The sequence below is a fragment of the Aplidium turbinatum genome, chromosome 3, assembly GCF_918807975.1.
Source record: "Aplidium turbinatum chromosome 3, kaAplTurb1.1, whole genome shotgun sequence".
Lineage (NCBI taxonomy): Eukaryota > Metazoa > Chordata > Ascidiacea > Aplousobranchia > Polyclinidae > Aplidium > Aplidium turbinatum.
This window is the reverse complement of record NC_137474.1, coordinates 3881748-4019756: the sequence shown is the minus strand read 5'-3', so window position 1 is coordinate 4019756 and position 138009 is coordinate 3881748. Positions and strand designations below refer to the sequence as shown.

At 38.9% G+C, this 138009-nt stretch overlaps 6 protein-coding genes across 6 annotated transcripts; all 6 read left to right on the top strand.

The window, feature by feature from the left end:
* The first annotated feature begins 32675 nt into the window (after window positions 1–32675).
* LOC145767085 (KICSTOR subunit 2-like) lies at window positions 32676–41624 on the top strand. The gene is made up of 8 exons (XM_082578832.1): window positions 32676–32866; window positions 33538–33705; window positions 33976–34179; window positions 37533–37645; window positions 37848–38019; window positions 38626–38838; window positions 39399–39562; window positions 40850–41624. Exons 1-8 carry the CDS (start codon window positions 32732–32734, stop codon window positions 40980–40982), a joined length of 1302 nt encoding a protein of 433 aa, XP_082434958.1. The 5' UTR covers window positions 32676–32731; the 3' UTR covers window positions 40983–41624.
* A 3524-nt stretch (window positions 41625–45148) lies between these two features.
* LOC145766069 (uncharacterized) lies at window positions 45149–71991 on the top strand. The gene is made up of 20 exons (XM_082577726.1): window positions 45149–45289; window positions 46979–47062; window positions 50793–50890; window positions 56460–56614; window positions 57038–57230; window positions 57444–57568; window positions 58710–58794; window positions 61740–61867; window positions 63109–63223; window positions 63739–63830; window positions 64028–64097; window positions 64687–64729; window positions 65377–65532; window positions 66476–66639; window positions 67184–67250; window positions 67971–68166; window positions 68803–68993; window positions 69523–69693; window positions 70007–70163; window positions 71684–71991. The coding sequence occupies exons 1-20, from the start codon at window positions 45149–45151 to the stop codon at window positions 71989–71991; spliced, it is 2739 nt and encodes a 912-aa protein (XP_082433852.1).
* Window positions 71992–79763: 7772 nt separating this feature from the next.
* Window positions 79764–80333, top strand: LOC145766068 (zinc finger BED domain-containing protein 5-like). The gene has a single exon (XM_082577725.1). It carries the CDS (start codon window positions 79764–79766, stop codon window positions 80331–80333), a length of 570 nt encoding a protein of 189 aa, XP_082433851.1.
* Window positions 80334–80347: 14 nt separating this feature from the next.
* LOC145766067 (zinc finger BED domain-containing protein 5-like) lies at window positions 80348–81553 on the top strand. The gene has a single exon (XM_082577724.1). It carries the CDS (start codon window positions 80348–80350, stop codon window positions 81551–81553), a length of 1206 nt encoding a protein of 401 aa, XP_082433850.1.
* Window positions 81554–83290: 1737 nt separating this feature from the next.
* LOC145767267 (exportin-7-A-like) lies at window positions 83291–117587 on the top strand. The gene is made up of 25 exons (XM_082579059.1): window positions 83291–83407; window positions 95649–95795; window positions 96050–96143; window positions 96534–96700; window positions 97216–97425; window positions 98032–98207; window positions 100299–100443; window positions 100696–100893; window positions 101872–101993; window positions 102515–102614; window positions 103203–103293; window positions 103591–103726; window positions 104491–104599; window positions 104876–104949; window positions 105203–105347; window positions 105871–105973; window positions 106316–106406; window positions 106928–107120; window positions 107866–107974; window positions 108291–108505; window positions 109022–109160; window positions 109465–109673; window positions 110092–110190; window positions 114883–115019; window positions 115110–117587. The coding sequence occupies exons 1-25, from the start codon at window positions 83381–83383 to the stop codon at window positions 115234–115236; spliced, it is 3363 nt and encodes a 1120-aa protein (XP_082435185.1). The 5' UTR covers window positions 83291–83380; the 3' UTR covers window positions 115237–117587.
* Window positions 117588–124301: 6714 nt separating this feature from the next.
* On the top strand, window positions 124302–133991 carry LOC145767266 (cilia- and flagella-associated protein 107-like). The gene is made up of 5 exons (XM_082579057.1): window positions 124302–124499; window positions 125658–125809; window positions 125905–126047; window positions 132656–132846; window positions 133596–133991. The coding sequence occupies exons 1-5, from the start codon at window positions 124389–124391 to the stop codon at window positions 133680–133682; spliced, it is 684 nt and encodes a 227-aa protein (XP_082435183.1). The 5' UTR covers window positions 124302–124388; the 3' UTR covers window positions 133683–133991.
* The last annotated feature ends 4018 nt before the right edge of the window (window positions 133992–138009 follow it).

The following is a 138009-nucleotide window of genomic DNA, read 5'->3' as shown; positions in this document are numbered from 1 at the left end:
ACAATTCCAGTTTTTCCCGTTAATTGACTGTCTTTAACCAAATCTCTCCTCACCATTATACCCGTAGAACCAGAATCACGTAAAACTTTTACCTTTTTGTTTCCAACTTTTCCATCTACTACTGGCAGGTAATCTTCAGGTATTATTTTTCCGCAAACATCTTTATCCGGTTTCTCCTCCTCAAGCGTGGGTTCAGGAATCATTAACGCACAACCGCACCGATAAACGTCCGTGTCTTTATCTTTTCCAGACTGATTGGATCGGGAAAACGACTTGTCCTTGCATTCTTTCGCTTCGTGTCCTTGCCTATTGCAACGATTGCACCACTTCCTCGATTCCTGATGATTTCTGTTAGTCTTCCTCCGGCAGTTAACAGCCTTATGACCTAAGCCATTACAATTAAAACAACGTACTGCTCTTGGAACCGCAGCTCCTTTAAAATTATTTGTTTGCTCTTCGTCATTATCGCATGACAACGTTTCTTTCAGTCGACAACTTCTCATCATGAGCAACTAAGTAGCCTACTGTTCTGCCACACTGGCTATTTCTTCCAAAGTCTTTGGACTTCTCTCCATTAAATAAACAGACAGATCTTTTGAACATGAATCTGTGAATTGTTCCTTAACTATAAGGTTTGCCAATCCGTCCAATGATTGTTCGGCCCCCGAAAGTTCAAACCATTTTAACAAAAGGTTTCTTAAACGTTCAATAAATTGACCTGGGCTTTCGTGTCGTTCAGGCTTTGCCTCATGGAATCTTTGACGGTATCCATGCTCGGTAAAATTGTATCGCTTTAACAGAGCTAACTTCAATCTGTCGTAGTTCATGGCCTCTTCTTGCGAAAGTCTTGAATATACATCAAGAGCTTGTCCCGATAATAACATGCTTAGCTGGGTAGCCCACGTCGACTTCTCCAATTTGGCTATTGTAGCATATCTTTCAAATCTTAACAAATAACTATCCAACTCATCTTTTTCTTCAACAAATGATGGCAAATCTGGACGTCTAACTTGCGCCACAATAACATCTCGAGCATTATCATTAGTAGAATTAGATCGCTCACCAATGTCCAGCTTTTGTCTTTCTAATTCAAGTTTTAACTTTTCCAATTCATATTGCGCTCTTCTTTCTTCAGCTTCTGCTTCGCGTTGCGCCCGATTCTCTTCGGCTTCTGCTTCGCGCTGTGCCCGCTTCTCTTCAGCTTCAAGTTGTGCTCGCTTTTCTTCAGCTTCAAATTGTGCTCGCTTTTCTTCAGCTTCACGCTGTGCCGAGGCCGCCGAAAGTAGGAAGGCCCTGTGCGTTGAAATGACGTCATCACAGCCGGTTACAAGCGCGCCGTTCTGCACGACTGCAGTTGCGGTTCTTTGAAAAGAAACAGATGCGATTTACAGCCGGTTAGGTTAGGGAGGCAAGATTAGACTAGCTTTTTTGGTTTTTGTGTTGTGAAACTGAGAGTTCCTTTGAAAGGAGTTTAATGCATAACCATAGAGCATTTAAATAAAGCATGTCTTTAGCACCTGGTGAATTTAAGCTTTGCAGCAACAAGCTGAAGCACAGTCTGCTGATTAGCTACACAGGCCTACTGGTAGATAGATGAAAAGTTTATGTGAAATTAACAATTTAAACTCATACATTGCATTGTAATCAAGTTAGATGTTGCAGAACCAGGTTTTTGCTTATTGAAAGCTCATCAGTGCAACTATAAACAGTTCCAAAACTTTGTTTTGGCATAGACAGTCTAAAACATTCCACTCTGCATGAAGGAGTACTGTAGTCCCATAAACCAGAAATAAATTTAAAATAGAATTTTCTTCAATCCAATATCCAAACTCTTTCCATGACTGATATAACCCAGCCCCTAACAATTGGCTATACAGCCAACATGTGTGAGAGCTAGGCAGGGCACAGATACAAACAGGAAGCACCAATGGAAGGTAAAATTGACATAATGTGACACATAGGCTAATAGCTGCAAAACAAAGTTATACAGTGGCGATAACTGTGGTGTCCGTACCATAAAAGCTAAACAGTAAAAGCTATATATAAAAAAAAGCTCTATTTCAACTGATTTCATTTTATATGATTAAAAATAAAGGTTTTGGCCAGACTATGGAGATATGAAATGTTGTCTTTTGACTATTTTCACAATTTATTACTTGACATGGGCTCCTGTTGTGAGGGAACGAGGTTCAAGAAAGTATTCAAGTTTAACTTTTGCAGTGAGCTAAATTCATGATCTAAGGTTGACCACTGTTCTAAGAGAAAATCAGTTATGGTAATTCAAACTATGCTCTATTACAGCATCATTCTGAATCCATTGTCCAAAGAATATATATATTTCTGTGAATTTTCAATCTTTACACAGTGCTTTCCATAATGTTGTTTGTGTGCCCAACTGCAAGGGAAATTACAGAAATGGTCCAAAAGTAACTGTTTTCCAATTTCCCCAAGATGATAATTTAAAGAAGTGGATACATGCTATCAGGCGCGGATTTAGGAGTTTTTTTTGGGGGGGGCCAGAAAATTTGAAAATGAATTAAAAAGTAAGAAAAAACAGATATGAACAACCAGTAGCGTAGCCAGGAATTTGGGGGATTTGACGCCAGCGGCAGGGGGTCTGGGGGGCCTTCCCCAGAAAATTTTGAAAAATTACTTTGAATTTGGTGCATTCTGAGAGCATTTTCAACAAAAATATGGGTATAAATATTCCTGTGAAATGGTGCTGTCCGGTGGCATAACAAAAGGATAAGATCATGTTTTCTTCGGCATTTTTTCGGTAATAAAGCTAAGTCTCTATGTTTTCTTGTTGGTAATTCCTGGCTGAGATGTTTGAATGTTTGGTATTGGCAAAACTCGCTCTTTTAATGCAGTTTCGTTTAAAATTAGGCAAGTTTTGTTTTAGAGACATGGAGACTGAAAGCATCATTCTCAATATCGTGACGTCACACGCGTGCCAAAGGGGGGTTGTAAGTCCGCTGTGAGACTAATATCAGCTGTTTAGAAGCATATCAAACCATTCAATAATTTCTCACAAAATTTCGGGGGGGGCCCGGGCCCCTTGGGCCCCCCCCATAAATCCGCGCCTGCATGCTATCAAAAGAAAAGATTTCACTCCATTGCAAGCCAGCAGAGTAAGCATTTCCTAAATACAAATTTGAAACACAATATATATGTACTGTGGAATCTTCAAGTATTTTTTATAGTACTGGTAATGGCATTTTTATTTCTCTGTAAACCTTGTGCCTAAACATTTTTAAGGAATGAGACTTTGCAAATATTGGAAACATAATGTGTTCAACTAATCAGATTGCAGTTAAATTATTTTGTGCCAGCTCATTTAATTTTAAGTGAATTTTTTCCAGCTTTAACTTGTAAAACTTAAAAATCAAAAGTTTTCGTCATGCAATTTAACCATGTTTTGTAAAAGTTTCTGAAGACCTAGAGAAAACTATTGTGACAAAAAGCAGTAGGCCTGCCGGGACTTAAAAATATTCCAGATTTCAAATTATAGCCTACCATAATGACTGATGGTAATTGCAGTGGTCACTAGTTACGGTGCTTAGTTATCATCTAAGCTAAGAAACTTTCTCTTTATAAATTTTACATTTGATAATTATAGATGCACAGTGTCTCGCTAATGTGTGTATTGTCGTAAACTTGTTTTACTGTTTTGCCCATGAGGTCCTGATATACAAGTGATGTAACACTAATTTCATGCCTGCAACTTTGGACCTTATTGACAAATGCTCAAACGTCTAATCTGTAAAGGGTAAGGGTATAATAGTTAAATCAGTAAATTATTCAGTCACTGTTTTCAAATATGTTTTATTTAATTGTTTGTACATGTTTGTTTAGGTACGTGAAGTGCTTTTCCAGCCTCATGAAATTTTGCGTGAATCATCTGCATTTGATGAAAAAACGGGAAGAGTTTTGTCATATTCTTTAAAAGTGCCAAAACTATTAACTGAAGCAATACCAACAGTATTTCCGAATTGTCCCAAGTATTTATCATCAACTTCTGTGACACCACGCCCAAGCAAAGATGAACTGATGGAAAAGAAAGAACAAAGTAATCTTGCTACGGCTTTGCAACGAAGCAGAGCAGAGTTTCAAAACCAGGAACAAAAGGATAGATGCCAGTCCACAAATGACATAATGGAAAAGTTGATGTTGTTTATGTTTGTTTATGTTGCCATACGCATTAGAATTTATCTGTTGCAGCTAGCGCTCTGACACAAAGCAAGGTGAGAGGAAAAAATGTCACCCTACAATCAGCTGATATATACATAGAAGTGTAATTGGTATTACAGCACTTTGTTGATTGATAAATATGCTGGTAGATGTCGCATAGTTACAATTTTTTTTGTCAAACCTACCCTTGTAAGCATCCCTTGTATGTAATCGTTTGATCATTTCTAGATGTCCAGCAAAGGTTGCAACATTTTGATGACAGCCAGTCATTTTTATATTGTTTTACTGTTGTGCGGCAATAACTTTGTGTAATGTGCGCTTTAGTAATTTTATTTTGTTTTCAAGTTACGTTTAAAGTTTGAATGATTGCCCAAACAATTCGTTTCGAAGAAATACATTTTGACACATCATGACAGCGAAACTTCAGAACTGGAGATTTTTGGTTTGCTTTTCTTCTGTTGTTTTGTTATCTTTACTGTATATGCTGTAGTCCACTGCATTACTCTAACCTTTAAGTAGTATACAGTACATATAAGCACTCCTTGTTCTTTCTCATTAAAATAAACCATCTTTTACTACATTAAACTTGGACTTTCTAATACAGCAGGATTTGGTAGCAGTAGAATGCATGTAAAAGATAGGAATTTTGTGGGGACCAAGAAAAATCGTCGATATCATTACAGAAACTGAACAGCCGGCAGCATCAAGCTAAACCAAAGAGCCACATTAAAGAACCATTCACTGACTTCAACACCACTCGTCATAGCACATGACTAGGGAACTGTGTTCCGAAAGCTAGTCCAATTCGATGTGAAGAAATTCGATATTGCCAAAACGAACTCGCAGCATCAGGCTATAACAGATCGTTAGAATCTACACTGTGGTATGTGAAGTAAGCAACGATCATGCTGCTAAAAGCGAAACTCAATCAATTACATTACATTGTAGTTGAAAGTGCGCTGAAAAACAGATCAAGCGAGACAAAAATACAAGCCTGCGATGAAAGCGCTTATTTGGCAGCGCCGATATAATTAATTGTAACCGCTCGTGATGACGTCAGCAGAAAACCGCCGCGATGCAACAGGCCTTCCTACTTTCGGTGGCCTCGGCTGTGCTCGTTTTTCTTCAGCTTCCAGTTCTGCTTTCCTTATTTCACGAGCAGCTCTTCTATCTTCTCTTTCGTCAGCTTCTCGCTGAGCTTTCTGGTCCATTATCTTGTGATACTCTTCCATCACAAACTGAGACTTCTCATTACCAGTCAGCCCCATTCGTTCAGCCATGCTCCCTAAGTCTTCAATCATCTCATGTTTGACAGTATCCGCCATCTTGACATTAATTTATTATTCTTTCAATAAATCTTCGGTATTCTTCGGTTTTTCGGTTAAATTTTTTCGGTTAATCCCGGAAGAGCCCCCAGAATGTCACGTTTTCTTTCTATCTCTTACCAGGAAAAAGACTTGGAAAGATTCAATGACGTAGTTTAATGGGTTATAACCGAAAAGCAGTCAATTAAATGTCGAATAATTCTACTAGTGGAATGATAATCTAACTTCTTGAAGGACTTTAACGAACGGCTTCTCAATAACTCTAATTTTGATCAGAAATTATATCAGCATCAATTCTCATCTACTTGTATTCGATTACTTCAATTCTCAATCAACAATAATTTCTGCATCAACTACTAATCCACAACTCATAACACAACTCTCATAACCAACTCAATAATAATCATCATAATAATCCATTACGCAAATTACACCACTATTTATAAAAGGTTTGTTCGGTCTAGTAACTTCGAGAAGGCTACGTAGTGTTGCATCACACGAACTCATCGTCGGTCACGTAGCATTGAGCGGCATAAACAAGCAAGTTTAAAGAAGTCTAAAGAATGTCACGTAGGAGTAGAGGACTGTTACATAATACAGATTTCGTAATCAGAGGTCCATTCGTAAACAACCTTGTGACATCATGACAAACGATATTGGCAATTGTGAAAACAACAGAACGTTCCAGATACAGAATGATCTAGAATTACGTTGCAGAACAACGACTTCACAATTAGAGGTTACTACTGGTCAGGTCCCTACTACTGGTCATTGACCGATAATAACATACCGCTCAAGAATTTTATAATGAAAACAGCACATTCTGTCAAGACGCAAAGCAGCCCGACGCGAGGCCTTGCACATTGATTGTGACATCAAACAAGAGCTTACGAGACTGTTCAGCGCAGGGTGGATAGGGGAATGCCCTTTTCAGGGCACGGCAGTGCTCGCACTGTCGAAAAGTACCGACGAGTACTGCAGCTGAACACCGAGGGCATTTGGGTCAGCAAGCTCAGCATCATCGAGCACCTGGCCACCAAGCATCAAGCCCTCATCATCCTCCTCCAGGAGACCCACTGCACATCTGTGGATAAGTTGGTACGGTACTAACCAACTTCACACTCGCAGGCGCAACCTGCAGCAGAAAACACGGCCTCGCCACGTTTGTCCATGACCAGCTGAGCTGGTGCTTGGTTGATCAATCCCAAGCTCAATCGGAGATCGAGTGGCTTTGTGTAGATGTAGCAGGCTACAACATCGTCAATGTCTACAAGCCCCCACCTTCGCGGATAACATCAACAGCCATCCCAGTGTTCCCCCACTCCAGCCTCTACGCTGGCGACTTTTACTGCCACCACACTGACTGGGGCTGCAACTCCATCAACAACGACGGAGAAAGTCTGGCCGCTTGGGCAACCAACAACAACCTCGCCCTCTTATACGATCCTAAGGGCGCAGCGAGCTTCCTCTCCGGTCGTGGGAACACTGGCACGAACCCAGACCTGGCTTTCCCAAGTGATAACCTCGATGATCGCCAGCCGGACAGACTTGTGCTAGAGAAGTTCCCATGGTTTCAACATCGACCCTCGCTTATCACGTCCCCCTTGCTCGCCACACCTATTCCGAGCAAGCCTGTCAAACGATGGAACTTCAGAAAGGCCGATTGGGAATACTACAGCTTCCTCACAAACGAAGCTACACAGTAGGCCTACCTCCCATCCCCACACACCATCAAAGTGGACGAAGCCTACCAGGACTTCTGTGATGCAATCATATCTGCGGCAAAAGACTCCATCCCGCGAGGTCGACGAAAAAGCTACATAGCCTACCTTGCTGAGATGTAGAGTGCGACAGGCTCTACCGCGACTTCCTCCGTTTCCCCCAGGGCACCGCCACCTCCAACTCAGCAACAGCCCTGCTGGCAAGATTGGATTCAAAGAGGAAGGAGAGCTGGACAGAAGCCATCGACTCAATCGACTTCACGCACTCCAACCGCACAGCATGGAGTACACTCAACAACCTCACTGGCAGATCACGTGCTCCTCGTCGCCAATGCCCCATTTCAGCAAATGCCATCGCCTCACAACTTGTGAAAAATGGAGTGCACAGAACGAGAGACCGTGAATCAGACAAGTCCGTCCTCAAGGAAATGACGGACTTCTGGAAGGTCCCAACACCTGTCGAGGGCAATATCTCTGGTGAGTTTACCCCAGAGGAATTTGCCTCCGCCCTCCAGCACCTAAAGCCAGGCAAATCCCCGGGCCTTGACCACCTATGCCAGGAACTAATACTCCAAGCTGCCCCCACTATGAGGTCCTGGTTAAAAGACTTCCTTTCCTGCTGCTTGCGTCACCTGCGCATCCCAAGAATCTAGAGAAGAGCCCAAGTGGTTGCAGTCCCAAAGCCGAAGAAGCCCCCAGGGGATCCGAAGAGCTACCGTCCCATCTCTCTACTCTGTATCCCCTTCAAGATACTCGAGAGACTTATCTACGCCCGTGTCGAACCGATAATAGACCCTCAGCTCCCTCGGGAACAAGCCGGCTTTTGCCACGGAAGATCAACCGTAGACCAGGTCACTCTAATGACTCAAGACATCGAGGATAGCTTCTTGGCAAAAAAGAAGGCTGGCGCCGTGTTTGTCGATCTCACGGCTGCCTACGACACTGTATGGCACAGCGGCCTTACCTACAAACTACTCCATCTCCTTCCTGACAGGCACATAGTCCATATGATTATGGAACTTGTGCAAAACCGCAGCTTTACCCTTTCCACCGGTAGCGGCCAACGAAGTGAACTACGTCGACTCAGGAACGGCGTCCCACAGAGCTCTGTCCTGGCCCCCCTCCTATTTAACACTTACATCTATGACCTGTCTGACACCATCTCCAGAAAGTATGCTTACGCAGACGACCTGGCTCTCCTACATCCAGCCGGAGATTGGCAGTCAATGGAGAGGAACCTAAGCCAGGACATGTCAACTATATTAACATATCTTCAGAAATGGAAACTACAGCTCAGCAAGGCAAAGACAGTGTCGACGGCCTATCATCTAAACAACAAGGAAACAAAACGTGAAATCAACATTACCACCGATGACGAACGCCTGCCATACTGCGCCGAACCCACCCACCTCGGCGTAACCCTGGACAGGTCACTCACGTACCGACGACACCTGGAGTCACTGCGCAAAAAACAATCTGCGCGCGTTGCACTTTTGAAGCGACTGGCGGCTTCCGGCTGGGGAGCTGACGCGAAAACCCTTCGCACAGCTACCTTGGCCCTCGTCCATTCTACCACCAAGTACTGCGCACCAGTGTGGTGCCGCAGCTCTCACACCCGCCACATTGACACTGCCATCAACGACGCACTACACACTGTGACTGGATGCCTGCGTCCCACTCCAACGGAATGCCTTCCCATCCTTGCAGGCATCCAACCTGCTGAGCTTCGCCGTAAAGGAGCCATGATTTCCCTTGCTCGTCGCGCACTGGACCCCGATCACCTCCTCCACAGTACATTCCAGCGCCTACCTGGAGAACAGCAGCGACTGAAATCAAGACGCCCATTTGCGCCCGCCGCACGACAGCTTCTGAACAACGTTGAAAATCTTGGAATAAGTGCGGCACACTGGACGAACTACACATGGAACACGGAGTGGCAAAACAACACCTCCCGACTCCGTGATTTCCTACCCGACGTCGATCCCCACCCTCCTGGAATGTCCCTCGCAAGACTTGCGTGGGTCCGGCTTAACCGCCTACGAACCGGCGTCGGTCGCTTTCGTTAAGACATTTGCAGATGGGGCCTGGCTCCCTCACCAAAATGCGAGTGTGGCGCCACAGACCAGACAGTAGACCATGTCGTCCATGACTTTCCAATCCATCAACCACCACATGGAACGCTTGGACTGAAGGCCCTGGATGATGAGACTGTCTAGTGGCTGATCACCTCATGCCCAAAAATATTGTCCCGAAGAAAGCTCATACGACGAAGATTGGAATTGGTGTGGTTTTGAATCTTTATTTTCGGACTGACAAAGCCTGTGACGGATCATTCCTGGTACTTTTTCATACTTTTGGACACTTTTAAAGCAGGACCAGTTACCGAGATTTACAGAGTGAAGTTTCCGATTGTTGAAATTTTGTTGCTGGAAAATTATTTAATCCATTTGGTGCCGCTAAATGGAGAGCAGTCCTGAAATGCGTTCTTTAAGCGCATACCCCGAGAGTCGAACCAGCGTTGCTTGATTATGAGTCCACCACTTAACCACTGAGCTAACGGGGCAAACAGCGCTTGTGCTGGGCTTTCTAGCTTGCACCAGCACAAGTGCTGTTTGCCTCCTCACAGTGGTCTGAAAATGTAATGTAGAAAAACAAAATGCTGGTCATGCCATTCCTAACTGCTCCATATTTCACATACAAGTAGTAAACTGCATAAATAGGGTATGAGTGTTATGGCACTGGGAGGACACTGCCCAGACGGCAAAGTATGAAAAATGTGGCAACACCGCAATCTAGCAAAAAAAGTAGGTAGCCACTTTAACAAGTCGAAATTCTGCCACTAAACTTGACTAGAATGAAACCGCCAACCAATCATAAGCTACAGTTTAAGTGACGTAAAAAATGGCAAAAAGAAGATGATAGAAAGCAAATTAAGTGATTGTTTTTGTCAGCTGGTTGGCTTAGGGGTTAGGGCTAGGAAGTAGTCATTTCATTAACGCGGGTTCGATTCCCATCACTGCTATTGCTCTTTTTCTTCTGTAATTACCAAATAAAGTTCAAAACAAGCTTCAACTCTCTGGATGAGTGCTAGAAGGGTCACAATTGGACGGTAGCCTCTTATAACATGTTCTGATTGGTTGACGGTTGCATTGTAGTCATTTGCAGTGGCAGAATTTCGACTTGTTAAAGTGGCTACCAAAACAGTAAGCCTATCAAACTTGTGGGTAACGACTAGAACATCACACGCCCAGGGCAAAACAGAAAATTGAATTGAGTCCTGTCTTTGTCATGAGTTACCATGGGGGGTGGGCAGGGGTGCATTCCTAAAATTTGTTTTGGGGGGGCTCTAACACTTAGCTGTGTTGTTATAGACAAAGTATGTATAAGTGATCGGTGTAGGTTAGCCAACAACGTTTACCTTTTTTTAAAAGGAAACACTGTTCAGTTTGTTTTTACTTCTGAACATCATGTCGAAAAACAACCCATGCTAAAACAAAACTTGAAGTACAGAAAAAGGTAGAAGCAACTAAACGTGAAAACGTGGTTGAATCCGATATAAAATTATAAGTTTGAAATTTGGCTTGGTTGCTACACTGCAATCTCCTTTGCTTTTTTTTTACTGCGTAGGCCTACACTTGAAACTCGATTTGCATGAGATAATTCCAATCTCTTAACTCAAATGTAAACTTATTTGTATGAGCCAATCCTAAGCACACTTGCAAAACATTGACTGCAATAGGAAAGTAAGGAAATGCAAAAATTGAAATGAGCGCTTATGGTTGCAGATTTGCTATATAAGAACCAATAAGCTGCCAATGTGACAGTTACACTAAAATCTCATTTAGTTATTAACGAACAGTTTAAAAAACTCCAATTACAGCAAAAGCATATTCCAAGTTGGTGCAAACGAGATTACACAAAACAAATAGCCTGTCTGCCATGTCTTTGGTTTTATGGGCTAAGTTATAAGCACCACGACAGTCCTTGATTTTAGCCAGCAAGCAGTTTTTGCACAGATCTGAGTTCATTCAATGTGGGCAGCTTAGAATGCTTAACTTGAATATCCACAGCCGACCGATGAGTCTGCAACCACTTCTGAGTTGCCGCAGTGCCATTCCATAAATGAGGAGGTGGTCCATTGATGCTGATGAACAACAATGCTGAAACAAGTGATATGGTCAGCCGTGATCGTAGCGGTGTGATGACCAAGTTCATTTGTGAAAATCCACGTTCGGCTTCAGCAGAACTTATAGCAATTATGTTTAGTACTACGTTCTTGAGCAACTTTATTTACTCAAGGATTGTCAAGGATGACAAGTATGACAAGGATTGTCAACATACAATCGAAAATAGAAGTGATGACATGAAATCTCTCCTCTATTTTTCATAATCTCTGCTCCCCTTCTTGCCATGGAACTACGACTGCAGCAGGCCATAACTCTGGTACAATAATTTCCAAGCTCTTCACAGAATTTTCATTGTTGGTGTCCACCATCCTGCTTCCAATGTTGTCAACCAAAGCTTGAATAAACTGATTACGATCAAAAGAAGGGTAGTCTCTATGTCGAGCTTTGAACTGGTCCAATGTTATGCCTTTAAAGGAGTAGTTTTTTGTACTTCCGGGACTCAAGTTAACAACTTCATCAAACGAATACTTTCCTTCTTGAATAGCTTTTTTTATTTGAAGTAGAGAATTAACAGTCCATTTGACATGACGATTAGCTACTACGAAGTTGATATTCCCAGTCTGGAGAGCTTCTGACAAAAGTGATAATTGCCGAAGACAATCTTTTAAAAGCGCCAGATCTTCTACGAATTCCTTGGTGGTCATTTTGATGCAGAGACCTCTGAACATGGCCCGATCTGTTGTTCTAATATTCTTCCTTTCTGCGAGGGTTGTGAAGTGTTTATACAATGCTGGGAAACTATTCCACAGAGCATTGACAGCACGATGTGAGGACGCAACCCAACGCACACTGAAAATTTTACCTACTTTCCTCAACTCGACATCGAACTCTGTGGCAATGCTGCTCAGTTCCCGATGCAACTTCGCGGATCTCGAATAGCTACTGTAAATTTTGTCAAAAAATGCCTGTACGTGATAAAATCCATCTACAGTGTCTATTGCATCAGATACAGCTAATTCCAACCGGTGATTCAAACAGTGCCACAAAATTATGTTCGGAAATACTTCTTTCATTCTGGGCCCTACTCCGCTCTTGGTACCAAGCATTACAGACGCACCGTCAGATGTAAAGGAAATCAAATGTCGTTTCAAATAAGCTTCAGTGAAACCATTCTCTCTCAGTACTTTCATAATTGCTTCATAAACAGAAACCGAATCTTGGCCATCAAGTTCACAAAGATCCAAAAATATGTTTTTCGGAGATTCGTTATCACATAAAATACTGCGCACATACACAACCAAGCATGATTTCTTTGAGAGTGACGTTGATTCATTAACAATCAAAGAAACGTTCATGTTGCGATCTATAATTGCACAGGTAACTTGTTTCCGCATCGTGGCAGCAATGCTCTCGATCATCGAGGTGCATGTAAAGCGACTTCGTAGCGTTGTGCCCATATCGGCTCCATTAATAATTTGGAGTTGTACTAAGTCAGGGAAGTCGGATATAGGTTTATTTTGATGCGCAATGTAGTACGCTGTACGCATACACTTAATCGTTATTGCCATCATGTGACTTGTACTCCGGTCAATAGCTTTTTCTAACTTGCCTTCCTTTTCGCTATTCATAATCTGTGTAGTCTTCTTATGGGTTTCAGAGTCCTTATGTTTGTAAATTTTTTTTCTCAAAGATTTTTGTCGATCTGATTTCAGAACACCTGTAGCTACTACACTACCAGAAGTCCACTCCATACTTACCTTGATCCCTCTACTTTTATGCATCCTTGCCAATGTCACTTCTTTACATACTGCACAACCTATGCCTTTCGTGTCGGAAATAAACAGCCGTGGATTTTCAGAAAGAAAATACTTTTTCTGCTCAGCAGTCCAAATATCATCAATAGAAATACCAGAGGCCGAATCTGCTTTTGCATGTAAATTCGGTGCGTTAGATTCAAGAGATTCGGTCTCATCTTGCAAAGTTTTATCATTTTGAGGTTCACTTTGAGCAACATCAAGCTCATTGCTTTCCATAAAGTTTTGATCTCTATTTTTAGCCTTCAGAAAACTTAGTATTGTCTTTTGCCGTTTTGCTGGCGGAGCGGACATAGCAAATAGCTTAATAACTAAAAACAAACACAGAAAGCTCTTCAAAGTTGCACACTAGCTTCACTTTAAGAATAATTTGTAATAACTGAAAATATACTAGTGTTACTAGATGTTATTCAAATGCTCAACTAGCACTAAAAAGAAAACATTTCTCTACTATTTAAACTATTTCTCTAGCACAGTTGTTACAATTTTGTCGCCCAAACTAGCTCTGATCTGCCGGAAAACCATGAAACTAACAATCCTGGGCATTGTCGAAATCTTAACCTGAGTTGCCTAACTGTACTTTTACTCTGAAGCAAACCTAGCCAAATTTTGCAACTGGCAATTGTGACAAAGCTAACATTTTCCCAGTGCTTGGCAACAAAGCTTGTTTGTTTGTTTGTTTGTTTATCTTTATCCTGCATTGCGGGAAAGCGGACTTGAGCGCTATGCATCGGTGTACGCCTTTCGACATACACCTGACCCACGCTGCAGCCGACAGCAATCTCAGTTTCCGGTTGTCTACTCTACTTATGACTTAAATTTGGTACTACCCATTACTCGAAATCGATCACTGGGTAGAGGCAATTATCGTAAAGTTTCTTGCCCAGAGAAACAACAGCAAGTGCGAGTGGCTGGAGTCGAACATGCAGGCTCTCGACTGCGAGCCCAGCGCGCTAACCACTCGGCCACGGCTGCCGACGAAAGCTAGACTAACTCTGCGGGAAAACCGCCAAACTGAAAACCGTAATCTTGCAATCTGGTGGAAGTTCAAATGGTGACTATTATTACGTAACAACAAAAGACTGTAGCTTACCCTAAAACGCCAAAGTAATAAAAAAAGAAAAGAAAAGTAATCAAAAAGAGGTAGGCTACAAGTGGATCACACTATATACGGTTGTTCCAGACGGTTGTTCGCCTGGTCAAACGTCATGTAGAAACCGTTCGGGTCTACTGAATATTACGTCATGGAAATTCCTAAAACATGAGCCAAAATTGCACCATCGTCCGTAAGACCGGTTTAAACCTGTTTCAGTTTGAAACCGGTTTAAACATGAAATGTTGCGTCGCGCTACTGCTGGCGTGCCTTTGAGTTATCACAAATTTTTCTGATTCATTCTCGAAGTTGTTTGTTGGAAGTCGGTCGCACATTTAACTGGTTTGTTTGGTGCTTGCTAGCTGGACAAATTCTCCGTCTTTTATCCAAGTAATCTGTATCGTAGTGACAGTTTTGTGGTGTAAGGCGTTGCACCAGTCATTTCGATAGCCGCGGGCTAATTTTACAGAAATACACTGTTTGAAAAGAAGTTCAAGTGTGTGTTTCTTCGGTCATTATATACAGACGAACGGATTCGGGAACTTTATGTTAAAATTTTCCCACGAAGAGATTATGGTTTACCGCTGTGACCATAAAAAATAAAAGACGAGTTCTTGTCAGTTGGTAGGTCAAGAAGAAATTAAAGCAAAAAATAAAAATAAAAGACGATTTTTGTCAGTTGGTAGGTCAAGAAGAAATTAAAGCAAAAAATAAAAATAAAAAACGAGTTCTTGTCAGTTGGTAGGTCAAGAAGAAATTAAAGCAAGAAAAATAAAAAACGAATTTGTTAGCTGGTAGGCCAAGAAGCACTTGAAGGCATAAAAATAAACGACGTGTTTGTTGTCAGCTAGTGCAGAAGAACTAATTAGAAGTACAAGAAATAATAAAAGAAGATTTGTTGGTTGGTAGTCTACACTCTTACAGAAGCAAAGAAAAGTAAAGACATTTCTTCTCAGTTTGGTACTGAAGAAAAATAACTTTGACATTCATTGGCAAGAAAGAAGATTAAAAGACAATCCATCTGTGCTTGTAGATTCAAGTGGAAGAATCCAAGCAAGTTTTGTGGACTTTAGGACTTCATACTCGTACAGCTACGGTATCGTGCATTTAAATTCTTTTTTGTATTTTTACGGTCTTTGCAGTTAAGTTTTTTATAACTACTGTAGCCTAATAATTTTGTGTGTTTGTGTAACTTAATTTTTTTAATTGTTAAATTTAGCCCCAACATTTAATATGTCTACACTCGGTGGCGACAAGGACTCGACCGCCGTAGACTCGACTGAGTTTAAGCCTGATGATGTTCTTTGCGGTCGGGCAGGCCATTCTGGGGAGGGACCCATTAACGATGAGGCTAAGTCAGTTCGAGAGGCCCGGCATCTTAGACGGGATATTTTGACTCAAATTGGGAAACTTTCTGTAGCCCTAGGTTCTTTGAGTGATAAGCAGGAACTGTTAATTTTTAGATCTAAGTTATCTACTTGAGAAGAGGAATTACGGCATTTCCATGCTCTTTTGACTAAAATCTTTAACTCTGCAATCTTGGCAGAACTTCGTGATAGGGTAGACCCCGAATTTAACTCGTTAAAAAATAACTTTGAACAAAAAGAAAGTGAGTTCTCAGATATGTTGGATGCTGACATACATCCTGAGGATAGCGCCTCAAATGTAAGCACTAAGATGTCTAGGACTTCGTCTCGGATAGTGGCACAAATTAACCTGCAGCTAAGACGAGAGGAGCTCCAGATACAAGCTGAGGCCGAAGCGAGAGCTGCTGAGGCTGCCGCGAGAGCTGAGGCCATTCGAGCTGAGGCTGCCGCGAGAGCTGAGGCCGAAGCGAGAGCTGCTGAGGCTGCCGCGAGAGCTGAGGCCATTCGAGCTGAGGCTGCCGCGAGAGCTGAGGCCGAAGCGAGAGCAGCTGAGGCCGCCGCGAGAGCCGAAGCGAGAGCTGCTGAGTTCGCACTCAAAGACGCTCAGTTGAGGGCTGAACAACGTAAAGAGGTAGTTTTAGCTGAATATCGATCAGAGGTGGGCTCTCGGCGTAGCTCTAAGAAGGGCTCTTCTAGGCATTCCAGAAATGAACATCAATCGCAGTTTAATTTACATAACCTTTTCCAAACACCCGTTCAACCTGTGAGTGGACCAGGGCAATCCACACGTTTTCCAGCTGTTTCAGGAGGTCTCGGGGCCGCGGCTAAGGGTCTTCCGAATGCTGTAGAGCCAAGGTCTGCGAATTACAACCGAACTTCTCCCCCAGAGCGTACAGGTCACGGGGCCGCCATTAGTAGTAATGCTTTGCCCCCTTCACAGTTCTCTGCGCCGCTAGGTTTTGATCGCCCAGCTACACGTAATTTGGGTGGTTGTGAGAGGCGTATCGCGTCTGATCGGGCTGTGCATGTGACTGAGCCCACTCAGCCCCTTAAGGGATATAGCTTGTCTTCTCCCGCTAAATCGAGTTCTCAACAGCAGGATTGCTTTTTTGAATACCAAAATAGTAGGACGTTTTCGATAAGGCGGCCTTGATTGGTTACGATGGTAATAATATGCCATTTATCTTCTTTAAAAATCGTGTTACGGCCTTAATGGCAGCTTCGCCCTTTAAGGGGACTTGTTTGACTTTGTTACAAGCAGCTTGTGTTAGAACAGCTGCGCAAACGATTGCTAATTTGGTTTCTGACACCCCTGGCTTGTCAGAGGAAGACAGGATAGAAATGTCGTTAGCTCGCTTGTCCCAGCGTTTTGGGGTTCGTGGAGGTCTTTTTGCAGAACCGGAAATTAGAAAGTATCGCTATGGTAGCAAATTGACTTCGACCTCTTCCAGTGATCTGAAAGAGTTTAAAGATGAATTATCGCAGTGTTTGCTTTACGCGCAAGCTTATGGTCAGCGTGACAAATTGGAAGGACGTTTTGTTTTGGATTTGGCTAAGCGACTCCCGTTTGACGCTAAGCAGCGTTATCTTGACTTTTTAGGTGATCAGTATGGTGGCACTGATGAGCCTACTTTTCAGAGTTTGTTTGAATTTGTAGTACGGGAGGAAACGCGTAAGTCGACTGATTTTAGCATTATGCTAATGGGCGATTCTGGTGAGTCGCAGCAATTTAAAAAGTTTGGCAAAGGAAATTTGCCTTCATGTCCGGTTAGGCAGACGTCCGTAAAACCCCATGATGATGTGATGTCAGGGAGTTCGCAGTACTCGACTGTTGTTGGCGCACCGCGCGGTGGTGAAGCCAGACGTAAAAACCTACCGGCATGCATTTGTTGTTCGTCACGTGGTCAAGTTGAATATCATTTTTTGTCTAATTGTAAAGAATTTTTGCGCTTGACACCTAAAGATCGGAGAGATGTCATTGTGAAAGCTGGCAAATGCTTGAATTGTTTGCGCCAGCATATGGTTAGGGATTGCGTTCATGCAAATAACTGTCGTAAGTGTGGGCCTAACAACGATAGGAAACACTATTTTCTTCTGCATGATTTTTATGTGACGTCACGTGATTCTCTGGATTCGGTTGGGAAAGATGATGCTCGTGCCAGAGTTCCTGTGCGTAATGTTAAGATTGGAAATGTTAAAGCAGCCTTTAACCGCGTTACTGCTGCTCGTGTTTTGAATCCAATGACTGGCAAATCGAAGTTGGTGTATTGTCAGCATGATCCTGGTTCGCAGTTGACGTTTGTTTCGAGTGACTTGGTGTGTGAACTTGATCTTAAACCGTACGATAAAGCGTCGTTTAAAATGGATACCCTGGCTGGTCAGAAAGCTACTTGTGCTGACCTTGTCAAACTCAACATCCAGTCGTTAGAGACAGATGAACTGTTTTGTGATATAACTTCGGTGGTTAACCCAGCTTGGGCTGATGATGTTAAAACTTTACCGCATAAACAAGATTTAAATGGTTTCCGTCATTTTCATGACGTGAATATGTTTCATTTGAATGATTGTAGTACTGTAGATGTACTGATTGGCAACGACAACGCTTATTTAATGTGTGCAAAAGAAGAGCGTGTTGGTGAAAATCGTAGTGAACCGCATGCTTTACTCACTCCTCTCGGTTGGTTGGCTTGTGGTGGTAAGTCACCCTTAGATGAAAGCGTTGCTAAAGTGTGCAGAGTGCAGACGTCTTCAGAGTCGGATGTCATCTCTGGCTTTCAGCGTAAAATTGAGTCTCGTGATATGGAAATAGCAGACCTGAATAAAGTCATTCAGGATTTGACGTTGCAAAATGAAACCTGTGAATTGTCTCGCAATGATAAGTTGGCTAGAGAACTTGTTGAACCGAATATTGAGTTGAAAGATGGTCGATTTGAGATACCTGTTCCGTTGAAGGAAGATATTGATCTACCTAACAATTTTGTGTTGGCGTCAGATAGAGCTGCTGCTTTAAGAAAGAAAGCTTTAAAACAACCTGAACTTCGTGATTTCCTTACTGACACCATGAAAGATCTTAAATCAAATGGCTATATTGAGCGTACTGGTGAAGCAGGAAATGTCAAGGGATTTGAATGGTATTTACCGTACTTTGTTACGTCACAATTAAAAAAGCGCATTGTTTACGATGGCAAGTCTGAATTCCGAGGAACTTGTGTTAATGATGTAATGTTTTCGGGTCCTGACTTGTTAAACCCTCTGGTAGATGTATTGGCTAGATTTCGGCTTGGTAGATTTGGTCTCATGGCTGATGTGACTAAATGCTTCTTTCAAATAAAGTTACCTGAGTCGCAAAGGGATTTGTTTCGTATATTGTGGTTTGAAGATGATGACCTTGAAAATGGTAGGATGGTACCATTTCGTTTTTGTGTACACCCTTGGGGAATAAAGAGTAGCCCGTAGGCCTATATCGCTTGCTTGGCTATAAAGAAAATGATCGAGCAGAATCCCAGCAGTGCTGGTGAATTGACTCTCTGCAATATTGCAAATAATATGTACATGGATGATTTTATATTTTCGGCTGATAGCTTAGAGGAAGCTCAGCAAATCACTCATGAATCAATTGCTTTGTTTGATAGCCGTGGGTTTAAACTTGGTAAGTGGAGTGCTAACAAGGAGGCTATGATTGTCTTGTCAAATTTGGATAATGAGATGCTTTCACCTTTGATTCGTGACATTGACTTTCAGACTGAAAATATGACTTTGCCATCAGCGAAGACATTGGGTTGTGTGTGGCAAACCGAGTCTGACGAGATGCGTATCGCATGTTCCTTAAAGCCCTTAGCTAAACACACGCGCCGAAGTATGCTCAGTCAGCTTGGACAAAATTTTGATCCGCTAGGCTTTGGAGCGCCATTTTTTCTAAAAGCACGCCTTATACTTCAGCAATTGGCGATAGACAAGTTTGATTGGGACACCGAGGTCCCTGATAGCTTTGTTAAAGAGTGGGAGTCGTGGCTTCGCTCTTTGGACCTGCTTAAGGATTTTTCGTTACCGAGATGGTATTTTGCAAACTCTGGTGTGTGCAGTTCGGATGATATTGTTTCATATCAATTGCATGGGTTTAGTGATGCTTCGGCGCAAGGTGGCGCCTGGGAGGCAATGGTTAAACAATTTAAAATCGCATTTTTTCACATTTTGGACTCTTCAATTCGGAAGCCCAATTTTATTGAACTGCTTACGTACACAGGCAGTGCCGTTCGGATCGTGAACGAACGCCCTTTGGTACCTTTGAGTGACGACCCTAGGGATTTTACTGTCATCACCCCTGCCTCACTTTTGACCCCATACTTAGACCCATACTGTGCTGTTGGGCAACCACATGATCGTGACCAATTAAGAAGGGATTATCGGTTCAATTTGTCACTTTCTCAGCAGTTTTGGAGTAAATGGATCGATTTTTACTTGCCAGGTCTTCAGGGCCGGAAAAAATGGCTAAAAATGGCCGAGAATTTGGAGCCTGGTCAACTTGTAGTGGTAGGTTCTCTCCAGGACATTGGTAAACGTGGGAAGTATCAACTTGGGAGGGTGCATGAGGTAGTTCCACAAATTAGAAAAAGGAAGCCTGTGGTTCGTAGAGCTAAAGTTGCCGTCTGCAACTATGATGAGAGTACGGGGAAAGTGAAAGTAGACTATGTGTTGAGGGATATTTCGTGCCTCGCCCCCGTAAAGAACACCTAAGTGTTAGGGTTTGAGCCTGGTTTTGTTTGCGGTGGCCGACACTTGTCTGAGCCCAGAACAGTCGGTTATTATCGCAACCATTGTATATAGCGTCATTTTTTGCGTGTACCTACTACCTATGGTACCAATTTCATGTATCGTCGTGTTTATTCTTATTGCTGTTCATTCTTTGCATGCCCTTTGTATTTGCGTATTAACTTAAACGTGAGTGATTCAAACAATTTGTGTATCATGTGTTTTTATTCATTGGCTCACAATTGTCGTCAATTCTTTTTTAGTTATGCCATGTCATAACTAGGGGCCGCTATGTTCCAGACGGTTGTTCGCCTGGTCAAACGTCATGTAGAAACCGTTCGGGTCTACTGAATATTACGTCATGGAAATTCCTAAAACATGAGCCAAAATTGCACCATCGTCCGTAAGACCGGTTTAAACCTGTTTCAGTTTGAAACCGGTTTAAACATGAAATGTTGCGTCGCGCTACTGCTGGCGTGCCTTTGAGTTATCACAAATTTTTCTGATTCATTCTCGAAGTTGTTTGTTGGAAGTCGGTCGCACATTTAACTGGTTTGTTTGGTGCTTGCTAGCTGGACAAATTCTCCGTCTTTTATCCAAGTAATCTGTATCGTAGTGACAGTTTTGAGGTGTAAGGCGTTGCACCAGTCATTTCGATAGCCGCGGGCTAATTTTACAGAAATACACTGTTTGAAAAGAAGTTCAAGTGTGTGTTTCTTCGGTCATTATATACAGACGAACGGATTCGGGAACTTTATGTTAAAATTTTCCCACGAAGAGATTATGGTTTACCGCTGTGACCAACGGTATATATTCAACCTTGCAAACAATCTTACGTATACTTTCTTCACCATCGATTATCTCATCAACTTAGAGTTAGACCAATCATGTTAATTCATTGTTTGATGAATTCGGAGGGATAAAGTTAATTCTTTTGAGGTCTGCTATTTTTTACGGTGAGTATACTGAGTAAGCTACGCAAAAACATTCCTGGTAAAAATGCTAGAAAAAGCTATTCAATGCAAAAGTCACATCACACTCTGACATCTAGAATGTCAAAAGAGCCACAAAATTTGTTATGTCATTCTTTATTGCCCTTTTTGCAAAAAGCTTGATTTACTGATAGGCTACATGTAGACTGCATGATAGAATAAGCTAACTATACGGGACCTAATCAGGGAAAACGGCGATTGTGATCAACTTATGGTCGTGTTTTTTCGCAGTTCTGTTGTGAGAAAGCTGTTAAAGTGTTACTTGTTCAGTCGAGAAGTTGTTGTTCAGTCAGAAAAGCTGAAAAATGGAAGCTTGAACGAGCCCCCCCTACATCAAGCCTTTTCGTATTTCGGGGGGCTGAGCCCCCCCAGGAATGCAACCCTGGGGGTGGGGGAGGGGACAGGTTATACCTGGGACTGGTATATAAGTCCCCCCCACCCCCCTTGGTAACTCATGACAAAGACAGGACTCAATTCAATTTTCTCTTTCGCCCTGGGCGTGTGATGTTCTAGTCTTTTCCAAACTTGTGAAGTGTGAATCAGGCTTGCCAGGTTGGCATTTTTAATGCCAAATTACACAAATTTGGCATTTTTTTATGTTGTTTGGCATGAAAAAATCCTATTTGGCATTTTTTTGAAATTTGGCAGTTTTTTGGCCTTGTGTTGTTCATTTGCCCGAAAAATTTTGTTTGGCATTTCTTAATTTGGCCTTTTAAACGTTGTTCACATGACTAATTGTGACCAGTGATGTACGCGCATACAAAAAATATTGACGCCGTCAGCGCAAACGCAAACGTTCGAAAAACTATACGCCGCATGCGTCAACGCAACTTGTAAAAAAAGTTGGCGGCGTCAGCGTTAGCGCATACTCTAGCGCAAACTCATTTTGTTTGCTAGGTGCCAAACATTCACACGGTATAAACCACTTGAAACAACACACTTTTCAAGCCACTTCGCGATTTCTCGTTACAAGAAATTATCTTTTTGGCCGAAAGGCACATCTGGCATTGAAAATATAAGTTTTTGCCTTTCGAAGAAGAGAGCTTAAAATACTTTTCCATGATTGTAGGGCCATGGATTTGTATTATCATGCTCCATTTCACTTGGAGATTAGTATTACCGTAAGTTATTCCCTGAATACAATAGTGTAGTGTAAGAAACTGTACCATATGCCTATCAAGAAAATTCTAGTATTATACTAACTGTCGCTCCTAGTAATATACTAACTGTCGCTCCCTAAAAATCCATTATAAAAAACAATATTTTTAAAATGATTCCGTTTGAATAAGACTAATGTTGCTTGTAATGCCATAATTCTCTCAGTAAGCTCTATGCTTTTTTTGATATGATTTTTAAAAAGTGGGTTAATGGAAGACAAAACTGCCAGACACAAGCAAGTTTAGATTCTGAACTGCACAACTCTTTGTTATTAGCATTCAGGGATAGTTAGCATTACTAGTGTTATTAGCAGTAGGCTACTCAAAAGCCTCTCACAATTGGCCCCTGGATGCATGTTTTGCTAAACTGCTCATCAAGTTACAAAACATATATAATTACATACTTATGCAACAGAATGTATAAATTGTCAAGTAAAAATTACCTTAGCTTGATAGCCTACTGTATGTAGGCCTACACATTACTACGCTACATAGCCTACAACAAGAATGACCGGCAAAGGCAAAGTAATGTACTACATAATATAACATACAGAGTACAACATCATGCAAGCAATCACTGTCGGAGACCAAATATTTGAGTTTGTTTAGATACATAGGCTGTACTGCTCATTGCCTGAGAAGTTTCTGATTTGCCCCAAAATGCAAGACTTAACTAATATAAATTAAAGTGCTCACAATTGCTTACAAACGCCTTCAACACTGCTTGACTAAAAAAACTTCACACTACGAAGCCAAGTCATTGTTTACATTTTACATGGAGCGACATTACCAACCTACCTACTTGCTTGCTTACATTACATTCCTGTTCTGACCCGTAATTTACTAAGTAATTTCGCAGTAGGCCTAAGTTGTTTTAACTAATTCTTTCTTTTTTTCTGCAAGACTTCAGTCTCCACGTGGGACTCTAGCGTCAAAGGCAGTAGTGCGATATACAAACAAACTCCAGCTGACTGAACAATAGATGACACTGTGACACAACACTAGAACAATGGGCAATTGCAAGACGTCAACATTTCGCAGTTTGACAAAAAAATAAATTGCAAACAACAACTAAGACATTAAAAAGTATGCGTTGACGCTATGCGCTAAAAAACCGCGAAAACTTTACGGCGCATCCTCAAGCGCAAACTATCCAAAAAAATGTGGCCGCAAGCGTTAGCGCAAACAAAAAGTCTACGCCGCATGTATGCGGCGTAGAATTTGCGGCGCATACGTACATCTCTGATTGTGACTGGCAATTTCAATAAAACCATGGATATTTTTGTTTCCCTCCGTTGTCTTCACAAAGTTTTGCGTTAGTGACGTCATATAACCTCACCAAGCAATGAATGAAGATAGCTAGGTTGTGCAATAGCAGTAGCCTAAGTGTAAATAGGTTGTGAAAATGCAGTAATAGCTGTGAGTGAAACTAGGTTGTGAAATAGCATTAAGTGAGCTTTGTTGCAGTTTTTTTACATTTTTCATCACATCCATTACTCCTTAATGAAAAAAACTTCGATTTTGCAGTGGTTTGCCTATTTGGCATTTTTTTAGGTCATTTGGCATTTTTTTGACCAGTTGTTTGGTGTTTTTTCCATAAGTGGACCTGGCAACCCTGGTGTGAATGTGTGATCAAACTTGTGAAGACGTATCAAACTTGTAAAGCGTCTTCTCTGCCTAGCCTTTGGCTTTGCAGCAGATTGGGTATCAATCGAATATTCTACAATCTACATAGTCAGATATATGTCATGTCATATGGAAGTGAAAGTTGGACCTACAGCAAAGAAATTCACAAAAAAATTAGTCTGTGGTTATATTTACACTATATAATAATAACAGTGTTGTACGTTGACGCCGTCAATTTGACGGCGTCATTTGACGGCGTCAACTTTTTGTTGACGCTGAGGCTAGCGCCGTCAATTTTTTTTTCAGTTGACGGAAGTGATAGCGCCGTCAACTATTTTGCCGATTTTAAGCATCAAGCGCTATGCGTCATTTTTTATTTTCATGGAAAAAAAATGAAAAATCTCGTTTCACAATTAGAGTTTCACCTATGGTTTCACAATGTATTCTGGCCAGCGCGACTCATCCGAATTACCGGCTTTTGCGTTGGTTGGAATGGCTCCCTGGAATACACGCGGAAGAAGTTCATCAAATGGTGATCAGTCTAGGGCAGGGGTCACCAACCGGCGGCCCGCGGGCCGCATGCGGCCCGCCACGCTGTTATGTGCGGCCCGCGGAAGGTATCAGCGCACAAGTATAACCAAAATTACTTTTCTTGAGGAGTTAAACAGCTTGAAGGCAAAAAATACTTTCCAGAAGCATATTTTCGCTTTGCATACGATTCCACCGACCGACCAATCAGATTGTAATTCTAGGTAGGAGTCGTTCGAAGTTATTCCAATGCGATGTCCAGCCACACTGTCCCAGTGGTTGATTAAAATGTCTGTTTTCGAATTTCGAAAATGTGTGTGAGCATAGGGTTGCTTATTTTAAGTTTGTAAATGTCCTGTAATCACTAGTGTGCGTTTCACCGTTATTGTGTTTCACGAGCAGTGTTCCTTTTTGCAAGTTTTTGTTAGCAAAATAGGTCGGTGTGCCGACTCAATTTATAATAAATTGGAAAAATAATATATATAAATTTAAAGACTTTTTTTGGTATTATGAAAATATTTAGCGTAGTACTACAAAATGTTGTTAATCAACGATTCTTGCCATGCTGATAAGCACCGCAAGTGACATTTGTTTAATAAATAATCAAGGAAAGACGGTTTTATAGACTCTCACAAAAAGGATGAAAAACCAACTCATTGCTTTTTTAGAGGGAACATTGTTCAGTGTTTATGAGTTAAGATAGAAACGTTTTTTCGGTGATTTTCACAAGCGTTTGTTTCATGGTGCCTGGTTTCTATCTCCCTGATATAGGAGCCTATTTTTCCCTGATATGTTTGCAGGTCACTACTGTTGCCTGTATTGCGATCTGTCAAACATTTCCTTGTTTACTGAAACTGTTAATGGCAAGATATCTTTTGTGAAGCAAAGTGACAACACCACTCGGCGATGAATAGGCCTATTCTGATGAAACCGTTTGCCTCGCTATGTGCGCAAAACAAGTGCCCTCGTTTATTAGGTATTGTTAAAGAAGTCAAAAGTGTTGTTAAAGGAGCTTGGCCTGGCAGTAGCGTTGTTCGACTAATTTTGTTGCTGCGGTATTCTAAGATAAATATTAACAACATGCAACGCTGGATACTGGGTACAAAATGCGTTCTTTTCTAGCATAAGAGTCGACCTACCTAAAATTTTATTAGTGCGGCCCGCCAAAGCTCTCCTAAGTGCCAAAGTGGCCCGCATGCAAAAAAGGTTGGTGACCCCTGGTCTAGGGCCATTTTTATTTTGACCTAAAAAAAAAATTTTTTGACTTTATTTTTATCAAATTTTGACTTTATTTTGACCTAACGAAATTGCTTATTTGTAAAGGTCACATTTCTTCCTTGAATTGATACTAGTTATCCAAACATAATAGTTTGTCGATTTCAGACCCAAACGTAATAGCCTATTTTGTCGAAAAGTCAAGGTTTTTATGGATTATAAAAAATGCGTCGTGTTTTTCGGCAATAGGAAAATCTCCACAAATCTGTCTAACTTTTGCTGAAGACGATTTAGCTTGGCTATTCCTAAAATCCAAACTGTTGATTTTCGAAAAGACTACGTTTGTGAAGATGGAGCTTTTTATAAAAAGTATTTAAATACGTAACAATGAATAAACAATGGGCAATTTGCGATAAAAGGTACTGCTGATCCGTCAGCATTGTGACATATTTCCTGCTTTTATGGGTTAATATGGTTTAATTGTGTCGCAGTTCCTGATTTACAATGCTTCCACGAGGATTTTGAGAAAAATTACTTTCAAGAAACACAAAAAGTTTGTCAAAAGCCATAATTTGACAAATTTTGACTTTATTGAAAATTTTGACTTTATTGTCAATTTTGACTTTATTTTGACCTATAAACTTCTTAGAAATAGTCCCCTAGGTGCTAAACAATAATTTTATTTTTGGATTCGTGGATAAACGAGGTCCTTAAAAATTTTTGACTTTATTGACTTTTGCGGGCCCTAGTGATCACCCATGTATTGAGAACGAGAGATCAGAGACAGAAAGCGAAAAATCCATGATCGGCTTCGCGGAACGTTGAAGATACTTTATTTCAAGAGCTTTATGCCTCTGAAAAGAGCGATGTTGGTGCAGTGAACCTAGTTAAAAGATTTATACATGCTAAACTATCACAGCACGTTAGGAACAGTGATACCTTTCCGAGTAAACGTTTTCAATTTATTTTTGAAATACAACACACCAATACCAACCAGCGCTGCTGTGGAACGCATGTTTTCACTTGGAAATGACAATAGCCTAGGCTATGCGTCCCAAACGCAGCAAATTGTCAGACAAACGTTTTGCAATGCTTGCTTTTTCTGTAAGGAAATAACTAATAGGCTAAGCAGCTAATTACAATACAGTCTCAAAACATAATATCTGCTCTTTATTTTTAGCTATTGTTAGCCTAAACTTGGTTGAAATATTTCCGTTTTATGTGGCAAAAAATAGCGCTAGAAATTAGCGCTGACGCTGACGCCGTCAATTTCTTTAAGAGCTTACGCAGTACTTTACGCCGTAAAGTTTTTACGCAATTCGCGCTGACGCCGTCAATTTATTTCAATGACGCGTACAACACTGAATAATAATAATTTGATGTTGTAAGCACCAAGGTGCTTTTTCATCATTAGTGTAATAATAGCCTCACTAGTGTTGCCAGATAAGGAATTCTGCCCTAATTTCAGAAAAATTTAAAGCTGTTAAAAACAAAAATTTGTAATTTGAAATTTTTTTTAGTCCTGGGAAGATCAAACCCTAATCTTATTCCTAACTCTAACCCTTACCTTAACCCTTCCTAACTTTAATCCTAACTCTGGCAACACCTGATTGTGGAAAAATAGCCACTTCCAGAAATTAATGCTTTTCAACTCTGGTGCTACAGAAGAATTATCCCTGAGAAGAATATTAAAAATATCATATAAAAAACACATTACAAACAAAGCAATTAGGAAACGAATTGGAGTGCAAGATAGATTGGCAAACGGATGCAACCTAGTTCGTACCATGAACAGTTTGGACCGTCAGTTCGTACCTTGAAAAGATCAAGAAAAAAAATTAAAAAAAGCCGAAGTCGCTAATCCCAGTTTCTGCAATCATTTTAAAATTTTCCCCCTTAAAGAATCGAGAGAAAAAATAGCTCAAAACCGAAGTCCGCTGATCGCAGTTTCCGCAAACATTTTTCCTCAGTTTCCGCTAACTCCAACCATAGAGTAATTTATGCTCTAACCCTAACTCTCGTTGCTTGCAGTTTCCGCAAAAATTTTTCCGCAGTTTCCGTTAACCCTTACCCTAATTCTAACCATAGAGTAATCTATGCTCTAACCCTCGCTGATTGCAGCTTCCGCAAACATTTTTTCGCAGTTTCCGCTAACCCTAACCCTCGAGTTTGTTTCAAATTGTTTGGGGAAACTCCGATCAGCGACTTCGGCTTTTTTTAATTTTTTTCTCGATCTTTTCAGGGTACGAACTGACTGTACGAATGGTTCAAGGTACGAACTAGGTTGCACCCTCGGCAAACTACTTAGCAAAGCAAAAGATGAAATTTGTGGGACATATTTTGAGAAGATCAGCAGGACAGCTACATTAATTGGTTATTGAAGGAGGTATAGTGGAAGGGAAGAGGTGCAAGGGAAATAGGAGACGAACATGGGGAGATGATGTAATACAGTGGGCTGATTTGTCAAGCATTGGAGAAACAAAAAGAGTAGCGGAAGAACGTGACTTGTGGAAGAAACCCAGCCAACCTTCAGATCGGAGACGGCACGTGATGATGATGATAGTCAGATAGTTTGTTTTTGGTGCGCAAAAGCATCAATGTAGACAGATGTACGACAGACAGAGCTGGACAAAGTGCTACTTTTGTAGCGTGGCTACATTTTAGTTGAAGTAGCTGTGCTACTTTTTTTCCAATGTAGCAGAGACATGCTACATTTATTGCAGTCGCACTCTCGCTATTTTCCAATTTAATAAAAAAATGACTCATTTTTAAAGATTTTTATGGTAACAATGCGTGACAAAATCAATGCAGAAAGCATATGATATGATTCCATTATTGCAGGAAACATCAAGTCAGGTTGATACTGACAAGAGACAGAGTGACACCAACAGTCCAACACCAGTCATGACTCCAAGGATAAATTTGTTGGTTAGGCCGTTGCGTTTTGAGGTCAATTTTTCAAAAATACAAGTAATAGGTTTGGCTAGGTGGGAAATCACATAAAACCACCCCAAAAAAAATTTGAGCAAAAAATATCAATGTTTAGGGGTCCCTCCGCCTCCCCAAAAATGTCCGAGCCCCATTTTTCCTTAAAATTGCATAACTTCTAAACCGCTTGAGGTAGAAACTTTGTTTTTGGCTCTAAAGACTCAGAAGTCACATGTTCCTACCTGCTCTAAGAGGAATGTGTTCTTTAAAGTGTTGAGAAAAGCAGTTATGAGCCAAAAAATGATTTTCAAGGCATTCGAGACTTTGAAAAATTATAGTACCGGTAACTGCCTAATCATGCATATTTTAAAACAAATGTTTAATTGCAGAGTAACTTGTGTTGAAAGGTGTTGTGTATACTATAAGTAAACAAAGTAACTGTGGGAAAATATCAAAATAAATGTGAATATTCTAAATTATTCCAAATTGGGGTCATTCTACCGGAAAACATCTTTAGCTCAGGAATGCATTTAAGTTAAAATACAAAAAACTTCAGGTGTATGTTTATGAAATGCATGTGTCAGCTCAGTAACAAAATGAAAAGAACAACGTTAACTAGCAACATACAGTAGCCAAATCAAATTTAATTCCTAAATTGAGAGAGGAACCTGCTAAAGAATAATGAATGAACACAAACAAACACTGAAGGAATCGTAATGAACACTGTAAACAGCCAAAACTGCTAGCGAACACTGGTGTCAAGAAGCTTGCATGGAGCAATCGGCCATTGGCTGCATTCTTTGATGCAACAAGCCAGTGCTCCCCATGCTTAACACATGGTGAGAAAAGAGACTGGCTATCATTCAAAAACAATCAAATGCCTAATGAACGGTTAATCGGGAATGTAACGCAATGCCTTCAGAACAGAAAAGTTAAAGACAGTGACGATGCAATGCCAAGCAGCATGATGAAGCAAATTGACCACTCCATAAGATCTTATGTCACGTCCATGACTGTAGACCTGAATTCATTGTAAGCCATTTGTCTGATTTACAGGATAGTGTATCTATCGAGCTTGCGCTTCGCTATGCTCGTGTGAAATATACCCAACCGTTATAATCGTATATTCCTGCTGAGTCTGGTAACTGCCTATTTCTCTTCATGACTTTGCGCCATGTGGCTTACTTGATTTCTAGATACAGTGTATCTTTATGTTTTCTTGAAGGTATCACAGTTGTGATGTGAATTTGTTGCATTCAGTGTTCACTAGCAGTTTTAGCTGTTTACAGTGTTCATTACGATTCCTTCAGTGTTTGTGTTCATTCAATATTCTTTAGCAGGTTCCTCTCTCAGTTTAGGAATTAAATTTGATTTGGCTACTGTATGTTGCTAGTTAACGTTGTTCTTTTCATTTTGTTACTGAGCCGACACATGCATTTCATAAACATACACCTGAATTTTTTTGTATTTTAACTTAAATGCATTCCTGAGCTAAAGATGTTTTCCGGTAGAATGACCCCAATTTGGAATAATTTAGAATATTCACATTTATTTTGATAATATTTTCCCACAGTTACTTTGTTTACTTATAGTATACACAACACCTTTCAACACAAGTTACTCTGCAACTAAACATTTGTTTTAAAATATGCATGATTAGGCAGTTACTATGATTTTTCAAAGTTTCGAATGCCCTGAAAATCATTTTTTGGCTCATAACTGTTTTTCTCAACACTTTAAAGAACACATTCCTCTTAGAGCAGAAAGGAACATGTGACTTCTGAGTCTTTAGAGCCAAAAATAAAGCTTCTACCTCAAGCGGATTAGAAGTTATGCAATTTTAAGGAAAAATGGGGCTTGGACATTTTAGGTGAGGCGGAGGACCCCTTAACATTGATATTTTTTGCTCAAATTTTTTTTGGGGTGGTTTTATGTGATTTCCCACCTAGTACTTGTATTTTTGAAAAATTGACCTCAAAACGCAACGGCCTAATGTTGGTGTGTTTGACTGTTTGTGTCATTGCATGAAATGTCGGTATGGAAAGAAATGTCAATTGTGGAGGCATTTTTTCAGACAGAATCAAGTTCTTCACATGTTTTAAATTGGCACTGGTATGTTCTTAGCCTTTCTCAGATTTAAAATATCCGTTCATTAAATACTACACCCCCATTTGCCATTCCTTCCAGTGCTACAGTGTGAGAGACTTTTGTCTGTTGGAAAAGATGTGCTGAAGCCGAAGTGTGCAGTACTTAACAACTCGCGTTTTGAAATGTTTGTGTTTTTAAAAGATGCGTAACAATAAATTTTATCTCACTGTACAACGTGTTGTCTACAACAATGTTAAAATGACAGTGTAAACGAATGATATCATTTATTTTCAACGTCACTTTGATGTCACAAAGTGCTGTGTTCATTTTAGAGAAAAGTAGCGGTAGCGTGTGCTACTTTAGCCCAAGTAGCACACTACTTTTAAAGTAGTGAATGCCCACCTCTGATGACAGGCATGCAAGACATACACACAAACAATTGAGATAGCGCTATGATATGATACCTAGCTAAGAATGCTAAAGGCGACTTCGGTTTAATAACCTTGCATTTTTTTCGAAGCCTCTTGATGCGCTGTCTTGTTTGTGTGTATGTTATATGCCGTGCATTCGTCTACAATAGCTACATCGGTGGTTCTCAACCTTTTTCAGTACAGTTTTCACTCTTTTTTAAAATTTTGTTAACGGCTGCAACAAAAAAAAAGCAATTGAATGTGAAATTTGATATTGGCTCTGACTTTAAATATGTTTCCTGAAACAAGGGGTAATATGGATAGATGCGGTACTGTAGGCTACTCAAAAACTGGTTAAAATGATGGTTCGTCAATTGGTTGCAATATTTGGATTTAATTCCAACCATTTTGCTGAAAAGTGCTTTACACATTTAAGTTGTGTTGAATCAAATACAGGCATATCTCAGAACTCCAATAGTGAAGTAGATGATCACATCTGAATGCTTTTGTCAGTTTAACATCTAACTGCAAATCTAGCAGCTCCAGCTGAAAATCATTGGGAGACAGTGGCTGCGTCTATATCCATTTGTGTTTGAAATATTTTCATCTGGGTAAGGAAAGGATTGATACCTTTAAAGCGACTTTCAAATTCATCAATCATCAGTACCAATTTCGGCTAGAAATTTTGTAACCTTGTCCTGATCAATGAGATTTTCATGAATCTAATTTGCTGTTGATGCTAGGATTTCTATCACATTAGATATCTTCTGAGGCTCAGCAACCATATTTTCTTTGTATAAAATGCAGTGGTGGCATGACTGATCACAGTGGTAATATTATCCACTTCATACCATCTGTTAACGAGTTCATGGAGGCTTTGATTCTTCACTGTACACCCATCTGATCGCAACTGTACACACCTTTGACGGGTTCAAATGTGCTTCAAGAAGATAAGCACAAAATTCACGAAACCTAAGTCTATTTATCTCTTTTGTTGTGCGTAAATAGAACGCAAAGTGAAAAATTCCTTGCAAATGTTAAAATCTTCCCAACGGTAACTCCTGTAATTAAACATAGTTAATTGCTCTGTACCCATGGTGTGGAGAAATATTATTAAGTTATAAAGCATTTTTTTTGCTAGATCGTAAGACAACCATGTAATCTCTCCATTTTGGACAGTTTTTCTAGCAAAAATAATATTTTTGTTGCATCAATGAGGGCTGCATGCAGCCCAATGGACCACAGTTGAGAATCACTGATCTGCATTGGTGTTTTCGCACACAAAAAATAAATTTTCCCGACTCTTATATGGTAATTTTCATAATCTGTTATTATTTAAGTTGAGCTAGGATTGTTATTGCTGTGATTTATTGCATGATCTGCTTCATATTTACCAACAAATGGATTCCAAGAAAGAAACTTCACTACAAGTGTATTTACAAAGTTATTTTAATCATTTTACTACATTTTCATGTGATAAAGCCAAAGAGCATGTGGAAAAAGCAAAGACACAATATGTTCCACACTCCTTGCAGGTCAGCAATCAGCATGTACTTTGATATCTAGTTTAATCTTATAATGTATCTCTACAAACATTGTAAGTTAAATAAAACTTTTCTAACATTAAAACTTTTCACCACATCAGAGTATGGAAGTAAAGTGATATTTCATATTTGGCTTAAAGCCCAAGTCACCAACTACGGCCTCGTGAGGTTCACCCCTCTGGCCTGCCGAACTGCTCAAGAATGTGATTTGGTATTGAAGAAAAATTCTATCAAAACTTGCTGTGTGTGGTGTTTAAATTTTAATTAGTTGTTTTCTGTCTATATTCTCTTTTAAATAACCTAGATAGTATTCCTGAAATACAAGACTAAGTAGCCTATATGTAACTTTGGGAGTTTGTGATCAAATAAGTGAGTTTTTTTTTTTGCAATCCATGCGCCTGTAACAAACAAACTTGTCAAAATAAATCCCACCTACTCTGTTGAATCACCATCACAAGTTGCAAATTGTTGAACAAAATAATTACCAGAGTCGCTAGCATCTCTTCTCACAGGTAGCCTACCTGGCACTTTCTCAAAAAAGTTGGGTGACTTCTGTGTTACAACCTCTGAGACTAGAGTTAGATTTTTAACATAAGCATGATTGAGTTACGTTTCTATTTTTGCTTTAAATGATTGTTACTATGCTTGTTTTTGTTTTAAAGGTTGCCTTAGTCACTTTGGCGCAAAACGAAAAAATGTATTACAGTCTTGCTTTTATGGAGCAAAAATCTTGGTTTGGGAGAAAAGAGTTATTGAGAAATGCATATCAGAGTCTGAAGAATGCATTTCTCAACATACAAACTTCTGATCACAGTGACAATATAGAAAAGGTGATTTCAATAGTGCTATGAAAAGGCTGTCTCGTTGTGCATGTAAAGCTGGTAATTATTGTGAATATTATGCATGAAATAAATTAATAATTCAAACCTTTACATTCATGTAAAAATAGCTTTTTTACTGATTTGTTGTTTTTGTCAAGTTTTTATTCCTTCATACTGTTAGCAGCTTGAAAGAGTTTTTTTGCCGCCTGATATTTTGATTAATAGAAGTCAAAATTTATAAAGATTTTTCCATTTCATATGTTCTGTTTTTCTGTGCAGGTAGAAGACAGTTCAACAATAATTTCCGATCTCTGTTTTCAACTATCTGACTTTTGCTCTCTTCGGGTATCATGTATTGGTATTTACAACCAAATTTCAAAATGTTTGGCTATTGGAATTTATGAAAATGTTGTCAGTGACATTGAAAATTTGATAAAATCTCATTCTAGCAACATATCTCACCCTCTTCTGCAGCCATTACAGGTAAAAAAGACTCTATTTTACTATAATGCAGTATTTTTAATGGTGTCCGACAAATTGTTCGTAAGCAGTTGTTGGTAATGCAATTGTTCGTAAGCAATTGTTCGTAAGCAATTGTTCGTAAGCAATTGTTCGTAAAACAATTGTTCGTAAAATTAATTCTTCGTAAAACAATTCTTCCTAAAGCATTTTTTCGTGCATGCAGTTAAAATTTGATGTATACGAAGAAATGCTTTCTGCAGTCTGCAGAATTGTTTTATGGATTTCATTTTACGAAAAACAGTTTACGAACGATCATAGGCGCCGACTTTTCAAAAAAACCTTGGGGGGCGAGGAAGGTGATGACGTCATAACATTAACGCTATTTTACTCAAATAAAATAGTCTTTGATTAAGCTTACTGTCTTGTTTATATTGACACCTAGGTCGCAAACCGAATTTATTAGAACCGTTGCTTGAAACGTTTAGTTTTACGCTTGCAGTACGCCTAGTCGTAAAAATCTTGATATTGTTAGCTCATAATTAGAACAAATGGAAAACAAGCCGATTCATTACCTTTTCGTGCGAGTGAATAACAACGATCAAGACAGTGAAGTTATCGAAATAAACGCAAAAAATCATGACCAAGCAGAGTGGAAACCCGCTATCAGTTTTATTAACCTCGTTTCGCTCGTCTTGCGAATTATTTACCTTCAAAGCGTTAACAACGGCGAAGTGCTTTCTCCTCTGTTTTTTTATCGAAAGTCGTTATAGTCTTTTATCGAATGCCGTATATACTCGAGTATAGGTCGAGATGTTCACAAGTGATTTTCACCTCAAAAAGACAGGTTAAACTTATACACGGGACAAGCTGTTGTTTCCAGCTCGGCAGTTTTCAAAATGAACGCATTTTTGCTCTGGCAAAATCATTGCCGACGTAGATTACAGGGTGTGAAATGACGTCGGCCGAAGTAAAAGTTTTGAATACGTTTATTTGCGTTGATTTAAACTTAATTTTCAAATTTAATGATTTCTTGTCAATTCTAAAATTTATGCACTTGTTGAGCAATATGCAAAGCTCACGAGACAAAACAGCAGAAAGAGCTGTTTTAAGCGGTCATTTTTTGATTTTTGCGTGTAGCATATAATCGTTCTTATTGCGTAACATTCCATGATTGTTGAAGTCGATGTCAAACCTTAGTGGCCGCATAAAACAATGATGTCAGGTTGGCTATAGGTGATAATAGCGGTAAGAGACGTCGTTAATGCAGGCAATATCTGCGACCAAGACCATTAAACACATTTTCTTTTATCTGTTTTCGATTTAATTTTCACACATTGCGAACAAAACAATGCGTTCTGTTGAATCATAATTGATCTCACAGCGGGAAAACCTCGTTGAAAATAGCGCATCTAATTTAGCTGGTTTATTTATTATTGCCGTGAATAGTTCGCGACTATTCCAGCAGCGTAAGTTACTCTACGCTATATTTTGAAATTCCCTCACCGTATGTCAATGCCAACACTTAGTTAGATGAAGCATCGAATGGTAGTGTCGGGAATAAGTTATTCGACTTATACACGGCAGAAGGAAATATCAACGATTTTCAGCTCGAAAGTAGGGGTTCGACTTATACACGAGATCGACCTATACTCGAGTATATATATACGGTAGTGCAGGAGTGTATATAGATGAGTGTATGAGATGCATATATTTTCACAATATATACATCAATACAGTGCTTATTGAAGCATAACATGGGTGACAGTTTGAAAAATTCATTTCTTCTTTAAGCTATATTCACGTAATTGTTCGTTGTGTCGTAGTTTCAACTCGATAAAGTTTGCTAAAATCGATTTCATGTTTAAAGTCACAAAACATCTAACGGACGTTTGGATAACTCGTGAAATGAGAATAAACATTCAAGCTCGCGTTCGCTTTTTCGCTACCACGCGTTTTGACTTTAAAGTTGCTCCTGACACGTGGGAAGATAAGCAGTGTGTGCCTGTGAGCGTGTGTGCCGTGCGCATCTCCGTAGTAATTCAAGTTCCAGACTCCAGAGAAAGCTATGCGATCAGCTGCTGTTTTGTGGGCAAGAGCAACGTACTAGGCTGTTTTTCGCTTTCCGCATTCTTTAAGTCCGTTTAAATGATGTAAATCTCTTTCGTGAATAGGGTTGTAAAGGGGTGGAAAGTTTCCGGGAATTTTGGAAACTTTCCTGGAAACTTTCCGGGAATTTTGAAGGACCCGGGAATATTGGGAATATTGGGGAATTTTCATTTGGCATTTATTATGTTTAAAAATTTTGTTAAATATTTCATCAATTAGAAAAAAATATCAAAAACCTATCTTAAGCATTTCTTATTTTCTTTAATTATTCTAAACACTAATTTGGTGTTAATTAAGAATGAGGCTTATGCATACATTTTCAATATTTAAAATAAATATATACTGATCATATTTGGGAGCACTCACACCAAGGTCTGCAATAGGCTGGAAAAACTAGTATCAGCCAGGTCAAACTTGGCATTGTTTGAGCCCTGTGAAGACAAGTCAACTCAAGTTGAAGTTGACTCTGAAGTCGGTGACGCTGCCAGAACAGTCATTAGTACGGTACATCATCTGAAGAAGCCGAGCAGGAGGAGATGCTAACCGGCAGCAACTAGAACAACGACTTTGTAACTGACTCAGTATTGTTTTTCTTTGTAAAAAACAGATTGGTGATAATTCATTTTTGGAGTTATTAAACTAAACCATGTGTTTGTATGTTCTTAAGTATTTTAGTTATACAAAGTACTTTTATTCTAAACAGTATAAAGCCATTATTTTCCTGTTTCAACATCAAATTGAGATTGTTTTGAATGTTTCCGAAAATTCCCCAAAATTCCCGAAAATTCCCGTTAATTCCCAAAATTTCCATGGAAAGTTTCGGCTCTGAAAATTCCTGGGAATTTTGCAACCCTATTCGTGAAGTATTTTATCTTTGAAACGCCACTTGTCAATTGTAATAGCCATTTTTGTTGCCCCTCAACCATAAATTTACGGGGGGCGCCGCACACCGGCCCCCCCCCCCCCCCCAGAAGTCGGCGCGTATGCGAACAATTGTTTTACGAACAATTGCTTACGAACAATTGCTTACGAACAATTGCTTTACGAACAATTGCTTACGAACAATTTGCCTATAGCCATTTTTAATTGGGTTGTAAATTTGCAGATAGGTGTCTGTTACTAACAGAATATGCTGTACAAGTATTCAGTGCATAAAATTTTACATATATTAACATAATAACATTAGCTCACTAACATGTACTGTACTTCTATATTTTATGTTGTGAGTGACTTAAAGTTGCATTTATACTTGATGCTAATACATTTAGGTGAACTTTCTCGATGAAGTAAATGCCTTGGCTTCTCTGTTTCGAGCCAGCCATGCTATTTCTGACTGGAGATATGTTGAAGCCATGATTTCTATTCAAGATGTGGCAGTCTTGTAAGCTCAAATTTTCTGCATCAGCTTTACTGAAATATTAAAGAAGGAAGTTTGATAGATCAACTATTGGTACACTGTGAAAAAGTTTAAATAGCATACATTAGGTCTAATGTGGCATCAACATATAATGTAGGCCTATTCCATATCGTCTTTTAGTTATATTTACAAAAATATATATTATATTGGTTATTGTTGTGTGTAGGTTGTCAAAATGGAAACCGCTATTAGCTAAAAACCAAAGCAGTTCTTCATTTCGTTCCGGCTTTTTTGGTTTCGGTGAAAAATCCAATCCTAATCCAACTTCTGCATTCTGTGACTGGATTGAAAAGTTTTTCAACTTTCTTGTCGCAAAATTCACTTTTTATTTCTACAAAGTTTGTATTTTCATGACTTCATATTTTGGAGACTATCTAATAATTTTATGTTTTGAAATTCAATTATTGAATTTCCATGTTGCTATAAATATACTTAAAGTGATGATCCTGTCGATTATAATGATAAAATTTAACATGCTTTCGTAGTGATTGGCAAAGGCAGTCCGCAGATATGAAGATGCACTTGGGTTGCAATTCGTCATCCTCAGAACTGTAAAACTACACATATCATCTCCAACGTGATCTTCCTAGTGCATTACTAATAGATTTGTTTTATATTCTTGTGACTCTGAATGAGAAACAAATACGCCGAGACCTAGTTTAAATCTTCATTAGAATGCGCCAAGTAACAAAATATTACGATTTTGTCGACCATCGGCGATAGCACAGTGCCAATGTGAATGGCAGAGACTAAATTCCTGACCTATGTCTTCAGCAGAGTATGATGAGATAGTATAACTCAGAGTTTTGTGCAAACTTTTCAAGCTTTGAATTTTATAACCTCATGAAATGGAATGGTAATATTGGAAAGTTCTTTGTATTAACTATCTTGCTTTGTGTTTTTCGTTTGAAAAAACATATAATCTTCAACGATTTCTTGTTCAGGGACTGAGTGCAAATGCTTCTCCGGAGGAGGTTAAATCCGCGCTTGGTAAAACCAGTTACGATTTTGTATCTAAAGCTACAAATTTCATCAAGAAAAACGATGCAAAAAGTTTATTTTTGTATTTGGACACCAGAGAGTCACAAGTTGTTCCTCAACACGGATACACATTTGCAGATAACTCTTTAAATCCGAGCGCAACTATCCCATTGGAGGTAATTCTTTGTGCTGCAAAGCTTGCTGTGAGTGATGTACCATGTTTCGCTTCACGTGGCTTAGTAGCGTTCATTGAGGAACATATTGAATATTTCTCCTGGGTTTCAAATGAAGCCAATGAGTTCGTTATGGTTGCGATCTTCCTGGCGTCAGCACTACCTGACTACTCACTATAGAACAGCGAGCATTGTGTTTCGCTAACTATACCGGTGTAGCCTACACACTAGCCATCAAGACTTTTCCCAACAACGAACTATAAACATGCCAGTTCTAACCTGTGCTGGAGCCGGTGCGATTATGATCCGTCTTTATACCAGCGATTCGATCTTCATCTACCTGGCATAGCACCCTACTTACCATAATAATAGGTGACTGTTTTTGAATTTTTTTAGCCCGTAGATATCCCACCAAAACTTGCCGGAAAAGTCTAGAGTAGAAAAACCGACTATGGTATTGCCGTGTTCTTGACATACGTTTATTATCGTGACAGTTATACGGTTAAAAACAGTTGTTTACATCGTTTAAAGACTTCTAGTGATATTGGATTGCTTGCTTCCAGGACTTCATGGTTGTTTTGTCCTTACCACAAGTTAACGTCGATGATTCCGCTCCCATCAAATCGCTTTTTCACCGAAAAGATGCCGTTTTTCAACTGGACAAAGTCGAATGCAGTTTGTCGGATGATAAAAAGTCAAGTTCGTTCATTGTTCAAATTGAAACCAAGTATGTAATTGTGTGGAATGCATCTTATATAGTGTTGTCCCACTATGGGGCGACTTTTCAGGAAAAATAAGCATGGGTCGTATTCTGAATAGATTTTCAACGCTAAATTAAAAAAATGACGTTATTTTTTCATTATGACGTAGGCTATCTTGGGGCGCTACCTAATCACTATTTTATTGTTCGCATGAACATGTATTTTTATGCTATTGAACATATAACATATATTATTATTTTATTCGAACATATATTATTATTTTATTTGAATAAGGACCTTTTGATGATCCCCCTTCTATGTGAAACAGGCTGTCAAGGGTTTAGATCAGTGGTTCTCAACGGGGGCGGTACCGCCCCCCAGGGGGCGTTTTGATTTTGCAGGGGGGCGATACGATTACGTCGGCTTAAGGGGGGCGTTTAGATTATTAGGATGCATTCTGATTTTACCCATCTACCGCCCAACGTAACGATTTCGTCAAAGAGCTCGTATCTTCGTGGTAGCATTTCCTACCTCATACCTGGTGGAAAAGGGATTCACGTGTGTTGTTCTGCTACATACCAAACAGCGAAACCCACTTGACATATCCATAAGAGGTGATCTTCGAATGTTTCTCACTGGCTTTACACCGAATGTGAAGAAACTGGCACTTCCTTACCAAGCCCAAGGTTCACAGTTCACACTGACTACCAGTTACTGGCCTGTAGGCCTATACTGTTTTTATGCTCGCAAATATACAGTATATTTGCTTTTCATCAAATATAGTCACTAGTCTCTAAAACCCTTACAGCTTGTTTTACCCTAACAGGGTGATCATCAGAACGTCCTTATTCTAATAGAAATATAATTCTATTTGAATAAGGACATTTTGATGATCTACGTTTTAGGGTAAAACAGGCTGTAAGGGTTTTAGAGACTGGTAACTAGCCTATATTTGATTTAATTCGTGCTGTTTGGCTTTTTGCTTGGCATTGAGCACTTTTTGTAGTATTAATAGTATTTATTGTTTTATATTCGCTTTTCGTAATCAATCGTTTTTGTTGGGGGGCGGTAAAATTTTGCCAGTTCATGAAGGGGGCGTTAGGCCAAAAAAGGTTGAGTAACACTGGTTTAGATAGTAATAACTATATTTGATTATATTTTTATGCTGTAAAAGTGACGTTGCTTTTCAATATTATGTTTATTGTTCATTTTGTGATATACAGTAGGCCTCAAAAATTTAGTTATTAGATTTATCATCATCATCATCATCAGGCATAAAAAAAAGTGGCGTGATTGCCTGTGATGTGTTGCAGGTTATATCTGATTCTTACATTCAATGTCGTGAAGAACGAAAAAGATGGATCCGTTTCTGCTTTCTTAAGCGAAATTCTTCAACAACTAAAGACGAAACGACTGGGCTTGCTTTTGAAACCTGGCGGAAAATGAAGTTGAAAATTGATGAGGATTATCCCTCTCTTGCCGAGCGAAAATAATGGCTGATTCTGCAGCTGGAGATAGTAGCAACCCTTGGCAGGGCCGGATTTAGCTGATGGGGGCCCCGGGGCACTTTTAGATGGGGGACCCCGTGCAAAAAATTTTTTTGCGCCCACGGCGCGAAAGACCACTTCTACCTCTACAGTAGCATTAATCCAGCGCTGCACAGCATTTTGCAGAAACTTTAAAGGCTGAAAGAAAAAATAATAATAACACAAAACAACATTTTTTCCACGTAGGGGGCCCTTCAAAAGTCGGGGGGCCCAGGGCACCTGCACCCTCTGCCCCCCCTAAATCCGGGCCTGACCCTGGGAAAAGTTGGGACGTATTGATAGTGATACCACGTGACTTTGAAAAAGTGACTTGAGATCGCAGACAACGCAGGAAATGAATGCAGTTGAGGAAACCAACATTTTGCTGTATCTTGACTTTATTGATGAAGCTTATCTAGTACATGTTATTTTTTGTAGGTATAGGCATTAGGCAACTGTGCTAAATGCATGAATAACAGCTCTGAATAACCGCATTTTATGCTCGTATTCCCTCCTACTTGTATGTATTGTTCAGGGTTCAATTAAAGCTCAGTTTTGTCGGTTCGGTTAGTGTTTATTTTCTTAAAGCTCCAGAAGTACTAGTAACTAGTCAGTCGTCGATTCGATGAATTTTGGTCAATTTGCCTCCTATGACTTAGTTGTAGAATAACGAAGTAGTAATGGTACTTTTGTACCCGGGATAATTTTAAGGGCTCATAACCTTTTTAAGAACTTGAAGAAACCACCACGTATTCTTTGAATATAGTGCGTTTTTCTTGAAAGTGTCTTAATAAAATGGTAGCCTCCGGGGCCCAATTAACCTCTCAATAACCCTGACAGAAGCCCTGACAACAGGTTTCACGCAATAAGATTAAGAGAAGCGTTACGTCACAAATATTTTCACTTGTAACCAAAATAAGTGCAGATCGTCTTGGCCGCAGTGGAGGGTTTAAATATGTAAGGCATACATCTTCATCGGAGGGATGTCCGAACCGCCATAGTAGCTTGCAGTAGAAGGGTTATCGACTCCACTTTTGATTGACGTAACCCACTAAGAATTAGCCTATCCCACCTAGTGCCTACCATAAAATTCACTGCGAACACTTTAGCTCAGTGGTCAGAGCCCGATTCAAGATCAAGCGGCGCTGGTTCGGCTCTTAGGGTATGCGCTTGAGCAACGCATTTTAGGACTGCTCTCCATTCAGCGGCAACTGGTGGATAAAATAATTTCCGGCAACAACACTTCAACAATCGGGAAACTTCACTCTGCCAATATCGGCAACCGACCCTGCGTCAAAAGCCTCTACAAGTATGCGAAACTAAAAAAAAATACGAAACTACCAGCAATAACCTATCTTGAAATAAAGATCCAAAACCATGGGTCTGCGTGACCAACTGAGATGACTGTTTGAGCGGTAGGTTACCAATGAAATTCCGGTAGCTGCACTAAAAACGCACTATACCTTATTTAAAAATTATGCCCTACTCAGTGAGTTTGGTCCTCTGAAATCACCCCAGCGTCAAAAGTAACCTACACATTGAAGCCCCTTTCAACTGATGATCAAATTTGTTTCAGCATAATTGCACATCTGGATTATTGTACATTGTCCTCCTCGATAACTCATTTGGATAAGGGACTGCAAGACTAAGCAACGCTGGTTCGACTCGCCGGGTGTGCGCTTAAACAACACATTTCAAGAACTGCCCTCCATCCAGCGGCTGCAATTGGATGGAATGATTCACAGACAACAACAATCGGAGACTTTACTCTGTCAAACCGAGTGGCCAGGCCTGCGTCAGTGATTCTAAGCCTCAAAAAGTAGGCTATACCAAACTGCCAGCATTAAGCTTGCAAAGAAGCCTTCTTAGTCCAAGGATAAAGATTCTCAACATAGCAAAAATATGACATGTTGTGTAGGCCGAATGTTAAAGCTACACTGTGGAGACATCGAAAGACGTATGATTCTATGTGATTATTTCAGTGAAGGTGCCCCCGTGAGTTTTCAAGCACGGTAAAGCTTCCTCAAATTTAATACTCTATTGTGTTGCATAATTTTTATATTTGCCAGATAAGAACATGCTACTAAGTTAGCCTACTACAAGTGGTCACAGCGGTAAACCATAATCTCTTCTTGGGAAAATTTTAACATAAAGTTCCCTAATCCGTTCGTCAGTATATAATGACCGAAGAAACACACACTTGAACTTCTTTTCAAAAAGTGTATTTCTGTAAAAATTAGCCCACGGCTACCGAAAACGAGGGGGTGCAACGCGTACACCACTGAAAACTGTCACTACAGAACAGATTACTTGGATAAAAGACGGAACTTTTGTCCAGCTAGCAAGCACTAAGCCAACAGTTAAATGTGCGGCCAACTTTCAAACAATCATTTTACGAATGACCAGAATAGATATCAATATCTCAAATTCACGTAGAAAGTAACTGTGACGCAATAAATGAAAGACAATTATGAAGTCATTCCAACAGGTGTTTAAAGCTGATGTAATATTTCCTGTTTAAACAGGCCCAAACAAGTCCAAACAAGTTTGACACAAGTCTATGAACGATGGTGCAATTTTGGCACATTTTCTAGCAACTTCCATGACGTAATATTCAGTAGACTTGAACGGTTTTATATGACGTTTGATTTGTACAGAGATTGGCCGTAACAACAAGTTAGTCTTGCATCTAATTACCCACTAGGCTATAGGCTATATTTATGTTTGCTCAGACGACCGCTTAACTTTTCGTTAGATTATTGCTTTAGTCGGTTTGAAAAAGATGCTTGGTTTGAAAAGGAACTACGGTACAAAAGACATTTTGCTACATTATCATGTTTTGTTATGCTCCTACAGGTGCAGACAACTTTTTAGTGATCTATTTAGCTTACTATTTAATCTTGGCAACGAGCTGCAATGTTGTGTATTTGTTGTTTTTGTCTGCAATTTGTGGCTACTCAGTCGTCGTCGTCGTATGAGCCTCTGGGGCCGAGGGTCTATCATTTTACCACCCCAGATTCACGATGTTCCTGGACTACACTGGAAGGCCACTAGAGAGCAGCCAGTTTTTGGTTTCATCATCCATGACATGCAGATCTTCCGCTCCGTTAGGTGGCCAAACACTTTATTTCTGTATGAAATCTGTAAATAGTCCTGGTTCTTGTTGTTTTAGGAAGAAAGAGACGACTGATTCTTTCAACTAATTCATCTAGACTAGGCTACTTGTTCCAACTATCAGGTTTAGTGGCCGACTGGCCGTGCGTAATGCGTAATTCGTCGATAGGAATAGGCTTAGCCTATTAGGCTACACCAACACCATAAAAGAGCTTGTACACGCACGTCTTAAACCATTACGGCTTTGCCACCATTTCCTTTTGTTTGCTTTGTTGTTGTATTTTGTTTCCACGGTGTCGTTTATTTTGCGTTCCACCAAAGAAAAATAAGTTGAATTAAGTTTCTTCTGTGTTATTGAAATACAAGGTTGGTCCTCTGTCTCATATTGAAATACAGCAGGCTATAATCCAAGTAAGATAGGTATTCCGGTAATTAAGAAATCGAAGGATCAGCTTTTATGTATCATTTTTTTTTTTGAATGAGTTACATTTTTTTAAGCTGAATATACTTTTGTGGCATTGTCCAAAATGAGTTGTCGTGACACTTGAGGTCATAGCATAGCGAAAAAGAAGGGAATCCCTTTTTTCTTTTTAAACAAAATGTCAGCTTGAGCGTCGCCCTTTAAATTTTTCTGCCAAAATGTCGTCGTGTGACTTTGTGAATTGTAATTTGTGAGTGTGACTAGTCTAGCGGAAGGAATGTACAAAAAAGTGTTTTTCAGGAAGATAATAAACGGCGTGAGTGCCGACTGCCTGAAAGTTTGTACGTGCAAGATGGAAGGAATCTTGCGTTTTTGGGCAACTAGTTTTGTTAGTATCTATAGATTGCTTGGCAATTCCGAATAAAAGTTATCTGTCTAGGTGGATAACTGAAACTTAGCCTACATTAGGAAAACGTTGATGTCTACCAAATTGTGTCAATTGCAGTAGGCTACAACTAGTCATTTGCAAACCAGGAAACATATAAATGAAAATGGCTGTGTATGATGATCATATCAATTCTTGCAAACGTCATCGCATGGATATCATGGATGATTATCTTGCCAGTATAGGCCAGCAAAGAAAACCAATACCAAAAGATGGATCTTGCTTATTTCGAGCTGTCTCTGAACAAGTAAATTTTAATCTTAAGTCTGCATAGTGCATACGTTTAGTATGATACAGAAAGCAGTTAAGTATTGTTTGTGTTTTTTTTGTCTTGGTATTGTTCTGCTGTCGTCCTGTAATTTAACTAGGATTGTGTCATTGAACTTCCTGTAAGTTATTAGTAACTTTTTATTGCTTTCCAACAAAGAATTATTCCAAGTCAAATAATGTGTGTTTGAAGAATATCAAGAGTATGATTCCTGAATCTTATGTTTCATTATAGGCTACAGTGATAGTTACATATTACGAGCTTGTACAGTATTACCAGATTGAAAACCTTGTTGATGATTTTGATGGCAAAAAGTAATCTGTGTAGCCCATACATTTTTCCTTTTGATAAGAGATTACTGTAGTTAGTAATTCTAAAGAAATCAGTTATGTTTGCTGGAGTTAAATAGTGCTTATGTTCGGTTAGTTTTTGGATATAATAAATGATAACAGCAATGGCGAGTGGTTAGCGCGTTGGGCTCACAGTCGAAAGCCTGCATGTTCGACTCCAGCCACCCGCACTTGCTGTTGTTTCTCTAGGCAAGAAACTTTACGATAATTGCCTCTACCCAGTGATCGATTTTGAGTAATGGGTAGTAGAGATGCAGCGAACCCAAAATTTTTATCCGCACACCGCACCGCAAATGAATTATCTATCCGCACACCGCACCGCACACCGTAATTTATCTGGAACTTTGACACTGCACCGCACACCGCAAATTACAAAATTAAAAAAAAACATTTTAACGCGCTATTTTTTAGAAAGTCAATTGTTGCAAAAAGCACCCATGGCATATAGGCTACTATACCGGTAACTGGTACGGTAACCTACCGGTACCAGTACAGTTGTGCACTAATTGACTAGGCTAACCAGATCATCAGCAATGCATCTAAGTTCTAAGACATCATGCTTTTTCAAATAGAATGTTCCTGGATCCAGTATCAGGAATTTTGAACATTTTTTGTAAGCAATAATGCAATTTTAATGTCAGTGGCTGTATGAACTACACACACAAGAGTAACACTTATAGCCTGAACTCACTGGGCTAACTGTTATAGTAACTAATGCGGTAGTTGCGTTAGGCCTATAGCCTGGTAACTGAGCTGATCAGCTATAGGCTATAACCAAAAACACTCGTACAACTTCAATCACAAGCCAACCCCAAAAACCCTGTCAACTGCAAGCCATTTGCATAGCTTTCCAGCTTAGGGTTTCCGAAGAAAAAAAAACTGATCCGTGTTTCCAATTTAAATTTGAAGTTTCATAACTGATTTTCTTGAAAAGTTGAAAGTTTACGTTTACGAAAGTTTAATTTCTTGAAAGTTTACGCGGCAAGCGGCGCGGCGCGGCTTTATCATTTCAACCTTCCACGCGGCGCGGCGCGGCACGCGGCGAAAAAGTCAAAAGCGGCCGCGTACGCGGCGCGGCACGGCGCGGCTTGCATCACTAATGGGTAGTACCAAATTTAAGTCATAAGTAAAGTAGACAACCGGAAACAGACATTGCCGTCGGCTGCAGCGTGGGTCAGGTGTACGTCGGAAGGCATACACCGATGCATAGCGCTCAAGTCCGCTTTCCCGCAATGCAGGATAAAGATAAACAAACTAACAAATAACACAACCTGTGGAATTTTTTACAATTTATTCATTCATTTTATGTTTTTTTCAGTTATTTTCTAATCAAGCTCAACATCTACATGTTCGTGAGTCATGTGTATCTTACATGGAAAGACATCGAGAAGTTTTTGAAAATGTAAAGTATATTATTTTTAAAACTATAATTTTTAACAATATCAGCAATAAAAATAGATTTAATAATATTGATTACTTTACTTTGTGTTCATTGCGATAATATGCAGTGCAATGTGTGCATAATATTGTATAATGCATTGCAATAGAAGGTGTTACATTATGGAGTGAGTGAAGTCAGAATGTTGCATTGTGTCATTAAGTGTTCTGTCAAGATACAACTGGGTTGAATCAACATTCTTTTGAACACCATGTTCTTGCCATCCAGCCACACAAATGACAAAATTTCGCTTGCAAAAAAAAGTTAAAGAATTTAAACTAAAAAAAACTTGTAACGAAAATAAAATCATTTCAGGTTAGAACATTTTATAATTCATTGATAAATATTGAAAAACTACAGCAAAGGTTAAATCACGGCATTTTCTTTTTGACTTATTAAATACGTATGCTTATTGTGGCTGTTCGAAACCTGTATTGATGATGTTAGAGATCAGTGTCTTACTTGGAATAATTTTGAGTTATATGGTGATTCCCCTAAGCACAAATTTTTTTTCTGAAACACGAAATATTTTTCATCACCCACTCTTTAATTCTGAAGATATATTTTTTTGGTGGTAATCCACTTCTAGCTACTTGAGTCTACCTTGCAAAACAATTTATTTCAGGCGAAAACTCCATCAACTTCGGAAATAGGGAAAAAGATCGTGAATTCGGAGCAGGATTTTCCTGGAAGGGGAAAAATCCCTAATGCGTAAATGCGCAATTGGGGAATTCGTGGATACAACAAATCTTTCAATTGCACGTTTATTTTGGAATAAATTTGCTTCCATTTGACATTGTTAGCTCCTGCATACCTACTGATTATTTTCACATAGTTTCATCCGAAAAAAAACAAACCTTGGCTTAATGGATCTCGAAAACAATGTTGGTCTGTAGGAAAATTTGTATAAATTACCGCGGATCCGCAATTTTCCTAATGCTTATTTATTTAGTGAAAAAATGTCAATCCAAACATTTTAAAGACTTGAAAACACAATAGCAGTGATGACATTACTCATCAATTGATTGATGGAATCTTTGTCCTCGGCCTGGGAAAGCTTCTTGCAGAGCTTAATCCTGGCAGTTTCGCATACTTGTAGAGGCTTTGAATTACAGGTCCGGTCACCGAGATTGACAGAGTGAAGTTTCCAATTGTTGAAGTCTTGTTGCCAGGGAATTATTCCATCCATTAGATGCCGCTGAATGGAGAGCAGTCTTTAACGTGCGTTGCTCAAGCGCACACACCGAGAGTCGAACCAGCGCCGCTTAATCTTGAAGCTTCTTCGTTCCAGAAGTCACGTGCTAACCAACTGAGCTATCGGGGCGGACACCATTACACAACGCAATCAGTGAAAAAAAAGAAATTAAAATGAACAACACAGCATTAGAAACACGTAAACAACACGGAGGAATTAAAATAATTTAACAAAGTCTTCAAATATTTTGACTCGCTCTGCGTGACGAGTGCGCGTGAGACGTATTATGGCATCATAGTTAGTGCATTGCCATTTGTTGCAGGGTTGTCGGTATTTTACCCGACCCAAAAAAACCCGGGTGGGTTTTTTCAAAAAAACCACCTTAAAAAAACCCAAAAAAACCCATAAAAAAACCTAGAGCATCATATTTGTCCAGTTTTTACTAGAAAATTGAAAAAATGAACGAACACACTACAAGGCACTTAAAACAAACTATAAATTAGGACTTAAGGATGTGATTGTGAAGTAACTTTCCAAGAATAAACTGAAAACGCAGTGGATATTGTACAGTACACAAAAATCAAGTAATACCCCTTTGTGTATACTACACTAAAACTCATTTATGCAAGAAGGCCTTATAGTTAAACTGGTGAAAGTACTACTCTACAGTAGTCTGTATATATGATGTGAAATGCAATTTAGGAGGCTATTTACCAATTACAGATTCTGCGAAGCAGGACATTAAGGCGCGAACAAAACGGCGCGAGACAAAACGGCGCAGAGACAAAATGGCGCAGAGGCAAAACGGCGCAGACATAACGGTGCCAAAGTCAACACAACAAGTTCAATTTATAGAACGATAATACTCTGCAACCATAACGAAAGTTTATGTGTGAATAAGGATTTTTGGAGCTGGTATACAAGTCCCCCCCCACCACCCTTGGCAACTCATGACAAAGAGGAATTGACCAAAACATGTTAACAAAATGAGGAAAAGGTTCTAAGCTTGTTACGTTGACTTTGGCGCCGTTTTGTCTGCGCCGTTTTGTTCACGCCTTAATGTCGTGGACCGCAGATTCTGGATTCTAACGCTTGGCTGTTTCAGAGCATTTGCCTAAATGGCCATTGGCCACGCAATCGCTCAATTGCTCATCCATTACTATATATAATATATTTATAAATGATAAAAAATATTTAAACATGATGGCATAAATGCTCCTTGCCTTCAAATCTAAAGCAAATGATGCAATAATGTCATTTCTACCACGGTAGCATCAACTTGGTATAGAAATCAGTGGATATGCAACATCCAACTTGATCTTGAAATTAATGGATGATGCAACATTCAAGCAACAACAGCTTTAGTGCATTATTTTATTGAATTATGCAAGCATTGTACTGTGAGTGAAAGGCACTTCATTCGTAAAAAGTAGTTTTGAGGTGAAATAAGCAAGAATCTACCTTTTTTGCATCTTTTTTAAAAAAACCCAATAAAACCCAAAAAAACCCGTTTTTTTTTTAAAAAACCCGGGTTTTTCTCAACCCTGATTTGTTGCCTTTAAGAGGCAGCATGGATGCAACAGATATTACGTCACATGCTGGGAAAATGGAGATGTCTGGATTTAAAAAATGATCCAGGTCATTTTGCATATTTCAAACATGTACTAAATTGTACTATGTTCCTGTTACTGACAAATAAACCATTGATTGATTGACATTTGTAAATTTGCTTCTGGCTCTGAACATCCCCACACTAGCCTGTATATTGTGTATAATATACAGGTTTAAATAAGTTTCTACATTCTCTAATGCATATATCTGAATTATATCTGCATCCTAGGCAAAGGCTACTCTTCATTACACTTCCTTACCTTTTCCATGACCAGATCAAAACGGATATAATGAAAGCATGGCCGCTCTTGTGCAATGGTAAAATTGCTCGAAACCCGAAATTTACTATCGCCATCTAGCGGTTGCTGTTTTGAATTTTTATTTGCCACATGGCGCTAGAGTATTATTTTCCGATTTTATTGATGTTTCAATTCTAGGTCCACCAGAAGAGATTTAACAGCTCAAAGTTTGTGCAGACGGTCAGAAAGTTTTCAATTTTATTAGGGACAGGGTTTTGGGCCTAGGTGAAATAGTTGCTGGTTGCGAAAATCTGAAAAGCGGTTTTGGTCTAATTTTTAGTGCAGAAATAGGGATAGCAATCTTCTTACCTGTGCCATTTCAGTTTTTCAGTTTAAACAAACATTTAGCCTGTATTATTTGAAATTTGTGTTTCGGGTTATTTTACCAAAAATTCGTGTTTAGGGAAATCACTATAGAATCCAAAGACGAGATTGCATCTGTGAAATATCCTAACCTACCATAGTTGGCTTAAAACCAGTGCTAAACTGGTTTCTAGGTTATTGTCGCTATTTTGTAAAAAAAATGCCTGAATAACATGCAAAATGTTAAGTTTGAAAAAATGCTTAATTTGTATTTAACTTATTGCAGTTTATTGATGACCCATTTGATGATTATCTTGTTAGGATGTCAAATCCTAAAGAGTGGGGCGATCAAATGGAGATATGTGCTATATCAAAAATGTACAAGTAAGTGGCCGATTATAAATGACAACAAATAACACATTGTTGTAATTCTCTGATATCTACTTGTTTTTCATCTTGGCCAGTGTCGATTACAGTTTCGTGATGGCAAAAAGAGAATCAATAATATTCTTTTGAACATATGATGCATTGATGCTGCTTGTGTTCAACTGTTCATCTTTAAAAAAATGTTTTTAAAATCTTTGAGCTGTTTTTAAACTAGCTGTTTAGGCAACTGTGAAAACATTATGCGTTAGTTAGTTAGTCGCATCCAGGCATACGCTTGGTTAGACCTGGTCAAAATTCAAAATTTTTTAGCTTCTCGCATTGTTTCCCATGATTTGGACCATGAGAAATTCGAAAATGACAACCATTTTACTCTCCGAAGATGGCATACCCTACCTAAACATTTCCATTTTTACCCAAATCACTCATTTTTGACCTGTTCTTGACTGTCGAACTCTTTATTTTAACTGAAAACTTTTTCATTCATTGCTTTACTGATGGCTTAGCCTACAAATAAAAATCAACTTTGGATCGTTTGGCATGGTTTTGTGAAGGGTTGGGAGATTTAGAAGATTAAAAAGAAGCACTTAGCGCCACTAGTGGTGAAAATGCATTTCAGGCATCCCATACACATTTTTGAAATTTCTTAATTGGACTAGTCTGACAGAAAGAGACTTCAGATTTATTTCTGACGATCATCATCGGCGTATGAGCAGATCTTTCCAGGCTAGATTGGAGAGCAAGAAATCATCAACCACTCAGCAGTCTCGTCGTCCAGGACCCTCAGACCATGCGCAGTTGCGCACTGTTTGGAGGCCGGTGGGTTAGGCAGTGGTGGATGACATAGTCTGCGGTCTGTTCAGTAGCACCACACTCGCATTCTGATGAAGGAGCCAGATTCAATTTGTGCAACGAAAGCGGCCGACGCCAGTTTGCAGGCAGTTAAGCTTGACCCAAGCAAGCCTTGCGAGGGACATTCCCGGTGGATGGGGTTCGGCGTCGGGTATGAAGTCATGGAGTGTGGAGGTGTGGTTTTACCACTCCGTGTTCCACATGTGGTTCGTCCAGTGTTCATTTCTGGCAATGATGTCATAAAAGTCATGATGACGTCATCCAAAAATTTTAAACTTGTGCCATAATAATCTACTAAAGGGCAAGAGATTAGCTCATCACTTTGTAAGATAATAATAATTAAAGATAATAATAATATTGCTACCTTCTATCCATGTTAAATTGCAAGAGTGACAACAATTGAACTGCGTAAATAAAAAAAAAAATACTCTTAATTAATGAAAAAGTGTTGCCGTAAAATCGACACTACCGTTTTTCAAAACAGACTAAATTTCCTGCATAAAAATAAAGCTTAGAAAATAACTTGCAGCTGAACAGTAATAAAATGCATGATGCAAAAACAATAACATTTGTTACTGCTTCAAACTTATCTACTTTGTAACTTGGTTTACTGTAACATGATTGAAAATGAGGCTGTAGAATTTTTCATGAAAGAAGATATAGATTTGACTGATAACCGTCATGATGACTAAGTTACAGAATGCAGGCCTTCAACTAGTTCGGAAACAATTGTATTGGCATTCCCAAAGGCAAGTAGCTAATGGCCAATCAAAAAGTTTGCACCACAGCTGATCATCATTCAATGTCAGACAGTCCAACCATTGGCAGAGTCGCTGTTGTGGGCCTATTAAAGGCTGGTGGTGCAAACGTTGAATTTAAAATCTCCACATTGACCACAAGAAGAAATAGAACCAGTTTAAGGTTAAATCAAACCTACATGAACCAATTTCGAGAGAAGCTAACATCAAAGCATTGTGTTCTTCATTGGGACGCAAACTCTTGGAAGATATGTAGTAGTCCAGTTTTTATCCGGTGATGTCCCCGTTACCGAGGGTGGCCGGATTCACCTCCAAGTGCCGCAATCGTCTTCACACCCTGCCTCCACATCGATCTGTCTAACGCGTCCTCTCTTGTCAAGCCCACCTTGCTGCTTTCTTCCTCAACTTGCTTTTTCCATGTTTTCTTTGGTCTTCCTTGTTTTCTCCGACCCTCCACTCGCAACTCCAGCGCTCTTCTCAAAACATCATCTTCATCCCTTCTCAAAACATGCCCATACCACCTCACTCCATTCGCTTTTGCCAACTTATCAACACTCTCATTCAACCCAAGCAAGCTCATAAGTTCTTCGGTATTCCTTTTGTCCATCAGCTTTACACCACACATTGCTCTCACCATCGCTCTCTCAGTTCTTCTTAAAATCGCCAATTCGTTTTCCCGTAAGCACCATGTCTCACTTCCGTACAGCATTGCAGATCTCACACAACTAGTATAAATTCTTCCTCTCATTTTCAACGGAAATCTTCTACCACATAACAACTCTCGACACTCTCTGAATTTCACCCAACCAAACCTTCCTCTTGCAGTCACTGCCGCTTCACAACCACCACTGGCATTCAATCTATCTCCTAGATAGCAAAAGGCATTTACTGATTCAACTTCATCATTCAGCTTTTCAACAGGACCAATCATTCCTTCCTCAATCTTCTTGCATCTTTCACATTCAAAACCATCTCCAGATCTGCATGTCACTCTCTTCATCTTTGCACATCTTCCATGCACCCATTTCTTGCATTTCGTACATGTAACAGAATTTGCCATCACTCTTCTTCCGCAGACGCCACATGGGTCAATTTTGCTCATTGTGATTTCCCCTTCCGTTCCGCTTATTACGACCTTTGTCTTTTTGATGTTCACACGCATACCTTTACATTCAAACGACTCCTTCCACTTCTCAAATTTCCCTCTCAGATCTTCCATTGTGTCACTCAACAAAACCAAATCATCGGCGTACAGTATCTCCATTAATGAATCTTCTCTTACACATTCGGTAATCACATCAATCACAATGGCAAAGATTAGAGGAGAGAGGACAGAACCCTGGTGTACACCGACCTTCACCGAAAACTCACCTGAGAGGGCAGATCCAACGCGAACTCTCGTCCTTGCACCGTCGTAAAGACCCATTACGGCTTGAACGAGAGCTTCTGGCATTACTTTTTTTCTCATTGCCCATTCCATCACTCTTCTTGGAACTCTATCAAACGCCTTTTCCATGTCCACGAAACACATGTACAAGTTCTTACCCTTGTCCCGATATTCCTCTTGCAACCTTCTCAAAATAAAAATAGCATCTGTCGTTCCCTTCCCAGGCATAAATCCACACTGCATCTCGTCCAGCTTCACCACAGATCGTATTCTATTCTCCAACACCCTTTCCACTACCTTCATTGCATGCTCCAACAGTTTTATTCCCCTATATGACCCACAATCCATTACATCACCCTTTCCCTTGAAGATGGGTATCACCACACTCATCTTCCATTCATTTGGCATTCCTTTTCCATCTAACACACGTTGACTGATTTCCTGCATTACTTTCAATCCTGTCTCTCCACTTGCGCGTATCATTTCCACAGTGACTTCAGATAGTCCAGGAGCCTTCCCCGATTTCATTTTCTTCATTGCTTGCATCACCTCCTCTCGAGTAACTCTCTTTAATGGACCTGCTACCACGTCGGCTTCCACATTTTGATCCCAATCGTTTTCCTCGTTCATTATCATCTCCATATGTTCTTTCCAAATTCTTCCACGATCTTTCTCACTGAAACCAAGTTTTCCATCCCTTCCTTTAATACATCGTCCACCATCTACATCTTTCCCATCCCGCTTCATAACCTTCATAAACTTATATACTTCATTAGGATTGTTTTTTAATTTGGTCAATTCCTGCTCAGCTTCTTTCTTCATAGCTTTTGCAACTATTCTCTTTGCCCGATTTTTCAATTGTTTGTACTTGAGCTTAGTTTCTTCTGATCTATTTCTGCACCAAGCCTTGTATGCGACTTTTTTCTCCCCAATTACTTCCCTCACATCTTCATTCCACCACCACGTATCTCCTCGATCTATCCTGCCTTTTGTTTTCCCACAAACTTCATCGCAAGCTTGCAGAACTCCATTCTTGAAGGATCCCCATACATCATTCACATCGTTGTGAACAAGACTTTCAACTCTCTTTTTAAACCTTTCTCTTGTGTCGGCATCTTCTAACTTCCAAACTTTTCTTTTGATCACCCTTTTTTTATTTACAGTTTTCTTCAGACCTTTCTTGTCCAAATCGATAACCACCAACCTATGCTGAAGTTCGCATGGTATCGCTTTCACATCTTTGATCAGTTTTCTGTTTTTCCTGCATACCAACCCAAAGTCAATTTCGGTTTTATTTCCACCTGCACTGAAAGTCACTTTTCGTCCTTCCTCTTTCTTGAACCAGGTATTTGCAACACACAGGTCCTTTTCATCACAGAACTCAAGTAGTCGCCTTCCATCGCGATTTCTTTCTCCCACGCCAAACCCTCCATGAACACCTTCAAACCCATCAATTTGTTGGCCAACGTGGCCATTAAAGTCCCCAAGACCCAATACAATTTCCTGATCACTTCTTGTGCTCCATTCATAGGCCATTTCGTCATAAAACCTTTCTTTTTCTGCATCGGATCTTCCACTTTGTGGCGCATAAGCACAGATTACTCTCATCACTACATTCTCGACCACCATCACTATCGCCATTACTCTGTCACTCTGTCTACGAACCTCAACAACATTTTCATATAGCTCTTCCTTTACCAAAATCCCAACTCCTCCGGTCCCAATATCATTGCCCGACCACCACAGCTTGTATCTCCTTCCTTTGACACCCAAAAACCTGGCTCCTTTGTTCCTCCATCGGACTTCCTGTAAACAGCAAACATCTACCTTCCTCATTCTCAGCTCTTCACTCACCTCAGTACCTCTACAACGCAAACTTCCAACATTTAGACTTCCTAGTCGTATCCCTGAATTTTTAACAGAACTGTCAGACAACCCGGAGATTCTTCGCACCCCCTGCCCATTTAAGGGCTGCCGGGGACTGGGGGCCATATATTGGATGGAAAGCCAGGTCAGGCTTCAGAAACTTTGACAGTATTAGTGTCTGAGACACCAAATCGAGTATGAAAAAGGAAAACTCCTGTGTGCCAAATTCCAGAGATTCTTCTGGTGCATCCTAAGCAAAAGCATCATCGCAAACTAAACGGAATGTGATGAAGTATTTATGGTAGATAAAAAGAACAAAACAAACGAAATGTGAATTGGCTGATCGGATTAATTCAAACCAAACGAAGGAGGTTTAAGATTAAGGAGGTTAAACTACTCGGCTATGCATTACTGTGTGGTCTACTACTTCAAATCGAGCATTCGGTCTTGAAACTGTGCACATATTAGTGCAATTGTGAAAAGTAACCCTCTAGCATGAAAGGTTGGTTTTTACAAACAAAGAATGATTTGTTGCAGGGAGTAAGCATTTTTCTGTTCAGCAATTGTATAGCAAAGTGGTATCTCCATGCAAGAACCAATATTTATCTGTCTAATTACATGTAAAGTTTGATGCATATTAAGGCTGTGTAATGTGCCTAAATATCTGTCTTGGTTACTCAACATAATCAGATGCCTTGTTGTTTAGGTGCGACTTCTACATCTATGAACAGCCGGGACAAGTTGCAAAGAATGTCACTGAAAATGATTTTGATAAAAGGATAAATCTTTGTCATTCTGGACAGAAGCATTATGATTGTGTATTCTCAATAGGGTACTTCAAGGCCTATGGAATTTGCCAATGTATGTAAGATCATCACATATTATTTACCGTAAATGTAAATAAAGATTACTGCAGCTTAATGTAGAATTCATCTCAATTATGTCTTTCTTGCGAATAATCAAACGTACTTGTTTTGTATTTGTGTATGATTAAAATGAAATTGTGTATGAATGAGTAATTTTATTTCTTGCTTGGGGTTAGGGGTGTTGCCACAGTTACAGTAAGTTGCTCGCAAATTGTCTTGAGCCATGTTTTGGGGAGATTTGTCTTTCATTCAGGCTTGCAAGTCCTACAACTAAGTCAGTGTGTTTCACAAATTATTTTAAACAAATCGACAGTCTGTCATTTCTATTCCATAAACTAAAATACGTTTCAAACTACCCTATTTTTCGCCTTTTACTGCTACAGTTGCTTTATATCCGATTTTCTTTTCTGTATTTCAGCAATTTTGAACTCAATCTTGTTTAAAACCGTTCTTGGAATGAGCAGGGAAGTAGAGGAGAGGTTGGTGCAATCCTTCAGGATGCTGTCATCTCCCGACTCCGATTATAAGAAAACTAAGGAAGAGAAAAATCGTGAAATAGAATTTTCCCTCCCTTCAGTCTATGAGCCTTCAATTGGAACAATCAGTAAAGGGTAAATAATTTCATTTCCACCATGGCAATGAATATAGGTCGCTATGTTTTTCACTGTGCCAAACGTTAAAAAGACTCTGGTGCTAAGTTGACATCGATTTTCTAAACTGTTATTTATACTACTGTATTATTGCTAAGTTGTTGGATTTTCAAAAATTTGACTAAAATTTCATTTGAATAACTCTATATGGACGTTCCTTTTGCATTTCTGCAGAGTGCGCTTGGAAGATCAGATGGGATTAGCTTACAAGTTTCCTGTATCTCTTGATTTTATTCGTTCATTAGATCCATCTGTGTGCAGAAATATAGACTACGATTTTTGGATCACCATAAAACGAAGTAGGTGTGAAAATGCCACATCTTGTCTTAAGAAATCAACTGTCACTAGCAGACATTATCTGACAAACCCAAAAAAAATATATTGTTATATCATAATGAAATTGTATAGTCATAGTAAAATATTAAGTTTACTAACTTGTTGCCAATTGCGTAGTCTAACGCTTTTTACTTTGTTGTAGGCTATTGCAGTAGAATTCGCGTATAGTGACACCTGAAGAAACCTTCGAAAAGTGTCACTTTAAAGCAGTTTCTTGAGTGTTCTTAAACCTGTTTTTATCTTAGGGCGCACCTGTAGGCCTCAGAGAATGAGGCGGCGAAGCAAACGCGAATTTTTTTACTGTGCCGGTATTTCTCTTGAATTGTTTGCAAGATTTTATTACATCATAGACCTCATAGTTGCATAATCTTCATAGTGCTGTATGCTCAATACATAATCGAGTCTTTAATATTGCGGTAATTTCTAATTGCATGTCATGCAGTCTATGCTTTCATAGAAACAACTCATTTTCCGAAAACTGCCCTTTTCAAAGGTAATCCGGAGAAGGGCGCTGCAGTCCTTGTGGACGAGCCGCCACTGCACCCACTAATTAATTTTTTTAGTGCAATTAACCAAAAAGCATGGCAAATAAACTTTCATAGCCTCAGCTTGAGAGAACACGCACTTTCTGTCCATAATTCTAAATGGAAAACAGCGTTTTGAATAGTTTTTTCTATTTTTCCGTTGTGCGCCTGGCAGCCTTCCAGGGCGCACTGGTTAAGAAGCGCTGCTTGCTGAAAAGTCACAATAGCCCAGTTCTACTAGAGTTTAAAAACGGGACTTTGCAACAGATGTCACTGTAACCGAAGTCACTATACTGTATATTCCAATTTTACTGTATATTTATTTTTACCTGTAAAAAAGTTATCATCAGAAATCTGTTAGATTTAGTGGCCATTCAATTCATTGTGTAGATCAGTTCTTTTCAATTTAAACTTGAGTATGGCCGAAAACGTTCGTAGTTTATAGTTTATGTTCACTCTAATGTATGATGTTAAATGTCGTGTAGTTGCTTGGCTTTATTTGTCTACATGGTTAAAGAAAGTTACCTCGCTACGAAAATTGCATTAAAAACTGATTGCAAATAATGACATTGCATTTTAGAGCAGCAATACATCGATTTTTCCGTAGCAGAAGGCTTACAATACTGCATCGGTGACCGTTGTCTCGTCACTCTCAACATCTACAGGTATGGTATATAGTAAAAGAAAGCATTCACTGTTTCTTGTGTAGGTTGTCCCAAACTTTTCATGCTTTATCATTATCCAGCAATTTTTTTTTGTTATATTCTTCTCCATAGCCGTACGAGCCAGGGGGTGGGGGGGGGGGCAGCTGCCCCCCTGTTGTTTCAAAACATCGCAAATTCGGGCAAAATCTTGCAATTATTAGGGCAAAAATTGCTATATGAAAAGCTACAAAATTGCATGAATTAAGAAAAACTATAAATTAATATCTTTTACCTATCAAACTAAGTATATACACTTATACAGCCTCTTATTTGCACAAGAAATGTGCCGCAAAATTTTCATTTGGCACATCCGTATTGATGTATTGTATTGCATGGTGATCAAACTGTAGTACGAAATGCATTTAACCAACTGCATCATGCCAATTTGGGCAGCCACCAAAATATGTCTCTAATATTTTTGTGAAACTGCCCAAATCAAAACGCACAATTTGCTATATAGCTAATTTTATTAATTTTCGCAAATGCATCGTGTTGATTTGGGCAGCTGAAAACATGAAATTATCTGATGAAACGGATTAGTCTGTTTATGCAACTGCCCAAATTAGCGTGAGGCAGTTTCCACAAAATGAACAAATTCATTAATTTTTCCCATTTACATAACTGTATCGTTTAGATTTGGGCAACAAAAGAATATGAAATTATCTGATCATAGTCTATTTATATAACTGCCCAAATTGGCATGATGCAGTTGCCTCGGCATCAATATTTACAAAGTCTCTAATTTTTTTCATAATAATCCATAAATGCATCATCTTGATTTGGGCAACTACAAAATATGAATTTATATAAATCTGGTGAATACACAATTCGGGTGGAGAGGTTACAGTACTTTTTCAACCATAAAAGGACGTAGCCATAAGCAACACCACAACATTTAACAAAAAAATGTTATACCTGTTAAATGTAATGTTAATGTGGCAGGCCTCGAAATTCGTTTTTGCTGACGGCGGACAAACGTGTCCGGTCTGAGCAGCTATCTCGGCGGACAAATTAAGTCTCACGGCGGACACACCAGTTTTAGCGTCGATCGTCACAATTCGTCATGCTTACTCACTTTATCTTGATAATTCTTGACCATTTGAGAACTATAGCTACGGTTTAGAAGGATTTTTAAAATTTCAACGAAGTCACTCTGAAAGGCTTTCATCAGACCAATGACGTGCGCTTGAAGTCAAAGCGCCGTGTAGCTGGTCAATACGTCACATAACTGATTAACTTCCACCGAACTAGGTCGTGTGGCTTATTGCGTCACAATGCTCTGGGCACGAGTCGGAAAACTTCGACACTAACGCTACTATTTTCTGCTGTGCAAAGTTTCACTAGGATTTTTTTCTTTAGGTTTATTTTTGCATGTCATGTGAGCGAAAGTGAATTTTTCCCTGGGGCTTTTCTTTCTTACTGTACAGTAATACCAAAGCTTAACAAATTTTGTAACCAACCTTGCCTTACCAATATTAGTCGGAGATCAAAGCCAGACGTTGGGACGTAAGACTTGGACTAAGTTGCGCGTGATTAGTGTTGGTACTCCCATCGATTCTTGGCGAAGAATTCACCTTTGTTACGCTGATTCAATGTCATCAATCGTTGAAGCAACGTTAAAAATCGAAAGTTTTCCTGCTTGAATGGAAACTAAGGGATACGATACAGTATTCACATTTTCTAGATACTTGCAAGATTGCGCGAGAAATTATATTCTTGCGACAATTGTTCGTGTTATGCAATGACGATTTGTATCGCTAGCTCCTGTGTTATTTCTCGGCGGACAAATATGACCGATCTAGATGGTACTTCCCGCGGACATCACATGCTGTGACGGCGGACATGTCCGCCGTGAATTTCGAGGCCTGTGTGGTGTTGCTTAGTTTTGTTTGGTTACTTGTATAAAACCACCCAAATTAAAAGGATGCAGTTGCGCCCCAAAATAAAAATAAAATATTTAGTTTGTTTATGCAACTGTACTGCTATTTTGCATTCATCAAATGCTGGCATTTGCACAACAATCTAACCTCTTAGTGTAATTTATTAAGGTAAGAATCGATTTCGCTATAGTAATAGCATCTTCATCTAATAACTGTAGTTATGCAACTGTGTCATGTTAATTTCACCAACATTTAAAATGCTGCTGCTGAAATATATAATCTCAAACCAATCATAATATATACATTTATTTCAAAGCTTTCCAAACTCAAAACCTGCCATGCAAGCTGGCAAAATATTTGCTTTGCAAGATCTTGTGTGAAACATGGTAGCTCGACTTATTTTCATTAATATCTTGACTTCTGTTCTGTGGAGACAGATCCAGTTGTTTGCATTAACTTGACCTGCTTTTTCTGGTTGCAAAAAAATGTTGGCAAGCTGCATGCGTATCTTCAAAGATGAATTCAGTTGTTCTATCTTGATTACTTTGGTAAGAAATTCTAGCTAGCTGGTGATCTTGTTATGTTAGTTTTTTACTGTTATCATGCACCGCATACATTATATTTGGGCAATTTCTATAAAAGCGTGCAGATTTGAACAAATTTACGTTCTGCACCCCCAAAATGGTTTGTTCTCGTACAGCTATGTTCTTCTCAATTTAAGAGAACAACCCACCTTTATAAATGTCTAATTGCATGCAGTTATAAAAAAGTGAAAACACGTTTTCATGACGAAATTTACCATAGTTTTGTAATTTCGACATAGTGAATCGCCATTAGACAACCATCTCTAAGTTGCAGAAATAAATATTTTCTTCGCTCGATTACTACGAGTGTTATTAGTAGAACACCGTTATTCTTGCGAAAATCTTTCCATGTTTTGAGCTAGTAAAATCCGGATTTAGTTTGCTGGGTTGTACTTGCATTTTCAATTTTGGAAAACTAATTCAAATGTATAAAAATGTTTAGCAAGCCATTAGTTGGTCACGTGCAAGAAGTGTCACCAAACGATGGACCAATCACAGTCTTCATCGAGGCCTTGGGCGAGATGCATACTATTGCAGTAAAGAATGCCCGATCCCTCGATTCTTACACCAGTAAGTTTATGTAGAGAAAATCAACATCGTTTTGTATCTTGATTGACAGTCATTTGTCACCATATGGGTGGGTTTTGTACGTTTCCAGAACAAAGCTATTTTTGTGAATAAAAACCTTTTCTCGTGCTCTGCATAATTTTTTTGAAAATTTCAAACTCTTATCTGAGCTAATAAGCAATAGGCTTGACTGGTTGACAAGACCCACCAGACTATCACAAGCAGTTAATGGATTATTAAGTTCGTCTGTTACTGCTTGATTGATTACTTTTACCCAAATCGTTGCTTTATCTTTGAGTGACAATTAGGATTTTGTACAGAACTGAATGAAGTCTATAATTTTAATTGAAACTCAAGAGCGGAAAGTACAAAATATTTTTATGAAAAGAAATTGTAAGTTTAAAAAATGGATAATTAAATGGTGTCAAATCCCAAATTTACGACTTCTTTCTATTTTTAATTAGACATTCAATAAAAGTCCCGTAACTTTTTTATCAGTGGCGTTGTTTGAGGGCTTAGCGTTACTACAGCTGTCTTGTATTTGTTTGCATCGTTTTACGGTTTGCTTCAGCAACAGTTAAAAACCTAAACATTAAACTGTTTTTCTTATCTTGGTGTTTACTGCTTTGTTTACTTTCCGTGTCATGTGTTTTTGTTGTTATTTTTTGAAAAAGGTTGCTGTGGCCGTGGTAGCTACAGATGTGTACCATGTTCCACAAACGACTATCCAAGGTCGTTTTGAATTTCCCGAGGATTTACTATTTTCCGCCTTCATTGACGTGTTGGTATAGTGTATCGTTTAGCATGGTTGTGGGTGGTTCCATACTCAGTTTACTGAGCTTTGGGGAAATATCGGCACTAATGGGAATAAGGCGGTCAGCATCTTTCAGCCCGCTTTTCTTAAGCAACTACGCCCACCCAATTTATTACACCCTGGGTAGAGGTGAGCGGTGTTTATCAACAACCAGCTTACGCCCGGTGTCGAACCAGGTTTGCAATATCGAAAAGTCAGTGTCTTATCCTCTGCGCCATCACACCGTTCATCATGAGCTGTTAGTTTTTTTTCTTCCAGACACATTATCAACATTGAAACGAAAAGTCATCTCTTTGTTTGTATTAGTGTGTTTTAATGCGGAACTAATTAATAGCCAACCTTTGAATCCGAGATCGTATATCATGATGATGGTGATCGCTTTAATGGTTTGAAAATTTGTAACCTTTACAGTAGATCGTTTCTGTTCCAGATGGACATCGTGGGGAGCACTGGGGATCATCGAGATTCAGGAGGAGCTCATCGGAGACAAGTTGGAACGGTCGTAACGGGGAGGGTAGGAAATATTCTGCCAAAAGCAAGCACGGGTACTTGGCTAGCTTAGGGTTGCTTTTTTACATCATGTCAACGTCGAAAAATGTTGAAACGATGTCAAAAAGAAATCTTTGCTAAAATCAAGCTGCGTTTACAATTAATTGCCAGCGCTTTGTGATGACCAATAACTTATAACATACTTGTGTCAAATTATATAATCGACTGCAATGGAAAGGTCATGTATGAATGCGATGAAACAACGGCCTTAAGCTAGCTTATATCTTGTTGACTTCAAGGCTAAGGATAATACTGAAGCCATGATATGTAAAATCTGAATTTGATTTTTTAAACGCGATTTTATTCGATAAAAAGAAAAGTTATTTTTCCTCGTCCCGGCTGTATGCAGCTTCGACGGCATTTCTGTGCTGAGTGCTTGGTAGTCGATTTGTTGGCTTTGTTAAAACTAACTTTCTCGATTGCATACAATGAATGCAATTTATCTTGTGCGCATTCTCAACTAACACTTCGCTGCTTAGAAATCAATTCATTTCGTTTTTGTCTGTTTTAGAGCTCATGGTTATGGAAAAAAGCCTACCGAAGAAATGGAATTTAGTCCGAAGCATCACTTGAATTTTGTTTCATCTCAAAAGAAACTGAGAGGTGGATACTGTGTGATGGCGTGACTGCAACATGGATGTTTTTGAAATGTTTTTATCTACATCTGCATGAAGTTTTTATTTTTAAAGAAGAAATTGGGCTTGTCAATTATTTTTGAATTTTTTGTAGTGTTTTGCTGTAGATAGCCAAAGCAGTTGTGTGACGTGAGAGTGCTGTGTTGTCATTTTTTATTTTATTAGGAGGAAGCAGTGGAAAAGTCACTACTAGTGGCGCTGCCGGCGGAAAATCAGACCGTTTTAAAGTTCAATCGTAAGCTTGTTAATGGTTTTGTTTTGTATAGGTTTTGTTCGAAACTTATTTGAGGTGGAAGCCTTTGTGTGTCAAAGTTCTTGTTTACAACTTTGATGCCGCTCAGTTTGCGTCATAAATATTTTCATAGATTGAAACTTTTCACTGAAACTAGGGTACTTCCCTACTGGTTTGTTTTTTGGAGGTTAATGTTTTCATGATTACAAATTGTTGGATGAACTCTGTGTTACCTTATATGGTATTATCACTATCAGCTCATCTGTCGCTGTGATTAGTGACGTAGCTACAAAGAACATTTAAGGGGAGTGGGGGGGGAAGTAACTATTAGAGGAGAAAATATTTTAATGCTTAAAAATAAAGAGTTTGTTTAAAAATGTAGCTACTGAATGCAGCCAAACATTTATAAAACGTCACTCCACGTGTAATACAATGTCATTAAAACGTTGTAATCGTAATAAAAGCATTTTTTGGAAGCAAGATATTTTTTTGGGAGGGGGCGATTGCCCCCCCCCCCAGGCCCTCCCGTGGTTATATATCTGGGTGTGGTGTGGTTGCAAGTAGTATTCAATTTATGATCTGTCTGTTTCAGGTGGAGTGGTCACAGCCCTTGTCGAAATTCAGCATCCAGAAAGGTGAACTGATATTAAACATTAAATTAGGGAAGGTTACTTTGAAATTCTATCAAAAGTTGCTTCCTAGTTAAAAAAGATCAAGTCTTCCATCAGGAGAGCGCAAACTTTACTCACATACTTTATACCGTACATTCTACTTAAAAAATACATTCTACTTAATATAATACATTCTACTTAAAAAATACTATTAATATTACAAAAAGTGTTCAATGCCAAGCAAAAAAGCCAAGCAGAGCAGATTCTATTTGAATGAGGACCTTCTGATGATCCCCCTTTTAAGGTGAAACAGGCTGTAGATGTTTTAGAAAATAATAATAACTATATTTGATTCATTCTACTTACATGCATAGTTGCATACTTTAATGCAGCAAACGATTTCGATTCAAATTTGTCTGGAAGGTTTTTTTTTCTGTATGCACATTGCACAGTGTAAACTATCAGGCCAACTTTCATGTGTGAAAACGTTTTGGCGTGTTACTTTTCAAGCAAGGCTCGGAAGACTACAGTACCTATCTCGGCTAGACAAAATTACTAGCATTTAGGGTACGAAGTTCCATGCAATTTTATTGATTGTCCTGTTACTATTTTGTGAGATATCATGCAGTGAAGTAATTGCTTGGAGATAGTGTCGTAATGTTGTTTAATAGTTTTTAGGAAATGAAAGCCAGAAGTACAACCGTTGGAAAAATTCCCGTCAAGCCTCCGTTCTCTCATCTCCCACCGCCATGTTCCGAAGGTTGGCAATAAGTCAAGATAGCTTCACAGAGGAACCCTATAATTCCTCTTCCGGAGAGTGCAGTGAGGTGAGAACTTCAGCTAAGACAGATGAAAATCACCCGATCCGCTATTTTAACGATTTAGTCCGGAAGAACGTCCTTTTCACTGCAATTCCGTATCCTCCGATTTCATTTCAAATATTTTCATCAAAGTATTGCGGTTTACTTCTGAATACAACAAAATAAGAAGTTTTACCCTGGTGTTGACAATGTTGCTTCTACGTGTCCAACCCAACGCAAATTTATGATACGGGTCACTTATTTTTATTCACTTATTTTTTACTCACTTGTCTAGTGAACACCGATACTTAAGATTACACTCTATTGCTTTAACTAACACAGTGTAGTGTCATCTTTTCAATTACCCAACCGGCTCCACCAACCAATCGATTTCGCGGCTATGAGCAGGCACTGTTTTCCACTGACTGGTTCCTTTTGGTGTGCTAGCAGTTGAACTCTGCTGGAATTATGGGAGGATTGAACGACGCTGTGGTCTGAAATCCCACCCACCCAGTCTTGACATTTGTTGGATATTGATTCAACAAAAGTTTTGTGCTACCTGCAACATTTTCAATGGAATCCGTCGACAATACATATCGTCGTTGGAGTGACATTCCTGCTGAACACACAGAACATCGTTTCCAACAAAACTGACTGAGCGGCTCTGATAGCTGTTGGATCAGTGCCCGACTTTGTGCACTAAGAAACCGCTAGGTCAAGCAGCGCTGGTTCGACTCTCGGGGTGTGCGCTTGAGCATCGCATTTCAAGAACTGTTCTCCATTCAGCGGTATCTGGTGAATAGAATAATTCACAAGCAACAACAGTTGGAAACTTAACTCTGTCAAACTCGGTGACCGGTCCTGCGTCAGTTCAAAGCCTCTGCAGGTATGCGAAACTGTCAGGATTAAGCTCTCAAAGAAGCTTTCCCAGTATGAAGATAAAAATTATCACAATCAATCTGTATTTCAGTCGACAATCGTGATTCCACCTTACCCCGGCAGCTACTCGGAATGGGATGACGAATCTAATCCTCACTTCAACCCTGACTGTCCCCCGGTTCATTCAGGGTACCCCCCAGATAACCCCCTTCCCCATGGGCAACAGTACTGGAGTCATGAGAAGCAAATAAAAAGGTGCAAGAGGTCTAAACTTGGTTCTTCTTTGATGCTAGATTACTTTTGGTTTTACAACCTTTTTGTACATTCTCAGCATTTTAACGGATATTTGTTATTTACTTGACGACTTTACGTTGTTGTTGATATTTTTTAACGACCGGTGTAACTGTCCAGGAGTTACTGCCGTCCAAAAGTTACCGTGCTGCTGCAGCGTGGCACTGTAGAAATGACGTCAGACCACAAATAACCAGAGCTGCACGGCGCTTCTGAAAGCGATACAAAAACAAAAATTTTACAACTAAGTTTAATTGAGTAGTTACTGTCTAACTAATGCATATCTTTTCATTTAAGATTAATTAATGCCTAAAATTGTCAATGTAACTTTTTGAGCAGTAGAAGTTTCAATTATTTTTATAAAAAAAAAATAATTAATTATATTTGGCAACCCTGGTAACTCTTGGACTGCAGTCACTCCTGGACCGTTACACCGGTTTGCTTGTTTTTGTAACATTTTCTTTCTATCGGAACACGAAGAGTACAAATTGTTGTTCTGTCTTCGCAGCAATGCCAGTTCTCAACCTGAGCAGCAAGACTACAGAGAACCGAACAGCGATAATTATGCGTCACAGGTACTATCTGCGATACTTTGATTTGTGGCTGAGTGGTTATCGCTTTTGGCTCTAATGCTGGTAGGTCTGAGATCGATTCCAGGTCGGCTCAAACCGAAGACTTTAAAACCGTTAGCGATTATGTTCTTTCCTTGCATAACGCAGTGGGAATGTCCGGTAGTAATGTGATCATAAATTTGATACAGAATTAAAAATGAACCTTGTCGCTAAAAGATCAGCAGTTGAGTTGAACACATTCAAGTTTATTACATTGACAGAAACACAAACCTTCCAGAAAACGTTCGATATTTAATTTGTTGCTCAGTTTTGTCATTTGTGTTTCTATAAATGTAATAAACTTGAATATGTTCAACTTGATAACGTTGCTCGGCTTCGTATGTTTAATTGTTTATGGTTCAACAAGACAAACTCTCTACCAAAGCTAGATCAGCAGTTGTAAAGCGACAATAAATAAATAAACCATAGCATTATTATTATTATGTTTCTCAAGAATCAAATAGCTAGAGCCTGTAATGGTTTTGCGTCAACGATCTTTGAAATATTGTATTTGCATAAGCATGTTTTTAAAGATTTAGCTAAGTCTTTCTATACCAGCTGTGTACACTTAATACCACATGGAATACGTGATTTATTTGCTTCTGAAGACTCTCCATACATACATCTTTTGATTCCTCTTTATTCGAACGATTGTATTCTCCAGCAACTTTGCTTTGAATTTAGAGCATGCAGACTCCATTTGGTGCAGAGAGCAGCGGTGCTCCTCCTTCGATCCATGGCCCCCAATCGTCGGCATCATCTCCTCCAGAAGAAGAGTACGATGAGGCAAATGGATCTCTTTTTCTGCAGGACTTCCAACACGACCCCGGAAATCAGAGTTCTTGTCATCAAGACCAGCCCCAGTCATCCCATGCTCATGGTATTGACTATTTGCGTGAAGTGAACTAATTTATCGCTTATCAAATACTTTGGTGACCTTTTGGTTTTTCGCTGTTATCCTTGTAGTGCGAATTATTTGTGTGTATTGTGTTTTGTATCATCATCATCCAAATTCGGTTTTGTCTCCACTAGTGGAGCTGGCCGATTCTTTTTTTTGCAGTGATTGCCTTCACTTCTATTCTCCATCTCGTTCTGTCTATCGCATCTTCTTCCTTTTGTACGACTTTCTCTGCCTCATTCTTCACCTGTTCCTTCCATGTTCTTTTTGGACGTCCCCGTTTCCTCTTCCCATCTACTTTCAAAGTCAATGCTTTTCGAAGAAAACTTTGTTCCTCCCTCCTTAATACATGTCCATGCCATGTTACTTCGTTTGCTGGCAAGTTGTTTAATAATCTCCCTCATCTCAAGCCTATCCACCAGTTCTGCTGTTTTTTTCTCTCTTTTGCTCTCACCATTGCCCTTTCCGTTCTTTTTTATACCGTATTTTTGTTTATTCACTGACAAAAACAAATAAACTGAACTTGTCATCAGTTGCTCTTCAGAATTTTAGTCAACTTCAAATGTCGCTCTTCACGACTTCCAGAAATTCAAAATCCAACAAATTCTGTTTTTTTAGAATCCCTGCATCCAGCGACATCCAGCGGAACACCGGCAGCAGGATATGTTGCCCCCCCGAGCGACACAATCCCTATACCCCCTCCAGCCGGGTACCTCCCATACAGTGCGACAATGACGATGTACGACTGCGAGAGCAAGGACACAGGCGACAAGATTCCGTTCCAGTATTTCTACAACCTTGGCCTGGAGGTGATTATGCCGGTTCATGACGTCACAATCGCGAGTGAATGACGTTGATCTTGGCAACAGGTCGTCGTCCAGTTGCCAAGGCAAACGAACATTTGCAGTAGCGAAAGCTCACCCACCATCTTTGTACTGAAACATTGCAAGCACCATTTTGTCGAAAAAAGTATAGTGAAGCGTAATAAAGAGAAAAAAAAGGAGCGGCAGGTTGTTCCAGTTCCGAATGGTTTGTAGCTTTGGGGGGACATTGTTGGAACGCCTGGTTAATCTAATCAAAAAATAAAGACGACATAATAAAAAAATAAGCACAGTTCTATTAGCACTGAAGATGAGTGCAGTTCAGTTGTCGAAACGTTTGCTGAACATTAGTTTAGTATCTACATTTTGGGCTCTGTTTTTTGTTAGATTTTTAGATTATTTATGAATGTTCATTGTTTAATGTTTATAGCCAGAATGGAACACAGCGAATGGAACACAAGGTTTGCTGTGCATTTTTCCCGATATTAAACAGAATCAAAGTTGTTATATCTTGCAGTATTATCGTCAGTTGAGCGCTGGGGCACCAAGACCTTTTCCTGTGGTGGTAGGAGGATCCCCTGCCCCCTTTGGAGCCGTTTTGCAGCAGCCCCCGTTGATGCAACCACAACCAATGAACTTCATTCAGCCCGCTGGGGGGCCTCACTACCAGTCGCCTCCTCTTCAACCCGTAAGATTTTGTGTATTATGCCTATTTTCTCCACACACATATTTTTCGTCTTCTGAAATGGTAGCCACATCTAAATGTGCGATAATACTCTTTATTGCAGTAATTCACGTTTTGCTTACATGCTGGTGCTTTCTTGATAAGACCCGCGGCAATATTGAACGTTTGTGCCGATACTTTCAAGCGCTGACTGAAAGTTCAAAGACCATATATAAATAGTTGCACATGTTGTAACTACCAAACGACGTACCGGTACGGCTTTCCTGCGCATTATTTTTGAACTACTTTTTCATACTAAAATTCTTCCTATCTACAGGGTACCGGGTGTCTTCCTGTTCCTCATTACCACCCTGCTGTAGTTCCACCGCCAGGTGGAGCAATGCATACTCAGTTTCCCCCTGGCCGATTTCTGGTTCATGTTCCCCCCGCGCCTCAACACCAGTACAGCCCGCAGACACGTCCCACCGTGCCAGGTTTATTCTTTTCGTAAATATTTTTGCAACGTAAGTTGCGTTTGAAACAGGGCTGTATAATCGGGTATGTGTATGTCGTCGCTTATGTATAGTCAACTAGTCATATATGTGTTACGCGTATAGTCGTGTATGTGTTTCGCGTATAGTCGTGTATGTGTTTCACGTGTAGTCGTGTATGTGTTTCGCGTATAGTCTTGTATGTGTTTTGCGCATAGTCATGTATGTGTTTCGTGTATAGTCGTGTATGTGTTTCGCGTATAGTCATGTATGTGTGTCGCGTATGTGTATGTGTGTCGCGTATGTGTCGTGTATGTGTTTCGCGTATAGTCTTGTATGTGATTTGCGTATAGTCATGTATGTGTATCGCATATAGTCGTGTATGTGTATCGCGTATGTGTCGTGTATGTGTTCCGTGTATAGTCTTATATGTATTTTGCGTATAGTCATGTATGTGTTTCGCATATAGTCTTGTATGTGTTTCGCGTATAGTCTTGTATGTGTTTTGCGTATAGTCTTGTATGTGTTTTGCGTATAGTCTTGTATGTGTTTTGCGTATAGTCGTATATGTGTTTCGCGTATTGTCGTATATGTGTTTTGCGTATAGTCTTATATGTGTTTTGCGTATAGTCGTATATGTGTTTCGCGTATTGTTGTATATGTGTTTCGCGTATTGTCATGTATGTGTTATCGGGTATAGTCTTATATGTATTTTGCGTATAGTCTTATATGTGTTTTGCGTATAGTCGTATATGTGTTTCGCGTATTGTCGTAAATGTGTTTCGCGTATTGTCATGTATGTGTTATCGGGTATAGTCTTATATGTGTTTTGCGTATAGTCTTATATGTGTTTTGCGTATAGTCGTATATGTGTTTCGCGTATTGTCGTATATGTGTTTCGCGTATTGTCGTATATGTGTTTTGCGTATAGTCTTATATGTGTTTTGCGTATAGTCGTATATGTGTTTCGCGTATAGTCGTATATGTGTTTCGCGTATTGTCGTATATGTGTTTCGCGTATTGTCGTGTATGTGTTATCGGGTATCATCATCATCGGCCATGCCTGAATAAGGCGTCGACTACCGTGAGTCTCCACAACAATCGATTGTCCATAGTTCTTATTAAGTTTACAAAAATCTTGGTTAGTCCATGTTGAAAGATTTTTATCGGGTATATGTGCTGTGTAATCGTGTATGTGTCATCGGGGGTGTGTCGTTGCGTGTATGTAGTTATGCACATTGGTCATCGGGTATGTAGTTGTGTACGTGTCAACACGTATGTGGAGTTGGGTATGTGTTGTCGGCGATATAATCGGGTCGAATGTGTCCTACTCCGACTCTGATTCTGGAAATGCTAAACATTTCAGCCCTGCTTGGAAACGAAGTGGCGACAGGACACTACAATCATTTCATCTGCGTTTCATCGTGTAGCTATAAGGATAGTGAGGTATTGAGGTATAATTTCTTGGTTATTTCTTTGCATCAATTTATCCTCTTCAGTCTTCATCCTATGATTTGTTCCAGATGGACTGGACGTTGTGACTGTACTCGGCACTGCGGATCACCCGCTGGAAAATGATGACGTCACCAGGGTGACCACCGCAGCATCGCAAGTCGTTCAAGGGAACCACCTGTTCTCAACCCCTGTGGCCCCCTCTGTGCAGGGTTACCCAGGAATGGTCCCTGCTTTTCAAGGAGGACAGTACCTGCCACAGTATTACCCTCAAACCGGCCATGCTGGTTATCCCCCTGGTGTGAGAATGTATGAGACGAACGGGGCTCCAGTCTATTCCACAAATCCAGTACAAGGTGGAAGCCAATTCACTACTTAAGATTCTGTGAAAAGATTTTGGAGGAAATTTGTTTGTTAATTAGAACACGGTCTATATTTACTTGGGTGGGTTGAAATTTGGACTTTTGGAAATTTGGACTATCGGAGATAAAGTCCAATTTTCGACCCACCTTAATATTTACATACCAACAACACCACCGGCTCGGTTTTTGCACGAAAGTCCTTTACATTGTTTGGTTGTTTCTGTGCGTTGCAGTATTTTTATTTACTGACTTTGTTATAATGAAATCTATTCGTTTTCACTGATGCTTTGTTTAATGAAATTTCTGTTATAACTTTTGTATAATGAAATATAATTTCAAAAAATTGATGTTACAATTTTTGGACACTCGTCCACGCCGTTCAAATGTTTGCTGTTCACATTCAAATTGATCAATATCTAACTTCAATTGACTAAATATTGTTGCTTTTGATGTGCAAATACAAGAGCTAGCAGCATTGTGAAAATATAAGTTTGCAGCTATCAATGTTTACATTGGACTAACAACAAAATGTTGGTGAACTGCTTTCTTTCAATGTGACCACAATCTAAATTCTAAACTTAAAATCTTGCTTTTTACATGAACAAACATATTTTGGTTTATGATTGACCTTATAAGTCTCGGTTCTTGGGTTAAATTACACTATTTAGCATGTTTGTTATTTTTCTGTTGGTTTTATTTCGCTTTGCCAAAGTGTGACAATTTTTGCACGTGTGTATGAGTTCTCTTTGTGGTGGGGTCAAATAATTGTGCTTTCTGCTTTGAGTGATATTCGTCTGGTGTAGGGCAATGGGAATAGATTTCTATGCCAATTAATGGGGTTTTTCTTTCTATGTTTTTCGATTTTGTTGTTTTCATATTTTTGATACTTTTCTTTGGTTGTTGAGTCAAGTTCTTTTTAATTAACTTTGCTGGTAATAAAGCTACATTTTTACGTTGTTTTTCATCACAGGACGTTACAACAATGTAAAAATAGCAGCTTTTGCTTGCTGGGCTGCTACGATTATTTTTGCAACATTGTTCCTTTATCTGACCGAGATATTTTAGATGCAAGTTTAATTTTTTTATGATTTCTGCACATCCAAAGTTCTCTCTGCCAAACAGCCACTGTCAACGCATATATCAACAACTGAGTGTCTTACGGTTTTATTTTGCAATCGTTTTTTTTACAATTGCCTTGAACTTGTAAGCACATTACACGAGTAATGCCTTGACTTGTTTTACGTTTGTATCAGATTACCCAGTCAGCAAATCAGTCTTTTTAACATTGATTTAGCGTCTGCAAACGTTTTATCAACGTTGAAAAAGACTGATTTGCTGACTGAGTGCAGGTTTTTCGGTGAAGGTTTGATGTTTTGGTCATAAGAATGCAAAAATTGTGCCTTTTATTTAGATTAAATGTTTGAACAGCTCGCATGGCTTCACATGCTAAAATTTAACACGATTTTGGTGATTTCAAATTATGATAACGGCTTATTACGTATAAACAGATTGCAAGTTCGAAAAAAGAACAATAGAAAGGAATTTTGCGTTTTATTTTCAACAATAATTCTAATCTGTTCAATCGCTTTTGTATTAAGTGTGTTGAATGATGCAAATTAGTCTTCTGTTATACTGTAGCCTACATTTCAAAATATTGTCGTTTACGTTCATTGGTTTTTGTCTCGTCTCCTTAATAAAGTAATTGTGTTACCAGGTGATGGCCAATCTGCCGCTTTGTGTGTCGCATTCTTGAATTCGTAGCCTACGTCCTGGACGTCGCTATAATAGCATCTGGACTGGAAGCCAAACGCTAGGCTTCATCTTGCACGGCAAACAGGATTCCAATATTGGCAGTTTTAACGCCAAATTTTGGAAATTTGACGTTTTTTAATACATTTTCAGATTAAAATATGGTACAGTCGCAAAACCTTAGGCTATGGTAGTAATCATGCTGTTGACAAAATCAGCCCAAAATGCAAGATTAGGCTATGAAAAGCATCATCACGATTTAATAGGGAAAAGTTGCCTTTTCAAGCCTGATGTTTTGTAAATAGGCTACCGAGCAAAACAAAGTTTTTAAAATTATTTACAATGCTAAAAAAAATTTAAAAAGCGCTAAAAATATTTCATATTGCCAAAGTTAAACTACCCTACCAAACGGATTAAAAAACGCTCAAATTTAAAAAATTTAGCGTTAAAACTGCCAATATTGGAATCCTGTTTGGCGTGCTAGATGAGGCCTGGCGTTTGGCTTGCAGTAGGCTACATATGCTATTATGGCGATGGATGCGCACGCCTACATTTAGACTAGTCAACACGGCGAATACTGCCATTCCAGTTAGCGGCCTAACCAAATCCATTTTTTTTAATGTTTGCAGATAAAAAAGCGGAATTTGCTACCAGTTCAGTTGGTTTTTATTTCTGACAATCAGAACAAAAAACAGTAGACCACATAGCCTAGTCATGCCAAACATAGCGTAGGTCTGGGAAAAGGTCCGAAAACTTCAAATCAAAATGAAGTAATAGTTTCCACATTTCTTTTACCTCCAGTAACATAGAATTATTATCGGTTTGTTGGCTAATTTGAGTTCTCTACTTGATTTTTCTTGACTCAGCTAGAAAAGAAATCTTTTGACAACTCACTGAACATCCCAGCCAGCAAAAGTGTTAAGCATTATATTGGAAAACTGCTTTGAAATTCAAAACGGAAAAGGATATAGAGACCTATTAGCCTCCAGTGGTGCCGAAGTAGGGGGGGATGGGGAGGATATATCCTCCCAATATTTTGGCAGAATCCCCCCCAATAATTTAGAAAAAATTATTTGTTATGAAATTGTACTTCGATTGAGTTGTTTGCAAGCATCTCGAATTGCTGTTGTTTTTCTTTTATTGATCAGTGATCACAGTTCTAAATTATCTTGGATTTGACGCTAGACAATGAAGGACCTTTATTGAAGGTATTAAGGACGAGTTGGAGGCTCGAGACTCGATTGGGTGGAGGCTCGATTGCAGCTACTGCAGACACTCAATTGCATTATAAAATACTTTACAATCAGTTCGTGGACAGAGTCTCTGGACTGACCAAACGGTTTGAAAGTAACCTGAATTCCGATTCGGCAAAGTATAAAGAATTTGCACGAATTTTCAAGACCGGCTTAGTTCCTGAAATGGTCAAAAATTATCCAGAGCTGAATAGACAATCGATGAGTTATCAAATTGATTCATTCAAAGAAGCAACAGGAGCAAAATCTTTGTACGATGCTAAAAGAGCTTAGCCTACCAGGCATTGTCCGAGTTGGAAAAACCTCTTTATTCTCAAATACTCCAGCTGATTAAGATCCTCTTAGTTTCACCGGTAAGCTCTGCTGCTTGTGAGAGGTCGTTTTCCAATCTTTGTAGATTGAAAACCTGGCTGAGAAATACTTTGGGACAGGAAAGGTTGAATGCTAGCATTATTTGCAACATTCACCAAAATATTCTTAATGACATCAGCATAAATGACATTGCTAATGAGTTTTCAATGCTCACTACCGTAAGACATAATATGTTCGGTTGCAACAAGTTCTTGTGATGTGTTTGAAAGTTACTCTTTTTGTCATAAATTTGTAGATGTTCTTCTGTAGCTTCGATTGTTTTCAGTATCCTGACTAGTGACTTCGTCCTATAGTGCGATAAGTGTAGTGATTCTAGTGAAGGAAAGGACAAGAGGAAAAGTATAACTTCTATTTTTTCTTAAAAAACTAAGTATTCATTGGAAGGTCATAGGTTCGAATCCCGCTGGAGGTACCAATTTTCTTTGTTTCTTAATCTTGCAGCAGTCATTCACAAGAGAAATGGTAGCACTTTTATCTCCATAATTTTTTATCTGTAGGCTATATTATGCTTTTAGCAGCTAATTTGCCAAGGTCCGGCGATTGTTTAATAAACTTAATAGGCTACCGGTAGCCTACCACTAAAATTGTGTATAAAAATCAGGGCCGTTGACAGGATTTCTCGGGCCCGGTACCAATTTATTTTCGTGCCCCCTTTATCGACAATGTTAGGCTATATAAAGGTTGTGTATTATTGTTTTATAAACTTTTATTGGTGTGCTGTTAAAATGAGGATGACACATGCCGTCCAAAGTAGAAAATTAAGAGGAATATCATTTATATAATAGATTTGTTATATCCACAAATTTCCCCAACAGCGCAATTAGGCTACGCATTAGGGATTTCTCCGTAAACCGCGAAATCCTTGCTCGGTAAACCGCACGATCTTTGTCGGTATGTTTAAAGTTGTTGGAGTTTTCGGCTGAAATTAATTCTTTGTAAAGTAGACGCAAGTAGCTAGAAGTGATTACAACCAAAAAATATATATATTCAGAATTAAAGAGTGGGTGAAGAAAAATATTTCGTGTTTTTGAAAAAAAAATCGTGGTTAAGGAAATCACTGTACCCGGAAGGGGGCCCAGTACTTTACCGGCAGCAGTGGCCAAGTGGTTGGCGAGTTGGGCTCGCAGTCGAGAGCCTGCATGTTCGACTCCAGCCACCGCACTTTCTGTTGTTTCTCTGGGCAAGAAACTTACGATCATTGCCTCTACCCAGTGATCGATTTCGAGTAGGCTAATGGGTAGTACCAAATTTAAGTCATAAGTAGAGTAGACAACCGGAAACAGACATTGCCGTCGGCTGCAGCGTGGGTCAGGTGTAGGCTACGTCGGAAGGCGTACACCGATGCATAGCGCTCAAGTCCGCTTTCCCGCAATGCAGGATAAAGATAAATCAACAAACAAACAAAACCATCTGACGGCTGAAGTGGCTGTTTTAACCTCTGATGGCAATTCTTTTAGATCTGATTATAGGCCTACTAAGATCTTGATAAAGTTTGAAGTTGCGGAGAATCATTTAAATCCGGGCTTCCTAAATATTCCGGGCCTGGGTCCAAAAGTAGCCTACCACCTATAGACCCCCCTGTCAACGCCCCTGATAAAAATATGCATCCCCCAATGTTCAAAATCGTCTAAAATTTGATAAAATGTTGATTTATCCCCCCCCCCCCCCCCAATCCTCAACTAACTTCGGCACCACTGTAGCCTACTACAGATCTTTAAAAGTTAGTGATAACATCTTTAAGTTATTTTGGCAGCCGATTGTAGCATCGAATAGACAGCGATAGACACGTGTTTCGCCCATGAGGCTGGGCTCATCAGTATCGCACCGTATTCTTGCCACTTGAGTAATCGACCGCCGCTTTACCAGTCAGTTTAACTCTTATCTTTGTGGAAAGAAAGAGCCAACAAAACCAGCAGGTGCCAGGGGTAGGTCAATGTGAAGAAAGGCGTTCTTCCAGGCTATCAGCACAAGGCTGATTACTCACTAGCACAGCGAGCTGCAGTGACGCTACGCTAACCAGAACGGTGTAGCTTCCACGCCAGCCATTGAGACCTCCAATTAAACGTTTAAGTTATTTTGGCAGCCGATTGTAGCATCGAATAGACAGCGATAGACACGTGTTTCGCCCATGAGGCTGGGCTCATCAGTATCGCACCGTATTCTTGCCACTTGAGTAATCGACCGCCGCTTTACCAGTCAGTTTAACTCTTATCTTTGTGGAAAGAAAGAGCCAACAAAACCAGCAGGTGCCAAGGGTAGGTCAATGTGAAGAAAGGCGTTCTTCCCGGCTATCAACACAAGGCTGATTACTCACTAGCACAGCGAGCTGCAGTGACGCTTCGCTAACCAGAACGGTGTAGCTTCCACGCCAGCCATTGAGACCTCCAATTAAACGTTTAAGTTATTTCAGTTTAAGTTCTTTCTTTCCACAAAGATAAGAGTTAAACTGACTGGTAAAGCGGCGGTCGATTACTCAAGTGGCAAGAATACGGTGCGATACTGATGAGCCCAGCCTCATGGGCGAAACACGTGTCTATCGCTGTCTATTCGATGCTACAATCGGCTGCCAAAATAACTTAAACGTTTAATTGGAGGTCTCAATGGCTGGCGTGGAAGCTACACCGTTCTGGTTAGCGAAGCGTCACTGCAGCTCGCTGTGCTAGTGAGTAATCAGCCTTGTGCTGATAGCCGGGAAGAACGCCTTTCTTCACAGTGATAATATCATTGACTGGTCGAGACAAATCACCGTTGTGCTGTTTTACTGGTGTCATTTTAAATTTGCGGTCGTTCTCATAAGCGCTAATTTTCGTTATGCGCTATAATTAACCACCTTATTTGCCGTGTAAATTAACGATGTAAAGCAAATTATACTTTTTGTGTTCAGTCAACATAGGTGGGCAAAGTAAAAATTAAGAAAATTTTCAAATGCAATGTAGCCTACTTGGTCATAAACAACCATGACCAATAAATTTAAACTACCCTACTCACAATCTTGAAGTTACGATGTGGTCGCGAACTGGTGAATTAAGACATAAGCCTAAGATTGCAGGCATCTAACTTACACAGTGGCGTATAGCTAGGGGGGCGGCGGACCGTCCTGGGCGGCACGTCTGGGGGCGGCACTTTCAGACTACGATTTTTGATTTTGATTATAATCTGATAAAAAAACGCATTTCATTTTCATATGCTTTTTCTTGAAGGGGCGGCAAAATCTGGATCCGCCCCGGGCGGCACATTCTCTAGCTACGCCACTTCATCTACACAATGTTACTTCATCACACAATAACGAAATGAAAAAAAAGTCCTTCGAAAAAGAAATTTTATCACTGGCAAGCTGTGCTATATCCAAACAAAATTGAAGGAGTTTTATGATAGGCCTACTGGGAAGTTAAGCCTATAACAGGGGTCACCAAACTACGGCCCGCGGGCCGGAACCGGCCCTCGAACAGATTTCATCCGGCCCGCCACGTGCTGCGGAAATAACAGCTGCACTACAACTGTTAAGGAAAAAAGTTACCAAACTTTTTGTAAAGGACTGACGTTGCTGTAGAGTTACACGGTAGCACCACCAGGCAACCTACATGGTGGTGTTCTGTTTTTATCATTAGGCCACCACAAATGGGGACAATCTAGGCCAAATTTAGAAAGATGTAATGTTTTTTCAATAGCATGATGCCCTGTAGTCAGGCCTGGATTAACCATTGTGCTAGGGTGTGCTAAAGCACAGGGGCCCCACAGACAGAGGGCCCCACTTTTCCTAAAAATGAAATAAGTAACACATTTGTCAATATATCTCCCCCTTCACGTGAAATAAAAATATGGTTTTTGTATTTTTTCTTTGGCAACACCGCAGCAAATAATTGCATCCATTATAACAGTGGTTCCCAAAGTATGGGTCGCGACCCAAACATGGGTCGTACAGGGTTGAAAAATGGGTCGCGCCAAGGTGATTCAAATCTATCAAAACGAGATTTTTCTTTTCATTTTTGAAGTTCTTTCACTTCTATCACAATTCAATTGTTGCATAATATGCATTCATCTCAATAAAACTGGATTATGACATCATTATGTCGTTTTCCGAGAGTTTTAATGGCAGCGCACTGTGCAGCTACAGTACAAGCCGTAACTAGCCAACTTACTGTTAAGACTTGGTGAAGGTTTGTTGATTACGGAAGTATTTTGGAGCTGAATAATTCAAATTGATAGTCGATAGAGCATCAGAGTTAATAGTAAGGCTTGCTAGTAGTATTTGGAGTAGTAGTTTAAAGTAAGGCTAAAGTAGTAGTACAGCAGTTTAAAAATCTTCATTTCTGAAGTACGCAAACTTCAAATTTATTTACAACAGTCCTACAGTAATTTACTGAAAAGTAGCACATTGCATTGCAGATTTTATTGCTAAAAATTAGCGTTTAAGGATGTGCAAGTATTCTTACAAGCCAGAATTTTTAAATTTGGGGTTCACTTCTATCAATGATCATGGTACTGCGAAGCCACAATGTGTGATGTGTTATGCAGTGTTATCGAACCAGTTTCTGAAGAAAAACAAATTGAAAAGACATTTAGAAACAAAGCACCCGCAACATGTAGAAAAGAATCGTGTTTATTTTCAGCACCGAGAAGTGGAACTGAAACGAAGCCGATTTTGTTCAACAACGAATCCAGCGCTGTTAGCCTCCAAGCAAGCCACGTTGGCATCGTACGTGGTCGCGCTACGCATAGCTAAAGAGATGAAACCGCACACGATTGGAGAAGAACTCGTTAAACCTGCAGCCATTGACATGGCCAGACTCATGTGCGGCAACGACGTGGCCTCGAAATTGCAGTCCGTCTCGCTATCGAATAACACAGTCAAAAGTCGTATCGCAGACCTTTCACTAAATATAAAAGACCAAGTGGTTGCCCGAATGAAGAAGGCGGAAAGTGGAGCTATCAACTCGATGAGTCAACTGACACTGGAAAGAACGCTCAGCTATTGGTTTACGTGAGGTACGAGGGTGACATGAATCTCGAAGAAGAATTTCTGTTTTGCAAAGCACTGAAAACAACGACAACTGGCGCAGACATATTTAACGTTGTGGACAACTTCCAACAAAAAGAAGGCATTAACTGGGAAAACTGTGTCAGCTTATGCACTGACGGCGCTCCTGCGATGCTTGGTGCTCGACAGGGGTTTACTGCAAGAGTCAAGCAAGTCAATCCCAATGTCCAAGTCGTCCACTGTCTTCTGCACCGTGAAAACCTTGCTGCGCAACATTTGTCTCCGGATCTTTCAGAAGTGATGCAGGAGGTTGTTGGTGTAGTCAACTTTATCAAATCCAGTGCTGTTAACTCTCGTCTGTTCGAGCAGATGTGTGTTGACCTCGAGTCTCAATTCCAACATCTCCTATTCTACTCGAATGTGAGATGGCTTTCTCGCGGCAAGCTCTTGCGCCGTGTAGTAGATCTACGAACGGAGCTGCAGATCTTTCTCAATGAAAAAAAGCATCGCCATGCTATTCGGTTTCAAGATAAGGAATGGATACTCAAAGTATGTTATTTAAACGACATCTTCACCGCAGTGAACGACCTTAACATGTCAATGCAAGGCAGAAATCAAAATATCATTACTCTTTCGGAGAAATTGTCTGCCTTCAAAGAAAAGCTTCAGCTGTGGAAGAAAAAGCTGGAGCGTGGACGAACGGCAGCGTTTCCATCCATGAACGAGTATCTGGAGGAATGGAATCAGATTGCAGTTAGCAGATTTGATGTCATCAAACCCATTTTATTGGCGCATTTGGAAAACCTTATCACGGAGTTTGATCGCTACATCCCAGATAGAAATCTGACATCTCAGGTGTGGGTCAGAAATCCGTTTCTGGCAAAGGTTGACAACTTATCAGAGAATGTTGCAGGACTGCAGGAAGAGCTTATCGACCTGCATCATGACCAGTTCCATCGACAGCTTTTATCCACAGCGTCGCTTGGAGAGTTCTGGACTTCGGTTAAGAAGGAAAAGCCAGTAATTGGTAACAAAGCAATGACTTTTCTGCTCCCGTTTGCAACCACGTATCTGTGCGAGCAAGGGTTTTCGGCACTGACTGTTATTAAAACCAAGGCTCGCAATCGTCTCGATCCTGGTGACGATATGCGCATTGCACTCACTAAATTAGAGCTGTGCATTGAAGATATTATGAAGGAGAAATTTCAGTTTCATCAATCACACTGAATCAATGATTAGTTTGTAATAAACCATTGTTTCATAAATTGTGTACTACAACTAGTTAACTTGTGTGTCTTGTCTACTTCATACATATCCAAAAGATAGTATGCATTGCATAATAATAATGCTAGTTTTTATATAGCGCTGTATCCATCGCAGAATGCGTTGCTCCTCAGCGCTTTACAAAGCAGACAGTGCCATACATTAAAAATAGATTTTTTTCGATGTTTGAGGCTTGGGTACATGGGTCGTGAGATGTTCATAAAACTCTGATTTGGGTCGCGCTAAAAAAACTTTGGGAACCACTGCATTATAACGTAAACATTGTTGACTTAATTTGCACATGCTTATTTAATCATCGATCACGTGCTATTTCAAAGTTATCTAACTTACCTAAGCAAGGCTCGGTTTCCTCTGCAAGCAAAACCAGCTTACTTCCATTACGCTCCACGTAAGCTGGTAAGGGCCCCCATAAAATGCATTAGCACAGGGGCCCCATTTGACCTTAATCCGGGCCTGCCTGTAGTGTATCACAGCAGGAGATGACTTTTCCAGCAACCTTTCGATGTTCATCACAGCTTTGCTATTCTACCGCTGACTTTGTTATTTACTGTGCTCAGTTCAAGTCAATGGATATTCTAAATAGTTGTATATCTTTTCGCAATTTGCATCCGGCCCGTAGCTGTTAATCTCGCAGCAATCCGGCCCTCAGAGAAAAAAGTTTGGTGACCCCTGGCCTATAGCTTATGGTAGGAGAAAAAAAAAATCCTAAAAAAGTCAAAGCTTATGCAATTATAGTTTCTTGAAATAATAAAGAAAATAAGCAGAAGTCTTAACTGTTTAATTTTTGACCTCATCTTTTCAAAACAATCTAGATTTGAGGCGCAAAGTAATGTAACGTTGTAAAGGCGAATCATCCTTGTTTCACACCACGCTTGTTCATGAAAAATCATAGTTTTGCATTGATGGTCAGAAAATTTATCTCATATTCTACTATATCAGTCTGATTAAATTATATCATGTTCTATATATCAAAGTTGCATAAGTTTTTGTTGCCACTCTTATAAAGAAATTTCTTTCCCTCACTCATATTCTTAATAGTTCTGGATGTTATTATTATTTTTTTAGTTATGGTCTGGTGACACCAGTTTGGGTCATGGTTGATTTGCTCAGTTTTCAATCCCTGTCATTTGGATTTGGATGGAATCTGGAACACTGGAACCGCATTGCAAACTGCAGCGGTGGCTGTCGACATTTCGCTTGTTAGGAATTATTGCATTACTGAGATGCCATTTATTAGGAGAAACCCTGACAACATTATAAGTTTGTTATACAAGATAATGATAAGTGACTGTCACTTAATATACGGTAATCTAAAATTAAGAAGGTTTTATTTAGGTATCCAAAATGCAACCTTTGCTAAAAGACAAATCCAACTTCTTATTGGTATGTTCAGTTAATAGCAAGTTGGTTGAAGAAATGTAATATTTTTTCAATAAGCCTAGCCAATATATTTTTGTTTGTAGTTGTTATATTGCCTGATTTGTCTTTTATATTTTTAAGTAAAAAGACAATACCTTAACTAACCAGCAGAGGTGCAAGTGATCTGGTCTAGCAACAAAGCATTTGCACATATGCATAGCTGTTAAAAGCATGTAAAAAATGATATTGTTATTTGTCTTATTAGCTTAAACTTGTATATCAATGGCTTATATTCACCTAATTACTGAATTATTGCAGAGATTTCAATCTATAAGGCATTGGGCATTCATTGTCATCATAACTAATTTTGAATCTTCTGTAACTGTTGCTAGACATACAACTTTTTTGTAAATGTTAAAGCCCCTAGAAATGGAACAGGTTGGTTTGCTACTTACAGTTCATTTTATTTAAATCAAGCTTTTAATATTCTGTTGAAAACAGTCAAGTTGTCACAAACTAAGATTTGTAGTTGGCTTTGTTGAATATGCACCACTGTTAATCTTAAGTTTTATTCTGGTGCTATTTTAACTTATTATTAAATTATATGTGGTACTAAGCTGAAAAAATGTTTTGCACAGTCCGCAAACTAAAAAAGCTGAGAATTTTGAAGGATTGAATTATATCATACGTACTAGTCCATGTGCGTATTTGCAACAATTTCTTTCAAGGACCTCTGTTAACTGTATTTGTTACCTTGGCTTAAACAGGTACTTTTTTACATACTCTTAAGGCAGTGGTTCTCAAAGTATGGGTCGCGACCCAAACATGGGTCGCACATGGTCAAAGAATGGGTTGCGCTATGTTGATTCAATTCTGCTAAACAAACTTTTTTCATTTTTTTTTTCAAGTATTTTCAATTCCATTATGACTGAATTAGGTGCAAGTATAGAATCCGCCACCCTGGTCAACATGACGTCACAAAACGGACGCAACTATTATTGGGAGGGTGAAAAAAGGGAAGGTAAAAAGCGGCGGAATAGAGGTGATAAGGCGGAATGGATATGGATTTTTTGACAATTTTACTGTGTTTTTACAATAAAAACATTAAACCAACATCGAGTGTTGAATATAACTACCTAGATGGACATAAACTTTACCAAATTGCATCGTTTGCAACTAAATGTGTTGTAGCTATCTAATTTCTGCTCGCATTTTAATTTATACAATAAAAGTACCAATCTAACGCAACTGCAAAGAGTAGCCTATGTCTTGCTTTATGCACGTGGAAAGTTTCAGGTTTATATCTTATCTACAAAACGGGCAATCGTCGTTCAAACGTAGCCGCTCGGCGACACTTTTTTCCAATGCATTGTAAAGGCGAATCGATCCTCATTCAGTACACGCCACCCCCTGTTTGCTGTGATCGGTAAATAGTGCTTCCACTAAACTTGCTGTAGTTTTTTCGTTTCTGCTCGGATTTTAACAATTTTGCCATCGTTGGAAAGCACGATCATACATCTACACGAATCAATTAAACAGTAGCACAAGATAAGTACTAGCTTTATCTTGTGATAACTTAAACTTCACCAATTTGTAGCGATTCTCAGCAATTTAATTTTTACAATAAAATCATTAATCCGTTGCAAATTGAAAGAGTATGTCTTGCTTTATGCACCTGAAAAGTTTCAGGTTTATATCTCATCTACCAAACGAGCAATCGTCGTTCAAACTTAACCGCCCAGCGAAGTTTTTTTCAATGCATTGCAAAGGCGAATCGATCCTTATTCAGTATACGCCACCCCCTGTTTGCTGTGATCGGTAAATAGTGCTTCCACTAAACTTGCTGTAGTTTTCTCGTTTCTGATCGGATTTTAACAATTTTGCCATCATTGGAAAGTACAATTATATATCTACCCGAATCAATTAAATGCAAGCACAAAGTAAGTACTAGATATATCTTGTGGCAATTTAAACTTCACCAATTTGTACCAATTCTCAGCAATTTAATTTTTACAATAAATCATTAATCCGTTACAAATTGAAAGAGTATGTCTTGCTTTATGCACCGGAAAAGTTTCAAGTTTATATCTCATCTACCAAACGAGCAATCGTCGTTCAAACTTAACCGCCCAGCGAAGCTTTTTTTGAATGCATTGTAAAGGCGAATCGATCCTTATTCAGTATACGCCACCCCCTGTTTGCTGTGATCGGTAAATAGTGTTTTCACTAAACTTGCTGTAGTTTTCTCGTTTCTGCTCGGATTTTAACAATTTTGCCATCGTTGGAAAGCACGATCATACATCTACACGAATCAATTGGCTACAAATCCATAACAAGTACTATCTTTATCTTGTGATAACTTAAACTTCACCAAATTGTACAGATTTCCAGCAATTTACATTACAGAATAAAATTATTAAACTTTTGCAAATTGAAAGAGTATGTCTTGCTTTATGCACATGAAAAGTTTCAAATTTATATCTGATCTACCAAATCAGCAATCGTCGTTCAAACTTAACCGCCTAGCGAAGCTTTTTTTCAATGCATTGTAAAGGCGAATCGATCCTTATTCAGTATAAGCCACCCCCTGTTTGCAGTGATCGGTAAATAGTGCTTCAACTTAACTTGCAGTAGTTTTCTCTCTCCGGTCGGATTTTAACAATTTTGCCATCGTTGGAAAGCACGATCATACATCTATACGAATCAATTAAACAGTAGCACAAAGTAAGTATTAGCTTTATCTTGTAATAACTTAAACTTTACCAACTTGTACCGATTCTCAGCAACCTAATTTTGCAATAAAATCATTAATCTTTTGCAAACTAAAAGAACATGTCTTGCTTTATGCACCTGGATAGTTTCAGATTTATATCTTATATATAAAATTGGCAATCGTCGTTCAAACGTAGCCGCTCGGCGACACTTTTTTCCAATGCATTGTAAAGGCGAATCGATCCTTATTCAGTATAAGCCACCCCCTGTTTGCTGTGATCGGTAAATAGTGCTTCTACTAAACTTGCTGTAGTTTTCTCGTTTCTGCTCGGATTTTAACAATTTTGCTATCGTTGGAAAGTACGATTATATATCTACCCGAATCAATAAAATGCAAGCACAAATTAAGTACTAGATTAATCTTGTAATAATTTAAACTTCACCAATTTTTACCAACTCTCAGCAATTTACTTTATACAATAAATCATTAATCTTTTACAAATTGAAAGAGTATGTCTTGCTTTATGCACCGGAAAAGTTTCAGATTGATATCTGATCTACCAAATCAGCAATCGTCGTTCAAACTTAACCGCCCAGCGAAGCTTTTTTCGAATGCATTGTAAAGGCGAATCGATCCTTATTTAGTATAAGCCACCCCCTGTTTTGCAGTGATCGGTAAATAGTGCTTCCACTGAAAGTGCTGTAGCTTTTTCATTCCTGCTCGGATTTTAACAATTTTGCCATCGTTGGAAAGCACAATCATACATCTACACGAATCAATTGGTCTCAAATCCAGAACAAGTAGTATCTTTATCTTGTAATAACTTAAACTTCACCAAATTGTACCAATTTTCAGCAATTTACATTACACATAAACATTATTAAACTTTTGCAAATGGAAAGAGTATGTCTTGCTTTATGCACATAAAAAGTTTCAGATTTATATCTTATCTACCAAACGAGCAATGGTTGTTCAAACTTAACCGCCCAGCGAAGCTTTTTTTGAATGCATTGTAAAGGCGAATCGATCCTTATTCAATATACGCCACCCCCTGTTTGCAGTGATCGGTAAATAGTGCTTCCACTAAACTTGCTGTAGTATTCTCGTTTCTGCTCGGATTTTAACAATTTTGCCATCGTTGGAAAGCACGATTAAATATCTACCCGAATCAATTAAATGCAAGCACAAAGTAAGTACTAACTTTATCTTGTGATAACTTAAACTTCACCAATTTGCACCGATTCTCAGCAATTTAATTTTTACAATAAAATCATTAATCCGTTGCAAATAGAAAGAGTATGTCTTGCTTTATGCACCTGAAAAGTTTTAGGTTTATATCTCATCTACCAAACGAGCAATCGTTGTTCAAACTTAACCGCCTAGCGAAGTTTTTTCAATGCATTGCAAAGGCGAATCGATCCTTATTCAGTATACGCCACCCCCTGTTTGCTGTGATCGGTAAATAGTGCTTTCACTAAACTTGCTGTAGTTTTCTCGTTTCTGCTCAGATTTTAACAATTTTGCCATCGTTGGAAAGCACGATCATACATCTACACGAATCAATTGGCTACAAATCCATAACAAGTACTAACTTTATCTTGTGATAACTTAAACTTCACCAAATTGTACAGATTCCCAGCAATTTACTTTACAGAATAAAATTATTAAACTTTTGCAAATTGAAAGAGTATGTCTTGCTTTATGCACATGAAAAGTTTCAAATTTATATCTGATCTACCAAATCAGCAATCGTCGTTCAAACTTAACCGCCCAGCAAAGCTTTTTTCCAATGCATTGTAAAGGCAAATCGATCCTTATTCAGTATACGCCACCCCCTGTTTGCAGTGATCGGTAAATAGTGCTTCCACTGAAAGTGCTGTAGCTTTCTTATTCCTGCTCGGATTTTAACAATTTTGCCATCGTTGGAAAGGAAGATCATACATCTACACGAATCAATTGGCTACAAATCCAAAACAAGTAGCCTACCATCTTTTTCTTGTGATAACTTAAACTTCACCAATTTGTACCGATTCTCAGCAATTTATTATTGCAATAAAATCATTAAACCTTAGCAAATTGAAAGTGTAAGTCTTGCTTTATGCAACTGAAAAGTTCAGGTTCATGTCTTATCTATAAAGCGAGCAATCGTTGTTGGTATTTGGACAACACTGATACATCTCACATCTAGGAAAAGAGCAAGATGCTAGCCGTTTTTGTCATTTTGAAGTTTAAGTTATTACAAGATTAATCTAGTACTTACTTTGTGCTTGCATTTAATTGATTCAAGTAGATATATAATCGTACTTTCCAACGATGGCAAAATTGTTGAAGTCCGAGCAGAAACGAGAACACTACAGCAAGTTTAGTTGAAGCACTATTTACCGATTACAGCAAACAAGGGGTGGCTTATACTGAATAAGGATCGATTCGCCTTTACATTGCATTGAAAAAAGTGTCGCTGAGCGGCTACGTTTGAACGACGATTGCCAGTTTTGTAGATAATATATAAACTTGAAACTTTTCATGTGCATAAAGCAAGACATACTCTTTCAATTTGCAACGGATTAATACTTTTATTGTATAAAGTAAATTGCTGAGAATCGGTACAAGTTGGTGAAGTTTGAAATACCACAAAAAAAAGATGGTACTTTTTTTGGATTTGTAGCCAATTGATTCGTGTGGATGTATGATCGTGCTTTCCAACGATGGCAAAATTGTTAAAATCCGAGCAGAAACGAGAAAACTACAGCAAGTTTAGTGGAAGCACTATTTACCGATCACTGCAAACAGGGGGTGGCGTATACTGAATAAGGATCGATTCGCCTTTACAATGCATTGAAAAAAAGCTTCGCTGGGCGGTTAAGTTTGAACGACGATTGCTCGTTTGGTGAATGAGATATAAACTTGAAACTTTTCCGGTGCATAAAACAAGACATACTCTTTCAATTTGTAACGGATTAATGATTTTATTGTAAAAATTAAATTGCTGAGAATCGGTACAAATTGGTGAAGTTTAAATTGTCACAAGATAAATAAAGTACTTACTTTGTGCTTGCATTTAATTGATTCGGGTAGATATATAATTGTATTTTCCAATGATGGCAAAATTGTTAAAATCCGAGCAGAAACGAGAAAACTACAGCAAGTTTAGTGGAAGCACTATTTACCGATCACAGCAAACAGGGGGTGGCGTATACTGAATAAGGATCGATTCGCCTTTGCAATGCATTGAAAAAAACTTCGCTAGGCGGTTAAGTTTGAACGACGATTGCTCGTTTGGTAGATGAGATATAAACCTGAAACTTTTCAGGTGCATAAAGCAAGACATATTCTTTCTATTTTCAAAGGATTAATGATTTTATTGTAAAAATTAAATTGCTGAGAATCGGTGCAAATTGGTGAAGTTTAAGTTATCACAAGATAAAGTTAGTACTTACTTTGTGCTTGCATTTAATTGATTCGGGTAGATATTTAATCGTGCTTTCCAACGATGGCAAAATTGTTAAAATCCGAGCAGAAACGAGAAAACTACAGCAAGTTTAGTGGAAGCACTATTTAACGATCACAGCAAACAGGGGGTGGCGTATACTGAATAAGGATCGATTCGCCTTTACAATGCATTGAAAAAAACTTCGCTAGGCGGTTAAGTTTGAATGACGATTGCTCGTTTGGTAGATGAGATATAAACCTGAAACTTTTCAGGTGCATAAAGCAAGACATACTCTTTCCATTTGCAAAACATTAATGATTTTATTGTAAAAATTAAATTGCTGAGAATCGGTGCAAATTGGTGAAGTTTAAGTTATCATAAGATAAAGTTAGTACTTACTTTGTGCTTGCATTTAAATGATTCGGGTAGATATTTAATCGTGCTTTCCAACGATGGTAAAATTGTTAAAATCCGAGCCGAAACGAGAAAACGACAGCAAGTTTAGTGGAAGCACTATTTACCGATCACTGCAAACAGGGGGTGGCGTATACTGAATAAGGATCGATTCGCCTTTGCAGTGCATTGAAATAAACTTCGCTAGGCGGTTAAGTTTGAACGACGATTGCTCGTTTGGTAGATGAGATATAAACCTGAAACTTTTCAGGTGCATAAAGCAAGACATACTCTTTCTATTTGCAAAACATTAATGATTTTATTGTAAAAATTAAATTGCTGAGAATCGGTGCAAGTTGGTGAAGTTTAAGTTATCACAAGATAAAGTTAGTACTTACTTTGTGCTTGTATTTAATTGATTCGGGTAGATATTTAATCGTGCTTTCCAACGATGGCAAAATTGTTAAAATCCGAGCAGAAACGAGAAAACTACAGCAAGTTTAGTGGAAGCACTATTTACCGATCACAGCAAACAGGGGGTGGCGTATACTGAATAAGGATCGATTCGCCTTTGCAATGCATTGAAAAAAACTTCGCTGGGCGGTTAAGTTTGAACGACGATTGCTCGTTTGGTAGATGAGATATAAACCTGAAACTTTTCAGGTGCATAAAGCAAGACATACTCTTTCAATTTGCAAAGGATTAATGATTTTATTGTAAAAATTAAATTGCTGAGAATCGCTACAAATTGGTGAAGTTTAAGTTATTACAAGATAAAGTTAGTACTTACTTTTGGCTTGTGTTTAATTGATTCGTGTAGATGTATGATCGTGCTTTCCAACGATGGCAAAATTGTTAAAATCCGAGCAGAAACGAGAAAGCTACAGCACTTTCAGTGGAAGGACTATTTACCGATCACTGCAAACAGGGGGTGGCGGATACTGAATGAGGATCGATTCGCCTTTACAATGCATTGGAAAAAAGCTTCGCTGGGCGGTTAAGTTTGAACGACGATTGCTCGTTTGGTAGATGGGATATAAACCTGAAACTTTTCAGGTGAATAAAGCAAGACATACTCTTTCAGTTTGCAAAGATTTAATGTATTTATTGCAAAAATTAGGTTGCTGAGAATCGTTACAATTTGGTGAAGTTTAAGTTATCACAAGGTAAAGCTAGTACTTATTTTGTGCTACTGTTTAATTGATTCGTGTAGATGTATGATCGTGCTTTCCAACGATGGCAAAATTTTTAAAATCCGAGCAGAAACAAAAAAACTACAGCAAGTTTAGTAGAAGCACTATTTACCGATCACAGCAAACAGGGGGTGGCGTGTACTGAATGAGGATCGATTCGCCTTTACAATGCATTGGAAAAAAGTGTCGCCGAGCGGCTACGTTTGAACGACGATTGCCCGTTTTGTAGATAAGATATAAACCTGAAACTTTCCACGTGCATAAAGCAAGACATAGGCTACTCTTTGCAGTTGCGTTAGATTGGTACTTTTATTGTATAAATTAAAATGCGAGCAGAAATTAGATAGCTACAACACATTTAGTTGCAAACGATGCAATTTGGTAAAGTTTATGTCCATCTAGGTAGTTATATTCAACACTCGATGTTGGTTTAATGTTTTTATTGTAAAAACACAGTAAAATTGTCAAAAAATCCATATCCATTCCGCCTTATCACCTCCATTCCGCCGCTTTTTACCTTCCCTTTTTTCACCCTCCCAATAATAGTTGCGTCCGTTTTGTGACGTCATGTTGACCAGGGTGGCGGATTCTATACTTGCACCACTGAATTATTGCATCATAAGCATTTTATAATAATAATAAATATTTGATGTAAGCACCGAGGTGCTTTTTCATCATTCTGATATACATAACGCATTTGCTGTTAATTAGGTTAACAGCTAATTTCATAACTAATAATTCTAACCATCAATAACATCTGATAACATATATAAACTTTTAGAAGACATATTAGTGGGAACAGAAAATGAAAAAAATACGATCATATGTACATGAAAAATACATACACAATAGTACTGTCACTTAATACATAACATCATAAGATGATTTCAAGGTAAATTTCAATGGATCACTGCTCCAGTGCTTGTCAAGCCTTGCCTTGAATGCATTCAAGCTAAGTGCATTTATGACTGTTGGTGGTAAATTATTCCAAGCATTTACTACACGTACTGTGAAAAAGTTGCTTCTCAGCCTTGACATAGTTTGTGGCTTATATAATTTTAAGTTATGGCCTCTTGTATCATAGGTATTTGGATTCGTTTGAAACAATACAGTATAATTTACATCATAAAAACCATTTAAATATTTATACACTTGAATAATATCATGGCGAAGATGTCGGAATGCTAGAGTAGGCAAGTTTAATTTTTCTAATCTTTCAGAATATGACAAAGGCCTTAATCCAGGAACCAACTTGGTTGCACGCCTTTGAACATTTTCTACTACAGTTACAGAGTACTTATATGTTGGAAACCAGATTAAATTATTGTATATATTCCAAAATTGGATGAATTAATGCATTAAAAAGAGTGACAAATACTGTGGTATCAAAATGAGATATAGAACGTCGAATCAGTCCTACCATACTGTTAGCTCTAGAAACCATTTTTTCTATGTGTTTTCTGAATGATAAGTCCTGATCAATAACTACACCAAGGTCTTTATAGTCACTTACAAATGTCATTTTATGTGGCTTCATCTCAGTAATCTAGAGCATTGCATCTAAATGGTTTTCTGGCAGCAAGCATAAGTGGAAGGCAGACAGTGCAACGACGATAATAGCCAGGTTAATTCTTTTACATTTACAAACAGAGGTAATTCAATGTAGGCCTACCGGCGGTGACTGTAATATTTTGCAAGAATTTTGATTTAATCACAAGGTAGACTTTCCACAGCTTTACAAGGAGTAGATGTTAAAAGTATGTTACTAAAAACGACATCTTCACCGCAGTGAACGATCTTAACACATCATTGCAAGGCAGAAATCAAAGTGTTATTACTCTCTCTGAGAAGCTGTCTGCCTTTAAAGAAAAGCTGCAACTCTGGAAGTTAGAAACTGGAGCGTGGACAAATGGACGAACAGCAGCATTTCCATGCATGAACGAGTATCGGAAGGAATGGAGTTAAATTGCAATTAGCAATTTGATGTTATGAAACCCATCTTAATGGAGCATTTAGAAAACCTTATCACGGAGTTCGATCGCTACCGGTACATCCCGGTTATAAATCTGGTATCTCAGGTGTGGATCAGAAATCCGTTTAGGCAAAGGTTGACCACTTATAAGAGGATATTGCAGGACTACAGGAAGAGCTTATCGAACTGCATCACTATCAGTTCCATCGACAGCTTTTTTCCACAGAGTCACTTGGAGAATTATGGACTTCAGATAAAAAGGAAAAGTCGATAATTGATGATGAAGCAATGACTTTTCTGCTTCGCGACCACGTATCTGTGGGAGCAAGGATTTTCGTCACTGACGGTTACTAAAACCAAGGCTCGCAATCGCCTCGATCCCTGTGACGACCTGCGCATTGCGCTCACTAAAATGGAGCCGTGCATTGAAGATATTGTGAAGGAAAAACTTCAGTTTGTAATTAGAGATGTACCGATATATCGGTATCGGTGATATCAGCCATTTATTTAGTATCGGTATAGGCAAAATTTGGCCGATACTGTGGCCGATACCAAACATGTAAAAAAAGGCGTTTGCTGCGGATTTTCTGCAGAAGCAAAGATATAGATTTTTTAAAGTAGTAACGAACGTCACATTGCTGTAGAAAAATAACAACTTGTTCAAATTTTGATACCTCACGCTCCCATGACTTCATGCGTACACTTTTTGGCATTGTTTGCTTACAGTGATTCTTTCACTCAAACAAAACGTTTTGTTTCAGCAGTTTTGCGTTGTTCGATTCTTAAGTTGTGAAGGAGACTCAATTTCTCCAATTTTATCATTTGTGTTCCTTTTTACTCTCAGCAGAGGATAAAACCAGGCCAAGACTACCCAGGTAGCAAAAATGTATAATTTTGCATCCGTTCTATCAGTTTGCGATTTAATTTCCACCTTTTGTTGTAATAAACTCACCAAGCTTTAACAATGTCATGGCAGAATAAGTAGGCTCAAAATGAAAGCAATGGGACTACGAAGCCTCACTAAACTAATCAATAAATGGTCTTGTTGCACCTAAGATGACAACCTCATTGTGAAGAAAGGAGCGTTCTTCCCGGCTATCAGCACAAGGCTGAGCACTCACTAGTACAGCGAGCTGTTGCAATTCGCTAACCATAACGGTGTCGCTTCCACGCTAACCATTTAGACCATCCTATCAACTCTATGTTTCTCGGCAGCCGTTTTGTAGCAAGAATTGACATCGACAAGAATTGAAATGGCTAGCGTGGAAGCTACAGCGTTGTGGTTAGCGAGTCGCAACTGCTCGCTGTACTAGTGAGTGCTCAACCTTGTGCTGATAGCCGGGAAGAACGCTCCTTTCTTCACAATGAGGTTGTCGTCTTATGCGCAACACGACCATTTTGATTAGTTTAGTTAGGATTCGTAGTCCCATTGCTTTCATTTTGAGCCTATTTATTCTGCCATGACATTGTTTAAGCTTGGTGAGTTTATTACAACAAAAGGTGGAAATTAAATCACAAACTGATAGAACCAGCTTACTAAAAACAACCAAGTTACATGGGTTTTTTAAACGTTTAGCAACGTAAAAACGATGCAAAATTATGCATTTTTGCTACCTGGGTAGTCTTGGCCTGGCAAAAGATTTTCAACCAAACGACAAGCGCCCTTAGGTTGCACATTACTTGTCGAATAGTTTTTGTACGACTACACAAATCACTTGGTTTACATTTTACATCTTATCAATTATGATAGCCTATTTGGAGAGTTTGCGCAAACACTGTATTAATTTTTCAGAAACCTCAATTATGATGTAATGTTTCTTTCATTACTAAAACCTACTATTATGACATAACAATGCGGTTGAGATTGGATTCTTGAATCTTTAATAAATTATGCCAATTCAAAGCTTTTTTTAATAGTTTTATGCAAATAAGGTAGAACTTAGCATTTGATATAATTCCTTGCAAATACCAAAATTGCTTCTTTTTGTAACACCAAAGTATCGGCCAAAATATCGGTATCGGTCAAAACATTGGTATTGGTACATCTCTATTTGTAATAGATCATTGGTTTATAGTAAATTACTGCATATTACAAGTGGTTGTCTGTGTTTTTTCTATTTCATGCGTAGGCTATCACTGAAAAATATAGAAAAAATAAATTACAGAAAAAATAAAGTTCTTGATGTTTGAGGCTTGGGTAATGAGGTGTTCATAAAACTCAGATTTGGGTTGCATTCAAAAAAGTTTGAGAACCACTGTCTTAAGGGGTGCAACCTAATTCGTACTCTGAACAATTCGTACCCTGAAAAGATTGAGAGAAAAAATAGCACAAAGCCGAAGTCGCTAATCGGAGTTCTCGCAAAAATTTTAAAGTTAGGGTTAAGTGGAAACTCCAATCTGTGTGCTATTTTGGCTTTTTTAATTTTTTTCTCGATTTTTTCAGGGTACAAATTAGGTTGCATCTCTCTTAAGCATGTTATGAATTGGTGGTATTGTTGTGTGTATTAAAATTACAATAGCGCATTTTGTGATTACTGTTTTAATACCAAAATGCGTTCAAACACTACTGTACTGGATAATTCCTCCATTTGCCTAACAAAACAATCCGTAAAAAGACTAACGATAAATAATGCAATTACCAAACAATACACAGACCCTGATAAAAGCACTTCTTGATGACATATTTATTTTTATGCAGCTTGAGTCAGAATGCAATTTTTTTTATAAAAAAAACAGTTTTTGTAAAATATTTACAAATAAAATACAAAATATTTACTAATTTGTGAAGTGGGCACAATTACGTTGGTGGTTGCAAATACGCACATGGACCCTAATTAAGTTTTAATATTCTATAACTAGGAAAGCACAGATATTTTAATAATTTATTGTCATTTGAAGGCTTTCGTTATGTGTGTTGTTATGTGGCTATGTTGTTTTTGTGTATATATAAACTTAGAAATCACGCATTTTTTTAATAGGAAATATTGGAATTAGAGCAGATATGTGCAGCAATGTATCAAACTGGTGACACAAACATGAGACAACAGGCACAGAAAGTCCTTGTTGATCTCGTCAATGATGTTAACGTGTTGCAAAAGTGTCAACTTTTGCTCCAGAGAGGAGTGGTAAGAATGAATAGATTGGTATTTTGATTAAAACTCACTAATTTTTTTTTTGTCTTAAATTAAAATTTTATAACAATTAAATCAAATAGACATTTGGATACATGGATAAAAAGCGAATGTGCGTCACTTGCAAATGTAAATCTCACGTAAACACTTAAACAGTGAATGTGCGTGCATTGAAAATATTTCCATTGTAGAATTATACTTTCCCAGTTTAAAATGTGCTATTGATCTCGTTTGTATTATTTTTGCAGTCCCCATATTCTTTGCTCATTGCAGCTTCTACCTTAACAAAAAGAGTAACAAAGCCAGCAACACCGTTATCAATGCAAGAACGACTCGATATAAGTAAGGGCTAGAATATTTCATGGTGGCAAATGTACCTAGGTATTATTATACAGGGTGCATACTTTTATGTTCTAATTTTAATATTGAAAAATAACACTATTTTCATTCTACAAAGTAACGTAATTATTTTTATTTCTATTATTCATCATACATAAACTATATTAGTACAAACCATTCATACCAACAATAAATTATATGATTTATATACCTTTTTTCATTACCATTAAATTTTGAAGTAATATTGTGGTTTTTGTCCCAATAAATTGTGAATGGTTGATTCCAGTTCCAAGTTACTTAGCGGTTTGTATGATGATATTCAAAACTAATGCTTTGGTTTATTACTTTAAATTATTTATATATATGATAATTGTTGTTCGATGTTCAAAACAGAAAACTATGTTCTCAATTTCTTGTACACTGGAGCAAAGCAACCACCTTTTGTCGAAGAAGAGATTTCACTTTTGTATGCTCGAATAACTAAACTATCTTGGTTTGACTCTGTCAAGGAGGATTACTTTTTTCGAAATGTCATTCAAGATATTTCTAAATTTCTGCAGGTAAAAACAGTCTGAAAAAGGCTTACTTGTATGATTCGAAGAACATAAATATATCCTATGCTTTTTTGTGATAAATAAATCATTGTTTTCATCTTTACAGCTTCAATTCTGTTTTAGATATAATTTAGTAGACATATGTTTGGCTGGTTTGAGTGCACAGGCTTTATTTTACTGGTTTTAACTTACAAAATGAAGACATGTTTCCAACACTTGGCATATGCTTGTGAGAATTTGAAGACTGAAAAAGCTTGTTTTGTAACCAAGATTGATGAAGTGAAGTTTTTATTTGAAGTTAAAATATTCTTGTTTGTGAATGTTCCATAATTTACTAGGTGCCTCTGAACTGGACCTATCCTTGAAATGTGTTGCTCAAACGCATACCTGGAAAGTGGAAAGTCAAACCAGCGCCGCTTGATCTTGATATTTCTTTGTTTACAAAATCAAGAGCTTGACCAACTGAGCTTTCAAGGTGGTTTAATTTGTATTTCTCTCAATAAGTCTAAACTTTTATGCAGGGAAGCACTGAGAACTGCATAATTGGAGTTCAACTCTTAAATCATCTAGTTGCTGATATGAATCGTTTGGATAATGTTCGACCTTTGACACGTCATCGTAAAATTGCTGCGTCATTTCGTGATCAGACATTATTTGAAATTTTCCAACTTGCCTGCCAAATGCTGTCACAAGCACTGGCCACCGGTGGACAAGTTCAAGGCAATGAACAGGTGAAGAATGAGTAACATATCAGAGTGAAAGTGGGAGAATCTATGTGGTACAGTCTGTTACGTCTTTCTACACTCTATTTAAACCAAAAATTCAACTATTTTTCATTGATGAAAAATTGTCTACTTACGTACAAAAGAATTTGTTTGAATTCTGTGTACCAGGGAAGATAACATGAGTTGAAACTGTCAATGGTGTCTTGGTGACAAATTGTCATAAATGCAATTTTGTAAAAATATTGTTAGGGCATTGCTTTGTTTGTGAGATGTCTAAATTTAAAGTAAAATAATCACTGTAAACACAAATTTTCATACAAACTTCAATAAATTACTATTTGCTTAGTTTTGCTTTAACCAGTCAACATAATATTTTTGCAGCTAAAAGGTGTATTTTTCAAATGCTTTGTCTACCTCTGCAATGTACAGTTACTGTCAATTTTTCCGAAACTTGTTATAATTCAGACTCTCATAAACATGTAAAAATAAGTGCAACCAGTTTCTGAAGTTGTAATTTAAAATCTCGCTGAACTTTACCATTTGTAGTGAGTATCCTATCGGTGGGAAGATAATATGTGGCAATTGTAACATTGATACCATTTCATTTTTCAGTGCGCATTATTATCAGCGGTCTTGCAGCTGACTCTGGGTTGTTTAACATTCGACTTCATCGGGACGTCCTACGATGAGTCTGGCGATGATCTTGGGACTGTACAGATACCAACCGGGTGGCGTTCTGCCTTTGTTGACCTGAGCACCTCGCAGCTTTTCTTGAATTTGTACAATGTGTAAGTTACTCCTCTTTCGTGGTATTTCAGGTATAACTGTGTCACTTAGACGTAGTCAACAATTTTGAATTCATGTGTAGTGCAATACAAAACGTGGACACTCAGTGGGTAAAATTAAAAATATGTTGCTGGCATTAAAGGCATACTAAATAAAATTTTCAAACGGGAATTAAGCATTAAAATGCGTAAATTGAACATTCAAGAATACAATTAAAAAAAAAATTACTGAAAAAAATTTGTTTTTAATGGCACTGGCAAGGCCCAAAGTCCAATGTTTCATTTATTTTTAATTTTTTCTAAATGACCAAAAAGTGGAAACGCTTCTCGAGAATACGTCACTATCGACAGCAATAACAAAAGCCACGTTACCACTTCTGATGTTTTAATATCAGACCTGATGTTTTAAGCAAACTGTCTGATGTTTTGATGTTGAAATCTGATGTTTTGATGTACGTACATACATACATAGCCTACAGTTGAATCGCCCGCAGTAATAACTATTGCTCGATCAACTGATTGCTAGGCTATAGTGACGTAGACTGTACTGTCGCACGCTTTGCTGCTCACGCCCATTCCCGTTTTGAAAGCTCTGACAAAAGCACGCGCGGAATGTTGACCTGATCGCAATGAGGCAAAATTTTATTGAAAATCGTTTTATGGTAGCATGTTAAACACAAAGAACGTGTACAATCGCCAAGTCAGGTTTTTCCTTTAGTATCCCTTTAAGACGACAACGAAAGACCACACGATCAGTGAAGTGATTTTCCACCCTTGCAAGACATTGAAAATAGTTATAGGTATCATAAGTGTCATGATATTTAGCAGCTAAGTACCCATCGACCACGACCTTGTTCGCCACTCTACCATCCGACATCACACGTCTTCAGCCTTGATTGTTTTCTTTCTCTATCTCGAACTTCTGTGATCATTCATCTCATACAATAGGGCTAGCCGACTTCCCATCGAATGGGATCGACTGGACAATTTCTGCTTTGCTAGCGATCGGTCGGTCGGTGATGAAGTCACTGAGCAACTTTTTTTCTGTAACACCATAAGCTGTGTGGAAAAAAGTGTGTTTTTTTATGCTGCTTATTGTTAGACAGGCGTGAGTGCCCCTCAGCCGTCTTCGTATGGGCATTGGGCATAGGGTTTTTCCGCTTAACCATGCACCAATGGGAAATGGCTTCTTCCAGCGAATGTGGTGCCGAGGAACAGACCGCAAACCACACCACCAATGATTGTAGTATCATTGTACCATCATGCCACCTAACAGAGTGAAAGGTCTGCGCGTCATGAATGGTTAAACTGGCTACTCTCTAGTTACCTTCCGTTTTCCGGTGTTATTCGGAATTATCATGAATCTAAGGTGATGAAAGGATAGACTTTCGGCCTCAGAGGCTCACACGACAACGATGATTATTCTCTTTTTAAAATGTTAGTTCCTCATTTTATTTTCCCGTTTTCGTAAACCAAACTATTTTTTTCTTCACAGTGTATGCTTCTTTTTCTTTGTTAAATCTATGGTCATGCCTCAACCTATACCGTTTCGCCAAGGCATCTGTTTTAGTCTACTTCGATTTTTACACTTAGATGTTCTTATCTGTTACTTCACAATATGCTTCAATGAGCGTGTATGGCTGACAGGTATTCTGTTTTCATACCTAGAAAAGCCCTGATTGAATTTTATCTGAGTTGATCGACAATATTTCTCACTTTGATTGAAAAACTTGCTTTTTAGGAATCTTGTAACGTAAACACAAAATCTGATTCGATCGACCAGTTGAGACGTGGCGATCGACCCGTTGGCCACCCCTGTCATACAACAATACTCTCATGAACCAACCTTTATCATACTTTTGTAACACGAGGTCTCCTCTACTGGCAATACATTTGAAATGGAATCAACGCCCATCAGTTTCTTTCACTCCGCAACTGGTATTATATAATATTGCCGATGCTGTTGAGGTGCAGAGGCCATAACAGCTGCCCACCTCCATCCGGCGTGTGTTATATTATTGTTTTCAGCACAACGAGAAAGTCCTAACTTGTTTGCAGATCAGTTTGACAACAAGTTTAACATTTTTTTTCCAGCCTTCCGGTATCTCTTTGCAAGAATGTCGTCTCCTGTCTGGTTCAGATTGTTTCGGTACGGCGCTCTCTTTTCAACACCAGCGAGCGCTCCAAGTTCCTCGCGGACATCATGAGTGGGACAAAGGGAATACTGGAAAATCCCCAGGTACTGTGTGTTCATCATGTATACAGATTGGGGGTGTCAATTTGTCAATTTCAGGATCATTTTTTTTCTGAATTCCGTTTCACCATTTGTGAACTTCATTGTGTTTTGTTATACTTTTTTAATGTCAATTTTTATCCAATGGAAAGAAAATAAACTCAAAATATTTCGGTTTCTTAAACTTTATTGACGTCATCAATCGAAGCAAGATCGGTTATGTCTTGAACTGAACAGTAAAAAAATATTTGTTTTTAGAAATTATCAGATGAAGCAACCTTTCACGAGTTTTGTAGGATGCTGGCAAGGCTGAAGGCCAACTACCAGCTTGGTGAGCTTGTCAAAGTGGCTTGTTACTCTGAATGCATCCAGCTCATCGCAAACTTCACCGTGACGTCTCTAAGAATGTGGCACTTTTCTCCCAACTCCATTCATTATCTGCTCAGTTTATGGCAGGTATGATGTTGTCGCAGTCACAGGTGTTTTTATGGAGAAAACTTTCGTTTTGCCGTTTTTCTAGCCACAGTTGCAAGTAACTGTTGATGCCGGAATGGCCCGTTTCGGTGAGTCCGATTCGGTGAGTCCGATTCGGTGAGTCCGATTAGGTGAGTTCCCTATTCGGTGAGAGTCTTTTTCGGTGAGAGCCCTATTCGGTGATTTTTTTTAAATTATTGGGTACCATAGCCTAATTATCATTGCCGTTATAGGGTTAGGGGTTAAGGGGTAGGATTAAGGGTTAGGGTCTGGGTTAAGGGTAGGGGTTAAGGGTTACGGGTTAAGGGTTACGGGTTAGGGATTAGGGTTACGGCTTAGGGTCTTATTTCAACGTTTAGCGACGTTAAAACGATGTAAAAGCGGCAATGATAATTAGGCTACGGTACCCGATAATTTTCAAAAAAAATTTCAAAAAAATCACCGAATAGGGCTCTCACCGAATCGGACTCACCGAATAGTAGCAGACCCTGTTGATGCACACTGAGATCATGTTGAAATTTCCAGTACGATTTGTGCTAAGCAAATAGAAAAAGGGCAGGTCGTGTAGTAATCAAAACGAGTGCTGAAAAAATTATAGCAAACTTAACCAACTTCCACAACAGATGTTGCTTTGCAATAGATTGAGCTTCGCTTTTAGCAGCATGATTGTAGCTTACTTCACAACGTAGATATTAATGATCTGTTTTAGCCTGATGCTGCGAGTTCGCTGTGGTAATAGCGAATTGCAATAGCTTTCGGAACACAGTTCCCTAGTCGTGTGCTATGACGATGTTGCTTTCCTTCGATTAATTCCATTATTTCAAGCCACTGTACTTTCATCCGCCGATTGGTCAGATACTTTTCCCTGAGTCACACTCCATCACCTTGATTGCTGAAGCTGCAACTTAACGTTTATTGACGTTTAATTATTGCAATCAGCAAAGTTATATTTTCCTTTAGAGAATGGCGGCAAGTGTTCCTTACGTCAAAGCTCAGGAGCCCCACCATTTGGAAAACTACATGCCCGAAGTGCTGAAAGCATACGTGGAGTCTCGCTTGGATTCAGTGGAAATTATTCTCAGGTGGCGTTTATAGTATGTTTGCCTTGCCTGTGTTATTGTCTTTGTTTGAAGTACAAGTACCTTTGCCTCATGCCTTGCAGATTGTTTAACTATATGGCAATGGTTGAGCGCTACGGAAATGTCAGTCACTAAATTTTCATGAATTCTGTAACAAACGTTATTTGGGTGGTAGAATAGTAGTGAGCTGAAAAAGCATGCGTTACGTCTAGAGTACAGCCACAACTCACGAATCTAGATGTCCTGCTGTCTAACAATCCCTTGGAACCGGTTTCTTTCGATGATTTTTACCTCTTTTCTTTTAACCCCGACAATCAGGTTTAACAAACCGACATAATGTGACGAAAACGAGGTAGGTCGCTTTGACGAATCTGAAATGAATGTATTCTGCATTGCAATCACATCCGTACTTGTGTTGCTCATAGCGGTCGCTGGCTTTTGAGTTGGCTGGTCGTGGTTTATGTTGATAACCAGCCATTGAAGTGTGTGGGAATTTAACCGTCCAGTGTTGGTGAACATTGTAGGGATGGGTTGGAAAACCCTCTGGAAGACATGTCCTTCATCAAGCAACAACTGGAGCAAATATCAGCGATAGCCCGCTGCGAATACGTCGCCACATGTCGGGTAATTAAATGTTAAACGATTTTTGAATGAATATCTCTCCGTCTGATTTGGGATCGTTGCACTCGCTAATATAATATTTTTTTATTAGTAAAATCAGAAAGAATTATTTGACTCAGCAATTGTTGTCATAACAAAGCTTGCTTAGCTAAAGATCCGATGTTGGATTCTTGGTCTGTATACTTGCCACAGTATGATCTAACTGACATCAAGCCCTTGTGTCTTGGTTTTTGGCAACGTTGCCTCACTTCTCGCGTTATGGTACTACCCTCTTGCTATGGCCGCTTTTCACTAGACCCATTCTTTTATACAATTTGTCCCATTTTGATGTGACCACCTACTGGGTCATTTGGCTTGACTCCTTCGATTCTAAGCGGAGTTAACTTTATTTGTTGTCTTTTGAATCGTAATAGAGTGATTTGTTACAACTGGAAGTTGGTACAATCGTTTGTTCTTTTCAGAACGTAGAAGAACATTTTGCGCAGTTGCCTAGACTAATAAATGTGCTTTTTGTGCGTTATCGCCTTATAACTTGTTCGCATTGTGTTTCTTTCCATCCCTAGCGATTATATTTGCTGCTTCCATTCACAGCTTCTTGTTCAACTCTTTGATGACGTGGCATCACAATTGGAGAAGCTGTTGCTAGGCAACGTTGACAACCAGCAACTTCTGCTGCCAATGGGTGATTTCTTCACAACTTTTTTTTATTAATTTTAAAAATTAATGGTTTGTATTGTTGTCGAATGTGACACTAAAAGTGTGGAACTTTAATGTTTTAGGCTTACATGATTGCCAATTAACATAGCTTTAATTAACAACTATGTGTGAATTTGTTTTATAAATGTGACCAATGGAAACTTTTACTTAGCTGCAGGTTTTCACCACCGCAAACTAAAAGTGAACTCAGTGTGAGCATGGATTCAGTAATAGACCTGCTTCGTAATAAGAACTTCAACTTAACTTTGTTCAACTTGACCAGGAAAACTAACTTGGATCATCCACCTGGTGGGGGCAGTAATCGGGGGGAGGGTCTCATTCGCGGCCACAGACGACCATGACTCCATGGATGGGGAGCTTGTCATCAGAGTTCTCCAGTTGATGGCTGCCACCGACAGGTACAGTGGTACACCCTTGCCAGTCCAACTCAGAACTTTTCAAACTTTTATATTCTCCAATCCATGTTACTTGTTGCTGAGAATAATTTTTTATACGACCCTCTAATAGGTAGTGTACTGTACATGTTGACTGCAGTTTAAAGTATAAGTTAGACTTCCTCCGATAGACCGACTCTAGTTTCGTAGCCCTCAAAATGGCAATTTGCGATCCCACTTGGTTTGGCGACTCATAGATTGAGGTGCCCTGGTCTATGCCGTAAATGTGCTTTATTAAGTTTATGTTACAGCTTCGGTAGAGAGTTTGTCTTGTTGAACCATAGGCATACGAAGCCGCGCAACGTTATCAAGTTTAGCATATTTAAAGATTATTATATTTACAAAAACACAAAACTACGCAACAATTAAATATCGAACGTTTTCGACATCACAAGATGTCCTCTTCAGGAATAACATACATACAACTTAACTACATCTGAATAAAATACAATGGTTAACTAAATCTATAAACAGGAAAAGACAAAAACTGCACAGTACTTCTGACTAGCTCAAACTCAACGATAGGCTCCACAAGAATTTTAATTAAGTTTATGTTCTTTAACAGTTGTCAATGTGCAACAAGAGACTAGGATCTCTTTTGTAGGATTTCTTTTCAAAAGTGATTGACTTTCGTAAAGTTCAGGAAATTTGATGTTGGATTTAATGCATTTCGGTGTTTCATTCTTCAAGCGTTACCTTTACAACCTGAATTGAATTTGTTTCTGCAGACGACTTCCATCTGGGAACGGTTTCATCGTTATAGAACTCGCCTTTTTGTCGTTTTTTGAACAATTCCGCAAGATTTACGTTGGAGATCAAGTGCAAAAGACATCAAAGGTAAATTGTTGTTAAATTGTTTTGATTCGTGCACATTTTAAATGTAAGATTGCAATGTAATAAAAGCTTTTTCATACATTTCCAATTATAACATAAAAGTACACATAGACCTGAAAATGCCTGAAATAAAAACAACCACTCGTCTTATGGGGCATTGCAGTAGAATGCGTACAAGCCTTTTTGACAACCACTATCAGTTATAGCAAATGCTGTTAGCTCAGTTATGTTGAATAAGAATTTTAAGTTTTTGTCAACCCGCTGACACTTTCTTTGCAGTTGTACAAAAGATTAAGCGACTCTCTGCAACTCGGGGACGACTTGGCAGTTCTCAGTGTGTTTGTTTCAAAAATGTGAGCTACGTTGCTTTGTTGTTATATTTATGTTTTTTCAATGCCTATACAAACTTAGTGATACATTTTAAACAATACAATCCATTTAGAACCAAAGTAACATTGTTTTTTAGAACCTCTTGAAGCACCGATTTTTGAAGTTGTGCTTTGCAAAGCGATAGAAACCAAAAATTGCAAAGACATGGGTTAATAACGTAAAACGGATATTCCTGAACATTTATGAATGATATTTCTAAATATTTTCCATTTTCAGCATCACCAACCTCAAGTACTGGAGCCACAATGATGAAATAATCTCAAGGACTTTGCATCTTCTTAGCGACCTCTCCATCGGGTTCAGCTCTGTGAGGAAGTTGGTCAAGTTGGAAGCGGTTCAATTCTTACTGGATGACAATCCGGTACTGAAGAGTATTCGATTTTTTTTTTGGTAAAACAAGCCCCCAACCAAAGCTCTGTCATTTTGTCGTTGTTGAGATTTGTATTCTTAACCTTTTTATAACTTTTGTAAAGTTTGAAGTATGATAAATGAATCATTCATTAATCCAATGTAGAATACTCAAAACAGCAGCAACGATATTATGCAGTGTTTAAGCTTGTTCACACCTCAAATTGCTTCCTAATCAGTTCAGATCTGTGATTCTGTCATTTATAGTCAAGTTTCTGCATGCAGGAAATGTCGTATCGGCCCAATTAAAGAGTTCACTCTGTAGTAGCGATTTTGATAGCTGCTTAGGTCTGTTTTATCTTTAATTGTTTCTTATCACTTTAAATTCTGATTCTGGCCGCACTTCTGTGTCGTATTGAATATTCATGTAACTGCAGACAGTGCACACCGTTTCGAACTTCCGGTCTCGTCAGTGCAGTGTTTACATAGTGTATATCTTCTGTGCAATCATCCACTAAGATGCTTCCTTCATTCAGACCAAACACTTTCCCTTCCTCGGCGTCGACTCAAAGATATCCGACCTCCGATGCCGGACCACGTTTTATACGTCACTCGGACGCCTCCTGATGGTAGATTTAGGTGAGTTATTGCGTCACAATCTCCTATCTTTGGTCTTCCTCGTGTCGTTTTTTAACTTCGTTTTGCAACAACTAGTTTTGGTTTAAATTCTTCAAAACGCGATAATGCAGAAGACGTTAGAATTTACGTCTTTAAACGCCCGTTTGTCAGGAAAGTAAATAATATTAGTTTGAACTGCTCGATACTTTTTTTAGCAAATATTCATTTAAATTTTAAGTCCAATGTTCTGCTTTACAATTTATCATGACAACATTCCCTAACAGTAAATCAGCCCAGTTTCGATGTAGACAAAACTGACTTCCTAGCTGGGTTGCTTCTGAATAAGAGTTGCCATTTTTTTAGGCGAGGATGAAGAAAGATTCCTGAGATTCATGGCACCAATGGCCGTCACCTTCCAATCGCTGGAGCGGATGGTTCAAACCACCAATAGCAGGCGAGTTACACATTAGCAACGGTATGCTCATTTGCTTCGTTGGCCCAACAAGGTTAGGGCTAACTGAAGATCTCATCCGACGTTGGTTCGAGCCTTGGGTTGCACAGTTTGAAGTCTACCATTTTTTTTCATGTATTCTTTGTTAACGATTTAGTGTTTAGACTTTAGTGGTTCTTAACGATTTCATCCGATTGAGGGCCGCTGCACCACCAGCTGTTGTATCCATCATCCTACCACTTGGGTGCGCTGTACTGAAAAATCTTTTCTATGACACTAACGAATGATTATCAACTGACTCGGTATTTTTACACCACAACCATTTTTGCCATTAAAAAGTTTCTTCATAAAATGTACACCCGTGGTACACCCCTCTCTGAAAGAGACTTCGCTTTTATGTTGGCAGAGAGAGAGAGAGACAGAAGCCAAAGTTTTGTGTTGTTTCACAATTCATAACAATCCAACCATTTCATGGCTGTTCATCGGGTGTAGCATTTGATTGACGTTTTATATTCTCTTTGCAGCGGCATCAATAATCGTGCTATCCGCACACTGATTGGTGTAACGCGAGACTGCCGGGGATTGGCCTACGCTTTCAACACTAAGAACAGCTACGCGATGCTCTATGACTTAATCTGTCCCACGTTCGTCGACATTTTGCAGAAAGCTGTTGAAATCTGGTACGCGGACCCCGCCCTAACAACGCCCATATTGAAGGTCACACCTATTGCTTTTAAATATCTTATTCAAATCTTATAATATATCTACAGTATATAAATAAGATACTAAAAAAGCCGCCTTCACAGTAGTGCAAGCTTCCGAACGTAGCGAATTTTATTTACTTGTTTTGTTTAATCGTTCGGTTGCATCTTAAATGAAGGATCCGTGTATAACTTTTCATTCTTAATATCACATCGAGAAACCGGAAAAGAGGTGAAGAGATATCACCGTCTACTTTACAATTCAAAATAACTTTGCGTTTTAACATCGTACATGACTTTCCCTGCGGTGAGATAGCGCAGCGGGTCAGGCGCTCGCTTTCCAATCACGCAATCCTGGTTCGACTCCCGGCTTATGCTGGTTGTTGACAAACACCGCTCACCTCTACTCAGGGTGTAATAAGTTAGGTGGGCGTAGTTGCTGAAGGAAAGGCGGCCGAGAGAAAGGAACTGGCCACCCTACTCTCGTTAGTGCAGAAGGCTTAGGCGAGAATCACACCGAACATACAAAACTGAATACAATTTCGCGTGCAAATGGTAAAAGGAAACCAACATGCGCTATGTTTGGTGTGACGTTTTTGTATGCTGAAGCATGGCTGAAAACAGTATTGTATGTTCGGTGTGAATCTCGCCTTAGTGTGATGAGAACCTTGTCTTCTCATGCCCCGAAGCTCAATGACAGGTCTCTACAAGCTACAAGACACAGATCGCCACAACTTAAACTTTTTTCATTTTCTTTTTAGTTATTCACTGAGCTGGTATTAAACCGAGGCCAGCGTTTAAGTTTCGACGTTTCGTCACCTAATGGAATTCTCCTCTTTAAGGAAGCAAGCAAGCTAGTGTGCACTTATGGTAGGCTCTTCAGAGATAAATCATTTGTTTTGTGATTTTGCGGTTGAGTGTTTTTTATAAACATGTTTACGTGTTTGTCTAAACGCCAAACAAGTTTAGCTTTTGTGGCGCTAACTTCGATCTGAGAAGTTTCTTTTAAAGCATAATTCTTACAATTTCTCATTCCAATAAATGATTGAGATCTGTTCACAGTGCTAGCAGTCGGAAGTTGTCTTTTATAATGAAGTTATATTGTGTGTGAGTTTTAGACAAGCGAAGAAGATTCTTCATACAGGGAACACTTCAAATGCTTTGTATTGTATATTTCAATATTCAGGTACTCGACTTTTGTCCGTTGGGGAACCCCCGAAACAGCAGTTATATTCACATCGTTTGAAGGGAATCTCGCTGAGTTTCAAACTTCTGAAGAACGCCCTGTCCGGAGGTTATGTCAACTTCAGCGTTTTCCGTCTCTATAACGATTCGACACTAGATGACGCCCTTCACGTGTTCATTAATCTTGTGATGTCTGTGCGAGGGAGTCATCTACTGGTAAGATTGTGTGGAGGCCGTGAGGGAGAGAACTTGTACATTTCGGAGCATTAATTATCCCCAAACTGACTTTGTGCCCTTAAAAAGTGGTGACTCTATTAGATAACTGGAGTCTGGAGTCGGACGACTGGAGTCTAATTAACAACATTAATAACCTCAGAAAATTAAGATATTTCGGACGTATAGCAAGAAGCAACTCGTTTGAAAATTTCATGTTGACTGGGATGGTGCGAGGGAAACGAACAAAGGGACGACGAAAAATGAAATGTTTTGACATCAAGCAAATTACAGGAATAAAAAATATGCCAGAAGTACTAGCAAAAAAAAAACGAACACGGAAGGAGTTCATATAGAAGGCCACAGCTGTTCAAATATGATTAATTTGGTGAAGAAGATATCAGCTAAAAGACAAATGGGGAGCTTAGCCACCCCCATTCACAAAGCCTGCTAAATTGAACTTATCAAAACCGCTAGAACTTGCTCTGGCTTTTCTACATAATGTCTTTGTGTTTCCAGGAGTTTCCAAAACTCAGCCAATCATATCACAGCCTTCTTGAAGTTGTTATGCAGGACCACATGAAGTTCATCACCGGGTTGCCTTCTTCCGTTGTCCATCATTTGCTAGAGTCGATCACTGCCGGGTTTACCGCACTTGGTGAGTCACTGGGTTCAAAGCTGGTTTGTACTATACCCAGACAGCTGATCAATTTTTTTACATTTATTTAATCAATGTAAAAAATGGTTAATTTGCTTTCTGAGTAGCTGCTGGTTCACATTGGTTGCTGTGATATTGGATTAATAAATAAAATCACTGGGAGTGTATTGCCAGCAATTGAGAAATTGCTGCAACTAAAGTTTAACAAAATTTTTGTGTCAAAAAATGCAAGTTACATGGAAATGTTGCCACTGGCTTGATAAAACTATACTATTCATGTGTATGGCTTTCATCTTTATCACAGACACCGGCGTGTGCACTTGTTGCTGTACAGCCATGGATTACTTCGTTACGTTCTTATTCCGAATTGCCAGTCGCTCGAATAGTTTCACAAGTGGGAAAGTCCCTGCGTTGCCAGCAACAACCGCAACACGTCATCGTGACGACATAGAGCGGCAACGGGAACAACACTTTCTTCAGATAATGCACGAAAGACCTGAAATTTTGCAAAAAGTAATAAAATCATTGTTGGACATTAGTTTTAGAAATGTGGTGGTTTTTTGATCTTTTTGAAACTTTACTGGAATTTTTTTGTTGTTCATGAAATCAAAGGGTTTGATATTGTGTTGATCTTAACTTAAAAGGATGAAGCTTAACATATTTTTATACCGTTAAACTTTCGTACATTTTTTTGCTTGTTAATATTATCTCAACAAAAAAAAAGAATTTCAAACCGAACTGTTAAAATGTTTACCATAAATGAACAAAACTTCATCTACAACAGAAAGGTCAATAGGGTTATATAATATATACCTAGCAACGGAGTGTAGCAAAAATTAGACGCTTGTTCCACCTATGAACCCTCATAAGCATCACACCACGAATTACTCCACCCACTATACCAGTATAGTAATCCACTAGCTTGATGCAGGCTCTGTCAACTGTCCTACACACGATTATGTTCGAAGATTGCAAAAACCAATGGAGCATGTCGAGACCTCTGCTTGGCCTTATTCTTCTTAACGAAGAGGTAAAGGGCTTCCAGGTTTTTTAAAGCTGAATTATTTGATTGAATTTTCGTATTGAAAATGTCAACTTGGGTTTTACTTTTAATTCTTTCTGCCGTTCTGCGAGGATTTACTTACACCACAGTATATTTACTAGGGTGTTTCATTTTTTCACCATTTTTGAAATTCAAAATGCCTGGGGTCCCATCTGGTGGTATTTGGGGTAAAAAGTTTACACCCCAAATTTTTTTCAATTATGACGTCATATTGAGGTGGTCCACGAGGTTTGAAATTTTTGGGCCTCAAAATCTCGAAATTTGGCCGTATCTCCGGAACCGCTCATCATAGATCGACAAAATTAGTATCAAAATGCGTAGAAGGGTCGGTTTCCTATACCTGATGTAGAGAATATTAAGGTCTATCTGCTTCAGAAAAAAAGTTATTACAAAAAATCTTATTTTCGGTGTATTTTCTCCTGATGAACAGAGATCAGGTGATCAAGATAAGAAGTTTTTCTGTATTTTTCCATCTTAGAAGCTGCTGTTGCGTAATAATAATCGTTGTTCGTTTTGCAAGAGATGAAATGGTAATTTGAAGGTATTACTATCATAATATTAATGTAACTATTGAGGAAGAGGTATGCTGCTCACCTGCTTTAGATTAAGTGTCATTATGGCATTAAGGTCAGGTATTAGTAAGTTGATGCAAAACTTCATGGAATTGGAGAGAAATGTGCTTCCCCTGAATTCAGACATAGTCAGTCACTATTTTTACTTGAGGAAGAAAGTAGCCGAAACTAATCCTGAGTTTTTTAAGAAAATACCCCATTTCCAAAATTTAAAAGATGAACTGCTGAAAGATGTAGTTGGCATATGGAACAAAGCTGGTCTTCCAGTGCTTAGCAAACAGAGAAACCTAGCACTTCTAGCATACAATCTGCCAAAGCATCGGCACTACTATGTTTGAAACAGAGAAAAAGAAATGAAGTAGCTAGATGTCTACACAGTAGCGAAAGCGAATCTGATGGGGATATGAATTGGGAAGATGATAAGGAATACGAGCCTCTGAAACCAGCTGTTTGGGGAAAAGTGTACAAGAAAGTATATTATTTTTCCATAAATGATAGAAGTTGTGTACTTGCTGATCGTAGGATGACTTCGGTACCCCAGCAGTCAGACCTTATGAGGTCGGTTCTTGGAAAAGATCAAGTAGCTGCAATGCTGCATCACCTTCGACAGTATACCGCCAGCGACAAAAAACGAGAGAAAAATCTCTGATGGAAAGTGAGAACCTTCTCAACTCAACTTCTGCCATGCAGTTATGTTATGATGGGCGCGTTGTCGATAAAATAGATCGATACGTTTTCTTGGGCCAACTTGTTGATGATAATGGCATGAAGCACGAAAGTGTGCTTGCTGTTAAATCTTTTCCCAAAAGTGTGTTGGTCACTGCAGAACTGATTTTTGGCACCATCATCCAGAACGCTTGCAGAGTTCACCTATCCCAAGTATATTCAGTCATGGCTGATACGACTGCTCTCAACACGGAAAAAAGTCCGGAGTCAATACTCGACTGGTCAATTATTTTAATAATGAAGTTGGTCATGATATTCATACCCTTTAATGCATGTTCTACATAAACGAAATATATCTTTCCCATGTCATTTCTTTTGTGGACGGTGCCAAGAAGAGTCCCGGAGCAATGCAACATGGGGCTTTGCTTAACCAGATAGCAAGACTAGGCAAGCCCAGTACTGAAACCTTAACACCAACTATTATTCCGCAATAACAGCTTCTCAGAGTGCAAAAATACAGAAAAACTTTTATCTTGATCACCTGATCTCTGTTCATCAGGAGAAAATACACCGAAAATCAGATTTTTTGTAATAACTTTTTTTCTGAAGCAGATAGACCTTAATATTCTCTACATCAGGTATAGGAAACCGACCCTTCTGCGCATTTTGATACTAATTTTGTCGATCTATGATGAGCGGTTCCGGAGATACGGCCAAATTTCGAGATTTTGAGGCCCAAAAATTTCAAACCTCGTGGACCACCTCAATATGACGTCATAATTGAAAAAAATTTGGGGTGTAAACTTTTTTCTCCAAATACCACCAGATGGGACCCCAGGCATTTTGAATTTCAAAAATGGTGAAAAAATGAAACACCCTAATATTTACATCCTCATTGTGATGGCTTGGAAATTAAGTTTTTGGTTAAAATGTGACCAATTAAGAATTAAATACATGCAGAATACACAAGCATATACTTATACAAATGTAACACAGATACTGTCTAATGTCTATATATGCACCGCTTGTTTGAACAATTTGCAGTGTCATTTATATTCATTGTCGACTACAACAGAAACGTGATAACTGATAATGTCACAGCTTACACCCCACCTCAGTGTATGATGGGCACTGAGGAAATAATTCTTGTGATATTTACTTGAGGTTATGTGGCCGAGTGGTGAAAACATCTGCGCGATGGTCAAAAGGACACTGTTCGACACCTATCATGAGCATGTGGCTATGCCTTGGCAAGACATACCAAAGAACATCAAAAAGCTGATTGCATGTCTCTCTGCTGCTTTTTGTTGTCTGTTACGTTGTATCTGTGATCGCGGTGAACTACTATGTGTTGTCGAATGGGCACGAGATAGAAGCATGTTTATTAGGGTGTCCCACTTTTAGGCGACTTTTCAGGAAAATTAGGTTCGGGTCAAATTCTGACTGGATTTTCGTCACTGATTTCAAAAATGACGTTATTTTTTTATTATGACGTCATCTTGATGCGCCAGCTAGCGGATTTTTGCTATTTTGGCCTTATCACGAATATGGTAAGAGCTAGAGAGTTGGAACTTGCGCCAAAATGACCGAAAGGGACGATATACTATTTGTTGTCAATACAGTATGAAACGCTAACTGCAACAGAAAAGGAGTTATTTTGAAAAAACATGTTTTTGGTCATTTTTGGACAAAAAAGTGAAACATGGCAATTTTGCTTGAGTTTTGATGATGATTTGTGATGCTTTTATTTCGATTGTTTAGCTGCGCCACCTTGTTTAAAAATTAAGTACAGTGGTACTAGCTTAACAATAGAATATAGTGACGCTTTTATTTCGATTGTCATGTCATAAACAGTAGGCCTATATCCTAAAATAAAAATGATGCAATGTTGCATCATTTTTGTTTGGGATATTTTGCAAACAAGATTCATAAATTTTGTTTGGCAGATGGTGGTTTGATGAACAGAATTAAGAAAATACCAAAACCTAAGCCCCAACATCTGAAAATCCGACAAGATTGTAAAGTTTCCATCACAGATATAGCCGCAAATCATTTAAAAGCCAAGATCTTATGGCTTTCTGAGCATAAGAAAGAAGCTGAAGATTCATCTTTTCGGAGCGACCATATGTGTCTTCTTGCTCTGGCAGCTGATTTATTGATGGATGTTCCAGGAAATTTGAAACTCCCACTTTTTTATCGTCAAGAAGGCGTATCCCATGCGCGTTTGGATAACAACAGCGAGTGGTTACTTAAGAATGCTGATTTTTGGGTATTGTGTTGAGCCTCAGGATATCCCTAAACTTCAACGTATGGTTTCTTTCATTGTTTGTATTTATTTGCCAGCATCTTTGGTCATCCATCTTAAACCTTCCGCTGCTGAAGGTCCCTCAATTGTACTGTTCACAAGAGATTTATAACTTGCAGATAAATATGTTGATGAACCAGTATTCAACGCTGTTCTGATACATCGTTAAGCATGCATCTTAATGGTTGAGCACTAAAAACGTTGCTTTAAGTTCCCACACTGAAGCTCCGCCTTTTGCTGCTGATGCGGTAAGACAGAAAAATTTTCCAAGAACGTTGATATCGAGCAGACGCTTTTGAAGTGTGGCAACTTACGTGATTTTTACTCCGAAGAAAGTCAGATGGCTCCATGCATAGCATGTTTTTCGTCTCCATCAGTGTTTTGGCGTATGATCGACAACAACGACAGAGCGCTTCATTGGAAGACTGAAAGGCGTTGTGAACGGCTTGATTCGAGATGACCAAGATGATTTGGCCAAAACAGACTTGCGCGTTTGTGCTGCTTTGCACAGTATGGTGTGATAAATAATCCCATTGAACTGTGTTGTGTTGTTGAATGGTGGTTTTGTTTGATAGATTTTTGAACTAAATGACCAAGGGTTTAACGTTTGCTAGTATTAGTAATTGCAACATGCATGCAAAAATCAATGCTGAGGTAATTAATTGTAAATACAATATGCTAGTAGACTACTACCAAGTACCACTGTACTTAATTGTTAAACAATGTGGCGCAGCACAGCAACTTAATCGATATAAAAGCGTCACTGTAGCAAAATTGCCATGTTTCTCATTTTTTTGTCCAAAAATGACCAAAAACATGTTTTTTCAAAATAACTCCTTTTCTGTTGCAGTTAGCGTTTCATATTGTATTGACAATAAATAGGAAATCGTCCCTTCCGGTCATTTTGGCGCAAGTTCCAACTCTCTAGCTCTTACCATATTCGTGATAAGGCCAAAATAGCAAAAATCCGCTAGCTGGCGCATCAAGATGACGTCATAATGAAAAAATAACGTCATTTTTGAAATCAGTGACGAAAATCCAGTCAGAATTTGACCCGAACCTAATTTTCCTGAAAAGTCGCCTAAAAGTGGGACACCCTAATGTTTATTGTTGCAGTACCTTGGCTCGATAGAGAAGTCGCTTTGTGATCCCAGCCTCGATCACGGCCGCCTTGATCCCGAGTCTGTGTCCAGTATCTTCCGCCAGTTGATGAACGGAGTTGACAAGAACCTGCATACAAAGACCAGAGACAGGTGACTTGTAGTGCACGGTAATAACATTCCGCAACGTTATTATAACGATAATTTTTTTCCCAAGTTTGACATTGTGGCACATTTTTTTAGATTCACTCAAAACCTTTCCATGTTTCGAAGAGACATTCATGACGTCATCAAGACGCAGAACAATCGATCGTCACCTAACGGAGAATGTCTTGATTTGACAGTTAATTCGTCACGGATGATGACGTAGCAATGTTTGAGTGACGTGCCTGCCAATGACGTAATCATGTTCACTTCTGACGCTGTCGCCGTCCAAGACCAGATCTGCTGCAGAGACTTTGATTAGATCTCGGCTGGCCCGTGACGTAACAGGTTGATGACGTGATCGTGACGCAATGAAGCTATGCATTTTCTCAACTGTGACCTGAGTACTTTGAAAACAGTTCATCCAAGAGGCGTTGTGTTGTCGATAGTCACAACCCGGGCTCCAAAATCAGTCATTTTTACAGTGATTCAACGTCTGTAAACGTTGAATCAATGTAAAAACAACTGATTTTGATGCCTGGGATTGTTTGCCTTTAGTCCACCTCGTTTACGCTTTGACAAGTTGAATTGTTGAACTTCTCGTGACAATTGCCTAATGACGTCACACCCTCATGACAATGCAGACGCAGGACAAACACAGATGTTGACAATCCACAGTTCGACTCTACTAGCCTTAATTCGATATTTTCTGTAATCTATATTTGTAATTTTTCACAGCGAGAACAGCAATTTGCTAACATCTCCAACTATTTTTTGAAACGTTCATTATCTCCTAACGTTCTTTAAAAAACCCTCATCCAAACATGCCGACAGAATTCTGCGTCGTGGTGCTTTATATTTGTAATGCGCTTTCTGTTTCGTACTGCTAGTAATTGATTCCAGTTGGTTCGTTATGGCCCGTTTCAATTGGCAACACTGTGCTCAAAAGTGTATTGCTATGTTGTAGGAAGCCAATGCAATTTGTGTGAGGAAGCAGTACGTCAACTTTTTCATGTTACAACTATAATGTCCATTCAAAAACATAATGATTTACATTTAAGCCGCGGTAGCTAAGCTGTCTCTCAGTGAGCTGGCGAAAGAAGACTTGAATAAATTTTTAAGAAAATAGTTTAGCACAAATTTTTTCCCACTTATCACATTTATTGTATTCACACTAAATGGAGCTGCAATAAATTATGCTCATTCGGACCCATGCTCCATGCACCCATGCTCATTCGGACAAGTATCTGACCTACTGTCAACACAAATTGGAAATTGCTTCTATATCACAACGCGTCTGCATCGTTTTACGGTTTAGTTTTCCAATTGCAAAGATTTGTACATGCCACTACCCAGACAGCAAAATCCGTCGTTATTGCATTGATTCAAAGTCTACAGACGAACGAATGACGAAAAATGACGGATTTCTATGTATTGGATAAAGTAAAAGTTCAAAGGAAAGTTTTCGTTTTTGCTGTCAGACCAAAGTTTGTTGTTATTGACTTTATTTTGATGTATAAGTAACTGAACAAAATGTTGTTACGATACGATTTAGTCAGGTTCACCACTTAGCGAAATACTTTGGCGTGGTTTGATCAAATATACTGTAGAATACCGTCAATTGCCAAGCTTGTAAAGTTTGTGAATTTAGCCGTTTATAAGCTAACTATTGTGCCCAGGGCTGTGGAGTCGGAGAGATTTTGGCGTGTCTGGAGTCGGAGTCGCTCAGTTATAAACCGAGGAGTCGTAGTCGTATCTTTTTGCCCGATTCCACAGCTTTGTCGGGGCTAAGGAGTCGAAGAGGTTTTGGCGTGTCTGGAGTCGTAATCGCTCAGTTATAAACTGAGGAGTCCGAGTCGTATGTGTTTCGCCCCACTCCACAGCCCTGGTTGTGCCCCTTATTTTGATCTTGCGTTAATGTGTATTCAGCTGACAAAATAGTTTATTTACATCGATTTTGTTAGCTGATCAATGAACGATTGAACGTGGCAGTTTCATATTTTTAAAGCGAACCTTCATTTCTGGTCTCGTTTTGCTGATTTTTTTGCTCAATTTTTGATTTTGAAAATAGGTTATCCATGACGAACCAACACACTCAGTTTTTTCCCTTCATTTTCGAAGCAATAAGTCGCTGTCGGCATAAATCAGCGGTTCTTAACCTTTTGCTTTGTTGGCACCACCTTGAAATTACCAATCAATTCTCGCACCCCCTCCTAGAATTGGTTGAAAAGTAATAGTCGCCTCATGTCGAAATTTTTGTTGAAACCTGGTAATACAACTTTGCTTCTTACGTCATATTGTAACAAACCTTGATCATTCAGCACCGCCTTGGCACAGGTCTCGCACCCCTGGTTAAGAACCCCTGGGTTAAATTGTTCTTGTCTGTTGTATGACTTAACCCAGACAGCTAAATCTGTCGTTTTTACATTAAGTTAACGTCTGCCGATGCTTCAATGTAAAAATGACGGATTTTGGTGTAATTTTGATTGCTCATATTTTTTAATTGTCTTCCCCATGATAGGTGCTACTGCAGTGTTTGCAAGTCAACATTCTTTTAATTACAAGCACATTGATGGCTTTGTCACGTCATTTTGAGTCTACTCACCAATGTTGCCAGGTTTTAACCCGGAGGAATTCGGACAGTTATGGTCTAAAATTCGGACATTTTAGAACAAAAGTATTCTATTTTTGTTGCATCACTTGAATGATAAATCAAAGAAAATCCAACATAGGGAATTAAATAAATGTCCGAATGACTGGCTATCTGTCGGAGTGTATAAAAAATTAGGCCATTTATCGTTTTCTGTCAAAACTTTAGGCCATCCAGCAACCCTGCTTCTCACAACACATTGTTCTGTTTCCTCATCTGGGATCGTAGTATATTTCGACTTCCAGTAAAGTTCATTGACATTGCCAAAGCGCCCAACTTGCATCAGAATGCGAGCACTTCCAGAATGGGCTGTAGCCTACGAATATCAAGCGGGGTGTGCGCTTGAGCAGCGCACGTTAAAGACTGCTTTCCATGCAACGGCATCTAATGGATGGAATTATTCCTCGGCAACAAGACTTCAACAATCGGAAACTTCACTCTGTCAAACTCGGTGACCGTGCCTGCGTCAGTGATTCAAAACCTCTACAAGTATGCGAAACTGCCAGGATTAAGCTCTGCAAGAAGCTTTCCCAGTAGGGCAAAGTGGGGCGTGTTGTCACAGCACGATTTGCATGTGATAACCCAAGCGTATAACTACGAGTTTTCAATGGAAGGCATAGTTTTCGGTTCTCTTTCGTACAAGCAGTGAAGGTTAATAAATTTGTCACCATAACAGAAATTATGAGCAGTGCCATTGAATTTTGGGCAAAATCGGGTTTTATAACTAAACTAAAAAATGGTCTGGCAAACTAAGGTATGATCATAACTGATCAGGAAAGATACCATTCGTTTGCTTTAAGCCTGCTCTTTTCATCATACCAAACAGATAAGACATGCAAGTAGAGCTGTCTACACATGGTTGTTGAAACCACGTGATTTCATACCACGGGGCGTGTTGTCACAGCTGTGACTACAGGCCCCGTGGTGTGCATTTTTGATGTTAAGAAACATAAAAAAATATTTTTGCTTATACAACGAGGTAATATGCGTATTTGTTAAAATACAACGTTTTTTTAGAAAAAAAAATTAATATTAGATAAATGATACACACCTATTTGATACTGACACATAATTCTCAAGATGACATTTTTATTGCTTTTGACAATGGGCATAAACTTTTTACCAACATGTTGTAAATTAATCTCTTTGCATTTCGCATATTTTTTTATTCGTTCAGCCTGTATTAAAACCATTTTTTATTGATTTCTGTGATATTTTAATCATAAAGCATGTGCAGAAATTTTGTGACAACACGCCCCGGGGTGGGGCGTGTTGTCACAACCCATTTGCTTGCATTAAACATGCATTTATGTAAAAACGAAATAATCTAGAAAAACTTTAGCTGTAGCATGGCCACCTGGAGATGCGGCCTGATTTGCCACATTTTGCAGATTAATTTTGATTACAGCTAGTGCTAGTGTTTGACTGACATTTTCTGAGATGCTTTTACTTTTTGCGGCTTCCTAATGACATAAAACTTTTTTGTTGCCTTGGGGAAGCAATAGCAAATGAGAAAAAGTAAGTTGAAAAACGCAAAATCAGACTGTTATTGAAAATTAACAGTCTGACTAAAATCTTCTAAATCAAATTTTCTTTGTTTTTCAATAATGAAAGACATTGTCACGCAATTCTAACAGGTGTTCAAAATTGGTGATCCAATGTTTCATGTTTAAACAGGTTTGACACAAGTCTTACGAACGATGGTGCAATTTTGGCTCATTTTTAGGAAAAATTCCATGACGTAATACGCTAAGATTCAGTAGACCTGAACGGTTTTTATATGACGTTTGATTAGGTGAACAATTGTCTGGAACAAAAGTATAAAGTGATTCGAGTAGCCTGCCTGCTGCATCAGTCTGTGCAATTTATCAAACATCAAGACAGAAATTCATAATGGATCAGATGAACGTGAAAATAGTTTTAATTAAACCTGTGGTTAACTCTTAACCCCTTTCGATAGTAGAGCCGCGCCTAACACCATTTTAAGACTAACCGTTGTAATTCCGCATCCAGCACACACAACAGTAGCGTAAAAAGAGGTACTTTTGGACCTGAGATCATTGTGGCAAAGAACAAACAAAATATCGCGTTATTTTTTGGAGTTATATTGTTTTCTTTAGAGGTCTCTTGTTTGGGTGTGGCCGAGCTTATCCGTGCCGGGCTCAAGTTTGCACCCCTGAACTGGGCTGTCTGATTGAGTTCAACTCTGGGAATGTGAGCTTGCTCAACGCGTTTCCAACAGATTTCTGCATTCCGTGGCACGCCACCTATAATGCTAGCAAATAACTGTCTCTGTCACTACCGCTGAAGTGGTTGTCGTTCCTAGGCTGAGAGAGGAATAACTGTGACTGTGTTCACCATCATGTTTTATGACAGTAGCCTACACAATATAAGCTCACTACAATTTAAACTTAGAGGAACGCGGAAGTAGGCTACGCACAGTGATTAATAATTCAATCTGATTAGCTAGAACAGAAAAATCATTTGGTCATCCAGTCAGCTGCTCCCTCAACGTCTGCGCACCGCCTGAAAAGACGTCGGCTCGACATCGCTCCAGAACACTTGGCTGCTTTCTTGGTACATGTCAAAATGTGATAGTTCAGTTCAGTTGTTTTTTTATTTCTGACCATCATATCAAAAACAATACACGTCAACATAGCAAAGGTAGAGAAAAAGGTAGAAGCGACAAAACGCGAACGTTAAAACGTGCTTGTGAGTTGTGACCGAAGTAAGTTATTGAGTTGAGAAATTTGGCACGGTCGCAACACCTTCAGAAAAATTTAAGATATAAAGGGAAAATAAAAAAAAGAAACTGTTACAAAAAATAAAATAAACAACGTATATTTAAGCTATAACTTTATTAGCCCAAATAACTTGAGCAGATATATATTTAAGATTTGTATGGACAGTTGCTATCAAGATCGGCCATGGTGCGTTATCAAGAGTGCTGATGGTCGTGAGGGGAACACGTCTTGATGCGTTTAGCTCATAGCAAAGAAGAGCAAGGCAGGCAAAGAAAAACCCCACAAAAAAATCCTACCACGGGCAAAGCCATTTCAAGCGCAACGCACCAGGCCTTGCACGACTCACAAAATAGATACAACTTGGCGATACGAATCAATGACGAAAACAAATAAAACAAACTAGCAAAAACAACATCATCATTTTGCGGAAATTCAATTTATACCCAGAGAAGTTATGTCTTGAAGATATCAAGCGTGCTTTGATATAAAGTTGCGTTGATAAAGCGATAATTTTATACCCCACTCAGCTAAACTCGTCACCTCCACACCGATCCAACGTTAGCAACGTTGAATTAATGCAAAAATGACAGGCATCGCTAGCTGGGATGTAGTAGTGGCATGTCACAGTAATATGAGAAATTTGTGTTACCATATGTTTTACACGTTAAACCATAATAGAAGTGAAAAAAAAATTCGACATATTACGTTAGAAAAAAAAGATAAACAAACAGACAATAGCATGACGATAGGATAAGTTTACTCGATAGCTAGGCTACATCTTCCTTCGCTGCTTCTCGTTGTTATTGATGATGAAAGTCTAGTTTTTAAAACGTTAGTTAAACATGAGTTTAGTATTTACATTTTGAGCTCTTTATTTATTTTTATCAAACCGCGGATGAAACTACTGTAGCCTACATAATTTTTTGCGCTTTTGTGCATTAAATATTATTTGGTAAAGCTTTGGTTGAGAGTTTGCTTTGTTGAATCATAGACAGACAAAACAAAGTAACTTTAGCGGATTTCATATGTTTTATTACGAAGAGGTATAACATAAATAAAAATTTAACTTAAACGTTTTCGACACACGTACGTGTCGAAAACGTTTGAGTTCATTTATTTATTACTTGATAGAGGGCGCTAATTGTAAATTGCATAGCAACCAGTATCTTCAGTTTAGTTCGCGCCTCAATAAGTAATTTTTCTGTCAAAACATTGGGATGAGGTGTTGGAATAGGCTACTGTTTAACTGCATATGCAAACAAGATATCTACTAGGTTACTACTGATAGATATCCAATATCCATTTGTACTGTTACATAAAATAAGTAATGATACTGAAGTAAATCTTGAGAAAAACTCTAACCCTTAGAAAAAAGTTTAAACCTTTAATAGTAGGCTACCCTAACTCTAAGCGGTGTTTAGGTAGTAAGTTTGACTTATTCAAAATTCGGATTGTTGACTTGCTTTTTAAATAGAAATAATGTCATTGAAAATCTTAAAAATAAATATAAGATTAACTACCGTATAGACCAATGAAAACCGAATACGTATGACTAAAGAACTGTTTAAGATTGTTACAGTTATATGCCACTGTTATGTATGATGAAGCTTAGCCTAGCCATGTATTTACACATATCAAGTGGCTATGTTTTTGTATTTGTTTGTTAGATATATACTATTGTCACAGTTCTTTCTATCTCTTACACGTAAAGAGATATTAGAAAGATTGATGACGTAGTTTATTGGGATATCAAACATTAAAAAGTCAATTAAACATCAAACACCGGTACTTCTACTTCTGAGATTGTAAATTGCTTCCAGAAATACAGCAAACTTCTTCGTCAACTTCAAAATAGATATACGCTAGGTACTAGGGTCAATGTGCATGTTTGCGACTATCAAGGTAATTATATCAACTTCACAAATTTGTAAATATTTTGCAATTGAAAATAATTTGACAGAACATTTTTTTATTTATCAATAATAATGTTATATCAACTTGTGTTACAAGTTTTATCTTTTTACGCTAACTATGTGACTTGTTTTTTTTGGTTTTCAAATTACGTTTTTAAAAAAAAATCAAGGTAATTATAGGAAAATAAATAAAAAATGTCATTTTGACTTTCAAGCGGTGGGCTATAAAATAAATATGTCAACAAGAAGTGCTTTTATCAGGGTCTGCATATTGTTGCTATCATCGCATTATTTATAGCACATTCAACAAAAGGTGGTGGGATGGCGCAGCGGATAAGGCGTTGGCTTTCCAATTATGCAAACCTGGTTCGACTCCCGGCTTACGCTGGTTATTGAAAAACACCGTTCACCTCTACCCAGGGTGTAATAAATTGGGTGGGCGTAGTTGCTGAAGGAAAGGCGGCCGAGAGAAAGGAACTGGCCACCCTACTCTCGTTAGTGCCGAAGGCTTAGTACAATGAGAACCTTATCTTCTCATCCCCCAAAGCTTGAATCAAGTATGGGACCCACCTTTACCTTACCAACAAAAGGACGACAAAAAATTAAATATTTTGACAATATCAAACAAACTACGGGAATGAAAAGCATGCAGGAAGGACTGATAAAAACAAAAGACAGAACAAAATGGAGGCAGTTCGTATGGAAGATCACATTCACAGCTGATCAATCTGTTAAAGAAGAAGTTTATTTTTTGGTAAAGCTGATTCAATCAGGTTTTGCGGAGGTGCTCCCTGATAGATACTAAAAAAGCTCATATTTAGATAATGTTGGGCACCTCTGAATAAAATTGTCTCATTTGTGTACACTAATTTGTTGTGTTATGAAACATAGCTGCCCTAGTAGCTCGTAGTTAAGTGCCTAAGTTAACAACCAAAGAAACTAGATTACTAGAAGTTCAAATGGTGTTAGTTTGACTTTTGGGTGTGTGCTTGATTGATGCATTTAAAGGACTGGGTAGCAGTTTTGTTGACCTTTTGACCTTTCGCTGCCACCCTTTTTGTGCCACCCAAACTATTTGACATTAATGTTTGTTGTGTTTGTACAAATTTTTTTCTTTCTTGCCAACAAAAACAAATAAACTGAACTTTCCATTTCAGTGACCCTAGTGGATGCAATAATGCAAAACAACAATACTTAACAATCGGAAACTTCACTCTGTCAAACTCGGTGATTGAACCTGTGTCAGCAGTTAAAAGCCTCTACAAGTATGCAAAACTGTCAGAATTAAGCTCTTAAAAAGGCTTTCTCAGCCCGAGGATAAAGATTCCTGCAATCAATCATAGTTGTATGAGAAACACTTTGGTAGCCAAAGGTCCGTTGCCAAACCATGTAAATGTATGCTAAATATTTATGTCACCACAAAAAAATGGATAAACATCACTCCAAGAATTAATCAACTGACCCTAAAAGATTTTAAACGTCATATTAGTTAAAGTTTCATTCAATGGTTAAAATAGAATACCATGAGGTGTCGTTTGTAAAGACACAACTCTGTGTGCTCTAAAAATTATTGAACTTATGTCTTTTCAAGTGTCATGCAGGTGTTTTGCCACTCAACCATACAGTGTCCACTGATATATAAGCTCATCCAGATGAGATTTCACTTTGGTATATAATAACATCAATTTATTTATTGAACATTTCAAATAAGACAAGATACCACATTTATTCGAGTATAAGTTGCACTCTTGTGTAATTCGCACCCCTAACTCAGGTCTGGTAAAATGATACGAATTTCTAAGTTGAACTTTGAAATTATTTGTGTACAAGTCGCACCTTGACTTTGTGAGCAAGCAATTGGCACAAAATTGTGTATTTTAACTCGAAAAAATGTGGTACCGGTACCCTTCATATACGTACATTACGTTTTCTGACACGATGCTATTACTGTCATAGTTATGACTTGTACTTGTATTTTAGGTAGTTACTAAGTTTTATATTAGTGATGCAGTAATTTGAGTACTTGACTCCAGAGTAGTATTGGTAGCTTGTAGAAAACTTGACTTTCAATATGGCTGGGGCTCAAGGAGATGTTCAGAAATGGAACATGCCAGGTTGGAGGATCGAACAACGTTATTCCAACAAAACATTAATAGGCAATTGGTGTGAAGAAACTAAATCGGTGAGAAGAGTTCTTTTGTTAGGAGATCAACTTTCTTTTGTTTTGATGCGTTACTTAAGTTAAAGTTGGTCTAACTACACAGTAGCTTAAAAGTTCAGAATGGCCCGTTTTGGTGAGTCCGATTCAGTGAGTCCGATTCGGTGAGTCCGATCCCTATTAGGTGATTTTTTCAATTTTTTTTAAAAAATTTCTGGGTACCGTAGCCTAATTATCATTGCCGTTTTAGGGTTAGGGGTTACAGGTTAGGAACTCACCAAATCGGACTCACCGAATCGGACTCACCGAATAGTAGCAGACCCTTAAAAGTTAGTATGTTATGGCGGAGCATGTCTTTTAAGTGCAGACAGTTAGGTGCCTGCCAAATAGGTGTGCACACTGTAGCGTCAGGATATTTAGGTGCAGCATTCTGTGACGCCTGGTCATTTAAGTAGCATTCTCAGTAAAGTCTATATCATTAGGTGCTAAATGGTGACACTGCAGATAGTGGCGTATGCAGGATTTTCTCAAGGGGAGGGTCATTCGAAATGCTTTTCGAAACAAAAAAAATGAATTAAAAGAAACGCTCATTTGCTAATTATATAATCAGCAAGTTAATGTTGATCAGCAAGTTATGTTGTTTCAAATTAGCCTACCATACTCATCTTGCATTGACGATATTTTGTTAAGTTGCAACAGCTACGTTACTCATTTGGATGGATAGATTTTGTATTTAAAACTAAGTGGGATCTTGTCTGTTCTTGCATAGGCCCTGCGGCCTGCACACTGATACGTTTCAAACTGGAATTCACTTTGTAGCACAGCGGGAAGAACTGTCGCATAATCAAGTATTTCTGATAAATGATTATGAGTGTAATTTGACACACCAAGTAGCACTTAAATGGCCTGGCACCACAGTGCGTGACACCTAAATATCCTGGCGCCACAGTGCATGCACCTAAACATCCTGGCGCCACAGTGCGTGCACTCCGTGCAGCTAACTGTCTGCACCTAAAAGACGTAGACCCTGTTATTGGGGATATTTTGATATGGTGACATTGTAAAAATAGGAAGATTTCATAGATGATTTTTAAACTCACTGACGTTTTGATAGTAGTTCACTTTGTATTGACTCTTTGATAGATAGATCTTGAAATGTGTTTGTTTTTTTGGTTTGTTTAGTTCCATAGAGGAACACATTCAAACACGAGCAGTCATCGAACTGACTTTAAACTTTATCCTGGACACATGCCTGATAAAACATCACGGAGATCAGCACAGATGAGAAGTGATGGGCTGGAGAAAAAACATATATTTTCTCATCATGGTAGAAGGTAATTGTTTAACCCAATACATACAGTTTATGTTTTTGCGTAGCAAATGTTGTCATTCAAAAACAAGTACACCATCATCAGTACGTTTTTATCAGGTACAGCAACAATATGATATCGTGGTATGATGAGCAATTCAACCACCGGAAGAGAGAGGAAGGAGATCAACTTCCTGATCTTCGAAGATGGGACAGCCATAAACTAGCCTGGACTCCAGAGAAGTCAGACTATCCAATGCAAGGTGAGATTTTGAAAAGATGAACACTTTTTTCAAGAGCACTGTTAGAATTTGTTAAAGGTGAGTGGTCAGTGACCGGGTCTTGATCTTGTGGGTACATGACTAAGATTGCAATGCTATACTGTATTGCAAAACAACGTATAAGGTCTTGGCAATTGCAGACGTAGGCTATGTTGCTTTGATAAACTGCTGTTGATAAACTGTTCAGAAAAAAACATTTGAGACAGTTTAAAAACAATCGTCGTCGTCTGAGCTTCTGGGGCCGAGGGTCTATCCTTTTACCACCCCAGATTCATGATGTTCCCGGACTACACTGGAAGGCTGCTAGAGAGCAGCCAGTCTTTAGTTTCATCATCCATGACGCGCAGACCTTCCACTCCGTTAGGTGGCTTGAAGATGGTACAGTCATTGATGATGTGGTCTGCGGTCTGTTCCTCGGGGAGCAAGTCTTTTAGGCGCTGACAGTTAGGCGCTGGTCTAATAGGCGCGCACACTGAGGCGTCTGGATATTTAGGTGCGGAGCACTGTGGCGCCCGGTCATTTAGGTGCTATTCCTAGAAAAGTCTGTAGATTGTATCAGCTTGGCAGCTTGCCAGAAAATTGTATCATGGCTTCAGTGAGTGAAGCTGCTAAAACCGGCAATGCTTTTCACACAAAATGTTACATTGAACAGAAAAATATATATATTGTTGTTTTATTGATTTATTATTGTTTTATTTGTTGTTAGTCCAGGTTTGCGTTGGTGAAAGCTTTATCAATAAATTATTGAAGCTTCCGAACATTATTGAGTTCATTTTTAGTTAACTCTTTCGCGACCACGGACGTATACACACGTCTTGGGATTTTTGCCATGATGACCAAGGAAGTATCCCTACGTCCAAGGTTAAAAGGTAGCCTATTTCAAGCAAAAAAATAATGTAAATGATGGCAGATCCATAGTCTTTGCCTGTCCTTTTTTGGCTAATTAAAAAAAAATATTTTGGCGGTGCAGTTATCAGATGAGGACTTCTTAAAGATGGGGACACAGTGGATTTTTTTCTTTCACTCATTGGAATTGGCAGTCAAAACTGGCTAGGCAACCCCTTACTTTGGAATTTCTCGATCAAAAAGACTGTAGGCTAAATTACGTAAACTTTTTGCGTAAAATTTTCCAAATTTTTCCATAATCATTCTGCTGTACCTCCTAAAGCATTGCGCGCAGAAACGAAGTAAATTTTTTCTCATGTGCAGAATTGTTTTGGCATTCGATTAAACTACATATGTTTTCATATTATTGTATCATGCTTGGGTAATGGGTAGTAAAAATTACAATGAAGTACACTTTTCTGCCAATTTTTAATTTTTTTAGAAATTAGAAAAAATACCGTTTGGAGTTGCTAGTTGTACATAGAATGTTTTAAATTTTATTGCAAAGCTTTGCATCTTCGGATAGCTGAAGATGTATGCTTTCATTTGATGTCAAGATTGTGCGTCTACGTCGATCACATGACATGTTTTTACCGCGTAAATACAACAGTTTTGTGTGAAAAATGTCTGGTAATTTAGATTAAATATAAATTACTTCTGTTCGGGATGGATTGGCCATGTGACGAGAAGGCGTAAGATGCTCTACTACTGTTCACATGAATACATTTCTACAGGGCATATAGGCTACACCTTGGCTACAAGTTGCAAGCATAATGGTGAGACTTCGCTCGTTATTAAACCTAGTCCGGGTTTTGACGGAAAACTAAGTTACTCTTCACTCAAGCCTACCGCCCGCTTGAGTACAGCCTACGGTACATTTTTTACTGATGTTTAGTTATTATTTGACCTAACTAAAAGTGAACTCATACATGTTCGGAAACTTGAATAATTTATTGATAAAGCTTTCGCCGGCGCAAACCTGGACTAACAACAAATAAATGCTGAACACACGCATTAAAAAAACAACATATTTTTCTGTTCAATATAACATTTTATGTGAAAATCATTGCCGGTTTAAGCAGCTTCACTCACGGAAGCCATATCATATTTTTCTGTTCAATATAACATTTTGTGTGAAAAGCATTTCCGGTTCAAGCAGCTTCACCCATATATTTTTCTGTGTAATATAACATTTTGTGTGGAAAAGCATTGCCAGTTTAAGCAACTTCACTCACTGAAGCCATGACCAACAACGCACACGCATTAACAAAACAATATATTTTCCTGTTCAATATAATATTTTGTGTGAAAAGCATTGCCCTACGCCCCTACCTGCCAAGCTGATACAATCTACAGACTTTACTAGGAATAGCACCTAAATGAACGGGCGCCACAGTGCTCCGCACCTAAATATCCAGACGCCACAGTGTGCGCGCCTATTAGACCAGCGCCTAACTGTCAGCGCCTAAAAGACGTGGACCCGTTCCTCGGCACCACATTCACAGGAGGAGGAAGAAGCCATTCCCCATTGGTGCATGGTTGAGCGGAAAAGCCCGACACCCGTACGAAGACGGTTGGGGCGCACCCATGCCTGTCTATATAGTGTCAGGCCGATGGGGGTGTGTCGGCGTCGGGGATGAATGAATGGAGTCTGGTGGTGCTTGACCTCCATTCAGAATTCCATTTATGGTCCGCCCAAGTAGCCGCAGAGATGTCTTGTTCATCAGCTTCGTTGATCAGAAGCCGAGCGGCTGGCACGAATGGGTGTCTTGATTTCAGTCGGCGGGAGTGCTCGTTTGGGAAGGCAGAGATCTTGTGGTGGAGAAGATGGTTAGGCTCCAGTGCCCGTCGACCGAGGGACAGAGTGGCTTCTTCGCGACGAAGCTCAGCAGGTTGGATGCCAGCGAGAATGGGGAGATTGTCCAATGGTGTGGGACGCAGGCATCCGGTCACTGTGCGCAGGGCGCTGTTTATAGCAGTGTCGATGTTGTGGCAGTGAGCACTGCGGCACCAGACAGGTGCACAATACTCTGCAGAAGAGTAGACAAGGGCTAAGGCTGCTATTCGCAAAGTGTCAGCCCTCGCCCCCCAGCTAGAGCCTGCCAGGCGCTTCAGTAGTGCAGCGCGGGATGTCAGTTTCTTGCGCAGTGACACCAAATGGTGGCGGTATGTGAGCGATCTGTCTAGTGTCACCCCAAGATACCTTGGCTCCGGGCAGAAGGACATGGGTTTTCCGTTGTTGTGGACATGTAGCTCACGATCAGCTTCCCGATTGTGTAGGTGGAAAGCTGCCGCCACAGTTTTGGTTTCGCTGAGTTTCAGTCGCCAGTTCTGGAGATATTTTTAAAAACAATGAAAACTATTAATAGTACAAAAAGTGCTCAAAGCTAAGCAAAAAAGCAAAGCAGAGCGAATTAAATCAAATATAGTTATTACTATCTGAATCCTTGATAGTAATAACTATATTTGATTTGAGACAGTTTAAATATCATATATCTCCCTCTGGAACACAATTTGGCTATAAGCTGACAAAAACGTTATATCCGGCATAATTGCCATTTAAGTATATTCTACCCTTGCACTGTACAGAACTTTTCAAAAATTTTCAACTGACTTTTGACACTTGCGATTGGTCCTAGTTCACGTCATGGTTATGTTTGCTGGTTACCAGCTACGTGCTTAATGTGGGCTGCCACTTATCGGTTTAAAAAGTTTTTAATCTGAAAAAATGTTGAAGTTATTGGTTGCTCACATGATTGAAACGCAATTTTGCTTGAATTGTATGAATGCGCGCTGTTGTCATTTCTGGGCCAATACCGGTGGCGGTACTATACATCACTTCACCTTGTCGTTAAAATACCAGGACTGTACGGTTGAGTCGGGGAGTTTTTTAACGTTTTTGGAGTAAGTAGCTTACTTCGCAGCCCTGCGGAATACTTTTTTGTGTTGAGAGCTGACAGCCTAGATGTAATTGCACTGAGTTGGAGCACTAAATTATGAATTGCAAAGTTAGTTGCAACGGATGCCGTAGAGTTCTTTTTATGTAAACTCAGAAAATTAACCGTACACATAACCTACTTTGTTTTTGTAAATCATGTGCTTACAAGATCCATTTTTTGTCGTTGATCCAACATGGTGTAGTTTTTGTAAGTTCAGATTGATTAATTGAATCTTTATCCTTGGACTGGGAAAGCTTCTTGCATAGCTTAATCCTGGCAGTATAACTTGTCCTATTGGTGTGACGGTAAACCTAAAGTACTAGTAGTTGCATTGCAAGCAATTCTTTGGAGGTATCCCAATGGGTTTGGTGAACACAAAGTAGGTCATGATGCTGTGACGCTTTACGGTTAGTGTCAAATTGTTCAGAACCAAGACTATGGCATTAGTCTTTAATACTTGTGTAGAACTGTAATCGGATTTTTATATGGCAATTCAGACATGGACCCACTGCCTTATAAAACGTCTGGCGGATTTAAAAAAGTTTATTGCAAACACGCTTTTATTCTTGTTAAAAATATAATTGTACAATCTTGGAGTAGGCAATGATGATCTTGACATGGCAATAGATCAGTAATCCGTCAGGATAGCATCATAGAATGATCAATGTGGTTAATGAAGACCATTCTAGGAAAATAATATCACATAGTGGGCTTTGGTTTTCCCAATTGTTTGTTTAATTTTAACCAAATGTTTTTCGTACGGTACAGTCGGTACATGTTTTGTATTTGAAACACGTCGGCAGTTTAGACCTGGCACTTGTTTTCGATGTTTCTGTGTGAATTCCAACACCCTCCAATGTATTACGTTGCAACATTATTTTTTCAACTTGGAATCTGCAACGGAGACAAAATGTAGCTATTTCTTCTCATTTGTACGTGTGGCAGGCTTGCCTCGCTTACATAGAAAAGTGACGTTCTGAAACATATTTGGAGAGTAGTGTTTCAATGTTTCCCTGTTCTCTCTTTTGTGATAATTTAATACAATGTTGGCATCGATGGAAACATTGTAGCGTTTTGTCTCTTGTTGCAGCGGCGTGCCTTGTGTGGAAATACGATATTATTTGATAAACAGTACATTGTTCAATCTAAGTACTTCAAAACATGTGTTCAAGTAACAGAAGATCTAGTTTAACAGTTTAATTAACTACAGTAGCTTAGTGCTCAGCTTGCTGACTTGACTCATTCGTTTTTTTTATTGTGTTTTTTCTTGTCCGCGTGTGGGCGCTGGTGCCGTGTGCATGCAAGTAGGCTAATTCTTGCTCTCAACGCGCCTTCAAACCGGCGCAGCCAAGTGCACAAATTCATTTTCTCAGTGCCGAGTGCAAAGTAGGAACGGATTTGGTGCCATTTTTATGAAGTCTTTGGTGTGACCTGATGGGGTATCGAACCCATATCTATCGACTCTGAGGGAGGCGCTCGAACCACTGAGCCGATATAAATGTGGTTTATCTTTTACTTTGTAAAAGAAATCGAAAACAATGTTCTCTGTTTCAGGTCCTGACAGTACATAACACAATTCTATCAATTGCAGTACTCTGACGTTTGCAAACGTAAATTTTGGGTTAAAAAAAGCAAATCTATCAGTTTTATTTTCAGCACACAGAATGAGGTTTCACCTTGAATTTTTGCCTGGGGTGCCATACGGTTTTTAGCTGATAAAATTGATATTTTGTTTGAATTGTAGACTGACGTGCAATCAGACCACGTCTTATTTGCTTTGCACAATGTTTGTAAATCGGAAACTTTGGTTTTTATCTGATCATGGCTCAACATCAGCACTGCGTTACCACAGTAACCGGTAATAATAAAGAAATTGCAAACGTTTGGCAAATGTAGCATGTAAACTCTTGCCAAACATCTAATATACACATTACACATACATAAAATAAGAATGAAATGACATGGCAAAGGAAATAAGGCACATAACATCGCGGTTTAATGAAAAATGCTGAGCAAATAGAGGCACCTACGGCATACAGCTGCCTATTGGGCCGAGGATTGCAGGATTTTAGTGTCAAGTTCGTTGAAACATTTACGTAGGCTGAAACAAGTTCAATGTAAACTTCATTTTAATAATTTTCGATACATTCTAAACAAAACGTTTAAATTTCTTTCCAATAAAAGAAACAGGGAGAAAGTTTTAAAATTCATGCTCACGGCTAAGTCAGTTGTAGCCTACTTGCATTCAGAAGCCTTATGGAATAATCATTAGCATTTAAATAAGAATACAATATTGGTAAAGAGGTGATTTTCTTGAACCATTGACTATTAACATAAGAACTTGATCAATTGATTTCGTCACTAAAACTGTGTGAATCAGTTTTTCAGATGCTTGACAAGGGCTAGAAACGTGTTGTATAACCGAAAACGTCCGCAAGTAGGCCTACTATTGTAGTTTATTTCTTTAATGTAATACCGTTTTGTTGCTTGGTTTTTGAATCATTATGCTCGGACTAACAAAGCCTTGATTAGTTATCCTGGTTGTAGTTTCGCATACTTGTAGAGGCTTTTGACGCAGCACCGGTCACCGTCTCACCGAGATTACCAGCGTGAAGTTTTCCGATTGTTGAAGTCTTGCTGCCGGGGAATTATTCCATCCACTAGGTGCGCTGAGTGGAGAGCAGTCCTAAAATGCGTTGCTCAAGATCTGTATATTGACGTTGATTCACTGCTGGTAGAGTGTCATCGCTTGATTGTTTCTTTCAGGTGCCCCTACCAATTTCGGTCTTGAGCCTATAAAGCGGGCGAAGTGGATACGAGAATTAAAAGCCGTGAGGGAGGGCATTTATACAACCGACTACACGGAAGCCTACCACGGCCACCCAAATTCTGCTTTTCCCCACAGATTTGCCAGCGCGCCGAGATATCTTTCAAGCCATTTTAACCCAATTACTAAGGTAAGGTCTTAATTCTCTTAATTACTAAGGTAAGGTCAATTGAAACGTACAATGGTTCAATGAGTTCACATAAATTCTTAAGAGTCTGTGACAATCTTTTTACAGAAAATCAATTTCAAGGGATAGCCTATTATTGGCACCATGTAGGCATGTTTGTGAGGAAATGCCAGAATGCATAACTCTCAGTGTTCACTTTGCGGTGCAGTAGAAGTAAATTCCTGCTCACCCTTGAAATCGTGAGAGTGATATTTTCTTCACGAGTTTCCGATCTGTAGCGGCAGCACAGATTCCGTTTATTTATATTTCCCTCGGACTCAAAATAGTCCATATCACGATCAAGCATAAGAAAAACAAACACAGCAGATATTCAGCTTCGAAGAGCTGAGTCATACCCAACCAAATACAAACATTGATAGCAACAGCCCCTTTGCATTAGTTGATAAATCCGTTTCACATTGCACGTCGGAAAACAATAACGTCCCGAGGTCAGTTGAAAAACCACTGGTTGGGGTATCTCAAAGTTTTCTTGTTCTTGTCCGACTGGACTAATACTTAAAACTTAATGATACATGCAGTTATCATGTTTAGTAAAGTAGAATTTTTGAATCTGTTCAATTTTTCAGCTTTCTTTACACAGACAGTTTAACAATTCCAGCCGTTGTTAGCAACATGTCATGTATGTAGTAAATCTATTGTAGGCCTATATACTATTACAGTATACCGTACTTAGGCTATATTGTTAATTTCAGATCAACAAGGACTTGTGGCTGCGTCGTACTCCTTTCAACATGGCGCCTGAGTACCCCCCTATTGTTAACCCTCCGAATGCAGTGTAGTTCAGCTTTTTTCAGGATTTGGATTTTATAATAAACATTATTATTAAGATTGATAACTGTTCTTTTCAAGTTTTTATACCGGTTTTCAACACAATATCGATCTGCAGCTATTGTGATTGTTTTCGCACTTTGTCCACGTAGAGATTTCAAGATACATTAATGCATAGCTAACCTCCGTATACCTGAATAACTGTGTTAATTTTGAGTTACTGTTTTGTACAAATAGAAAAACATTGCTTGAGCTTTGCTTGTACACTTAAGCAGAAAGTTTCAATTCTAAAGTCACGTGTCAAGTCCTCCCACAAACGGACCAATGACGGTTTAGAAATCAACCAGTGGATAACAACCAGGCGCTAAACAATGAAATTGTCGTTATCGAAACGACTCGTGAAACACACAACTGGACCTAACTATTTCACCGACTCAAGCAAATCGCTTTGACAAGATTTCATGCCAGTTGCCGGTTCAACCATAGAAAGCAGGCTACTATAATCGATTATTTAATTGAAAGCATAAAAGTATATACAGTGGTGGCCTTAAGGTTTTATGGGCCCTGGGCAAGAAGTAATATGAGGACCCCCTACCGCCTACGTATCGACAAATTAAAATACGCAACCTCAAATAATCATAAATCACAATAACATAAAAAGGAATTAACATGATACGATGGATATGCGCGGGCCCCATAAATTTGCGGGCCCTGGGCGGTTACCCAGTTCGCCCACCCCAAAGGCCACCACTAAGTATATAAATTAATCAGAAATAGCCTACAAACGCATAAATTTCTGTCATAATTCAAGATATTGTTGCGCCATTCCATATATTCACTCCTACCTTCAAATTGCAGATTTATAACTTGGCCATTTACTCAAGTAGCAATCAGAAATAACAACATTTGCAAACATATGCAGTAAAGTTAACAACTATAAGATCAAACAAAAAATGAAATATTTTGACATCGGTAGGCAAATTACAGGAATGAAAAGCATGCCGAAATTATTATTAAAGCAAAATGAAGAGAGTTCATAATGAACTCAAATAGTTTATAATAATCATAAAGTTGATAATTCAAAAATGTTCACCAGAGTTCATCATGAATGCCACAGCTGATCAAGTGTGACCAGTTTGTTGAAAAAGGAATCATCTGCTGATTAGGTCAGAAAAGGTAACATCCCATAAATGTAGGTACTGTTCATGGTCCTGTAGCAGTGCTGACAAAATGAGGTTAACGTAACATGCTGTTAGGCCCCATATTGGTGGCTCAGTTAAATATACTGGGCATATGTAGTCCCATTTACTTTGCTTGTTGTTAAAAGCACGAAAATGGGTATAGCCATAATGTTTAGGATCTGCCAGAACAGAGATGGGGACAGTGAAAACATTGGCAACCTGAATAAAAAGAGAAAAACAAGTGTTTGGTTGTAGCCTACAAAAAGGGGCTATATCAGATCTGACAATTTTAGTAAAACGTTGTATCTGCAACCAATTTGAATGCTTTCAAGGTATCATCAAAGCTAAGGTTAAAAAATAGTAGCCTACTGGCTACTGCTATACTGGTAAGCAAAGTGCATATCTTACGTGGATATCGTCCGCCCCGATAGTTCGTTGGTTAGTGCGTGACTTCGTGAACGAAAAAGCTTCAAAATCACGCGGCGCTGGTTCGACACTCGGGGTGTGCGTTTGAGCAACGCATTATAAGGACTGCTTTCCATTCAGCGGCACCCAATGGATGGAATAATTTCTCACCAACAACACTTCCAGGGGCGCCGGAACAATTTTTGACTGGGGGGGCAAGATTACGAAAAAAGGGCACTTTTGTTTTCTAAAAAGCCAATTTTTTTTCAAGTTTTAAGATAAAATATAGCGATAATGATAGTCCGGTATACAAAGAAGGGCACCATGTTATGTTATAATGATGTAACCTATACTGTCAAGCCTTAAAGCAGCCTGCGGCCATGGCCGCTAAGTAGTGCTTGAATGAACCGCCGGTGCTACCTCCTCAATCGGCTAAGTTTGGCCGCCGGTCTCTTCTAGCCAATTATTTAATTTCGCAATAGAATGATCGTGGATTAACTGTCGAAAATATGTAGTATCAAAGAGTGACGCAAAATTAGGTCAGCGCGTCATAATCGCCACTGTTGCATTGTGCGGGGAATATTTATTATTGATGGAATATATCCATCTGCGATCGCCAGCGCTGTAAGTCTTGTTTATAATTCCCGACGTTTATTTTAACAAAGTCTTAATCCGAAGTGCTAATTTACATCGGCTGGCAATATTGTCGTTTTTATGTCGATTCGATGTTGTCGGACATTGAACGTTGTTAAAAAGGAGAACTAAGTTAGTTGACATCAATGAGGAAAACATATTTTGCAAAAATTATGCTTATTTTAGTAGCCTAATGTCTTTTAGTAATGTACATCGTTGAAATAGCTAAAACCTCAATTGCTAAGGCAACAGCGATCAGATGTCAGTAGATGTAACAGAAAAAATATTTCGCACTTGCTAGTGCATCGTCAGTTCTGACAAAGGGCAGTTAAAGCCTACAAGTATTGTTTTAATCATTGAAATACTTATTTTATTACCTTGCCGTTATCGTCAACACATGTCGAACGTTGTTTTTCGTTGCTAAAAGAATTCTAGGGGAGTGGCGAACTTCTATAAAATCAGCCACATTGGAGACACTCGTGCGAGTGTCGTTTGAATAGTAGGCTACTGGATTACAATCCCGATAAAGCAGTTATTGCGTGGTGCAACGATTCTATTGTAGGACGTCACCCAGGCCCAGACTTCAACAACGCTTAGTGATCATTTTAGCATTGTTGCAAGTTTAATTCTATTTACTTGTGCTATCGTTATTTTGTATTTTGGCCTCCAAGAACGCAAATTTGGCCGCCGAGAGGGAGCTCCCGGTAGGCCACGATGGCTGCCGAAAAAAAACCGAGTTTCAAGGCCCGTACTGTGTTGCAAAATTTTGTGCCGTAAATATCATTTTGAGGCAAAAATGAAAAATTATAATTAGGCTAAAAGCGAATAGCAGAAATTGTTATATTGCAAAAATGTGTAGTAGCTTACATGACTTTAAAAGGGCACCATTGCCCCCCCTGCCCCTCCATCTGCAGAAAATTTGAGGGCAGGGGGGGCATTCGCCCCCCTGCCCCCCCGCTTCCGGCGCCCCTGAACACTTCAACAATCGGAAACTTTAATCTGTCAACCTCGGTGACTGGCCCGCGTCAAGAGCGTCTACAAGCATGGATGGAGGAACCATTTTAAAAGTAGGTGGGCGCAGCAGTAAAAGTCAATCCAACTTCTGGGGGGCTTCGTCCCCCAGACCTCTCATAACATTGTTGCATTCCTAATACTTGAAATTGTTTATACATTGTGTTTTCATGATTGCCTTTCCTGCCAAGAAACGAAAATTTTCCATTTTTTGGCCCGATTAGACCAAAAAGTTACAAAATTGTTAAATTGCTCTATCGCGCTGTACAAAATATGGCGATCCTACACACAAATGAAAATGCAACAATACACACACAGTTATAATACCACTTGGGAGTAATAATCTGCAGGATTATACACTGTGCATATGTAATGATGTCATTGTTTTAACCATAGAGAATAATTATATTGATTGATAGATTGCTCCACCATTCACACGCAACCACACCCACAGGTGCTGCCCATCAATAGTGGGCTCAACAGGAATGTTTGAAGATTGGATTTCATCATTGAGCTATCAAAGATAATTCAACTAGTGTGTATCAAATGAGATGAAAACCTTTTTTTGGAACTTCCTCTCTGATTTGCCGTTTTTGCTACCATTTCATAGAAATTTGGCTTTCAAAAGTGGGTGGGCCAGGCCCACCCAGAAAATAAAGTAGGTGGGCCCAGGCCCACGTGGTTCCTCCATCCCTGTCTACAAGTATGCGAATCGATCAAGAATAACGTATCAAGGCTTTGTCAGTCCGAGGATAAAGATTCGTCAAAACCACCCAACCAAGTGCTATTTTGTTCGTGTTGCCTAACTCAAGTTGTTATGATTTCGTTTCTTACAAAGTACTCACCTCATTTGAATTGACTTTAAGTTGGTCAAGCGCGATCTTTCCTGCACTTCCAAGTATACCAGTAACTGCAGTTGTGATATTCTGAATTGAAAATATACAGGCTAATTTAAAAACAGGTCGAAAAGTAACTTGGTAAATTTTTGTCTATCCAACGGCTAAGATATTCAAACCTTCTTTGAACAAAGAATGCAACGTTTTTATCGTATCTGCATCATGGTGCGTTTACTTTGTAGCCTATTTTTTGTGCATGCGCAATTTTGTCC

Excerpts from the sequence above, each read along its gene's own strand:
- LOC145767266 (XM_082579057.1), top strand. The coding sequence starts at position 124,389 with ATGGCTGGGGCTCAAGGAGATGTTCAGAAATGGAACATGCCAGGTTGG. Across the intron at positions 125,810-125,904 it reads TTTTCTCATCATGGTAGAAG|GTACAGCAACAATATGATAT; the intron begins GTAATTGTTTAA and ends CGTTTTTATCAG. Across the intron at positions 126,048-132,655 it reads GTCAGACTATCCAATGCAAG|GTGCCCCTACCAATTTCGGT; the intron begins GTGAGATTTTGA and ends TGTTTCTTTCAG.
- LOC145766068 (XM_082577725.1), top strand. The coding sequence starts at position 79,764 with ATGTGCAAGTATTCTTACAAGCCAGAATTTTTAAATTTGGGGTTCACT.
- LOC145766067 (XM_082577724.1), top strand. The coding sequence starts at position 80,348 with ATGAATCTCGAAGAAGAATTTCTGTTTTGCAAAGCACTGAAAACAACG.
- LOC145767267 (XM_082579059.1), top strand. The coding sequence starts at position 83,381 with ATGTTAAAGCCCCTAGAAATGGAACAG. Across the intron at positions 100,444-100,695 it reads GAATACTGGAAAATCCCCAG|AAATTATCAGATGAAGCAAC; the intron begins GTACTGTGTGTT and ends ATTTGTTTTTAG. Across the intron at positions 109,674-110,091 it reads GACCTGAAATTTTGCAAAAA|GCTCTGTCAACTGTCCTACA; the intron begins GTAATAAAATCA and ends AGCTTGATGCAG.
- LOC145767085 (XM_082578832.1), top strand. The coding sequence starts at position 32,732 with ATGGATTCCAAGAAAGAAACTTCACTACAAGTGTATTTACAAAGTTAT. Across the intron at positions 38,020-38,625 it reads TCACTTTTTATTTCTACAAA|GGACTGAGTGCAAATGCTTC; the intron begins GTTTGTATTTTC and ends TTTCTTGTTCAG. Across the intron at positions 39,563-40,849 it reads ATTGTTCAAATTGAAACCAA|GTTATATCTGATTCTTACAT; the intron begins GTATGTAATTGT and ends GATGTGTTGCAG.
- LOC145766069 (XM_082577726.1), top strand. The coding sequence starts at position 45,149 with ATGGCTGTGTATGATGATCATATCAATTCTTGCAAACGTCATCGCATG. Across the intron at positions 56,615-57,037 it reads GGCCTATGGAATTTGCCAAT|CAATTTTGAACTCAATCTTG; the intron begins GTATGTAAGATC and ends TCTGTATTTCAG. Across the intron at positions 63,831-64,027 it reads ATCTCAAAAGAAACTGAGAG|GAGGAAGCAGTGGAAAAGTC; the intron begins GTGGATACTGTG and ends TTATTTTATTAG.